The sequence below is a fragment of the Sturnus vulgaris genome, chromosome 3 (genome assembly GCF_052056855.1).
Source record: "Sturnus vulgaris isolate bStuVul1 chromosome 3, bStuVul1.hap1, whole genome shotgun sequence".
Taxonomy (NCBI): domain Eukaryota; kingdom Metazoa; phylum Chordata; class Aves; order Passeriformes; family Sturnidae; genus Sturnus; species Sturnus vulgaris.
Genome location: NC_142245.1, coordinates 43,342,042 through 43,467,836, shown reverse-complemented (window position 1 = coordinate 43,467,836; position 125,795 = coordinate 43,342,042). Strand labels below are relative to the sequence as shown.

Below are 125,795 nucleotides of genomic sequence, written 5' to 3'. Positions count from 1 at the left end.
AAAGACACAGTCATCTTCTGAGGGATCGTAAGGATGAGTACACAGTGAGTCACTTTCTGGAGGTTTTGATCTTCTCGCTGGCTGTAGAAAAAGCTGACATGAGTAGCTTGGGCTCTATTCTGCAAACCTAAAGTTTGGTCAAATGACGGCCACATTTGGAGCACCAGGCCTGCCTCTTCTCACAAACTTGGACAGAGTCCATATATTTGCACAATGGGAACTTGGTCTCAGCAAGAAGCCTGCAGGCATCAACAATGGATGCAATTATGGGGAATAAACATGGGAATATATGTTCTGAAAAAGAAAGCTTTCCTCCCAGCACTGCTGTGAAAAATAGCAGAACAGAGAGGAACTAATTCTGTTTCACCTAATTGCTCTCCATAAATCATCTCTTGGCAGCAAGCTAAACTGGTCCACCAAAAGGCCAATTAAAGCAAAGGGAGACTGGGTGCTGTTTGTACTCAGGGGCGTGTTTTATACTACAGGAACTGTTGTTTGTTCCAAGGGGGTGGCATCTCTTCCCTTTCCAAGCAAAGAGGAATATCCATGTGTGGCTCTGAGCAGTATTCCTTCAGTGCATCTGTGATGCATTGTCTGGCATCCTCTCCAGCACAGTGTTTTACTGTCCAATGTGAGACACAATGGTGCAGGTGAATGCTGGTAAGCAGAAAAAAAATCACAGAATCATTTAGGTTGGAAAGGACTAATAAGATCATTGAGTCCAGCCACCAACAAAGCACTGCAAGTCCACCACTAAACCACATCCTTGAACATACATCTGCACATCTTTTAAATATCCCAGGGGATGGTCACACCACTGCTTCCATGGGCAGCCTATTCCAATGCTTGACAACACTGCCCATGAAGAAATTTTTCTCAGTATCTAAAACAAACCACCCCTGGCCCTGAGGCCATTTCCTCTTGCTCTACTGCTTCTTACTTGGGAGAGGGGCCCAACTCCTCACCTGGCTTCACCCTCCTTTCAGGTGGTTGTAGAGAGTAGCAAGGTCCCCCCTGAGCTTTCTCTTTTCCAGGCTAAACAACCCCATCTCCCTCAGCTGCTCCTTATGAGACTTGTGCTCCAGAGCCTTCACCAGTGGTCAGATGAACAAGGTCATGAAACCTGGAAATTGGTGACAAGGATGTATGCATTTGTTTTCAAAATCAGATGATACAGTGCACGCAGAACTCCTTCGGTGTGTGACCCATCAGAATTCCTCCTCACGATAACATCTAATTCTCTTCCTGTGTTTGCCCAGGATGTGTCCTGCTCCATGTCCTTCACATTAGCTTTGCACACCCCTCCTGTGCACACCTCTGTGGCCAGGCCCCTGCCTGTGCCCACGGCCATCTCTTGACCCTGCTGTCCCTCCTGCATGACGTCCAGCGGGGACAACACCTGTGTGATAATTGATAAAAGATTCGTGTTATCACAAAAGTGTTGGGGCTTGTATAAACCAGAATACTAAGATCTGAAGTGAAGCATGGACACTAGATAAAGAAAATATATGATTAAATCATCTTGTTATGAATGTTTTCCAAATAAGTTGTATCTACTACCAGCTTGCAAAATCAGACTTCCCAATAGTCCTGCCTGACTTTGTTTGATCAAAGCTACCTATCTCAAGGACCAGACTTCCAGAACTTCGCTGGTGGTTATCTACAAAGATCTGTGACTGACTATCACCCGGAAACTTTGTGAATTTGAATACGGATGTTTATTCGACCACCACTGCTCACCTGGCAAAATTATGACAGCAAAAAACCAAAAATTATTGATTACAACGAGAAACCACACTATAAGAAGAGGCTGCAAACCAAGGTTCGATGGAGCGTGGAGTGGGCAGTGACCCCCCACGTTCCCCAGCGCTGCCTGCTCCGTCTCTATCAAATAAAGCAATCTAAATTTTGTTGCATATCGAGACCTTTGTTTCTCATTTATAACACAGACAAGCTCGCGGCGCGGCCGCATCCCGCCGTGGGCTCTGGTTCCCTGCAAGGCTCAGCTCCATGGTCCCGGCTGGGCTCTGCGCTCCCCGCAGCCATGCGGGGCCGTGCTGGGCGGGAGCGGAGCCGGAGCCGCGCACGCCCTTCCCCGCCCGGCACGGAGCACAGGGCAGCTCCGGCACCGGCCGCCTTCCCTCCCTGTTTGCTTTCAGGGTGTTTGTCTCTGGCGCTGTGCAGAGCAGCCGGGTCAGTCTCACTCAGCAGCTGCTCAAGGAGGTGACACGGAGGAGGGCTGGAGGATATTGCCGGCTCTCCCACCGCACGGTCCTTTCCACCCCCTTTTCCTTCACAAGGCACCTGAGGTATTCTTGCTGCCCTCTCTTTTCCCACCTGTGCTGCCCCTCACTCTGCTCCCATCACCAGCTAAGCCTTGTCTCGGGCAGGATTAAGCGGACATGCCCTACCTATACCGGGACTCGAAGCCGCGGCCGGCGGCGCATCCCGGGGCTGCCCGTGGCACCCACAGCTCGGGAAAGGGCTACGAGCAGCTGAGGCAGGAGTGCCTGCAAAAGGGCGTCCTCTTCGAGGACCCCGACTTCCCCGCCTGCAACTCGTCCCTCTTCTTCAGTGAAAACCCACCCATTCCCTTCGTCTGGAAAAGGCCCGGGGTGAGTATGCCGTTGTGTTCCTGCCCAAAAGTCAGGCAGATGTGCTTCGGGATTCAGCTGTTCTTCGGGGTTCAGCTGTGCTTCGGGGTTGCACACATCTCAGGGAGATGTGGAGATGAAGCATGGGAGGAAACCCTTCCCACACCAGGAGCAATGGCTCAGGATTGGGATGTGACCAGCAAAGAGCTCAAGCTGCAGGATGAAAGGGCTGGAAGGCTTCACCCCATGTTTCAGGTGTAGCTCTTTGTGCAGACACACTTATGCATGTGTATTTGTGTGCATGCATTAGGAACTCAAAACCAGCTTCTCTCTTACAGTATTGCCAGACGAATATAGATTTGTCTGTATTGCCAGACAAAAGATCAAAATAAGAGACCATGCAGGGAATTAAGGGTAAAATACATTATGATAATGTTCTAACTGTAAAATTGTATGTTGTTAGTGTAGGAAATTAATAATTAAGATAAACTTCCAAAATTCAAACCTTTTAACTTTGAGAGTACGAGAACCTTACACTTACTTGCTCACTTCCATCAGGGAACGCTGAGAGATTACAAATACATGCCGTGGTTACTGAGCCATTCAGCAGTAGCCAAGGGCTCAGTGAGTATCTCTTAATGCATCTTGCATAACAGTCATTAATAACACAGCGGGAGCCTGAAGCTGCACCAGTCACATGCTCTCAGATCACAAACCCAGCATCACTCCAGGTTCCTTCTCCCCAGTTCACTCTGTAACTAATATCCACAGGAAGAATGTGGCAACATTTCATTTCTTTGCTAACAGCTGATGTTTATTCGGTTGTTTTGGTTTCTTTCATAGTCTGGAAGCTTCTTCCTCTATAAAAAACTTTTAATTGGTGATAGTGACACCAAGGGAGAGAAAGAACAAAGTAAGCTTAAAAAGGGTTTAAATTATCTTAATTTACAGTGATAAGCATTCAGTGCCTCAGCATCTGGTAGTTAACATAGTGCTGATACAGAGCAGAATTAAAGCTGTTACTCCTGGACAAGTTTCAGTTATGGAAAGATTGGAGATCCCTACACATGCTAAGTGCAGCCCCCACAGGCACTGCTGCCTGTCTGTGCTCCAAAAAGCCAGGTGGCCTCTGGGGCTGCCCTTCCAGCACAGGAGAGGGATGTAAGGCTGAAATGCGTCGGGTGTGGTGACTCTAGAGTGCTGTGAGGCATCAAAAATGCACGTGGCTGTGACACTAAAACGTGAGAGTGGTTTTCCCTTGCCCAGCTCTTAAGTTTGTCTTTGTACAGCTTCAGAATAGTTAAATTGGTGTAAAATGTGACCAGGAGTGGTTGAGAGAGCTTGTGTGTGGTACACAAGGGCAGGGGAAAATGGTCTGTTATCTTCAGGATCTTTGTGTGCTGAACTGGAAACATTTCCAGGATGAGTAAGTTACCTCAAATGGCATCTGCCTTTACACTCCAATTCCCCACACACACTTGTGTGAGCTGTACAGCAAGAAATAAAACTCAGGGGAGGCTGAGAGGATGTGTAAGGACAGGGTATTAGTTATGCTCTGCTCTGGCTCCTCAGCATTTAAGCTAAATCAGTTTCATTCTATTATCCATCATGAGCAGCAGCAAAATAGAGGTGCTTAACAGTTTCAATTTAACACATTTTACTTTGCAAAGGGAATATGGGCCTGGGGCAGGTGAGTTGCCAGGTGAGTTGCCACAGCTGGAGAGGATGAGCACAAAAACGTGGCCTCTGTGTAGGGTATCTGTGTTCAAACTTCTTTTCATAGTGACTGGTTTTTACTGCCTCTCCCACCAGTATTTTACAGTAGCTTGGATGAAGTGTAGCACAGTACATGCAGGTAATTGCAGGGACAAATAATGTAAATCTTCTGATGTACAATCTATTAGAGTTCAATCTTTAGTAATGAGAGTAGAGAAGGCTTTCTCATTACTTTGACATGCATATATCTGCATATATGCATGTTTGTAGCACCATGAGCAAGACCTTCAGCTAGCACTAATGTATAAATCTCCCAGTGCAATCAGTGAGCTACATGGATCTGCACCAGGTGAATATCTCACTTTCTCCATAAGTGAAGTATACTCCGAGATTCAGAAAGACATTTAGTGATTTTGTTTAGCAATACTTTTTAATTACAAATTTAAACTGTCCTTTATCAAAATTTTAGAACAATTCAAAGAACAGAAGACTCCCTTTCCTTTCCTTTCCTTTCCTTTCCTTTCCTTTCCTTTCCTTTCCTTTCCTTTCCTTTCCTTTCCTTTCCTTTCCTTTCCTTTCCTTTCCTTTCCTTTCCTTTCCTTTCCTTTCCTTTCCTTTCCTTTCCTTTCCTTTCCTTTCCTTTCCTTTCCTTTCCTTTCCTTTCCTTTCCTTTCCTTTCCCTTCCCTTCCTTTCCTTTCCTTATTCAACTGCTGGGATGAATTCAACAGCCCAGTGTCTAGGAAAGTTAGACATACAAATTGAAGAATGAAAGAAAAACAACCCAAGAAAGGAAAGACAAACAGGTTTTACTGATGTCAAACGAGTCTAAGGTCTACAGGAGGAAGTAAAGAAATATTGCTAGTATGAACAGCCATGGACAACCAGTATGACAGGTTGGGACCAGGCAGAGAAATGTAATCACAGAAACCACCCTAAACAATCTCACTCCCAGAGTGTTTTAGGTCTCTATGCACTCCCTCTCCCAGTGCAAGACAGGTACATGGATGCCTATTTTTTGTTTTCTTTTGGGTTTAAAGAAACACAGCTTTAATGCAGCATCAGGACAGTGACAGGTCGCTACATTTCATCTCCCTGAAGACTGCATGTTCCTGCTTCTAGGCAATATCCTTGTGCAGGTGAATCCTTATATTACTGTGTGCTGTGTGTGAATGCTGGGTTTTGTCCTTTAACATGCTGAAAGTCCTGATACATTATTATACTATCTTAAAGTCCTTTTAAAATTAATATTATTTTTGCAATACCTACTAAAAAACTGTAGAGTGTGTTTTCTTTTGTGCAGCAGAGAATGTGGCACAAGTCCATTCAACATCCTTTCAATTCCTTTTTATTGATTTTTTAAAAAATTATTTTTGATTGCTTTAGACATAAGAGGTTGAAAATATTTTCCCATATGTGAGTTACAGAGATGTGTAATAAACAATGAGTCATGAATCAAACCCATGTCAGTGTAAAGGTTTTTTATCTTGTTCCTTGCTAACACACAAGGGCTTCCTGGTAACAGCTAAATGCATTAGTTGCAATGAGAATTACATTTCCTGAGAGCAAAGTGTGTTGTTGAAGATCAGCTACTTTATGAGCCATTGCTGTATCAATGTCTAAAGGCAATGAGCTGTGCTTTTATTGTCCATGCCCAGTCCCGACACTGAGTGTATTTAACAAGCAGGCGGGCCAGGTAAGGAGGAGCTGCTGTTTGATTTCCCTTTGCTCCGCACTCTGGGGATGTGATGTTCTGTGCTACCTCCTCCCCGGGGCACATGTGGCCGGGGCACAACCGGCCACCACCTCCTCCCCAGCAAAGGCAAACAAAAAATATGCAAGCCAGCTTCCTGCTGAATATCGCCGCTGCAGGGGGAGCTCGGCAGCAGCAGTGCTGGCTCACTGAGGGGAGTGCCCTGGCTCCAGCAGTGCCCAGCAGCAGGTGCTTCAGCAACAAGTGCAGGAAGCCGAACAAAACTATTAATATTCTGCCCTATGGTCTGAGGAAATGCAGTGATATGAGCACAAAGCAACTAAATTTAATCTAGACAAATGCAGGGATTAAATGGCTGAATGTGCTCTTCTATTTCCCCTGCCCTCCCCATTAATTTGTTTCATTTGCCACTTAGGCAGAAGGATCTGCTTCGTGCCACAGGGCCTGCAATAATATATCAGGGCAGACTGATTAACTACAGGCATATTCCTCCTGTAATATATTACATATTCTCCTCTCTCCTTTTCCATTCAGTTCAATCAGTTACATTCAATATACACTTCATGGGAAAATGGAGAAGAATTCCTGCCACATTTATTGGTTTATCACTGTCATTTTTCTATCCGGCCATGTTACTAGTAATTGCAATGAACCAGTCTAATGAATGCTTGAGAACTGCTGTAATACCACCATGAGCACCATTCCCTCTGACCTCTGGGTGGGTAGTGTTTAGCTCCTCCTAAAAATTAACAGGACTGAAGCTGTCTTTGTCGTTTTCTTTTTGAGGAGGAAATTGTCTCATGAATGTCAGACACTGTATGTTCCAGATATTACACGCAAGTAAATAAAAGGTTCACTAGCTCAATTAAAAGTAAATTGCCAATTTTATTTTTTCAGCCATTGGAGGAAAGCAGGCAAACAAAAAGCCCTGTTAACTGGGGCTGCAGCCTTACATCAATCTTCTGGATGAGTTTGTGCTATGATATTTTAACAATTGCCTACAGATGAATAAAGAATGCCAGCCTTTCATTAGGAGCCAACTAATTATGAAAAAAATGAGGGTAGCTGATTCTTTAATAGCTCTACACTGTAATTAATTAGCAAGGATTCCCCATCTTGTTCTTTGTGGTGGCAACACTGCTGTAGGATAATACAACTTGTGTGACACACAGGGTTTGTTTGCTTCAAGTCTGGTTCAGAGTGATGGTGATATTTTCCTGGCCCACTGTCAGTAATTTCTCTGTCTCACTGTTGCAGGACATTGTCAAAGACCCCAAGTTTATCCTTGGAGGAGCCACCAGAACTGACATTTGTCAAGGGGATCTTGGTGAGTGATTCCCCTGGGTGGGTGTGTTCATGTCTACACACTGTGAGGAGCAGCAGCAGTGTCCTCACACAGGAGGGGATGTTGTCCCTCCTGCACTGGTGGGAACAGTGGAGCTGGAGGTCCTGCCCAGGGTCACCTCTTGGACAGCTCCCTCCCATCCATGCCAGGGACCATCTTGTGCAGTGGGATTCAGAATCAGAGAAGGATCTTCACTTGAGGGTCCTGTGAGCCCAAGGGAGTCTTTTGTCTACCAGCACCTCCAGACTGAAGCACAGTCTGCCCTGGCCAGGCAGGGACATCCTCTCTGGGGACACACAGGCTGTCTTTTGGGTTTCAGGGGAAGTGGCAGCTAACTGTCATAACATCTCCTCTGGCCTCTTTTTCTCCTCTTTTCCCCTTGTCCTTCCACAGGTGACTGCTGGCTACTAGCAGCTATAGCTTCTCTCACACTGAATGAAAAAACGCTAGCAAGAGTGGTGCCACTGGATCAAAATTTTGGGCCAGATTATGCTGGAATATTTCACTTCCAGGTAAGGTGAACATCTGTCACCGAATGAACACATCTCTGTCATTACATTTCATGGTCTATTTTGCAGTGAGGTTGCCAGGTACTGCAGAGGAGACACTGAAAAAAGTAGGATTGCTGAGCTTACACTGTTGTTCATGTTTTAACACACAAACTAGAGGGTTATGTCAGCCTCATACAGGCACAAATACAGCCACTCCTGTTTTGTGAACAGATACATGGCGTTAGAAATAATTTCACATTTGCCTGAGCACACACACACCTCACTTAGGATATAAGTCCTTGAAGGAGTTGAACTGGGATTTGTAACACGTGTGTATCCTAAAGGAGTCTTGAATTATGTGGTGAACACTTGTGTAGCAATGTGAGTGATGTTATCCAGACAAGGAGCCACAGTATGGGACTACATATTTATTCTTGAGGTTTCCTTAAGACAGATCACCTTTCCTAGAGAGCAGCCTTACATGGCAGCGCAGGAACAGGTGATTTACATGTCTTCTAATCAAGTTAGATTGTCACTAACTTACAATCAGAAATGCTGGGACACCAGAATCCTACTCTCAGGAAATGCTGTGCTGTCAGCAAACTCATGCAGCATCCTTTCTTTCTAACCAGTTTTGGCAGCACAACGAGTGGCTGGATGTCGTGATCGATGACCGATTACCCACCTTCAAGGGCCGGCTGGTTTTCCTGCACTCAGCTGAACTCAATGAATTTTGGAGTGCCTTACTAGAGAAAGCCTATGCCAAGTAAGTCCTGGTTCACATACATAATTTGCTACTTGTGCATGCATTATTCACAGTTTGTTCATATGGTATGGTATTCACAATTCTAGTGAGCAGCTTCTAGCATTTGCTGCTGCCCTTGCCAGCCTGACAACTGGCACTAAAGAAAGAACACCCCCAGGCTTTAAAGATATGGAGAAATGGATGAATTAAAAATGCAACTAAAAAGGGAAGCAGAATGACCCTAATACTACTGCTTGGGTACGCTCCGGGGTACTTATTTTGATTTCAGTGTTATTGCTACAATTCCACACATGTGTGAGAAAGCTCTCAAACATGGATATCTTGAAAGCAATTCTCACAGTTAGCATGTGTTTTCCAGGTTGAATGGCAGCTACGAGTCTCTGAAGGGTGGCAGTACAATAGAGGCCATGGAGGATTTCACTGGGGGTATAGGAGAAATGTATGATGTTAAGGCGGCTCCTGACAATTTCTATGAAATCCTAGAAAAAGCCCTGAAAAGATGCTCAATGGTGGGCTGTTCAATTGATGTAAGTAAGAAATGGGGTCTTAATTTCTTGATGCCCTCAGCTTTGGGGTTCAATGTTTTCTGGTTTGAGTTTCGCTTTTTCGCCTGATGAAGTTTGCTGCTTGCAAAGACTAGTTAAATTTTTATTGAGCTAGGCAGTGTGATACTCACCTGGCTGATGGGACCCTTCACCACCATCACTGTTCATCAAAACCTTTTTAATAGAAATGAGACCATGTGAACATCTCAGAGTTAAGACTGAGATCCTAGAAATGTAGGTGGTGCTGAAAAAATCACAGGAGTAGAAGAGGAATTCCATCCTGGAACAACCTCATTTTTGCTCTGAGTGAACAATGCGTAAAACCCCCCATATTTTTTCTCCAAAAGGGGACCATTGCACCAAGGTTGAGCAGACAGACAAGTTCCCTGTTTGTAGTACAGGTTAGCCACTGGTTAGCCTGGTACTTGGAAGAGACCAGGTGGCACCAGTTGCATTCTCACTCTGAAGACAGACGTTCATTCACATTTTTTCCCCTATTACAGACCAGCAGTGCTGCCGAGTCAGAAGCCCGGACCCCATTTGGCCTTGTGAAAGGCCATGCATACTCTGTGACTGGCATTGAGGAGGTATGTCCAGCAGCACAGGGCAAGGGAACACTTGGGGAAAGGATAAGGGAGTGTCTCCTCAGCCTCAGGTGACAGGGGAAGTTATCCTGGGGAAGTTGTCCAACTTCCCCTCCCACATCTCCTGTGGCACTCTGCACCTTTGGCCCAGCTGTTAACAGCAGCCTCTGCACACTGGAGAAGCCTTGCTCCCTAGATCCTGGCACATGATATTTTCTCTATTTCCTTCTTCCCCAGGTGAGCTACAGGGGCCAGCAAGTGAAGCTGATAAGGATAAGGAACCCGTGGGGACAGGTGGAGTGGAACGGCCCTTGGAGTGACAAGTGGGTGCACTGTCCCTTACACACTTACCTCGCAAAGGCCACATCCCAACTTCTGCTCCACAGCTGGCTTCCTGCAGCCCCAGCTGCTCCATGGAAAATTAAACCAAGAGTTTGCACGTGCCTAACAGCATTACTGCCCTACAGCATCTCCCCCTCAGCTTATTCAAAGCAGCACAATGCAAGGATATTGTCGAGGTTGTTTAGCGCCCAAAACCTAGCATAGCAGAAAACATGCATTAATATAAATAAGTTAATTTTAATACACTCTCAATTGTAAAAATTATTCATTTGGAGTGATATTTTTGGTTAAATGTTTACAAGCCTGTTGCTATAGTACTTGTAACACAACATCCATACTTTGTCCTACTACAGATAAGCTGAAACTGATAGTGTATTACCCCCTCTGAATAGCTTGCATCTCTATGTTTATTGATTGGGGTTTCTGAACACATCAGGGGTAATATCTTAATAATAATATATGGCCATTAAATGCGACCCTCTCGATGCCAAAGTTGTGGAAGGATCCCAAACCACAACAGGACTGGCCTGAAAACCAATCAGGGTTTACTACTACTGGTAAAGTGCGAATAATACAAAATGGAAAAAATAACACAGTAAAAAATCAACACTACATTCCCCTCCAACACACACTTTTCAGTATATTTTTGCACATATGCATTGTTTCATTTTTGTTTCACTTTTTCTACTGAGGTTTGTTTTATTCACATAGATGTAGAGGAGAGGAACTATAACCTGCCTGTTCATTTAATATTGCTGAGACATGTAATCATTTGTAGGACTACTTTAAATTTCCTTGTCCTTATCATGGCTCAAAAGTAAATTAAATATGTCCACATAAGCTCAGATCCTTTATCTTGAAGAAAAACATGGATAATTGACATGTATAATGAGTTCTTAAATCTGAAAAAGATGGAGAGGTTATAATCAGGACAAGCATCTGGCAGTTTATGCTGTTCATGAAAAAGGCTGTCTCTGCAAAGCAGAGCTCTTCCTCTGCACTTGGGAGGCTTTCTGGAACTCAGGATGCACAGGGGCGTGCAGGTCAATACAGGAGCCTGTATTAACATTTTGCAGTGGTTGATGTAATTAAAAAACACAGCACAAGGTGCCTTCTACTCCATAAGCTTATTATGTCAGATTGGAAATTGAGCAGTGCACTTCTAGGTTTCCTGAAAAGCTTTATCAGGTTTTTGTTTGGTTTTGACATGCCAAAGCTGGAGTTGAAGGAGTGAGTGAAAAGGAGGCAAGGACTTAACCTGGGGCCTGTTACTCCACCAAATCTCTCTGTGTAGGGGAAAGAACCGATTCAGTTCCCATTGACTCAATTTTGAAAAAACTTCTGGCCCTAAATTAGCAACAAGAGTGAAAAAGAAGATGGTGCCAAAGATGGAGTATAGATTTAAGGAGAATGTTTACTTACCAATATCCTGAGGTTTACCAATAGTCCTATTATCTCTAACCCAAACCCTGAGAGCAGTCTCAATAACTCACATTGAGACCACTCTGGAGCAGCTTTGAGATGTTTGGCCTGGTGCTGCTTTTGGCTGCATTAATTGGGTCTCTGTGACCATGAGTGCCAGCAGGATCAGGAAACCTCTTAAATGCAACTGTGCCTGTGTAAGCTGCACACATAAAACACGTGTGAGAGAAGAACAGCCTGCTGTTATGTCCAGCCAGTCATTTTGAGCCAGGGAAAATTAATTGCCACACACCTGTAGTACAGCTTGTTTTTTGTTTTCCTGTAGCTCTGCAGAGTGGCGCTCCATCAGCCCATCGGAGCAGAGACGCCTGTCGCAGGCAGCACGGGATGATGGAGAGTTCTGGTAAGCCACGGGTTCCTAAAGTGTGTCACTCCAACCAGAAATCAAGGTGCAAGTGACGAAATTCTCAGTTTCTGCCTAAGAGAGGGCAGGTAGAATGCTCTTTTTGTTTTCTGTGTTTCATGTGTGCCTATATCTGTTTTAACAACAAAAGCCCTCAAAAATCAGTTTAGTTAATGGCATTGGCATTTCAAATACAATGCCAACTGTACATGTGTCTCCCATTAATGTAACACCTTTTAAATACTTCCCATGAACAAAGGCAGGAGATAGAGAAGGAAGCATTGTATGGCACTATATCAGCTGTGAAATGCCTTCAAGATCCATTCTGGACATGCACTGGAAGAGGATAAATCCTGAGAAACAATACTACTAGTTGTGTAAAGTAAAAGAGCACCAAGATAAATGTGAAATTGTGGAAAATTTGAAGAAAAGATGAGATGAGATGAGATGAGATGAGAAGAAAAAGAATAAACTATCATGGTGGAAATTGCTTTAGAAGTGTGAAGTGTTCTTCATGCCAAATTCATGATCTCAGAGCAGATGGCTGACTTGCACAGGATCCCCTCCTATATCAACCATGCTGTGATAATGTGTTGGGTCACATTTTCTAGGGCCAGATGCTCAATTCTTTTACACCGAGGTAAATCTAGAAAGGCATGTAATGAAGCTATTCCAGATTTTGCCTGCAAGTTAAACCAAAGTTCAACTTCAGGCCTGAGAAGTTATTTGAGATGATAATGCAGCACATTAAATCACACAAAATTATTTATCTCAAATTTTGGTAACTGGAGGGAAGTAGAACAGCCGAACAGTGGCTGTTCTGTTACTGTATTTTTACATAAAATATTTTGAGTTATTTTGTTATTGACATAGCAAATGCATCAGAGCATTTGCTGTTTCTTCAAAAAGCTTTTGTGTTTGTTTGGGTTTTGGGTTTGGTGGGTTTTTGTCTGGTTTTGACCTGGCTACAGCTGTAGCATATGTGGTGACTGTAAAGGAGAGAAAGACTTTACACAAAACCCAAGTAACTCCAGCAAGTATCTCAGTGCGGGACAGAACTTAAAACCTGACCATGTGATGGAGGTAAAAGTGTGCAAGTAGACATCAAATGAACAGTGAAATTAATGGAAAAAAATCCCTTTTCAGACCCTTTTGTTATTTGGACTTGTGAGAACTGGAGAAAATCTTCATGGTGACATGCTGAGGACATTTGACCTCATTAACTACCCCAAAGACATTTTGACATTAGCAGTTCAGATTGATCTTATCCAGGTGCTTCTGATAGATGCAAAGGGGCATCTTGTAGCTGGCTAAGAAATCAGCTTCTCACTCTCCCTTGCCTTCTATGGTCAGAGGATCAGAGCCTTTTTTTCCCTTCTTAAGTACAAACTCAGAACAGCTCTAGGGAAATCAGAACAGATGTTTTACCTCCTAGAAGTCAAATCTAATCTATAAAGGGCAACCCCCCTTCCTCTGCTTTGCAGCACATTTCCAAAGAGCCCAAAATTGCATAGTGTGGCCAGGATACCAAGGCATTTAGAGATAGCTTTTGCTATGCTTCCCCTGCTTTAATGTCCTGAGCATCAGAGTGAGAATTAGCAGTGCCTAGGGCTAGCAATATCTGGGAATAGCTGACAAAAAAGGGCAGAACTCAGCAAAGCAAACCCTGCTGTTTCTTTCCACACCAAAGCAAAGTTGTAAAATGGCCCATAGCAAGTGTAAATTAATACCACCACAGACATCTATTTGTTATGAGGAAGAAAAATGGAACTATCTGTGTTGGATGAGGTACAGTGGGGGCTAGCTGGGTCCTATCTGCCACTGCCACAGATAAACTTGCATCTTGGAGGGCTTTTGCTCTCCTGCTACTCCGTTTTGTTGTTAGGCACCTGACACAGGAGGAAAAGGATAGTTGTAAAAACTTGTGTTAGGGAGGAGATCCATTTCTCTGGTGTTATTTCTATGGTCCAGGGAGAGAGGGGTGCTCTTCCAGATAGCATTTCAGAGCAGAGGACATGCCTAGATGCCCAATTGCCCTCACAAAGGCTTAATGCATCACCTCTTTTACAGAGGGAAGTTCAGCCTAACAAGGCTACCCTCAGGCTTTGAGTATGTGTGCCTCCTGTCCTTGTGGTGCACACCATGCAAGCTCCTGTCTCTTAGACAACTTCTGTGCACTGTTTCCTTTGCTCAGGGCTGCACCCAATGCCCAGCAGTGCCTGACTCTGGCTGTCCCTTCTCTTGGCTGTTTGTTCAGTCCTGAACTGACTCCTTGGCCAACAGGACTATTGATATCTTTTTGCCCTCGTACCTGCTAGATAAAATCTCCTGGCATATCTGCTTCTCCATGTGCTGAGCAGGCTAGTCTCAACCAGCCCAGCCTAGTAGCTCAAGACTGCCCATATTGTGGCATTTTCTCCCTCATTCACATTGCCATGTACATGTCTCCACCTTGGGCATAAAACATATGCAGCGTAATTTGTGGGGCACAGTAGCATGCAGCTGTGTCTATTCTACCTTCAGGGGCAGGTTGGAGACATTTCTCAAGTCCAAACACATTTTATCTCACACATTTGGTGTATATTTTTGCTAGAACAAGGTCCCAGGCACCCATAAGGGAGGGAAGGGTGAGCAGCTTGAGCCTAGGAACCTTAGCAGAGACCCAAATGTTGCTTTAATTGCAGTGCAGACAGGTAATCATATCATGGCTTGACTAATCCATTATCATGTGTCACTGGTTGGGCTATCATTGTGCCTGACATTGAACAAAAATGATTTGTATGAAGACTTAGCTCCTGCACATGCCAGACAATCCTTTGGTTGGGTATTTGGCAATACAGATGCAGCCATTAAGACCAGGATGGTGTTGGTGAAAGAACTCTTTTCACCGTAGTTTTTATGCCAGTGTCACTTCTATTTCATCTTAGACACAGTTGTAACTGAGTAAAAGAAAGGTCTAAGATATGTCAGAATGAGATGCAGATAAAAAGGATGTTTGTGCTTTACACCACAGTGAGTGAAAGCTAGTTGCTCTCCTGCTGTGTGCTGGCATATATCCATGGTCACCAAAACTATTCTACATGAACTGGTGATCTGGCCCTGGGGCTCTGGGGGATAAATATTTCTGCTGGGCATCCTTCACAAAAACAAATGGCTGCCTGTTCCTTGCCATGTCTTCTGCTCAGGATGAAGTTTGAAGACTTCAAAGTGCATTTTGACAAAGTTGAGATCTGCAACCTGACTCCAGATGCCCTGGAAGACAGCACTGCTCACAAATGGGAAGTGACCATCCACCAGGGAAGTTGGGTCCGAGGAGCCACCGCAGGAGGATGTAGAAATTTCCTAGGTAAGTACATACCAGTTTGAAAATGAGAAGCAGGCACTGAAATCTTTACCCACCCTCAGCTATAGCCCTCCAGAGAGGAGTTCTGTAGCCAGAGCTGTGGGTGCAGGACGGTTCAGCTGACAGGAACCAACCAAAGGGACAAATGAAGAAACTCAAAACACGAGCTTTAAGGTTACTGTACTTTGAAGATAAGAATTTCCTGTGACTGGCTTTCTTTGAATGAACAAACCAGCAATGAACAAAGTGATAAATGTGCACATGGTACCACTTGAGACTGTGGTGAAAGAGTTGCCTTTTTTGCTCTCAGGTTCATTGGATCTGTTTTACCTCTTAATGACATTTGCATGAGCAGGACTAGGTTCAACAAGCCAGTTAAACTGCAGCAGCAAGTGTAAAATGAGACAAAAAGTCCAGCTCAGCCAACATGTTTATGTGCCTCTGAAGCTGTGTCATGGATCTGAACTGTGTTAGTGCACACTGGCACCAGCACTATGGAATCATTGTAGCTATGTAATTTGAACTAAATTTCATCTGAGAGCTTCATTTCAAACATGGTAACTTAATAAGGCACCAGGCCTAAAATCTTTCCTACACCTAGTTCCATGAAGGACTTTGGGATTTGGCTTGTTTTTTGCAAAGCTTAGTGGAAAGAAGTATAACGATTAATGGAAAAACTAAGTTTGAGTGAAACCTCAGCTTAATCGTCTTTTTTGGTTTGGTGGAGGTATTTTTATAGTAGTAGTGGTGGTTTATTATTCTGAGTCAAGAAACTCTCTGATGTTCTTTTCATTGGCAGAGACTTTTTGGACAAATCCACAAATCAAGCTGCATTTGACAGAGAAGGACGATGGACAAGACGACTGCACATTCATAGCAGCACTGATGCAAAAGGGTCGTCGTAAACTCAGGAAGCTTGGAGCTGAAATGCTGACCATTGGCTACTCTATTTATGAGGTACTCCCTTGCTGCTACAGCACAGGAGCTGCACTGTTGGTATTTGGAACTTCCTCCGGTTTAGTACCCCTGCCCTATTTTTAGGGCCCTTGCTCTTAAAATAACCTCAGTTACATCAAGCCCCATGGAGGATGGAGTCCTCTCAGAGCAGAATTTAGGAGTCCCCACAGGCCCATGGGTTCCTAGGACAGACCCCCTCAGCCCCATGATTCTGTAACCCCCTGCCAGGCTCAAGGAGAGGGAATACTGCTTCTTCTGAGCATCCTGGGGCACATCACACACAGATGCTTGTCCCCAGGCGAGGTTGAGGTTGGTCAATCTGTCGTCACTGCTCAGTGACACCTTATCTGGGATGGTGGTGTTTAGTGGCAGGGAATGTCCCAGAGTACTCTGAGACTGCCTTCTGGGTAGGAAAGGGCAGTGGTAATGGGTCCTTGCCACAAGGTGGGAGCTAAATTGTAAGCACCTGGGAGAGGGAATGAGAGTCAGGATCCCAGCCTGGGATGATGCCTGTGCCAGGCAGAATTTGGCTCTGTCATTAGGAAAGGAGTGAGTATGGCTTTCAGCACATCCTGGCCAGTGCAGCACTGCCTTTTTTGCCCTCCTAGAGCCCCGGCAGAGATGGACACTTGGGCAAAGACTTCTTCAGGTACCATCCCTCCAAGGCCAGAAGCAAAACCTACATCAATTTAAGGGAAGTATCCCACCGATTCAAGCTGCCACCGGGTGATTACATTCTTATTCCAAGCACATTTGAGCCGCACCAGGAGGCAGATTTCTGCCTGAGGATCTTCTCTGAGAAGAAGGCCATCACTGAGTAAGTCAACAGCAAGCTTTGGGCCCTCCAGTGCCCCCCTGCACATGGGGCTGTTGGCTGCTGGGGAGAGTGTGGCTGCCAGGCACCCAGCCCCACAGCAGAAACCCAGAATGGAAAGCTCTTGACCATTTGGTTTTTGGTGGTTTTTTTTGTATTTGCCCATTTTTGCTAAACCTGAATTTTTCTGGAGAGGAGTTGAGAAATAAGAAAAATAGGGGGAAATAGGGATGCCATAATGAATCTGCTGGAAGTTTGGCAGGGAAGAGTTGCTAGCTGCTTGGCACTGTTTGGGTCTCTGTGAATACAGCAGTGTTTGCTTCCTGTTTGTTTCCTCCTAAAGTTTGTCGATAAGACAATTTTATGTTAAAAAAGCATTCTGAAGAAAAAAATGTGTTCACAATGAATAATGAATAACGAATGAGATGAATTCTTTAGCAGATGACACGCACAGCTGTGTCCTCTTGAGTCCTGCCTAATGTCTGTTTTAAGGGCTTATACCAAAATTTAAACAGTGCAAAAGTCTGTTTGTTTGATGAATTTTAGCTAAACATAGCCTGTTAAGTAAAAAACCCCCATTTTATCATTCACCTGGGGAAAAGGTAATAAGCAAACTTCCACCCCAAGCAGATGTTAAATACCTTCAGATACCAAATCAGGTTTTGTTTTCTCCAGGGATCTAGATGAAAACGTTGCCATTGATCTTCCTGAGGTAAGTCTGCAGAGTTAAAATAGCAAGAGAATAGCTCAGCAGAAGCTGGCACGCATTGCTTTTACTGTCTTTGGTTAAACCATGTTCATTTCACAAGGATGTTTCACAATTGCCAGCGTTGTGTATGTCACTGACTTGCTAAGCTCTGCTGAATATGGTAAAAGAGTAAATAATCTGGTAAAATATGTAACAATTGAAATCAAAATCGTTATGTTTCGCATCCCCTTGAAGGCAGTCAGTGCCAGCCAGCACCAGAGGTGGGTGTCAGCCACCATGTGTGAAAGCATCACCCATTAGCACTGGGGAGCCACGTGGCTGTTCACGTCTTTAAAATTTTATTTATTGTGAAAAATAAGAAGCAAGAGAATGTCTAATAGATCTACATTAATTTTGCATACAAATATCTTTGTTTTACTTCTTAGTATCTGCAGGACTTGAGAGGAATGCTTGCACATGCATGTGCCTACTGAAATGATTGAGTTCTTTTTGCTTTTGAATGGCTTGGTCTGCCTGCTGAGCACTAGTTGCAGCTGGGTCTGTGTCAGCTCCTGTTTAAGTGTATCCCAGCAAAATAAGCCATTAATTGTAGTGTGCCTTTCCATGGAAACAAGCTAAGCCAAGATCTAATTTGTTCCTCTTTAGTGAAACTCTTCTCTGGGGACCCAGCTAACACGACATCTTCCTTTCCGGGATCTCAGGGCCATCTTCTGTAGCAAAATAAACCTGTGCCGGGTAACATGCAGAAGTGCAGGCAGCTCTGGCTGGTGCTCTCAAGGAGGGCCAGAGGTCCCAGGACGATGCTATGGGAGAGAGCTCAGCAGTGCCGTGGTTGTCGGAGGTGCCGGGAAGCAGAATGGTGCAGGGAGGGATGAGAGGAGAGAGAGGTGTTTTCCAGGATGGTGCTCTCGGCTTTTACCAAGGCAGTGGCACACTGTACACTTCCTCAGGCGAAGGAAATGAGAGGGTGAGACTCCTCTCGGGCAGAGAGGTGGCTGGGAGGCCTCAGATCTGGCAGAGATCAGAAGCATGTGTACCCTTATTTTAAGATGTACAGTGGTCCAGGGTGCACAGAGGGGCTATTTGCAGGAGAAATACCATGTTTTACAATTCTCATGAGGACTTTTGGGGTTGGTGTTGCAGCCTCTACACCCAACCCCAGGCCCACAAGAAACTGAAGAAGAAAAGCAGTTCCGGGCACTGTTTGAGCAGATTTCAGGAAAGGTGAGTGCAAAACACTTCGGGTCGGAGCAAGGAGGGAAAACACTCTGCCCCTATCCAGGGCCACACGAAAGAAACCCGACATATTTTGCTTAGTTGCAGTGTGTCGTTTGGGCACCAGATGTCACCATGTCTTATGGCTCGGTGGATAAGGGTGCAGTCCCTGGTGAGCAAGCAGGAGGACCAAAGCTGGAACTCAAGCTCTAAAGGAGCCTACCTGGTTTAATGTTCAGTTGCAGTTGAGTTTTCTTTGAATCAACTGCTCTTGCTTGAGATCTCCTTCAGACAGACTTATGCACAGCAGCACTCCTGCATTTTCCCAGCCCTTAAATTTTTATCTTTTTCTGGGTTTTGTATAGTTCTCTCTTTCTGAGTTGCAGTAAAGTAAAGATGAGTGATGTTTGTGTTTTCCGAGGTTTTTGTTATGTCTGATTTCAGAAACATTCAAGTAACAGATGCTTTACCTTTTTTTTTTTTCCCTGCAGGACATGGAGATATCTGCAGAAGAACTTGAATATGTTCTGAATGCTGTATTAAAAAAAAGTAAGTACTGACGACTTCTTAGTTTAGCGTTGTATAGAGTGTTATAAAATAAAAGCTGCCATTTAATTCATTTACATATGGAAAATGAAAGGCTGTCTTATGACCCCACCTGTTGTCCTTGAGCCAGTGAGGGCAGAGCCAGGAAAGCACTTGGTCCATGATGTAACCATGAGCTTGCCCTGCCTCCAGCATGATCCATGCCAGCTCAGTGAGGCCGGATCTCTATTGCACTGCCACTCTCCTGTGGAGAGACAGGCACTAGCCTGGGACTTTTAAGACCTGGATGTAGGTCCTGATCCTGCTACAGGCCCTTTGTACAGTGGAAAAACTGTCACTCCCTGAACCTCATCTCCTGATTTACAAATCAAGGACAGTATTTTTTGTCTTGTCTCCAGTAAATTAATCTTCTGTCTGGACTGAGACCTCTCTGTAGTGAGAGCTGCCTTCATCTTCCAGTTCACAGGCCCTCCCACAATGAGGACTGAGAGTCATCTATCTCTGTTCATGAGTCCTATTTTCTCCTTTCTGTTTTTAAAAGAAAGCTTTGCCCATAATTTCTTTCCTATTATTGTTCTTTTTCAGCAAAGAACATAAAATTCAAGAACTTAAGTCTCATTTCATGCCGAAATATCATTTCTCTTATGGATGTATCCTTTCAAATAATTGCCTGTGAGGCTAAATGAAGAATGAATATAATTGTCCATAACATTATATGCTGTGGATGTCAGAAATGGATTTGGTAATGTCAAGGCATATCACTACCCAAAGGAAACAAAAATACACGACTGTTTTATCCTGATTTTTATTTTAGAAATTTAGGGTTAGGAGTTTCAGGACAACCTGTGTTCTATTGCAGACTCAGAGGCAGATGCTTTAATGCTGACCACCTTTAGAAGTAAATCTCAAGCTACTTCTGTACAGAACAGTGCATTTTTCAAGCTGTGGTTTATTTGAAAGAGATGTAGAAGACTTAAGGGAAGTATGTTGTCTGGGAAGCCAAATCCACCAGACAGAATTGTACATGCAAATTATGGGTCAGAAATTAAGAATCAGAAGTGGTGAAAATTGCTGATATCAAAGCTCTTTTCTGACAATCAGTTTAAAAACTGGAAAATCTTGTCTTTCAACTAGTTCCTGGGACTCCAGGAAACAGACATGTGGGTGAGAGTTGTCTGTCCAAATTTAGGCATTTGTGGTGTAGGCGTCTACATCTAAGCCAGCTTTCTAGACCTCTTTTGTAGATAGCAAAAGGGGTGGTGTAATTAATTGTTCTGGTTGTATCTAAGTGAGGGGCGCTAAATGACTGCTCAGACATCAGGTGAGGCCAATCACAGCCCGGGTGCTTCCCCACATTTGCCCTTTGCAGAGTTCTGGTTTCTGCTGAATTTGCTTAGCATGGCTTCTCCCCAGGAAGAGCTGCTATTGCAGTATGCTTTCCCAAAAAAACAGTTTTATTACCCATGAAAATGAACTGTCCTACCATCTAAAGTTTGGTTTATGTCTTGCTTGTTCAGCTGAGATGTCTTTTGCATTTGTTGCTTCAGTCCATGACAGAGGTAACATCCATTCAAACACTTCTAAGAGGAAACCAAAACAGAAAAATCCTGTTAAAGCTAGTTCATAATATTGAAATTCAATGCAGATTAGTCACCCTGCACATGCAATGAGAAACAGGGGACCAGTCCTAAGTTTCCTTGCTTAAAAACCAAGCTCCAGCAGGGAGCTGGTCCATGTTCACATCTCGTCCTTACATGGTATTGGCACAAAGCCAGGGCCTGCGCTTGACCCTGGAGCATGGCAGCAGTTCCAGGTTTACTATTTAGGATACAACTGAATAGTTTCCATGATTTGCAATGCTTCCAAGCAAATCTCTGCATAGTTTTGAATAAATGGGGAAACATCTCTTCCTCTGCTTTGAGAGTACAAGTAACGCAGACACAATCATCCCACTCTGGACGTGCTATTTGGAACACAATAGAGGAGCGAAACCATAAAAATGCAAACCCAAGTCAATGCTGGCACAGTCTCCTCTGTGTCACATGCTACTAAATTCCCTGGCAAGGGTCACCACGTTGTGGTGAGGAACAGGGACAGAGTTCTACATGATCCTGGGAAGGAGAACCTGGCTCGGTAAAAAAAACAGAAGTGAGAATGTCCCTTGGCATCTGTGGGTGCCCTCAATAATGTCACCAGCCTAGGTGCTCAAGTAACAGCAGGTGTTAGCTAGACTCTGCTTGGTAGGTTTTGACCTTTTTGGATGCTTGCTGAGCCAGTGTCCATCTGAGCAAGGGCTTTGTCCTGGCAAGATGGAAAAGGAAGGGGAATGGGACCATTCCTTATTTAGCATTGCAGATCAAGTGCCTTATCCTGGAAGTGAAATGTGCTTGAGGGGCATCACTAAGTTAGTGAAATAACTCACTTCAGCAGATTTAATCATTGCCTCCTAGAACTGCTATACAGGCATTTATTTCAGATCATAAGGATCAGATTTTGCTCACCCCACTACTCACCTCAATTTTTGGTTGAGCCATTGCAACAGCTTGGTCTCTAGATAAAAATACTGAACAGCACATTGGTTGACTAACTCCTTTGGGTACAGTAGCAATTTGTTTTAATCAGGTAATTTAATTCTCTGAATCATTTATATCCCATTTACATCCAAAACTGTTCTTTCCTTAGAATAATCTTTCTTCCTCATGTAGTGCCTGAATTGCTCAGCTGTGTTTTTATATCACATAATGTTCCTCCAGTATCACAGCCACAGGCATGACTGTAACTGCTGGAGCTCTACCTCTTGAGAAATCCCAGTGCCAGTTTCAGAAGTACCACAGGCTTTCCAGTCAACATTTTCTGCTAAAAGGAACTACTCTGATAAGTTCAGACTGAACTTGGACTTTCATATAAGAAGTCCTTTTTCCTTAGTTCATATTAACCAGACCACTGGCAACGGGAAACTGGAATTCAGTGAGTTCAAAGTTTTCTGGGAAAAAATGAAGAAATGGATAGTAGGTGACATTATCCACTGTAATTTTTCCTCCATTTCATTAGCTACTTCCTGAATAGTTTATTAGGTATATGCAGACAAAAATGGAGACAGGAGTGTGTTCATGCCGTGAATTTTAACACAAAACAAATGTTTTAAAAGCACGGGGTTTGTTTTGGATAGTCAAAGACATTCTCAGCTTTCCGTGATGATAAACCATAATGGTTTTCTGGAAATAACTGAGATTTTTGTAAACTAATCAACTATGTTTGGGATAAAGAATGCAATGGACACTAATAAGCAAGCCAATCAAAAGGAAACTTAAGGAATTTCCATAACTGCTGTTGTACAGAAGAAGACAATGATGATTCATGACTAGTAGGAAACAATCATTTCTTAAGTCATTGCATTTTCATTACTGATCTCTCAGGAGTCGACTGTACTGAAGTCTGGGAAAGTGCTGATTCTAATTTTAAACACTTTTCCCTGCCACTGTATACAGCAGTAAGAATAAGTAGGCTTGCAGAATCAATCACAGAATAAATATTCAAATAAAACACATTATAATTGTTTCCTTATGGCCATTAATCGGTTTTTCTGAATTCGTGCTTCACCAAAGCATTCAAAATATGCAGTTCTTTGCTTCTTGTCTAGCCCATCAGAAACGGCCAACACTTTTTCTGGGTACTAATGCCACATCTCTTTTAACAAAGGACACACTGTTTTTTAACAAGGGGCTTGAGAAATCCTTGTATTCTGTAGGAAGATTTGCACATATATTTGCTGGAAAATTTTAAGCTGAATGTGATGACAGCTCCAAATAACTCATACTCCAAAGGAGATTCACATTTGTCGTCTCAATAAAAGGGTGGAATTTAGCTCCAGATTGAAAATTGCTTAATATATAGGTCAAAATTCAAACTGTTTGACTGGTTTTCTTGGTTGTACCATGAATGTGTCTATTCAGGTCTTTTATACTTAGAAGCAAATGAGTGACAATGTTAACATCATGTTAAACACTTTGTCTCTAGTTTTCAGAACTATGGAGAAAAATCTAAGAGAAGATTAAGAGAATGTGTCAGTTAAGAGACAGAGAACAAGATATCTTTCAGTTAAAATAACTTTTTAAAACATCACAACATTTTTAGTGAAGAGCAACTCATTATTTTTAATGCTTGGATTTGGCAGTGACTTGTTTAAGTCACAACAACCTGTTCATATGTCAACAAGAACTAGGACCAAGATTTGTTCCTCCATTATAAAATCAGACTGGATCTGAATCAAAGTCTTGTTAGCTTTCTTAAATGCTTATACTCTGCAGCTGGAGATAAACACCTTGCCTTTCTGTACCATATCTGTGCTCCCTTTCATATGCCAGTACTGAACTTTCTGTGTGCTCCTTTCATAACAGAGTATCTTTCTTCAATTTGACTTGGATAAATCCGGCTCCATGTCCTCTTATGAGCTTCGTGGTGCTCTTAAAGCTGCAGGTAAACAAGCACTGCTTTTTATCTGGTAAATCTGTCGGGCAGATCAGCGTGGGTGAAGAGGACAATCACACAGACCAGGTGCTCCTGAACAGGGAGGAGGTCTAAACCCCAGAGGGAACCTGGGCACACTGAGTAGGGTAATTTTGCCCCAGGTCCCCCCAGTCCTCGAGGGAAGGCAGTCAGAACAATTTCCATATTTTATTGAATTCTGTTAAACTCAGCTGGGCTGGACATCTGCAGGGCTAGATCCTGAAACACACCACTTCAAAGTCCAGCTACATCCAAGGGTTGAAGGAATAGTGAGCAAGCTGCTGTGAAGAGCAATCACTCCACTAGTATTTAATCACAAATTATTTTTATTAAAGCATGTCATTTCACAGAAATCCCTCCAAATTCAAGAAGACAGAATGGTCTCTCATACATCACAGTGTGCATGGACCAGAAACTGCAGTGCTTGAAAAACCTCTTGTTCAGAGTTTGTTATTCATTGCAAACTTAAGGAACTTTGTGGTTAGATCTCTTTCTGGACGGATGTGTGCCATGGAGTATCCTCCCATTAAGTGGTTTTCAAGATTAGTTAATAGAGATCTGTAGATTCCCCCTGATGTGCAAGATTGCTCACTTTTTCTTTGTGTGTGTCTTTGGAAAGGATATCAGCTCAACAATTACCTGCTGCAACTGATCGTCCTCAGGTACTCTGATGAGCAGTTCCAGATTGATTTTGATGATTTTCTGAACTGCCTAATACGCTTGGAGAATGCGAGTCGTGAGTATCTTCTCGTTCCTCTAGAATTTCAACCCCTTTGAAAAAGAAATTGTTCTGCTTTTGACTGTTGAGCATGTTGTACAATATCTGAGGTGGAGTACAAGGCTAACAGAAAGGAGCTGTGTTTAGCATTTGCATTTGGGATGGCTTTTCTCCTGCAAAAATGAAAAATGTTCTGCTGCTAATGGAAAATTTCCCCATGTGAATAGAGCTTGCTACATAAATTCTGCAGCAATGTTGAAGGCATGTGAAGAATGCTGGTAAAGTCCATGTTGTAACCCTTCTTGTGGCTCATGAAGGAGCTTAATTTGGGATCACACAAGTTCAAGGTTCAAATATTACTTGTGCCTCATGGGAAGAGAAAATTGGCTTGCGCTTGGGCAGGTATCTCTCGTACCTTTTATATAACTTCTTCCCTTCTGGCTTCAGATGTTGTTCCCTGTACATCAAGGCACCCAAGTTCTCAGTTGACTTCTGGCACAGGGTCACTCTTGTTACAAAGCAGCAGTAGCAGAGATAGGTTAAAAGGCTAGATAAGTGACTGGATAAAATGATCATTAGTGTGGCTCCAAATTCAAATAAACCCCAATTCACTCTATGAGAAGAAAAATCAACTTTCTTCTCTAATTTTTTTGTTTTGTACTTCTCTTTACTTTCACCCTTGACTGTGGCAATAGAATTATTCAATTTCTGAGAGACAGAAGTTAAATAAGATATATAAAGAAATGCAAATTGCTTGGCTTGATTTCCGTGTATCCTCCAAATCTGACTGTTTAGCACATTCAGGAGACCTCTTCCAGACAAGTCCTGAAGTGAGCCTTGCAAAAAGGACTTAAGTCAGCAAGACATTTCCTCTTGCAAGGACTTTGCTTTGTCAGAGGAGATACCACCACCTAAGCAATCCTAAGCAATCTGCCTTTGGGCCAGGCCTTCCCTCTCCCTGGCATGGCCACTCGTCTTTGTGGGATGGAGAGCTCATGTATGAATATGAATGAGGTGTATTTATAGCACTGCTGTCCTGCTTTTCATTTCAGGAGTATTCCAAGCACTGAGTGTGAAAAACAAGGAGTTCATTAACCTGAATATAGGCGAGGTATGAGCACAGGTTCATAAACACTGACAAAATGATGGGGTTTCTCAAGAGCTTTGTCCTCTTCTAAGAGCTAGAGTACTTCTGCATGACACTTCATGTGTCCATGAGAGTGCAGGGGGTGTATCTGCCATAAGTTTCACCAGGGCTGGAATTTTACAGCCAAATAATTAATTAAATCTCCTCCACGCTATTTTCTTCCTTCCTTGACGTGTGGCATATTGACAGCTTCCCATGCCCCTTTCTAGTTTCTCTGCTTTTTTCCTTCCTTGGGTGCCAGGTTTCAGTGGGGGAAAGAGGAAGGAGCAGATGGGGCTGGGGGGGGTCTTTCACTCCCCCTGAATCCCCCAGGAATTCAGATCAGCCTCTCCTGTGCATGTCTATCATTTGCTTCTCACACTGCTCAGCGCAGGTTTCTTATTGTCTTGTGCTCTCCTTGTCTCCCTGTTGCTGTGAGCTGTCTCACATTTCACACTAAACCAAAGCTTCCTGGGGTGAAGCACAGTGAATTCCCAGGGAAAAGAAATATGGGAACCCATGTGGATGGCTGGGATGCAAATAAAGTAACTGCTGTTTCCTGCATCTAGTGCTTGGAGAGCTTTCCCTTATTCCTTCCTGCTGGCTGAGGTTTCTCCTTAATGACAGGATGTAAAAGCCAAGTGAGCAAAGGTCCTTTTCCCTGCGTGGGGTCAATTCAGAGCAAAGCACTGCTTGGAATGGCTGTCATCTGGGGAAAGGCATGGGGAGGGAGAAGGGCCTGAAATACTTTATTGTAAAGTTGATCTTTTTCTGATACTAGTTTATCAACCTGGCAATGAACATCTGAAGAAGACTGATTTGGATGCCAGGAGTTTCTTGCGACTGCTGCCAAGACTTTTGCCTCAAGAGCTGAGGTCCCCTTCACATGCAAATTTCACCAGGAGATTTCCTGCAGAGAAGCATGCACGCTGCTCCCACTTTCTGTTCTGTAGCCCTGTGGACGAGTTCAAGTGTCAGTTCATGTGTGTTTGTTAGAGCCTGATACTGGATTTGGCACTGAGCATTTGGATGGGGCACACATGCCTCTCCAGCAGGCTGAAACTGTTGTCCCTGAGTGACCACAGGTTTTTATGAAATAGGATTGTCTTTAGTTTCCGCATAGCACAGACTAGAGTGATTAAAAGTCTTTATTGCTGCTTGGCTACTGATTACTGCAAGGGTGTTTTTGAAAATACAAGGTTGCATAAAACTTGTTCAGTTTGCTATTTATTTCCAGGCATAATGTGTAGCTACATGACAAGTACCTTGTCACAGACACATGAATTGCAGCCTGGTGAACTGTGGACAAAGAAAGACTAGGGACTGTATGTAAGAAAATTCACTTCTTAATAGTTGTGGTCCCAGGTCCAGGGTTCCATAGAAGGATGGTTAAGCTAAGGTTTGACATTCATCACAGATATACTTTAGGGAAAAGTTACTGCACCTCACCTTTTCTTGGTCCTTCCCCTGCAACCAGCAAAGTCCCTCTGCTTCACATTTGGCTGTGCAGCCAGAGAGTGTCCCACAGGCCCATCTCTGCAGAGTTGCACACAGTTTGTCATCATCTTCAGAGAAATACGTGGCCTCTGAGACAGTGAGCACTTGCATGGGGCCATTTCCCTCCAGGCAGTCTGAGACTGTGTCCCACGCCACCCATGCTCCAGAGGAACAACTGTAATCATTTTAGATTAACTAAATGTACCCATTGGTAAGGTCCTGATCTCTGCAGATGCTATTTTGCATCTGTGACTTATACAGTATTTTTCCTGTGATGTGGGTAGCCAGTGCTGACTTAAAAAATAACAGTAATAGCAGCCAGGGACTTAAGAGGTCTTCATAGGATTTGTTTCCATGATAATCTTCATAACTTATGTCTATTTTATAATGAATCAACTGTCTGGCTTTGTTTTCTAAAACCTTTCTTGCAGCGTAACAGATGGCCCTAGGCTAGCCTTGCATTCCCTACTGTCCCGGATCACTGAGACAGACAGGGCTTTGTTTTCTCTAGATTTAGACCTAATGAACAATTCAGGAAAGAAAATCAAGCTGCAGTAAAGGTGAAGCTCAAACGACGATAAAAGCAGACAGATCATGGTGTTGAAAATACCAACTTTCCTTTTTTCTAGCAGTTATAATCTTGTAACTACGCAGAAAATACTCTGGAGCTAGCTGGAAGCTGAGCAAAAGCTGATGGTTGCAGTATTTGATTAACTGAGGTACTCAGCCCCATGAGGTGTATTGATTTTCAGATGTGCTGATTGTATGCCCTTTTACAGCACCAGAGACGGCTGTCTGAATTGGTGAAAGTTTGGATTAAAATCTAGACTGTCCTATGAGCATTCTGCCACACACTTAAAACAAAAAAAAACCCCAAATCACAGATCCTTAACTGGTTCACTGAACAAGCTTAGATGGGGATACAAATTTGTTGTAATATACCATTGTTCACATGCTATGCAGAAGAAAAGAGATGTCTCAACCTGGCATTACCAGTGTAGTTTTCTGATGCTTTCCAGAGAACTGGTATTGTCTTGAGAAATCAGGATTGCTATACAAAAATTATGAATAAAGGTGGGAGCAATGAGGTACAGGCAAAAATCTCCTTGGCTTTAAAACCAAAATTCATGCATTTAAGAAAAAAACACCGGGAGGAGTTTTCTGCCCACTCGGAGCAGCTGCCTGCTGACGGTAGCACAAGGATCTTGAGAGATAACATCTGAGTTCTTTAGGAATCAGCCTCTTTTCTTTAGGAATCAGCCAGCTCTCTGCAGAGAGCCCAGTCCCAGTCCTACCCCGGGGCTTACAGACCACCCACAGCCACAGCAGAGGGCACAAAAGGGAATTAAGCACAAGAGAACTTGCAGGTACAGCCAGGCTGGTCCATGGCCACTCAGACTCTGCTGCAGGACAGTCCCTGTCTCATCACTTTGGCTGTAAGGATATTACAGATGCCTGTGCCGAAAGCATAGCCAATATCAAGGTGAAGAACAGTAATTTTTCCCCCTTGTCCTATGTGCTAGACCATTTCCTTTCTGCACTGGAGCAAGGCCCACCTTAAAAAGGGAAGAGTAACTGGCAGTGACTTTTGCAGTGCAAAGATGGACTATTATATAATCCCTGGTGAGGTGAGGTTTTTGTGTGCTATTGCAGTGTTTGTGTGAGTGACTGAGTGGGAGAGTGAGAGGTTTGATTTGACAGCCCCACCTGAACACAATCGTCCTTCTCAGCACGGCACCCACCTGATGTTACAGCAGGAGGACGACTTTGCCCAGAAGCAGGAGTTTGGGCTCGCTGGTCTTCTTTTCTTTTAATCAAGGACCTGGAAGCCAGCTCTTGCTGCCTTTTCTGACATGAGATGGGGTGCAGATATACTTGGCTCTGTACCATTGCAGGAGCTATGGCAAATCCCTTTCCGTGCTCTGAAAGCTGTGAGTGGTACACTCCCTGATGTGGTGCACATAGACCTTGTTAGAAAGAATGGCTCATGCTGGGAAGCCCTGCCTTGTCTGCTAATAGCAACATTAATGGGAACATGAGAGTAATTTTTCATAATTATATGAGTGGAAAAAACCAAGAATCACTTAGCTGATGGGTTGCAATCTGAGCGTGCTTTCCCACTACCTCACAAAATGAAAAATTCACCCTCAACCTGCTGCTAAAGGCTTAGGTCAGATGAGCCAGCAGGTGCTGGCTGGTGCCCTGGAGCTGATTGTCTCTCCTCTGCTCCTTTGTGTCCACCTCACCACCCCAAGGTGTTGAGCAGTGCTCCAAGACACGGTGCATTTCTGAGTTTTAAGGAACAACAGCAGCCCAAGCCATAAGCCTTTTATGAAGGTTTGGGGTCTGCCCCAAGCTCCACCACCCTAACCACCATGATGGTAGATGTGGCAATGGCATTTTCCTGCCTTACAGTAGGTTTTCTTCCCAGCCTGTTGCTGAGGCCAGAAGGGAGATAGATAATGAAAACTACCATGAAAAACTGCCTTTAAAAAAAATAAAAAATCTGAAAAACTGTGAAATGGTGTTCTTCCTTTTCTCCATACAGAGAAAAAAACCACCAGTAAACATTGTGAGCACAAGGGTGGTCAGAAGCATCCCAGGCTTCTTCGAAAAGCTTCCAATGAGTGGCTCAGCAATGCTGCATCTTCATTTTTGTTTGGGTTTGGTTTATTTTTTGGGTGGGTGTTTTGGGTTTGTTTGTTTATTTGTCAGTTTTATTTTGTTTTTGTTACAGCCTATTTCAAGCCCCACTAGGTCTTTTGGGAGCCTGCAAACCCATGTGTCAGCAGAGAGGTATTGAGGGAGGAGTGTGGGGGAAAGAAGAAAAGTGAAATCTGGCCATCCCACTGCTGGCAAATTCTCCATATTGTGGTGCTGTGGCATCAGGTAGGAGAAATGCTAGAAGTGATGTGGCAGTTCACCCCATTTAAAACAGTTATGGTTGGTTCCAGTCATAAAAATTAAATATTTGCAGATAGAGATGAGTTATCTAAATAATTTTCATTTGAACTGCATTATCTCTCAACTAATCCCCCACCTCCCCCCTGAAATATGTGAGCCTTTGTGCTTTTTGACTTGTGGCAGCATATGTTTTGGAAGCACATCAGAGTGCTGAGGGCAGTTTGCAATGTTCCCAGCAAGGCTGGAACTTCAGTGTTTTGAAAATTAATTATAAATACTTGCTGATTGAGGTAAACACATAAGATGTCAGCAATTGCCGGCAACTATCTTTTGCACGTCAGGCACTTATAAGGGCAAGTATGTTATTAATTGCTCTTCTAAAATCTCTTATTTTCATCCTTTGTCCCTTGCATGACTCTTCAAAGGAAGTGAGCTCCACTGAGCAGGATTTGGCCTCCAGGGCAGCCTGGATACCCCTTTGAGTATTATCCACAGAGGCAGAGACCTCAAACAGGGCAAAGATAGCAGCAGGCATTAGACACATGCCTCTTCTTCTGGCCCAAGGAATATATGCCTATAACTTTTAATTGCAATTTTTTCCTTTTTTTTTTCAGTTAAAAAGCCCTGAACCAAAGTTAGATGGTGTATTCATCTCCCCCAAATATACAGCAGAAATGGTGAATATTTTCCTTTTCAGGTACTTCACTGGACTACTTGAAAGTGTGCTTTTTTGCTGGTCCTTCAGAGAGGAAAAAGCATTTATCATTTATAAAGATCCAAAAAGTGTCCATGTTTCATTTGCCCCCGGGGACAGATGGAGCTGCCTACATGCCTTACCTGCAGTGCAGTTTTCCATGCATGAGAGGCAAATTCCCTTGCACCTTGGGAGAGGCCACCAGGAAAACAAGGACAGGCATGGGGGTCCCCTTGTGAGTGTTGTGTGGCCACCTCGCCTGGCAGACAGCCCCCCAAGGACACAGCCCAGCCTCTGCCCTGGAGAGGGGGGCAATGCCAGCATTTTGTGACAATTTTATCCAGTTGCTAAGCAGCTGGGTCCCAGGGACACAAATAAAGTGCAAACAGAATGTCCCGAGGGAAAGCAGCCGCGGTGCTCTGGGAGGGCACTCCAGAGCCATGGCTGCCTCTGCCCTCCTCCCTCCCATGCCCACAGTTTTGTGGGGCTGCTCCAGGGCCTGGCTGAGGGGATGGCAAGTGCAAGGCTTCGGGTCCAAGCTGAGCTGGCATCTCCTCCCAGGGGGTGGGAGCCCACACCTGCCTGCAGAAGGCTGACAGAGGGCACACACCTGGCACCCAGCTGTGTCCGTGCACTGAGCACTGCTGGGGCCAGAGAGAAAATCTGTGTCCAACTCTTCAGCCCAGCACTCAGGGCACTCACTGCCCGGCTGCAGTTTCTGTGCCTCTAGACAGTTAAGTGTTTTATGGCAAGCATTCTCCTTGTCTGACTAGCAGCACCAGCAAATCCTACTTTTCAGTGCTTGCATACCCCCTCCATGCCTGGCCTCTCAAATAACTGCTCTGTTTCACTGCAAAGCAGAGTAGCTCCGACACAGGGAGCTGAGAAGATCCCAAACACCACACTATGGTGTCTCATATCCCAGTGATTAGAGCTGAAATAAGAGATCTGAGTTCAAAACTCTTGAGTAGTTCCAATAGCATTTACCTCTCTCCAGTCTCCTCTGGTTGTTGGACACTCAGCCTTTCTGCACTGGGTAAACCCCCAAATTCAAGGCTGCCATTCATTCAGGAAATAATCTGTGGGACCTTATTTCTCCAAGAATTTGTGAAGTCTCCCTCACTGGAGATGTTTAAGAACTGTCTGAACACAATCCTGTGCCAGGTACTCTAGGAAGGCCCTGCTTGAGTAGGGAGGCTGGACCAGATGAGCCCCTGTGGTCCCTGCCAGCCTGACCCATTCTGTGATATATCAGCAGGGCATTTTAGGACAATTTTACACAATACTGTGTAACAGAACCATTTATTGTACAAAGGGGAGCCAACACAAATCTTCAGGGATGCAATCACATTGCACTACAGCCCCCTTGGTCATCCAGCAGCAGGCTGCCAGTATGGGCATCTCAGCATCTGCTCCAGCTTGAAAGCAGATTATCTGGTGCCAGAGAAAATGGATTTATCATGACTGATCCCATTCATTTCCTAGAGGACATGCCAAGTGACTGAAATAGAAATGGGGTCAGCAATTAATAGGGTAGCTCTCAGTCACTGTCGCCATATGTTGATATGATGATGGCTGGTTTATCTATTTACCTGATAAATAGCTTACTGAAAGTTCTACCAGGACATGGGTCAAGGAGAGTGGAGACAAAACTCAAGGAGGCTGTTGTACAGACACTGGCATCTTCATAGTTTTCTTCTCCAGCATTGAAACTTGCATAAATATTTCTCCCATTTCAGGGAGGGTTTCTTCATGTCCCGTGGGAAAGGGAACTGGATGAGTCACAATCATCTGCAGCATCAGCTTAGTTTTCTGCCCTACCAGGTTCAGCTGGAGACTGTCTGACTTTCTTCCTTACAGGGACATCATATATGATGTATTTTCTTGAGCTGTGGTAAGAAAACTTTCGAGCACAAGAAACAGACTGAGAAGTGTCTTAATAAATGTGCCATGTCACAACGGCAGCAGCCAAGTTGTGGGTTACATTGCTGAAGCCAGGAGCTCTGAGGCATCTTTAGTCCTGCCATGACAAAGGCTGTTTCAGTTTCTGATCCTTGTAATAAGTCCAGCTTTCTCTGCAGCTCATGGGTAATAACTCTCCAACAGAACCCACAGCACTCTTTTAGAGAGATGTTATTCCTTCCTGAGGCAGGAAATTTCGAGCTTGTCAAAGCACTTTCCTGAGCCAACAAGAGTTACAGTAGAAAAATTTTGATCAAAAACAGGTGCATGGCTGGCTGGGAGGCTGAAAAAGAGTCACTGTGCAGTTTGCACAACCCCTGGGGAAAAGATAGGCAACTCAGTGTGAGGAAAAGAAAATGAGCTCTGGGCTGAGAGTGGGAAGGTGAATCTGCAAGGTGCTGGAGAGCAATTGCTTCCTCAGCAGCTCACAGCACAGTCTGCAAACATTTCACGGCAAGTCTGGCTTAACTGGGTGGCATTACAGCTTCCCTGGCCCACCAGGGAGCAAATGTGCTACTCCTTTCTTCCAGGATGATGAAGGAGTGTAAGACTTAAACTGCCACAATCATCATGGATTTAAGTCTTGGGAACCAGAAACAAAGGCTCCATCACCACCCCAAAAGTTCTGAGAAGAAGAGACTCGTGTCAGGGGGCTGAGTGTCTCATAGAGCTCATTGATGTTGAGAAATGATGCATGGCACAAATCCTTCTGGGTGAAGAAGGCTGCCTGCATGCAGTTTTTGGGGACAGGACACTTTTCTTCATTATTTTAGCCTATAGAGATCTCTGGTAAAACCATTTGATCTGATTAATCAAGCACCTATGGATGGCACTGGAAAGAAATTTCCCAAATGTATGCAGATGTCACATTTAAACTGCCCTCATGCTCTTCAAGACATATCCTCGGGGACAGCCACCTAACTTCTGCATTTCCTTGAAAAAGATGCCTGTTTTTGAGTATCAATTCTCCCACCATGCCAAAGCCCGTTTGAAGAACCTCTGGCACAGAGCAGCTTTGCTGCGGGGATGCAGCCACGCAGCACCCCAGACCCCCTGATGAGGATGGTGTGAGGGGCAGCAGCTGGAGCCCACTGCTGTGGCCAGGTGCAGGGATGCTCCCACAACACCCAAAGCACGGGGACATTGCACCTGCACGAGGCAAACACAGCCCTGTCCTTATGTCCCTCCATAGACACAGCAAATTTCTCCATTTCCATGCCACACCTGGGACCTAAGGTGGCCCAAGAGACACTAGACGTGGTTCCTTTGCCCTGTTGAAGGCAGAAAGACACAACCCATGGTTTGGGCTGACTGAAAAGATGCTCTTTGCATCATGTGGGGTGGAATCATCCCACTGCTGCTCGGAATTTCAGTCTGGATCAGAAAGGCACCTTCCTTGCTGGCAGCCTTTGCGGTCGCACTGTCAGTGCCATGGAATTTCATTTCCTCCAGAAGCCTCTGAGAAAGTGAGAATTGTCAGGATTTTTGCTGGAGGTTTCAACTTTTATGATTACTGAGAATATCTATAAAATGGCATTAGAGCCAGTCTTAAAGCTTCAGAAAACTGAATACAAATAAAGATCAATCCAAATCTATTACTTTTGAAGTCCAAGCTCTGTTGATAATTTCAGTGGCCCTAACTCATGGTTTGTATATGTCTTGATGTGTTGTTACTGCTCTTGGCATGGAATTATCCTACACTGGCTTTGTTTACAGGCAAGGATTTCCTTCCCTAATGAATGATTGAAAGTGTTCAGTCAATTAACTCTCCAGAGTCGTTAATTTGGTGGTTTCCTGATCATTAACAACCAGTTCTTGAAAAGCATTAACACCAAACTACCCCAAGAGTGGAAATTTGTGGTTTAGACCTGTGAAGACCTAACATCAATTTTCTAATGCTGCTGCATTTTTTGTCTGAGCAGTATTCCTTTTCTCTCCATAGTCTCTTTGCTCTTGAGCATCTCTCAGATGGGGAGATATGGAAATCTATTGCTCCAGAAGCATATTAATATGTACTTTAAGGTAGGCTTGTTTGCTTCATATAAAATATGTACTATGAATTATGATTCTTATATAGAGGTATACATGTGTTTTAGGTACCTGTAGCACAGATTGTATACAAGGCTTCCATCACAACAGCCAGTAGTGAGGCAGCAGGTCCCCTGAAGGTACTGACAGCCAACATTTGTTTCACCATGCATAGATTAGCCAATTTCACAATTAACTGGGAAAGGGTACCAAAACCCCTGTGCCCTGCACAGAAAATTGGCCATAATCATGGAGTCACCTCTGTCCCAAGGGCAAAATTCTGTTTCTCCAATTACTCACTAAAGTGGAAGGAAAAAAAAATCTCCCTTGTTTCTTGGACCTCTGAAGGGAAAGACGTAGGAATGTTCATGTGTATCCATGTGGGAACTGGGCTGTGGTGCTGTAAGGAAGAGCCTCCTGTGGCCAATGCAACAAACCTTGTCATGACAGAGGCCTATCAATTAATCTTGCACCACTTGTTTTGCCTCTAAACAGGAGCCAGACTTCAAAACTCTAAATATTCTCCAAGTGACAGCACCAAGCAGGTAACAGAATGCAGAACTCACTGTAAAATGCCCCCTTTTTTTTTCCATTTGATCCCTTTGCTCTGTAGGTTGTTGAAGCCTCTATAATGAGATTGGTCTCCTTGAAACAAGGATCCAGCTGTCCCTGGTGTCCAACCATAGACCTGAAGGCTGTTCTGCACAGTGGGGTGACTACCAGAGCCCAGCAGTGTCCCCCTGAGCCAAGGGGAGCTGCCCTGCCGGTCACTGTGAAAGCTGCAAACCTGGCCTTCAGTGGGACATCCTTAGTGGAAAAACCTCCTTACTGCCTCTAGGCAAAGGGCAGGATGTTTAGCTGTGTTTGTAGAGCAGGTTAAAAATAAACAGAAAAGCTATGGATTTAAAAATAAACAAAAAGCTATGGATCCATGAGTAGAAAGTGCATCCAGCAGCAGCTCCAAAGCTGGCCCTAAATGTGCACAGTGGCAGGCATTGAGAGGTGCTGCCTCTCTTTCTGTCAGCATGAGCACTGTGAAATGCTGGGTCTGCCTTCCCCTGGAGGCACAATAAGCCCCTGTTTTCCAAGCAGGAAAACATTTCCATTTCAGGGCAGCAACTGCCCACCAGAAACACAGCACATAGAGATGTGAGGGTGAGCACCCTTGCTAAGAACTGGGAACACCCTGAGAAAGGGACACCAACTGCACACAGCTGGGAGGTGCCAGGCCCTTTCCCACTTTGTGTGAGTGTCCTGAATCATCCATGGGCTATAGAAAACTCTTTCTCAGGCATGTTTGGCAGCCTTTTCTGTTTGTAAGTGTATTTTCAATTTAAGTTTCTCCATAAACTCTACTGCTTCAGCAAAGACCTGCCTTTATTGCATACCAGTGGGTGCCACCTCTGCAGGGCACCTCTGTGTGGGAAATTATTTGGGGCTGCTGGTGGTAAACTGGCCAGCCACAATTTCATCCCACAGCAGCATTCCTGTGCAGGTCCCAGCATGGAGCCTATCACAGTGTGGGGACATTTACTCCACCAGCAGCCTGTGTCTCAGCTAGGATCCAGAAAGGCATCTTTGCCACCATGTTAAGTGACTTACAAAGGTCTATTTCTTGTCCTTCCCACCATGAGGTTGCTTCCAAGTAACTTCAGCTGATGCTTTTTGCAGCTTTTCGGGAATTTGCTTTGAGTTGTGTGCTGGCATCCAGCCAGAGATGATGCCAGGATCAGAGCCCACTGCTTTCACTGCAAGTCTCTGAACAGGAGTCTTGATGTACTTTGCATCGTCAAGAGAATATCCAAAGGATTTCAGTGCAGAAAAGTTCTTTGGAATTACTTCAACACTGGAAAAAATTATGTCCTGTAATAACAAATTTGGCAGAACCATTCATTGGGCTACACTTCATAGAGTCAGCTGAGGCAGGGGCGTCCTCTTTGGCTTTTTACAGAGAACTGTGGGCTGTGAGTAATTCGGGAAGGGGAGCACTGCCATCCATCACTGGTCCCACTGAGGCTGAGACAGGTCAAGAGGGCCATGAGCACCTCATCCTCACTATTGTTATTTTCATTTCAAGATTTTCATATTCTATTTTTATTTTCATTTTCTATTTTATACGTAAAAAGCCTAATTCACAGGCCCCCATGGCTTTCATCTCACCAGTCCTCAAAAGATGAAAACAAATGTTAGTGTTACTGTCCTTGGGCTTGGATGTGCTTTACACACACACATGTGACCAACATCCCTGCAGGACAGCCTGTAAGGGCGTCTCTAGGTGAAGCCAGGGATCTGAGGTCATGCCAAGTTTGCAGGCAAAGGCTTCAGTGGAGGTGTCCTGCAGCAATGCCTCTGTCACTGCAGCCTGGCTGTCCATGGCTTCCATCCCAGGGCATCCCTTCGGCACCAGAGCAGGAGGAGGTGCTTCAGGGTGGAGGCCAGCACTGCTGCCAAAAGGGACAGCAAAGAGCTGGGCTGTGCCACAATCTGCTCTGGGAACAACATGACAGATGGAGCTGACTCTGATCCTTGGAGTTTTGCTGAGAGCAGAACCGCTGGCAGATTTTCAGTGTTTCAGTTGCTGTTACAAAGAGTGAGCATTTCTAAGCCCCAGTTTCTTGAGTTTAAAAATACGTGTATATCGTTGTTTGTATCCTGTTGACACTTGGTGCCCTTCAGGACTGTGAATGCCCCTTCCCTACAACCACCACTGGTTTCGAGTCGTGCTGTCTCCTGCAATGACTGGGCATGCAAAGAGAACATGAGCTGCACAAAAATGGATCAGTTGTTTGTGAGAGGTTGTGAACTGACCACATTTTACAGGTAGCTGGTTGCAAGTGCTGAGGCTGTTAAACTCAAATCTAAAGTCAAACTCATTTTAAACGTGGCAAGAGTAACTTGAAACCTATGAATTTTTAAACAGCAGAGCTCTGGATCAATTAAAAATCTTTCAGTGCACCTCTCCAGTAACAAGTTGTTTATGTGCCATATGCTCTCTCTCTCTGCAACTGGGTTATAATCACTCTCTTTACAAAGCTATATGTGGTGCATGCACTTGTATGGATTGCCTGCTCTTTTTGTGCCAGTCTGACAACTGGCATTTGGTCCTCTCATCTCAGGAGGGTCACTGCCTCACCAAGGTGGATTTGGAGTCTCTCAGCCCTGAACAGCTGCAAGAGCAGAGAACAGACTGAGCCATGTCACCTGTGTGCTAGGAGGATGCTGGAGCTGTTGGTCCTTTTCTTTAATTTAAACTGTGAAGAACCTCAACCCTATCTTGAGACAGTGGGAAGCTCCAAAATGTTGGATTTCCCCCTGTCGTGGGGCAGGAACCTGTTTTGCTCCCCCAGTGGTGCCCGACCTTTGTCTCTCCAGGGTGAGTGAGGACGTGGAGAGTGTGCTGGTCTGGAAGCTGAGACTCTGCAAGTGCTGGCAGTCACCTCTCAGCCCTGTTGGAGCCACTGGCCGATGCAACTTCCCTGGAGCCCGTGTGTTTCAGCTGGGTGTAGGTCAGGCTGGGCTGAGCAAAGTCTCCCTGTGGTGGACGTACAGGGAGGCTGCTGCAGAAACACTGCCTGCAGTGTATCCTTCAAAAACAGCTTTTTCATTGGAAGTTTCATGATTTCTTCTCTAAGTATTTCTACTGCCTGGCTAAAATAAAAGTGTCTAAAATTAACTTCCCCAGATAAAGACATTTTTGTCATATTTGGTGCATTCCTATCTGAACACTGAAAGCCAGCTGTTTGGGCTGGGTTACAGAGAGCAATCTGTTTGTAACTGTATGGATCTGGCATTTCTAGCCCTGGAATTAATAGCTTTTTTTATCTTTCTACATCCTAGGTTCATTTTTTCCATGCTAAGAGAGTGCCAGAAGAAGCATTATAAATGCTATATAATTAAAACCAGAAGTGCCTCACAGTGAACTTAATTGTAAATGCTAATGGCATTTCTAGCAAAAGTAATACCCTGGGGGACTAATTGCAAATTAACTAAGAAGAACTCAGTGATGTTGCTTCTATGGATTTTAACTGAATCTGTGTAGTTAAAAGGAGTCAGGAGTTGGATTTTTTCATGTCAGTTGAAATCCTCTGTAACTGGGGTCATGACTGCTGGGTAAATCCTGTGAGACCAGATTCACAAGCCACCTCTGATTCTGGCTTTTATTATCATGTAACTTCCCTTACCAGGACATTACTATTACAATCTAGTCTTTCCATCTGCTCTTCTGGCTCTACACTGTGAAAGTCATTTGGCTTCAGGGAGTGGTGTTGGAGTGAGAAAAGAGCTGGGCTCCAGTGTGAGGGAAGGGCAGGGGCAAGGCTGGTGACCTGCTGCTTGGGCTGATGCCAGCAGAGGGACCGAGGGCTGGCTCTGTACATCTCAGGGCTCTGCACTCTTTAAGGAAAAGAAAAATGTTGATAGAGACAAAAATAATGTATTTAAAGAATGCCCACAAAAATCCAGCAGTCTCTTAATGGCCGTGCTTTGCAAATACTTCTGCTCCTGATTTTCCAGCCATGTGTGAGAAGCTCGCCCAGTGATGTTTAAACTGAGTGTTTTAGGAGACTTTGCTGTAACTGGTGAAACCTTCCTGTGGCCTCTCCACCAAGGTGCTTGCTGCAGTGGGAGTTTTGGCAGGAAGGCAGAAAACTGGAGAGTGAATTACAGCTTAAGATGAAAAGTTTTTCTGTGCTGTTACGAGGACAGCGCCATGGGCTGCAGGTGGGCTCTGGTGCCTGGCTTATGAGCTACGGTGGCCAAATGCCTCGAAAGGAAAGTGTCCCATCCTGGCTAAGCTGCTGCTGCAACAACAATCCCTGCTGCTGGGGAGCAAGCCTGGGGGTAAAGCTTCCTTTAAAAAGGCAATCTCAGTGCTGGATCAGGCTGCACTGCAGGCTGACAAGCTTGTGCCCACCTTGCCAACTCCTGGTTCTTGCTCCATCTGTCAACAACAACCCACCCCGAGAGCCCTGGAGAGCCCTGGCAGCCCAAAAGGGACAGCTGTGTGCCAGGAGTGACCTAGACCAGTGACAGGGCAGGGAGATGTCTCCCTCACTGGCTGTAGGCTGAGAGACCTGGCTCTGTGCTTTGGCACATTCATGCCATGCTAGGAAGAAGGGGAGAGAATGTCATTCCTGGCAGAGAGGTGCTGGACACACCAGTGACAAGGAACTGCATGTGGCTGGAGGGGAGAAGCTGGTTCAAAGTCATAAGATTTTGCTTATGACAAACAAGATTTGCTTGTTCCCAGCTAGGGCAGGTTTGGAACCAACTGGTGAAAAGAACGTCCAGGAGGGTACTTTGCTTTTTGCTAAGCTCGTTCCTAGTCACCAATGCTCCTGGAATGTTACTTGTGAAACCTCAGTGATGAGAAGCTTCCCTGGGACTTTTGTGGGATTTCCACAGACAGATGATTTGATGCCAAAGTTAGCTGGTTGACTCAAAGCTTGGGTGAAGGCTAGTGGTAGAGATATGTACAGCTTGCCCTAAGATTGGGGCATTCAGAATTATTTTATCTGGATTTTTTTTAACTTTCTCTGCTCATTTCTTGGCTTCTGGAGGAAAAGCAGTTAAGATCTGAATGAAATTTTACATGCCAGGGGTGTCCCAGTGAAACCAGGTCCCTGATGCCTTGCTATGTTATTAAAATGTCCTGCAACTTTACATTTTATTACTAATAAGGCACTGCATGGCTCTTAGTGACTGCTAAACCATTCTCTTGGTGAGATGGGAGCCAGAGAGGATGAAGCAGAGGACAAGCAAGAAGCAGTACTCCTGTGCTGGCGGGATGGCGGGCTGAGAAGTTCTCATCTGTCAGTATTTTCGCAGTGACTTTGGCCAGACTGAGTTTCTGGAGCCAGCTCAGGGTGTCTCAGACTGCAGGCCATGGATGTGCTGAGGGCTTGGAGGCAGTGGCACAGCCCCGGGCAGCAGCTCCCAGCACCTCAATCCCTGCAGCAGTCACTGCCTGCACTGCTGCCAGCTTGGTGGGAGCTCAAAGGTGCCCCTCTACGTGCTCTGAATCACTGGCAGCAGCTCAGTTTCTCCAGGATGGAGAAGTTATGAATAAAAGCTTTAATTACTGGCCACAAACATTTGCAGTATTCTTGCCTTGGAGCAACTGAGCTGCAGCCAAACGGGTGGAGCCCAAAGGGGATCAGTACAACACTCAGGCCAGAGCAGGTTTTCTTAAACATAAACTTATAGGCACACACCAGAAGTTTCTTTCTTGGCAGATGTAAGGTCTGAAAAATGTGTCAAGAAGAGCAGGATGTTCAGTTAGAACTTTAATTACAAACAGCTGTAAAAAAGCCCAGGCTTCCTACAAGTCAAAATGAATTTTGCCACCAAGCTAAGTGGAGCCAGTGCTCCAGCTCACATATCTTGGATATGTCAGGGTGGAGAGGACCCATGTAGTGAATTTTCTCCTCACAGCTGAACTTTGTTTTTTATTCCATCACCTTTTTCTTCTTCTCCCATCTCCATCGAGATGCCACTGCATCTTTTCATAGCAGCTGGCATTTCACAGCAACAAAAACATTTCTCCTGAGATAACTGACACCTACTGCAAGTGGGAGATTTTCAAAGACTGCCTTCAACTCTGGTTATTGGACTTCAGAGAACAAACTCAGGAGACAAATGACCCATTCAACTTCAGAGTCACTGGCACTCAACACTTTTGGTAAGAAGAGAAGCTAGGGCTCAGGTCAGGCCCAGAGGTGTAAACCTCTGCTTGGTCACTGAAGTCAAACCATCCAAAAACCACAGAAGACTTTCCTTCCCCCATGCCTTTTATTTTCTTTTCCATACCCTTGTTCATATAAGCATTATAGGAAAACTACAGTAAGTTGTTTTCAGGGCAGCTATATGTTTTTTGATTTGTTGACATCCCAGTCAAATCCTGACTTGCCAAGGGCATTTAGCCCTGTATCTTGATCCTGCTTAAGGTCCAAGTTTCACAGACATGTGCCCAGCCACCCTCTGGGTGAAGACTTTTTTTCTAATATCCAACCTAAACCTCCTCTGACACAACTTCAGGCCATTCCCTCAGGTCCTGTCACTGGTCACCACATTATGGTTTTGATGTCAGAGTAATATACAGTAACATACTGATTCAAGTGGGTGATGGACAAATTTGGACAGCAAAGCCCAGGGGTCTGTGTGTAAATATTGCCTACAAAGTTGGGTTTGTATCCCAGGGACATGACTTGTAAGCTCTTTGGGGGATGCTGTTGCTGAGTGACCAGCAGGACTCTGCCTGCTGGGTTTCTGCACCAGCACCCACAACCATGACCTCAAAGGCTGTCCTAACCCCAGCAAATGCTACCAAAGTCACCACTAAATCAATCAATGATTATTCTTCTCTGCCCTCACAGGTCTTCACTCATACATCAGACCTGCTGGCTCCTTGTGCTGAAATGGTGCCCAGATGCTGTGGATTTGCCTTCAGTAAAGAGAACTTTTAAAAGCTGAGAGGGAGCTTAGACAAGATTGAAGCAAATTATGTGTAGGGCAGATCCTAAATATAGTTGGAATACCATCCTTACTTGGCTATGGAGTCTTTCCAAACCAAATTCTTCTTCAAATGCCTTTTTAGCTGTTGGAAATTCTGCTCAAGTAGAAACCAAATTGTTTTTCCAAATACATTTCTGGAAGAGGTAGTTGAGGGCATGCAAAAGAAAAACTATCCTTGTAGCTGCACATTTGATTCTCTTACACTTTGGGAACTTGCTGTTTATGACAAAAGGCAAGGCAGTGAGAGTACTCAGTGGCCTCTGGTATCACTCTCCGTTCTGTAAGAAGCTTTTAAAGCCCACACATAACCCAGTCTCTCCCCCATCCTGCTTGGGTGAAGGAACAGCTGTGTGGTGTTTAATTGACAGCTGGAGCTAAACCACAACAGGCAGTTTTCAAATTGCTTCTGCAATAATGATCCAGATCCTGCTTTGGATTACCTGGAGATATTGGTGGGAGAGTGTGTATGTTAGGTTTAAGTCTATAACAGTGAACTACAAATAGATTTTAGTCTTTCTCAAATCTCATCCTGTCCCCAGTTGTCAGATTAAGAGATAAAGCAAGGATACCTCCCCAAACAGATTCCCTTAAAGGCTTGAAAAAACAGCTGAAGTGTGTTGATTTTTTTTCCCTATCTGAAGAATTTGGTTTCTAAATTCTGCATCATATCATTCTTGGCTGTCTCTCAGGCAGATTCAAGATGCCCCAAACAACTCCAATGGCACCAAGGAAGGCAGAGTATTAAGGACAACATAGAAAGCAGCACAAAAACCTTCACAGTTCTATTTAAAGTGACTTTATTAAAACATTGTTAATATAAAATGTGACCAAATACAATTTCGTTTTTGTAAGAATGTTTAATAAAAACATATTCAAGAAAGAAGGAGCATCAACTCTTGTCAAAGCACAGGAAAAACCTACCAGGATAAGTAAAAAGTTCTGCAGCATGTTCTACCAGCTGGTCCCAATGTGTATTAGGGTCGAGTTAGCCGATGGAAATGACAGGCAGCCCAGGTTCTTCCCTAAGAAGCTTTAAGGTATTTATCAGAGATTTAAAGTAACTCTCCTTGACAGGAGGAGACTTTGTTTTCAGATCTCCCCAAATCAGAATAAGATTAGAATGTGCATCTTCATTTTGGATTTACTACTGTTCAGCAGCTGAATGTACAGAAAATCAGATTCACTGGTAACTGTAAACCCCAAGATTAACATTTGCTAGCTTTAAAAGGAAGGTGCAAGTCTATATTAATCATACACCCAAGGAATTTGTATTAAAGTTGTTCTAGCTGTATTAATTCTGGATGCTTATAGCAAATGCTACCAAAGAACAAAACAGTGGTAAAGTCCAGGGTGGTAACAACAAATATTTTCTGAACTGCTGAATGCAGCAATAATATCCATGACCTACAGGAGTTTGTACATCTCAGGAAGAATGTAAAGAAGCTTTCAGAAGCCTATAAATAAGAGTATACTATGCAATGACTTCTACTCTGTGGCAATCTTACCATTTAGCTAAGGAACCTTTTAAGAAAACACTAGAAAAAGTGGGGGTTTGTTTGGTTGGTTTTTTTTGGTGGGGTGTGGGGGCAAGAAAAGGGGGGGATATGCTTGCAACATTTTCTTTGTCCAACAAGTAAATTTTAGTGCTCTATCAGCATACTCTGCTTGTTCAGAGCAAGCAGTACACCAATTAGAGGCAAGGGTTCTTCCAGGACATTGCAAACTTTTCCTGCAACAAGCAGAAAAAATCCTGCTGCATCCAATTCTGCACATTTAACTGCCCCTGGCACTGAACCAAATGTCAAGTGCTAATCCATGAGAAGCCTAGCACAACTATGGCTTAGGAGATGGTGACCTTCTTACAGCCTTGGCTGGGACCCATTAGAGCCCTGTGTTTTGCCTTCTACCCCAAACAAATGCTATGGGACTATTGCTGAGGTAAAGGGAAAAGTCAAACCTTTGGCATTGGAGCAGACCAGTCACTGGCTGTGCGTAGGGGAATTAAGGCTTCAAGGTGAGGTAAACACAGTGAGAGTCAGTGTGTAAATCATGCTGCATTTCAGAGACAACAGATCCAAACAACAGCTACTCTTGTTCTCTACATTTTAAACACCAAAGATCATTCAAAAGCAGAACTGGAGGCAAGATTGCCAAGGGCCACCTTGAGATGCCTCTCTGCACCTTAGGAATAAATGTAACCCAGATGTTGAACACTAAAGAGGATGAACCCACAAGGAGAAAAAAGCACCAAAGTTGATGAGTCCTTGAGACGATAAGCTGCTTAAAAAACAAAAAAGTCTCACACTGCTGTGACCTCCCATAAACATAGTGGTTTACTGACACAAAGGTAATCTACACTCCAGAAATTCTCAGTGCTGTAGTTCCAGCACTAGTATTATGAAGAGTTATGCTCTAGTAAGGAGGCAGTGTGCTCCCTGAAGGATTTCTCCAATTTATTAGGTGTTGTCCCACTCCCTTCTACCCACTCCCAAGTCTTCAATCCAAAAACCAGTAACACCATTTCCCCAGGTCATTTTTCTAACACTCTTAAGTTATTTTAGCAGATTTGTAGGGTACAAACACAGTGCTTTTTTGGATCCATCATTTTGGCAATGCCTTTGCCTTCTTCAGAAGAAAAGTGTCTTCAGTATGTGGTACAAAAGGTACTTTCAAACAAAACTAAATCTACAAATCAATGCAATTCTGGATGCTCACTTTTCATACTGTTTTTTGCTAGCTATCTGAAGTATGGAATGGTTTTCTTACTTGGAACCACTGCACGTGCAACACTATTTCTTACAAGCCATGCTAGCAAGGTTTCCACTGAAAAAAGCAATCTGGTCCTGTAGGTTCCATTTCTAGGATACAGAGACTCTCATCTGTGTTTCTTTAACGTGTGTACAGTAACTTCTCCCATCCTCTCAATACAGTAGCTACTAAAAATTTTAACAGATATTAAAAAAATATCCAAATGAAACCACACTTCTATCACTGTTTAAAAAAAACCAAAAATGCATACGGTATTACAAAAGTTTATACAAAGGCAACATTTAAGAGTTTGAAAGTTACTTCTAGAAAAAGACACAAATGCTAGTAAATTAACATACAAGGAGAAAGGTATTCCACTCCTTCCCGAAAATTGGTTTGATCTGTTTTGAAGTATATTTTACCAGTTGTCTAGAAAATCAAAGCCAGTCTTCAAGATAACATTGCTTGTACTAGTCTGCAAGGTAAAAAAAAAGGGAAATAAGATGTAGTTGTTAATTATGGTATTACAAACTCAATATTTGACTGCCTATCTAAAAAATAAAGTTTAAAATGTTTGCCTGACAATATTTCAAGGCCTTCACCATACTCTAGAATACCTACGTACCTATAACATAGAATGCTAGACATGACATGGAAAAATACTCACAATGGCCAAGTGGGCAATTCCAGATAAAAATAAAATCATTGTTGTGGTCTGCAGGCAAAATGGTTTGGGTTTTTTTCTCTCATGGAAAAAAATTCATGAAGATCAATTTTTTAGGCTACAGTGGGAATTGGGGAGAATGAAACAAACACAGAAGGCAAGCATCATTAATTCAACAGATTGGCTGTTGCAATTAGAGTCCATTGTTTTCAGAAAACTACACAGATTAAACTTTGATGACAAGTTATTTACTAGGCTATCCAGAACATAGTCACTGCTGCAGTGTTAGCCATGATATTTAAGGTGATTTTAGTGTTTAGGAAGAGTATTCAAGAGGCACAGCTGGGTCTCTGGATTCTCTTCCTAGAGCATGGCTTCCCAGAACAGGGAAGATAATCCAGAAAAGAAGAAAGGAAGAAAATTCTTATCATACATTAAGTTCTTCTCTGTTCCCATTTTCACATGGGAGAGTTGTTTCTCCATGGAGAGAAAAATCAGGCTTTTTAAACTATTTATCTTGAAAAAATTCACAAAGGAATTGAAACTGGTAATTTGTAAGAAAACATGATAAAGCCTTTAACTAAAATTAAAGGACTACCATGTTCACAAACTGTAGCTAGACAGCTCAGGAAGCATAATCCCTAAACTAAACATAGGTAACTAAACATAGGTCTTCAAATACTGGAGTGGCTTAAGTATTGTTCTCTCCTAAGTGCTGCCACTTCTTTCTCTTGCAGCCAGTTACCTCACCCTGCATCTTTTTGACTTTACATTATCTTGTTTGGAATTCAAACAATCACAGTTGGGAAAATAGAGAAGAAGCTGTGTGAAGTGCTGAAGGTGTACAGTAATGTGTCAGGCTATTGCCAGAGTGATGCCACAGATTTCAAACAGAATGGCACAGCTCTGCTTGAAGTGCCACTCCTCTTCTCTACTTCACAGTTTTCAAGCCTTTGATCTTTTTCTTTTTTTCCCTCACTGTATCATATCCTGCTGTTCCCTTTCTTTTCTCACAGATCAGCATCTGCTTTTTAAAATAGCTTCAATTGGCTATTGAGCTGCTTAAGGTTATTTTTTGTTGTTGGGTTGTTTGGGTTTTTTCATTTAAAAAAACATTGAGAAGGCTAATTCTGGAAGCTCATTCTATTTCTATTTTGGACTTTAAGAGAAAACACATTTGAAAGCAGCACAGCTGCCTGGGACAAAGCAGTGGGAAGTGGCTGTCAGGCTACTGCTTGGAACAGCTGAGAACTAGTTCACCATTCACCACTATGCTGTGTGAAAAGAGTAATACTAGTAAAGTATCCTAGACTTTAGTTCACCTACTTTTCAAGTCAAAAAGCTTATTCTTTCCATTAAGCGTTTTGCTTTTTCAAATAAAACCCCAAAATCTCTTTTATGTGGTACAGCACCTTGCTAGGTAGCTTGCTGTCAATTAGCTACTTGGTGCCTTATCAGCATTTCTGGGGTTAGATTTAAATTGTGCCTTTATCCATGTGTTAAAAATCATTAATTGAAGTTAAAGTGTCAAACAGACTGTTGAATAGCAGGTTAAATAGACTTCTTCACATTTGAAAGACAAAAAGCCATCAAGCTGAGCTACGGCTTAGTGCTTTTTGGAGTCCCTAATCTTCCAGAGTGGCCCTGCTAGATTTTAATGTGCTCTACAGTTTCTAAATATAAGGATAGTGGGGTACAGCAGTACTCACCTGTCCAGGCATTTGTGGGTCTGTAAGTATAGTACCATCAGTATCTTCCTTGTTTGTCCTAGAAGATGCCAGGTCCTGTGGTGGATCAGGAAGAAAGAAGTCATCTAGAGAACTAGTAGGGAGTTGAGCAGGTCGAGGTTTCTCCCACTCCAGAGATACAGAAGGTAGGCTGGGGGCAACAGACTTCTCTGGCTTAGTTATGCTGGGCTTCTCAGCTTTGGTCACCTCCTTTGGAGCAGATTCTTGTCTGTAAAGAGAGGGAAGGGGCTTCTCTCCTTTCTCCATGGATTTGATCTGGCTGGGGGTCAGGGACTGGAACTCAGACTTGTCTCCTTCAAACTTGGAGCGCTCTGCGTTTATCTTCCAGAAGGACAATTCCTCTTCCTTTCTGGATGCTATCAACCCTTCAGAGCCAGGGGTCTTATTGGCCTGAGAAGATTTAGGGACTTGGACACCAGGTGCTGCTTTAACAGGCTGCCTCTGGTCGTTCTGCAGCTGGGCACCACCTTGCTCTTGTATGGAGAGAGATGCAACGCTGAATTCCATCTGACTCTGTTCAGGGACAGAAAAACAGTATTTCAAAGCCCTTCACACAGATACAGTTTTGACTTTCAGACCCTGGTGCATACAAATAACACCTCAGCCCACTGTGAGACAGCTCTCAGACAACAGATATCACAGCAAAGCAAACTTAATTTCTCCATAAATGTCTATCTTTGTAGCTTCATAAAAATAATGATTTTTAGAAGTCTGAACTGCGAGCAAACATAAAAGCCCCAGACCTGCAGCAGAGGAGACAGAGAAAGTAATTGTGTTGGAATTACTCAGTGCCACCTAAGGCAGCAGAGCACAGCATGCACAGCATTGAAACATCAGAATAGTGGCACTAAAACATTACAATAGCTGCAGATGTATTTTGTAAGTCAGAGATGTTTTACATGAAAATTTTAAGCAGAAAAATCTTCAGAGTGTAGCTCAAAAGGCCATCTTCCATTATAGTCTTTGAAATAGTTGGCTACAGGTCCATCTACTTCCAAGACAAAGGATTAGATGTAATGGGTATGCATAGGTAAATCGTTTTATAATTCTAATGCCCCTCTGAAGAAAGAGAAATAACTCCAGCAGGACCAGTTCTTCACCTATTCCAGAGCCCTGGTTTATTTTCACTTGCAGTGCAAAGATAGATGTACCCATTTCTGAGAGGTAACACTGGACGAAGGAAGCAAGTGACCACAGTTAATGCATGAAAAAAATCTTACAAGTCACAGAAAAGGGAACAGTACTTCAAAATGTTCGTTTTCCTTACCACCATTTCAGTAAAATCATTCTCAACTAGCTAGACACTCTTCAGGCTAATAAAAGTTAAGCCTTACTCCCCTCTGATAAACATGCAAGCATATGTGCCAGGAAAGAACAACCTAATACACAGACTTGGGTTTGTAAAAAGGAACAAATAATGCAAGGGGGAAAAAAAAGCCTTTACTGTTAAAGCTATGCTGTTGTCATCATGATTGGGTTTGAAAAAAAACCTCAGAGGACTTGTAGGTTTTGCTACAAATGGTTAAAAGATACTTTGGAAGTACATTACAAATTTGTGATGCTTTTTCACCATTCTGCTTCACTGCACAGCCTTCCCTGAATAAAACTGCAATAGGATCTATGGGTTTCAGTCTAAAGTCCTAGTTGCATGTAATTTTCACCGAAATATTTGATCTTGAGTCCTACATTATTGTGCATGTTAAGTTCAAAGGGACTCTAGAACTAGCAGGACTCACATGCCTAGTAGTTAATATTCATAAACTTCTCATCAAAGAACAACTGTTAACCCAGCAACTGATTATTTATAAACCAATTTTTTTTAAACAGTCAGCAGCTGACTATACATAATTTGATTCATGGACTTAGATCTGACCTTTCTAAAGAATTAGATGCATCATTTTTCCAAGGCTGTAGGCAAGAAAGCACCAAGCTTCATGTTTTCGTGAAGAATATACTGTGCTATCAAAAGATGCAGAACACAAACAAGCTGCAAGTAATTATAGCTCAGCTAGAATAAGGTGAGTGCAAGGGTACACACCAGTCGTAACCAAACAACTCAACACCCCACTCTGCCTGCAAAACCTGGAGGAAAAACCTTAGTGCTCTGATTTATTTTTTTTTAAACAAGTCATGACGTAAAATTAAGAGCCGGACATTTATCCGTAGATAAATTTTGCATAAGCAAACCATAGATGTAATGGTGTTGAGGATTATTTACAGTGACTGCCATTCCCTATATTAAAATACAGGGATTTATTTCCCTAAGCTCATTTGGCAGTACTACTGAATAGTGATTTACCACCCTGAAGTTAAGATGCTTTAAGACTTTAGAACTGATAAAATCCCAGCTTAAAAAAAAACCCCACAACACAATATAAAATAGAACTGCAATTCCCCAGTAGCCAAGAGAAAAGACAAAGATCAATTCTAAAAATCAAAGACAGGTCAAAAAAAAAAAGTCCATCTTGGAAGACTTAAGTCATGTAGGAATTAAAACACTGCTACTTTTTGTCCTGCAGCAGTCTGCTGTCTTCTGAATAGCCTGTCCTGGGGCTCACACTGGGGATGACAGTAGCCAAAGGCCACCACAGCAGCAGTCACTTTCAGTAGAATGATTCCCTCACTCCCCAGCCCAAGGGAGAGGGAAGATCTATGCCCAGGGTGCAGAGTAGCCATCACAGCCCCCAGGTCCACCAGGACAGTGTTGGAAATAAATCCAGGAAAAACATCAAGGGAAGGGAAGTATGGGTCTGTTAAAACAAAAATTAGAGAAATAAGCCAACAAGGTGGCTCTGCATTTCAACAGCTGCCAGCCAGACAAGCAAAGCCAGGCCTTCTGAGAAGTTCTTAGGCTGTGGAGCTAAAGCCACTGTCTGTGGTGATATTTTATACTCTTTTTAATGGGTCAAAATACCTACTCAGAGATGTGGTTTGGAAGTGGCACATCACTCCTAGCTTAGAGAAGAGCGTGGCACTGCAGCACCTCTTCAAGCAGCTGTACCTTTGCAGCCTGCTTGGATGCATGTTCTGGAGAGGATGTCCTCTCTGCCCTTTTGTGCAGAGACCACGGGGTGCTCCATTTCAGAAGACAGGACCACCTGACATTGGAGATTGCATATCTGTCTCACGGTATGCTTTGGAGATCAAACAGTTCATAGCCTGACACGGAATAATCCAAAAGGAAATACTTCTTCAGGAGTTTTCGTTCTCCCACAAGGAAGGCAAAGAAGACAAGACTACCCCGACAGGTTCTGAAAGCACCGTGTCTCAGCATGATGTAAATACAGCTCCGAGAGGTCACACAGATAATTCTGCTTCCAGTATTTAATTCCAGAAGCCAAGAACTTCTGTGGACCAGTCACAAGATATTCTGTTTTCCCTGAAATATATAATGCTTCTATTTGACTTCTGGGGTTATTTAACACATCTAAACCCCTAAGAAATGTAGCTGACGAAAGAAAATGATTAATAGGCAATATATTTTCAGTCAAAAAATTGGCAACAAAACACCCTCCCCCGCAAGGAAAAAATAAACCAAACAACAGAGCAGCAGCCTAAGTAGGAAGATAATTTCACAGAGATGGAAAAGGCCCATGTGTGAAACATCCTATGCTGACATCTAAGTAATGAGTAGTACTGCACACTCTAATGAGTCACTAGACTCTACAAATGTGATTTTAATTAGTTCTGCTCTCAATTTCTTACATCAGATTGCAAATTGGCAATTGGTTGCGTCAGCAGGAGAAGGAAGGAAACGATATTTAAAAGACAGCAATTTCCCCCCCAAAAAAAGTCCTTTTCCTTTAGGTTTGCCAGCCATGAGAATACCTTGGTGGACATCTCTCCTGGCCCCAGCCAAACCTAGGGCAGCAGCTCACCTGTAAAGGGTTGCCTTCCCCAGGCTGGGGCAGAGTTGCTGTGAGCTGCACCTGCCCATGCCCCACTCAGAAGCAGAATTGCACTTGTGGCACTCCACCAGCTGCCACCCTGGGGAGGCAAACACTAAACATGGTTAAAAGTGAATTGTTTTTCAGGCACAGTTTGGAATTCTAGGGAGAGGGTTTCAGTTCCCCGCTGCTTTCATTGATTTTGTATTATTTTACATGAGCTGCAGTTTCTGTATGTATAATTCCCCATCTGAGAAATAAAATAAAAATATTTTCTTTTTCCTACGATCTGTCCAAATGGTATTTCTGGGAATTGTTCAGCTCAGAAAGTCTCAAGAGTTTACAGACAGACTAGTACAGTCCAACTGTAATTTCTAGAAATTATTGGAATTCAAATAAAAGCTATTAACAGCAGTAGTATTCTCAAGATATTGCATGAGCAAATCTTTCTCAACGCATTAAGAGAGAGTGGGGAGAGAGGGAGAGAGTGCATGTGAATGCATTCACAAAGAAGTATTTGAAGGTAAAGCAAACCTAGAAGTCTGTGTTCTTTTCAGTCTTATTCCTCTGGTCCCAAACCACTGCAAGGGCTTAAATAAAGGATCCTGTCTTGATCACTTGTCTGTATCAGAAATATTAATATTATTATAAATTGCAGGTTTTAGGAGGTTGCATGTCCATCTTTCCTTTAAAAGATCATATGAAGATATTTAGGAATTTTCTTTGCTGGATTAAAACATTTAAACCAAACATCAGTCTCAAGGCAGCAATAATGCACTAAATTGAAAGAGTGGCTGTATATACCCGTGGGAAACAATGTATGCAGAAAGAGAGGCACCAGACACTGGGAATGTGATGATTCAATAATACTGTATGAAATCAGGTCCTGGTTAATAAGTACATATTAAAAACAAGATGACCACAAAGAACCCAGGAACTTTTAAAGCATCTTATTCACTCATCAGGAATGTGTAGTATTTTACTAAGCAGTCACGCAAATACAGCCAAAACAAATTGTTTTGCTTGGCAGGCTGAAAAATCCAAATTGTTGAGACAAAGACTACAGAAACACTATCAAAAGCAACTTGTTTTAAGCACAGCCTGATAAATACAGAGGTAAGAAAGCCAACTTTAAAAGATTTAGAAGATGACTGCTCTGCTGAATGGACAAAACTAAAATAAATATAGGGCTCAAAGTAGCTGAAGTTTTTGCTTTGCTTCCTGTGTATACCATGGGTGTTTTCAGGATCTTTTCAGAGTCAGAAAGAAAATCCTTAGGTCAGCAGAGGCAAATTGCAAGGGCAAAAAATAGAGCAAAGCACTCAAAACCAATCTAAGTAATTTTAGTCCATACAGAAAGACAATGCCAAAGTTATATAGTATGGACCTTTGGAGGAAATTCCATTCTATACTCTGCTGATATGAATTCAATCCAGTCTGCCACTGTTACTGGCTAGCTTGAGCAAGCTTGTACTAACAGTGCCTCGTTTTATGCTCAAAACCAAAAAAGATTGATGCAGGTATAACTGAATCCTTGTGCTTGGCCATACACAATAAAATAAACCTTGAACACAGCTTCTATTACCATGAGTTGGGTTTGGTGGGGTGTTTTTGCTTGAAAACTAATAGTCAACAGAAGTTTTACAGCACTGTGTTTTAAACTTGTGTAGTCTAAATCAAAAAGGGAAGGCTAAACTCAAAAGCTCAGGGATCACTCTCCTTCCAAGGAAGCACTGCCATTTATGCCAGCTTGGTAAAAATAATCACACCAAATTATAGCTTGTAATAAACAATTATAATATCATGCTGCTAAGGAAGGAAGGAAAAAAAATTCTCTTCTGCCACTGTTCTCCTATTTAAAACAAAACACCCACTTGGGCTTGTACAAAGAAGGGGACTGAAGACTGCCTCAATTTTAGATAAAGGAAACAGTTGGTAAAGCACGTTTATTACAAGTGGAACAGTTGTTTTCTTTCTAAATCATTGCTGGGATTAGATCACTTCTGTAGCAATATAATGAGGGAATTCAGACATGGAGGCAGCAACCAAATTATTGACTGAAGGGATTGAAGCTTATCACTTCCTCATTTTGCTTTTTTTTCTTTGTTTGTTTATTTTAAACACACCTCAAAGGCTTCTCTTTTCAATAAATACCTGAGGGCCTGTTGCAAACAGAAGAGAATCAGCAACTATTCTACCTGTATCAAGAGAAATAAATCTTTAGATATGCATGTGTCAATTTAAAGCATTTGGAATAAAACCTATTTTCGTTAATAGCATGAATTAGAAGTAAATTGCTATTTATTCCCATGCTGCTCAGTGCATTCCATGTGTTAACTGAGGTGGCAAACTGAAATATTTTCTGCCCATTACTAAATTAATTGACCCTCCCCAAATCTAAAACCACAAAACCCATAAAGTTCTGAGTTCAGGAAGAGTTGCAGAGAACTTTTACTTCCAAGTTCAGGCATGATCCTTGTTTTCCATTTATATCTTGAGGTCCGTGCTGAGTTTCACTGAATTTTTACTTCAAACAAACCAAGAAACCTCAAAGACTAAACTCAGCCAAAATGTCATCTTTCATCTCACGTAAACCTGAAGCCATAAATAGAATGCCCTGAATTCATAAACCTGGCTAGAGCTCCAGTTAAAAACATAACCAACATTTCAAGACATGTTATGTCCATGAGGGCTCCACCCATGAACCAAATCACTCCCTCCAATTCAATCTTTAGTTTTAAAGTCAGCCCATTTCCCATGCCAAGAAAACTCTCCGCTTCCCAAGTTTTCCTTCTGAGAAGCGTTATCATTATGTACTAAAAATATTATTTTAAATGCTGTCTAACAGCTAACTCAGCAATTTACATTGTATTTCTACTTTGTTTGCCTTGTTTGAGGATTTAAAAATAAAAAGGTGAGATAAGAAATACCGTCTAAAAATAGTGGAGATATTCATGCAAGTATTTGCTGTGATACGAACGACTGCAACCATATCTCACATTTGTGTTTAAAATGAGAATACAGAAAGTTTACTTGTGACACAAATGAAGTCATCAAGCCCTTCAACAATGCTCTGCACAAAATGACAGCAATTCAGTACAATGTTCTCTGAGTAAGTTTGACTGCCATGGAAGTAGGGAATCCATGGCACTGGCTACAGTGAGAAAAATACATCCACACCTTATCAACTAGAATCCCCATTGGCGTCAGTGTTACAGCTGAGAGCCTTCAGCCTGGGAGAATACATGCCCTCCCCTCTTCTCTACACCTCTTACTACCCTCTCAGTTTCCCCCATGTTAGTCACAGAAAACAATCATTTTGCTGCTTTATTTTTCTGTGTCTCAGTGCTTTAAAAAAACCATCCTATTGGTTTTACTGATTAGCATTTCTACTTTCTTCTGCTCTGCAAAAGCTATATTCCCTTCCTTAGGTAAGCCAGAGCATATTCATGCACATTCAGGCAATAACATGCCAAAAACCCAAACCAAACAAAAATCTCTGCATTAAAGGGAGATGGGGGAGATGGGGGAGATGTGGAAAGAACAACCCATCCTGGGCAGAGCTCAGGGAATGGAAAGAGCCTGACAGACTTAAAAAAACAGTGGGAACAGGTTTGGCCCACAGGCCATGGAACAATGCATTGCAGCACACCAACCTTCTTGAACAGCTCATTCAGGTTTCCTCACATGGGACCACTTGAATAAGGCTACTTTTTCCTCAGCTAGTACCTCATTAAAAACTGCTTTCCAGTATTAGCTCATAAAAGTACTGGTTAGGGAAGATCAAAGAGTAAGCACAAAGCAAGATCTCCACTTTTGAAAAGGAAGACTCAGCAGTGGAAGGATTTGGTTGAAAGACTGATAGAATATGAAGAACTGGGGAAAAACCAAAAGGAAGAATCCACAGGAAGCAACCAAGACATACCTCATAAATCCAGACAAAATGGAATCTCTAGACTTTTGCTAAAGGAAAAAGGTCATGCAGCTTTTCAGCCTACAGCTGTGGCACAGTTTTTATTTCTGGTCAGCAAGGAGTGAAAGGGGAAAGAGGGAAACACAGCTTGATCAGCCACAACAATTATCTCTAAACCAACTTTCTCCCCTCCTCACTTCTCTTCAGTGACCACACGAGTGTTCTCATATCATTCTGTGTTCCTCAATTCATTACAGCAAAGGATGAAACTAGTGCATTTGTCCACTTGGTCCTCGTTTTGACACACCAGGAGGACAGTAGAAATACTCTTCATCAGCAAGCAATAAACCACAGGCTGGGTTTAAAACCACTTCAGTAGACATACAAACATTAAAAAGAGGACTATCAATTAAAGAGAAAATCCGTTCAAGCAGCTGATGTGTCTCACCATGGATCACTAGTCAGTGCTTTACATGAAGCAGTATCTCTAGCAAGTTCAAGTATTCAGAACTTACAAAACCTTGCCAAGACAGAGCTTAAAAATACGATTACAGCTGCCACATTGCCAAACCTGAGGTTTTTGTGTTTGGACTGACAAGTGAGAGAGACAACACTGCTGTCTCCAACATATTATTTATTTCACCTTACTGTCAATGAAGTCAACACTTTTATGGCATTTTTTCCTTTCTTGGCAGCTTCACCCAAGTGTATCCATGGTAAAAACCTCTTCAATGTTATACTAAAAGCCAGTGGCTGCTTCTTCTAAGGATCCTGAAAGACAGGAGGGCTTGCTTGAGTGACCAGGCTTCCACTGCAGGAAATCCTCCACTGGTTCCTGAACCATCACAGCTTTTAAGGGAGTTTTAAAGCAAGTGAAGACTGGCATTGATTTCTCTTAAACCACAGCACTGCAGGCTGCCAGGACCCAGGAGTCACATCAAGTTATAGGTTAATCAGCTTCTGCAAAGCACAGATGGGGTGCAGCTACAGGCAGTGACCTTGAGCAGGGAGGGCTGAGTCTCAGGTCAACTGGATTAATTTAGTATTCACTGGCATTTCCAAATAATTACTCTGCATTAGGCTAAGATTATATTCATAAGGTCGTACATGATTATCTACATAGTTCAAGGGCAAAAAAAAAAAAAAAGAAACAGGGAACAGGGCAGTAGCAGCTTTCTCTGGCAGATAAGGACAGAAAACACAAAGCCTGAAATGTGTGATTAAATTGACATGCCTGCCATACCCAGTTGAGAAAGACAATGAGCTGTGGTTTTGCTCCCAGAATTTCTCCAACAAGAACTAAACTTGATTTCCCACCACACATACGGCCCAACTGTGTTTCCTCACTCTGCAGGTTCAGAAAGATGGAGAACATTGGCTCTGTGTTAGCCATATGAGAATCCCATCATAAATGACTCTTTAACAAAATACCAGAGATAAAATGAGGTGTAAAAAGAAACCCTAAACCAACCCACCACAGAAAAAGACGTTATTTTTTAAGGAGTCTTTTGGAGAGGAAGCAATACAATACTTCTAGCATGGCCCTAGGTTAACAAGTTTCACTACATTTGTCCTAAGACAACATTTTAGTTCATAATAAAAAGATGAAGTACTAAACAAGGTTTCAGGAAAAAATCCAGTGAAGTTACAAGATACCTGCACATTTCTTACACAATTTTCTAGCTATTCTCTTCCTGACTTCAAAAGTGAAATGCAGCTTTGTTTATACAATATCTGAGACAAGGGTCTTACTAAACATGGAAAGTTGATTAAAAAATTTGCAACAAGAAATCAGATAATTTGTAATGAATTGCTTTTACATCTGCACTCAAAGCCAGAACATTAGTTCATGAAGCACATTTTGTGTTTCTCCTGATGTAAATCAAAGCATGCCAGTCCTGCTTGATTTGCAGCATGGTCACTTTTACAGCTTGCATAGAATAAAGGTGACATTAATCTATCAAGTATCAAAATGAAGAAAATAAATGGAGAAGGAACAGTATAAAATGACAAACCAACATTAAAAAAAACCCCAAAAGCTATTTATTTACCTTCGTTTCCCAGGAGAACGGAGCTGAGTGTTCATCTTGCCAAGTTATGTCCTGAAATAAAATTCAAAAAATACTAAAAATCAGAAGAACAGCTACATCTTCTCAGAAGTATCACACAGATGACATGTTACACTGCTGGAACTATAACAATCACTGCTACAGAACTGACTAAAAAGTGAAAGTATTACTTAAAGATGGTACTGATTACATTTTAAAATTGACTGAAAGCGAGTCCTCTGAGGGGAAGGTTATCAATACTACACCAATTTAATCTACAAAATATATGAAGGTTTAACCTGGTCTAAATCTCCTGAAATGGTTTCTCCACAAACAGCTTCAAGATGTATTCTATTTCCAGTTTTCTACTAGCCATTTCTTTGGTAGCCAGTCCCATTTCCTCCCTTTGGCAGACCAAAGAGCACGTGCACAAGCAGGCAGTCGTGGGGCAGTGAAACAGCTGCGTGGCCATCGGGCCAAGCCACAGCTGGATGCAGCCCCAACAGGACACATCACCGTGCCACGGCAGTGACAACAGCTCTGAGACAAATATTCAGTGGTGGTGAAGGAGCCACAAAGCACCCACAGCACAAAATCTGAAATCCATTCTTCTAAGAAGCTGCATTTCTGAAAATAATCCCAAATGGAGAAATTTAAACCATCTCTTTATACATGGCATGCCCTCCAGAAATACATGCGGCCCACACTGAAAAAATAAAGGGTGGAAAATAGTTTGAAAAATGATTGTTGTTCACATTTGTTGAAGAATTACAACAACATGATTGCATTTCTATTCCTAGTCGTGGCTGGGACTTGTTGGTACATTGGAGGGTCCCACGGGTAGAGGTAGAGAGCAGCACCCTCCATATGGAACAGGTCACTGCTTGTGGACACCACAGCTCACCAGGGAAGGAACAGGGGTGGGAACACTGTATGGAAAGGGAAAGGCCAGGAGAAACCATGCAGGATTTTCATACTCCTCCTGTTCGGAGAATAACAGAACTCAACCATGTTTTAACACAATACAGGAACCCCACATTTCACTGTGGCTGCTTTTTTCCCTCTTATTTCTGGTCTCTGCCTTTCTAGAAATTTATTTTTCAGACATCTGATAACATTCGCCTGATCTGCCCTTTCTTATTTCACCATAGGCAGATTTTTATGGCCAAGAGCTATGAGATCATGATTAGAAGTGTCTAAAACTATCTCCTAAACAAAAAAACATGTCATACTCCAATTATTACTCATCTGTGAAATACAGGGTTTCTAGCAGCAAGGTATTTGTGGTATACATGAGGGTGATCCCACCCTCTTAAAAAGAACTGGCCTGGTGGAACTTATCTAAAAGGAAAGACCCAGGCTCTTCTCAATCACATATTGTGGCCAAAAGGAAATTTGGTACAGGAAGTTTTTGCCAAGAACACCAATGTAATACAGGTTCTCTCAATCCAGGAAATAGATTCTCAGATGTTTTAACATTTAAAAGGAAAAAAGGGAGCAAAGGCTGCTTTTTAGTATCTATCAGCATTTGCACTGTGGTGTGCTGCTGTCTGCATGGGAATGCCACACTACTCAGTGTGTGATGCCTCACAGTAGGTGTGTCTGATTATTTCAAACTCCTTCTAGGACAATACCCTTTGCCTCTGAAATGGAGTTGGCACTTCTTTTCTGAAGCATGCATGAGAGAGAGATCATGGCCCACAAGGGAAGAGAGATGGGAGAGCCTAACCATTGGATTGAGTCTCACACACAAGGCAGGACTATGACATTTCTGTCTGCATGGGGTCTGGATAAATCGGGGCACATCTGGAGCTTTAAGGTGCTGTGATTGCTCCAGATGTGTAGGCATAGCTGCCAGTGGATTTTAACTAAAGAGTTTAAAGGAAGCTCTGTCTTCTTGCCATTGACAGGACAAGCAAACCAGCTGGGGACCAGTTTGATACTTGGCAGCGAGCCAAGTTCATCCTTGTCCTGGATCCAAGACATCCAGTTCTTTATTTTGCTGTATTTGAGGCAAGAGAAGACAGCACCAGGAGGGACACCTCTTCACCCAATCTCACACCCTCATCTCAGCGATGACACCGCTGCTGTGAGCGAGCCCTGATGACAAAAGGCCGACCACAGAGGGATAAAAAAGCAGCGTGGGGAAGGCAAAGTGAAGGTATGAGGCTGTCATGCAGCAGGATACATCATTCCCTGCAGGACAGACCAAGTCAGCCTCCCACTTCACAGAAGCTGATGTCTTCTCAAGCATTGTTGCCCTTATTGGCACCACAACTTGTAACCTCAATCCTCACCATAGGCAAGCAAAAGCTTCCTAGAATGAATTAATTTTAGTAACAGCTATCAAAAGTTCTGGTCAGAGACAGAATCTAAGAGTTTCATAGATTATATAAGGTGGAAGTAGTACTTGTTAGGTAGCAGTTTCCTAAAAGAAAAGGATCATACTTCTTTTTTTTACTTAAAAGAACGGCTCATTGTATCTCAGGCTGCACAGCCCAGCACTCCTCAGAGCCAGTAACTCTGAGGAGCTCTGTCCACATTCAAAACATCTTCTGTGGGATATAGCAAAGAATAAAGTAGGATAAGACATGGTTGGAAGACACAAACCTTCAAGCAATTGATGTCTGTGGTTATTTGAAGTGTACTTGGGGCTAGGATGAAGGACACAGTTGACAAGTTCTGCCTGTTTTCAGGGAAGTTTGTGGCCTCCACCTCATGTGTCCTCATATAGAGAAAATGCAGAGGACCAAGTGAAAAGATAGGATACTGTCGAACTGTGTTTGCTATCTAAACTGCCTGATTCATGTTTATCACCAACAAAATATGAGAAGTAACTTTTTTTGTAGAATAAACAAGTTCTTATGTGCTTGAATAATCTGGGAGCAAAGGAATCACTATTTCAATAATAACAAAAGTGAATTATGACTGGAAATTCTAGAGAAAAAAGCTTCAAGGCATTTATCATCAACACAGATTAGAAAAAAATCCATATCTGATCAGCTTTTGTTTTCAGCACACAACAATGCCTTCTTGAAGAAAGAAGGCAAATAAATAAACTTTTGTTCACCAGGGTTAAAAAAAGAACCTATTTGAGAAATAGGGCCTCATGCAACATATTTCAAAGCTGAAAAGACAAGTGAGAAAGAGAGGCAAAAATCTGGTCATACAAATGAATTCAGCAACCAGCTGTGAAATATATAAAAAAGAATCACAAATTACATTTGCTATATGTAGGCAACTTACTGCAAAACAACATCTGAATTTAAAAATGGAAAACACTGGTAGAAGCGTGCCTGTGTATGACATGAGCATTGTTCAGCACAGCTGACAGTAGCTGGGCAAGACACAAACCCACCAATAAATGCTTCTTAGAAGTGTTATTAGAACAGGACTTGCTGGTTATTGAGGTTTTACTGCACTCAAAAGCTGCCTTTCATTTCTGAGTGTTTAAAAAGCACAAATCTCTAATAGGCTCAACTTAAAAGTTTTTGCTGTATTGATTATTTGTTGCTTTAAAGCAATTTTAAGTAGGGAGGTAAAAGGGTTGATCCTTTGCCAAAGTTCTTAAGGCTAAGCAAAACAAACAGCATCTCTGCCTGAAGGCAGGTAAGTCAAGCTTCCCTCTTAAAACACAATGAATGAAGCTGACCAAAATCTCTTACCTGTCTTTCCTCCACAGAAAATGTTTACCACTTCCTAAAGCATATGGCATTTTTTTCCAGTGAAAAGTTTAGTTATTTCACGTCCAACTCTTTTACTCCTCAAATACTGAATATCCAGTCAAAGAAAAAAAAAAAAAGAACTGAAAACCAAAGGAAAAATCAGGCCTTGACTCCATGTGCATGTCACATGCTTATGGATAAAAAGGGATGGTATTAAGAGAACAGTGAGAACTTGCTGGAAACTGAATATCTAAACTATCTTTCACTGAACCAAAGAGAACCCAGTGGCATCAACTGACACCAAATCAGCTGCATTATCAAAGGCCACCGCAGCAGACAATGGATGGTAGCCTCTCACACACTGCTGGTTTTCCACCTATTCCCCTCATGGTTTATGGCATGTTCCAAAAACAATTCATCTATATTACATTCATGCTCAATCTCAGCTTTTATGTCCAGATTTCTCTCTGCTCGGTTAACCTTCATTTCTACTGCTATGGGCATTAGAATGAAGAAATTATAAATGGAGAAATGCCAGCAAATGGGGGTTTGTTGGGAAGAGGAAGCTCTGTTGCAGCAACCAAAAGCCCTCGGTCAGGAGGTCTGGGCTGTCTAGACACAGATAATTATGGTGAAGCAACAGTGTCCTGTGCTGGGCTCATGTGCGATGATAGCGAGTCAATAGTCAGCCAACAGGACAAAACTTATTTTATTGGGTTGTGAAATGACCCTGTTAGCCCAATTCTCTTTTGAAACTCTATTCACAGTGTGTGCAGGGCTTCTGCTACCAGCTCCATGATTGGTGATGCTGCAATGAGGATAAGATGGAAGAGAAGGAGCAGTGACTCTAGGCATTTGCTAGGAGTCACACATGGTGCTGTAGTGCTCTAACATTATAAAATTACTGGATCATGGCTACAGGATGCCACGGTCCTGTTATTGCACGTCTATTTTCTGTAACACCCTTCCCACACAGACAACATACTCAAAGGTGTTTTGAAAACCTAAGAGATGTTTATAGTTTGAGAACTTATAGTCCTGGAGATAAATTTGGTGTTAGAAGAGATATACAGGAAATGGTGGGGGCGAGAAAGAGGGAAGCATCTGTCCAGAGATACAAGACTACTACATATATCCTCTGGACTGCCTTATCATAATGGTCATATGCATGAAAATGGGACTGAATCAGTGAGACGCCAGGACCAGCAAATCTGTACCTTCACTATCCATCCTTGGTTTGCTTTCTATGAAGTCCTCCAAAGAACATGAGGTGAAAGAGATCAAATTTCCTTGCTTAAGCAAGCCGAGGGAGATCACTACAGATTTCAACATCAGTTAACAGGGAATATGAGCTGTGGCTGGAAACATGAAACTTTTGGAGCAGGTATATCAGACCAAAACACTCTCACTGAAAGCACTGCAACATCCACAAGTGATTCTAAGGCACCTGGGCTACTCTTTGTTTCCTTGCCTTAGGACACCATACACCAAAGCCAGGGAGAGCAGTCAGGACAATTCCGATGGTCCTGGGCGAGGGCTGGGTGACCAGGGTGCATGCAGCAGACGGGTGCCACAGAGGCAGCAGGGGCACAGCTCCCTGAGCCTTCTGACCAGGACACGGAGAGAACAGAGCTCTGCCGGCCAAGCACTACAAGCCCGGGAAACTGAACCGAACTGGCAAGAGACCGGCGGCAGTGGCTCTGCTACGGCAAGACAAGGAGGAACAATTTGTCAGCCAGGGCAAATGTCCAACTATCAGGTCGGATGCCAGCAAGGGAGCCAGGGGAGAGGAAGCTATCAGATGAAGAGCCAGGAAAGGCTCCAAGGCTCAATAGTACAGTTGGAAGAACTAAAATGGAAATGGAGAATGCCAAAATGAGTGGAATCTCTTTTCTTCAGAGAAACAATTTATATTAACTTGTGCTTAGTAGTCAAAGAGGAAGTCAGTTGAGGCAGATGCTTCCAAAATTAAACACTTTGTATCGAGTATTTGGATGAACCATGCCTTCTTTGGTTAATGGCTACAGAAACGCTAACATTATGCATATTGTAACTGTATCCGGGGAGAAGACGAGAAAGAAAACAAAATTTGCCCAGCTTCAGATGGACTCTCTAGATGCTTTAGAAGGTTATTATTTCCATACAGTGCAGCCCAGCAGCCTACAACATGTTTGCTTTCCTTCCAGATCCACATAATTCAAAGCAGAAAGCACAGCAGATCTCTCCAAAGCTGGGAAAACTGAACATATTTATTTTCCATACTCTTTAAATTCTTTCACAACTAACTTAAGTTTTAAGTTTCTTTTCAAAGGTTGTTTGCACAACCAAATTTGTTGTCTTGTGTCCTTCTACACCTCTTTTTTGGCCATTACTATCAAATATTTATCCAGAATTTTGTGTATCATGAACTAGACAAAACTGAGCTACATCCTATGCTCTCTAGCTTTAGACACAATGTGTGTGCAGCAGAGCATCACACCTTCCTGACAGGGGAAACACAGGCAGCAGTGTCCTGGCACAAAGCCGGTCGGGAACCATGATGCCCAGGATCAGTGTGCCCCACACGCTTCTTAGAAATGGAAGGGATGTTGGAGAGGAGCCTCAAAGTAGCGCTGCTCTCTTTAAATTGGATTGATGATTACAAATGCAGAAGCAGATTGTTTTGTTTTTTCTGGTAGAAGCTACATAACTTAATTAACAATAGGTCACTTAAAGTTATTATATGGACATAGTGAAAGAAACCAGCTCTGTAATCATACAAGAATAAAGGAATAGAATAAGAATGTAAAAGAATAGGAAAAAAAGGAATCAATACACTGAATAAGATAAATAGTATCTGAAGAGTACTGTCAGGTCTCTTCAAGCATTGTTAGACTTTCTTCTTCAAGGGCTCACACTTGGTAACACGACCCAGTGCTCTGGACTGGGTACTCTTTTACTAGATTTCCAAAAGGGCTGCCACGCTTCACCATTGGATAGATGGCTCTCAGAAGGTTCCAAATCCATACTTTTTGCCATTTATCATTCGACACCCTTGTTTTTCCTGGCATGTGACATGGAACAGGCTGCATTTTTTTAAGGTGTCAAACATGCCAAGAGCTGGAATGTTTTCAGTGTTGTATTTTTAACTGCGTCTAAAACTAGAAACGAAAAGGAAGAGATTTAATTCAGTGTAAACATTCCCTACAGCCCATTTTCAGCAAGGGACTATATCCAGCGCCAGCCACGGTCATGCCCCGCCGTCGGGGAAACCGAGACCGTCCCTCTTCTCCAAGTCTCCTTTCTGCAAAATCCACTTCAGCGCCTTCCCTGCTTTTACGGGGCGACCCGGCGCCTCTCGCGCGGTGAACATCCCGCCCTGCCGCACAGCCGGGGAGAGGAATGGAGCTCATCACCGGGGCAACTCGCCCCGCTGCCGCCGGCGCGGAACGCCCGCACCCCGGGCAGCCGAGCGCCGGCAGAACCGCAGCCCGGGGGAGGTCGCGGCCGCCCCGCCCCGCCCGTGCGGCGGTGCTGGGGGTGGGGAGCGCCCCGTCCCCTTCCCTGCCCCTTCCCTGCCCCTTCCCCCTTCGCTGCCGGTACCTCGTCTCCGAAGCGCACCACCTTCTGCCCGGTGTTGAGGCGCAGGCTGGGGTAGGAGGAGGGCGGCGCGGGCGGGCGGCTGGTGCCGCGGTGCGCGGCGTAGCGGGCCTGGACGTGCGGCTCCACCAGGCACTTGTCGATGATCTCGTCCTGCTGGCGGGGCGGCAGCCGCTCCCACTCGGGCCCGTAGCGCTCGCGGATCCGCTCCTTCTCCGCCATGATCTTGCGCGCCATGGGGCTCAGCGAGGAGAAGTAGCTGAACCGCTTGCGCTCCCGCTCGTCCAGCGGCCGGTTCCCGTTCATGACCGCCGTGCGGGAGGCGGCGATCGCCGCCGCCATGGAGGCCATGGCCACCCCGCCGCCGCCAGCCCCGCACTCGCACGGCGGGATTGGGGATGGGAACGGGAAGAGAACCGCCTCCTCCGCTCCCGTCCCGCAGACGCCGCCTCCCTCGCTCCCTATAAAGCCGGGCGGCCACCGCCCCGCGCTGCCCGCCCCCCGCACGCCCAGCCCGCGGCTGCCCCTGCCCGCCTCCCCCGCCGCCGCCTCGGGCCGGCTCGGAGGCAAGGAAGCGGGGACGCCGCCTCCCGGGCTTGCTTCGGTCTCGGTACCGTCCGTAGCGTGGGGCTGAGCGGGCCCCGCGGCCCTCAAGGGCTACTGCCCGTAGCGCTCGTCTCCCGCAGCCCTTCCCCTTCTTTCCCCAGCAGGTAAGCTGTAGTATTCTCACGCTGCCGGGGCCAGGAGCACCAGGAAAGGACTTGCCTCAGCTGGCAGAGGAGCACCGTGCCCAAGAACCTGCCTTTCCTCGCTCCTGAATAACTCGTACGTGTTTCTTGACACGATAGAAGGTCCAGCAGCTCCTGGCAGAAGAGACAGGATACCTGGCATAGGCGCTTTTGTCCAACTCCACCAGTTAGGGAGATGGTCGAGGCCTCTCTATTAATCGATAGTAAAGATGCAGCCTAAGTGTAACAAGTCTAGGCAGTAGGCATTAGTTACACTGGTAAAACAGACTCCTAAAAACTGAAATACTTGGTTTTCTGGCCTCTTCCATTTCTGTACAAATGCTCGTTTCCTGTAACAAGTCCTTATTTTGGCAAAGGATTACTGAGGTCCCACACACAAACTCCCAAGAGATGACCAGTCTCCTGGGGTGGGGTGGGGGAAGCATAGTTCCTTTCCACAAAAACGAACAAACCCAAAAAACCAAACCAAACAAAAAACCCCCCAAAACAAACAAACAAAATAAAAACCAGCTTACCTAAGATAGGCAAGTATGTCAGAACATTTATGTGAGACTAAATCTATTTTGACTTTTGACCTACGTAGTTGCAGGGGAATTTTTATTATCTTCAAAATATATTTCAAAGTAGCACAAATATTGAAGTTCAGATTAATGGTTTTTCATTGCTTAACCTATTTTTTCCCTCATTCTGCTTTCTTTAGTATCATTCTTAATAGATACATGACTGGGGATGCAATACAATAATGTCCCCATTTAAGAGTTCAAATAGTATTGCTAGACCAGCTAAGATGACACAGAAGAGGATGGAAAATGATAATTAGATTTCTCCACATACTTGGTTCTTAGGAGGTAATTACAGTTCCCCAAGTCATCACATACCAGCCCAGTTATATAACCCTGTTTTGTTTGTTAAACTTGTTTGAGAGCACTTGACTTGAGCTCACTTACTTTCTTAGTCATCGGCATCACGCCCAGAGAAAGAAGCCTTAGAAACACGTTTGCAGGCACACACACTCATAAGAGGTGTATTACATGTTACACCGATCCCTCCCGTGATCTCCCATTAATCTCTTTTGTCTGCCACCAGGGGGTGGGGATGAAGTCAATGACAGGAGTAAGAAACGAGGACAAGGAAACCCAGTACATGGTTTGTTTGCCCAGGCACCACCCCTTCTCCACTCCCTCTGGTCTAATTTCAAAAAACAAAACCCCTTCTTTTTTATAGTTTCCAAGATCTTGACTGTCTGGTCAAATGCCAATATAATTCCCCTTTCTCAATGAATAATACAAGGCATAACAGAACTTACAGACTCAGAAGATCACATTAGAACACAATCAGGGTGTAAAATTAGGCATATTTTCTAGGCTGCTATTTTTCCAGGAAAATAACATTTCCTCCTTAATAAAATGTAGTAGAGGTTTCTTAAACTCCTAGACTTTTAAACAGAAGAAGCAAATAGTGCTTATTTCTAGTGGGATAGAATGAGGTATTCAAGAACAGAATGTTGGGAACACCTGTGTCACAAATGGACAGCATCCCAATTCTTTCAACAAAAACTTACAAGTCTCCTTTATCCTTACTTGCAAAGAAATATCTACTTTTGCCCTTTACAGAAATTCTGATCAAGAAAGTTTAGCATTCATGTTCATTAGAACTAAAAGACAGGTGGTCAAACTTGCCTTTATTATGGTTTGGTTAAGGAAACCTGTCTTTCCAGAATGCTGCCAAGTCTGTCCAATAAAAACAACTCAGGGAACACTAGCTACTGCTCCCAATATACTTCAATCCGTCAATCCATTAATAACTTTTGCCAACCATCACCATCAATGAGTACTTGGAAAGGGAGAGTGTTGTTTTTCTGACATTTACTCACTAAGAGCCTAACTCCAAATAAGTAATTGGTTTGGTTTTGTTTCCAAATGATATTTCCCTGAACCCCATTCTTTTAAGCTGACATCTGTTCCTTCACTGGACTGCACTACATGAAATGCCTGTGTATTCTCCAGTTACCCACACATGGTAGAGCTCTAAGTTTTCTGTCAAAGAAGTCAGAGGCTTTGAAAAAAACAATGAAAAGTAGTATAGCATTATTTCCTTTTTTTTAAAATACATTTTCACCTGCAGTGTGTTCAGTTCATAACTGTGATCAAGTTTCTTACTGCTCTTCAGTTTGGCCCCTGAATAACTATTTCTGTTAGAGTGTGTCTTAGTATGAAAAAGCAGTTGTTCTACTTCTTTTTTCCTTTTTAATATTATTAGTCACAGAAAGATTTCTTTTACTGGTGATAAATAGTCAAGTAAGTTTGTACCAAAACAAAAATCAAACTATTTTGACCATAATTTGCCATTCAAAATAATTTACGAAGCAGTATCTCTTGGCCTTTTATTTGTATAAATTATACAACAACTATAGTTTTTTTTAGACAATGAGATGAATCTGTATTTAGTACTTCAATCATCGTTCTCAGGGTTGGAAAAGTCTCTGATACTGATGGTAGGCTCTTGTAAGAAGGTGAAATACTGAAAGAGAAAAAAAAGAAGTTATTTTTTTGATGAGTTTTATAATTTACCTGTAAGTTAATATATTAACTTAGACTTCTCTTTGCCCCCTCCTCCAACAAATTTGTGACCTGTGTCAAGAATCAACCCCATGCAACAGGCTTGGGGCAGAGTGGCTGAAAGCTGCTGGGCAGAGAAGGACCAACGGGGGCTGGTTGACTGCAGCTGAACATGAGCCAACATGTGTGTGCCAAGAAGGCCAGTGACAACCTGGCCTGTCAGCAATAGTGTGGCCTGCAGAACCAGGGCAGTGATTGTCCCCTTGTACTTGGCACTGGTGAGGCCAAACTTCAAGTCCTGTGACCAGTTTTAGACACCTCACTGCAAAAAGGACACTGAGGTGCTGGAGTGAGTCCAGAGAAGGGCAATGGAGCTGGTGAAGTCTCTGGAGCACAAGTCTTAGGAGAAGCAGCTGAGGGAGCAGGGATTGTTTAGCCTGGAGAAAAGGAGGCTCAGGGGTGACCTTATTGCTCTCTACAAACACCTGAAAGGAAGGTATAGCCAGCTTGGGGTTGGTCTCTTCTCTTAGGTTAACAAGGGACAAGACCAGAGGAAATTGGCTCAAGTTGTGCCAGGGAAGGTTTAGAATGGATATTAGGAAATATTTCTTCACGGGAAGGGTGAAGACATTGGAATAAGCTGCCCAGGGAAATGGTACAATCACCATCCCTAAAAGTCATCAAAAGTGTGTGGATGCAGCATTTGGGGACATGGTTTAGTGGTGAACACAGTGGTGTTGGATTAGCAGCTGGACTCACTGATCTTAAAAGTTTTTTTCCCAACCTTAAGGAATCAATGATTCTCAGAATCTGTTGTTCACAAGCAGCTCCTGCTTTTCATGACTACTCCATCACCATACAGAATGAAAACAATGTCTACATAGAAGAGCTTTCAAAAGCAGCAGAAGTTAAAGAAAAAATGTATTGCTTTAAGTCTTCCAGGCTCATTTACCATATCCACTATTATTTGTCTACCACAGACAAATTAGCCACTCAGGCTAATTGCCTTCATATTATTTCATCAAGTCCTTTGGGCTGCATTGCTTGAGATTTTTTGTTTTCTCAGCAAAGTCGACTTTAGCATTTTCTCCATTCTGGCTCATTTCCTCACCTGTTATACATCTCTAATTTGACTCCTCTAAGTTCTACTATACTACAAAATGGAATTTATTAAAAAAAAAATTGTTTGGCAAGGTTATTTTTAACATGAATGATTTCCCTGATCTAGTTTGACAGGGATTCACATAAGTTTCAACAGTACACCTGAGGGAGTCAAACACATGGGTAGCACTGAAATGTCTTAAAATGACGTTACTCTCAAGAAGGAAGTTTCTCTTTGGTAAAGATATGTTAAAAAAACAAATCCACAAAACCAAAACCAGCATGAACAGAGGATTAATAGAGTATATAATTGAGAGAATTGCAGAAAAAATTGTGGGAACCATAAGTATTTTATATTTCCATGTCAAACATGTCTAAATATTTGTGCAGACTACTTTTAATAAAAACCACAACGTGCTACATCTGTAGTTTAGAAATGTCACTCCTTAATGAATACTGAATTTGACTCATTTACAAATAGACTTTTAGCCTAAGTTTGTCAAAGATGTCCTTGAATGTTATTAACCTTCTTCATTTAGGAAGGGATTTTATAGTCTAATGAAATTCACCAGGCTCAGAACCCCTGATAATAAAGTTAAACAACAGTAAACAGTATGAGATGTTTGGCACTAAAGGCAGCTGCAGAGTTCCACAATCTCTAAGAAGCTGGACCAGACCACAGGAGATAAGGAATCTAAGATCCTGTTCAAAACAAGGTCAACTGAGAAATCAAATCAGGGTGTCAGGGTTTTATCCTGCCAAGTCTTGAAAATCTCCAGAGGTGGAGACTGCACAGCCTCTTTGGGCACCCTGTTGATGAAAAGATTATGCCAAGTCTAAACATTGTTCAACTCATGCACATGGCTTTTTGTCTTCCCACCAAACACTCACAGGTCCTTCAGAGCTGCTCTTAGATCAAAGCCGTATGCTCTCCCAGCTGAACCAGCCCAGCTCTCTCCTGTTAAGGCATGTACTGCAGACCATTGGCCATTTTGGTGGCTGTCTACCAAATTTGTTCTGGTTTATTACAGTCTTCACTGCAGCTGAATGCAGTATTTTAAGTGTGGTCCAAAGGGCTGAGTATCCCCTAAATCTGGTTATCCAAACATCAGCATAATCCATCTAGTTGTCCTTTTGTCCAGACCATAATGTGGTAACTTGGTATGAGAGTACTGTGGGACCCTTGCTGAAGTAAAAATAAACAACTTTGATTGCTCTCATCATCCCCAAAAGTCAGTTTTTACTACAGAGAGCCATCTTTGGGTCACAGAACATTTGGTAAGTTCACATTGATTGTTTTCTGTGACTATTTCATTCGTATCAACTGAAATGCTTTCGTAGAGGACTTCCTGACTTTCCCAGGGATCAAAAAGAGGCTGACTGTTGGATTGTAGGAACCTGGAGTTTTTGAGCTTTCTGTGCTTCCAGGCACAGGCCCCCTGGAAAACACTGCTCTGGACCTGAAACCTTGGAGAAGACTTGTAAATATGAATAATGAGTTAGAAACCACAAATGTGTAGTGGGTTAGATGTGTGTATTTTGCCACCGAGTGATGGGTTTTAAATTTGAGGTTTTTGTAGTATAGTGGTGGTTATGGGACAAGATGGAGAATTTTGGGTGGCATCTTTTTCTTTGTTCATTTTCTTCTTCCTTTTTCTTCGCAGAACTTAGGTAGTAACCTTTGGATTGATCAGTCAAACGTCACTGTAAGGGTCATGAGATTTTATTATTGGGTCAAAAGGATAAATAATATAGGTGTTAAACCTCTATTGGTTTGCTTAGCTTTAAAGGGCCTTGAAGCAGGCTCAGCTGTAGCCATTATTCCTACGTCTAACAAAGAGCTAGAGGTACTGTCGTACTTTCTGTAATTCTTTGATAAGATCTAATAAACATCCAAATCTGAACACGAGAAACCGTCTCAATCACCTAATAATCCTGGCTCTGAGGGAAAACAGGCGAGACTGATGACAAACCACTAATAAGTGGTGCAAGCCCCAGCATACACTCCCACAGCTGACCAGCCTACAGTTTCTCTGGGTTTCCTTTTGGCCTTCCTGAAGAGGAACTTAAGATTTCCTTTCCTGCAGTAACCAAGAATGTCTCCTGATGTGCACTATGTTTCCAAGATTATAGATGGTCCTGAAAGAACCTTGGCCAATTCTCTCAGAACCCTACAAGTATCTTGACCCTGACTTGAAACATACTAGAACTGGCGGTGTGTCTGGCCTGAGTTTTAGATTTTGTATGGGGAATAACAACTAGAGGACTAATCAAATGCACCAGGTTCATAATATTAATTCATTGTCAATGTATGCAGTATTAAATCCTGAACTCATATGAAATTCAAAAATCTGAAGCATTGCACAGAAGTCATGCCCTTATGCTAAGTAATGTAATTCTCCATACTCAAAATGTCCACCTACTTTGAAAACACATTCTCAGAATCAAAATAGAACTAAAAGATAAGCAAATTACTTTGGATATACTTTGGTCTTTGAAGAGACTTGTAGGAATTAAAAAAAAAAAAAAGGGTTCAAAATTTCCCCTTGCTTTGTTCACTCGTTGCCAGATCTACTAATGATAAGCCATAATATAAAAAGACAAAATTGACCCACTGGATAAAATGAAGAAAATATTTACCCAAATAATTTCCTCAGAGGATAATACTCACATAACTGAATGTCTAGACTACTAACTACTCTGTTAGACTAGAAATAAACTTCTGTGTGTGTAAATGCAAATCTTGTCTCATCAATTCCTAAACAGTGTTAAAAAATGCACTGAATCCTTTACTAAATTTGTAATTTCTAAGTAACATTTCTTAGTATAGGTTTGAATTTTACATATAGTCTTTCACATTTTATTTCCTCATTCCCCATCTGAACAAAAGGATTTACCTTTTTAGATTCATCCAGCTCCTTGCTATTTTGCTAAAAGCTTCAGACCCTGGTGCTGTCATGGCTTCAAAATCAACCAGCTGAAAACACAAGAAAATAAAAGAGATACTAAGCAATTACAGAATTTTTAAGTTTTCTAACTTCAGGAAGGGCTTTGAGGGCTTTGCTACCTCTATTTTTGTTAAGAAAGGAGTAAGCTCACAAACCAGTCTGTGCCCTGACTACTTTGTCCCTCACCATCCGTTTGAAGTCAGAATTCAAGCCAGGTACTAAAATTCTCTGAGATGTTTGCATATCCCAACACAACCAGTACTGGAACCTACACTGGCCATGGCTACTAAATGACCTGCCAGGGAACAACAGGACTCTTGGCTACTGTGCACCTTTTACTTCAGGGCAGCCTGAAAATGCATGTTGTCATAAGTCTGGGACCAGCTTAGCCCTTCTAACAGCTCTGGCAAAAAACGAACTCCAGTTTCATTCAACAATTTCTTCCATGTCGTGAAAGCTTTTCTGAAAAACAGGTATATTTATATTCAGGTACTCTGTTTCAGGAAAAATCCTCAAATGTAAAGATGTCCCCAGTGTTCCTGTAAGTCAGAAATCTTGCTTAGTAATCCTGAAACTCTGCTTGCCTGCATAAAATCAGTCAGCAAAATACTACTTTATCAAGTCCTAAGAAAATACTTAAGAAATTCCTTGGAAGTGTTTTACTTAAGCTTGAACTCCCACAGAATGGGGAAGATACCAGCTTAATGGTGTACTGAAAAGAAGCTTTCTTGCTGTTAAGCAAATGCTGCATGCTTTTAAAAGCTACTAGAGTTCATTGTACTCAAAGGAGTACATTGTTTTCAGGGCTTTCTAGAACAAAACAGAAAATCACCCTTTCTTCAGTTATCCATGCAGAGTATTTGCTTCAACAGCTTGGATTCTCACTGGAATTTTACTGATTATTTTGACAATACATTAAGAGACACAGGTGTTCTCACTCCTTTCATGCTGAAAAGGTAATACAGCTAACAAGCCAATGCTTGAAGAAAATTAAATCCTTTATTGAGCAAGGTGGTATAATACTCAAATGTAGTCAATTAAAAACTAGGACTTAGTTTAACTTCAGCAGAACGCAGAGGGGAAGGAGAAAAGAAGTTGCAAATCCATTTCTACTTACCGAGCCCTAAAAGCTCTACAACACACTGAATGCAGACAGAAAATTTCTGCTGTGCACTAGAAGAGTCACTAATTCTGCCCCAGTATTCTCAGAACCCTTCTCAAAGCAAGCTGAAAAGAGCAGCTCAGCACACTGGAAATGCTTCAGTACCGGACCTGTATGTAATTCCTGTGGGACCAAACTGCTACAATTTGACTGATCCAAATTATTGCACATATCATCTACAAACTCACTGGCTGTCAGAATAGCAATGGAATTTTCAACACTCTCAGGCTGCAAGACATCATAGCATGCAGCTGATCCATCTCCAGAAAATAAACATGCAACTTCTGTTCATTCCTACAGCTCTTTCCCCACATTTACAACTATTACTTCTACCATCAAGACTGAGGTAATGTACTTTGATATTTTGATACTTGCCTTTCCTTTAGGGATTTTTCCTGATACTTCTTTTCCACTTGCCATTAGTGCTCCCATGATCACTGAATAAGCTATCACACTAAAAGAATAAAATTAAAAGCAGCAAATGGAGTAGAAGCCTTTCAATAATGCTATTTTAGAAAACAAAAGAAATGGAACATAGTATTGTTTTATAGAAGGCTAGTAAAGATTACTGTGCTATTTATTTTAGAAGAAAAAAAAACAAGCACAATACACTTAAAAAGTGGAATCACCATAACTATCCAACATCACTAGAATGAAGTTATGAACCTATGGAGTTTTACTACATTTCTACATTAGTCAGAATGATATTTTCAGACTTTGGAGTTCTTAAGACTCCACAGGGCTGAAAACAGAGCAGACTCCTGTTCCCAAGAAGATGAGCTGTAGCCCAGTAGAGTTTATGAACTTTAATGCAGTAGAGCTAGAGGCACTGTAAAGCTGTTCAGTTATTCAATTTTTAACTTAAATTTTTTGAACTGTGAATCTCTGGCAGAATTTCTCTTTTTACATTCTATAAGATAAATGCAAAATCTGATAATAAAATCTTAAAATCTCAGGGTTTTTTTTCATACTGAAGTGTATCTAAGCATAAGATCAAAGATATTAAGTGCTTAAGTGCTTTGTGGAATAGAGATTCAGAATAGTCTTAGATGTAAGCAGGTTTGCATTAAACTAGAATTCCAGTTGAAAAGTTCTGTGGCATATGGAACTTTATCCTATAGTTTCATTTAGGGACCCTAACAGTTGCAACAATTTACTAAAATAATATTTTAGTGTATTTCATTAAAATAAGTTATGCCAAAGTATATTTCATCTTCAATACACATTTCAGAAAAACTTCCTAAATGAAATTATAGTGGTGTAACACAATATGGATTAGAAAACCAAGCCTTACAATTTAAAAATGACACTTCTCAATGCGTCAGCTGATGTCTATAAATACAGACTACTCATAATTTTAAATATATATGCAGCTATGAATAGTTACCATTAGCAATTACAAACTAGCTTTTAAAATAGTACCAAGTCAGTTCCCATTGTCATAGCAGCACAAAAGGAGAGGCTGTGCAAGGCACATAGCTCTATTAAAAATAAAATTAAAATTAAAAAATACATTAAGATACTGCAAGACATGGACATTGTACAGCAGCCATTCAAGGTAACAGACATGATGAACACCAACACTAACCTAGATCCTCTTGAAAGTGGCATTAAATTATAGAAGTAATAAACCAGAGATAGGATCAAGTTGCAAACAGCATCTACTTCCTAAGACAAAAAAAAAAAAAAGCAGGAATTAAAGATAATTTAATAGCCAGGTAATACTTTATAAAGGTACACATTGCAAAGTCTTATGATACCACAATTATTTTTTAAGAACCATTTCAAATGTGAAAATGTCAAACTGTGAGGATGAAGTCTGGTTAACAGATGTTTAAACAAACTACTTTGTTGTATCTTTAACATTTAGGTGAAACACAGTTCATCTACACACCTATTAAAGGATGAAAAAGAAAAAGCCTAAGCTCCAATATAGTCAAACTGTCCTAGCACAACAAATCTATACAAACACAATTCTAGTGCTTGTCATGCATTCGTGTTACTCATCTTATATGTAACAACCATGAGCCAAATCCCAAACAGTACTTATAGGGATGATGACAAAGGTGAACACAGACCCATGAGAAAAATAAAAAATTCAGAACACACTGCAATATTGAGATCTTGCCTGGACACTCTCTAGTATTGCAGGCAAAGCACTACAATTTTTAAAGTAACAGATAGAATTATAGCAACTTCTTTCAGTGTTTGTCATAATTTGGTTTAAGTAACTTTATTACCTAAGAACTCTGTCAAAAAGTATTAGAACAGGGACTACTAAACAGAGTATAAAAACATAAAAAGCTTTTTCAAGGAATTAATAACTCCTTGAAAAGCCTTACCCCCAGCTCTGAAGACAGAATTAGAATTTTTCCTTTAGCTGTTAGATCCTTATATAGTGCATCTATTTCTGCATGATACAGCTGTGTTCTCTCTTCTGTCGTCTGAGTTTCTACTGAAAATAGTATGTTCCCCACTCTGTAAAGCAGATGAAAAAGAAAAGGAGGTAAGACATTTTTTGAACAGAACTTGAAGCACATCCAGGGTAAATTACAAATCTACTACAGTTACACATCACCTTTCTCCTATCATCTTTCTTAAGCAGGAGATCATGTGCATTACTTCCCATTTAATTAAAAACCCCCAAAATCACTGAAGTAAAAATGCTACATCACATTCTGGTTTGAAAGAATATATAAAGACTGCCACCTAATCACAGATTAAGTATTTCCACTGAAGAATACCTGACAAGCATTAGTGTTTCACTTAAATTGTGGGTAGAAAATAAGAAATATGAAATTTTAAAATTTCTTCACAGAGCTAGGATTTTTGTATAGAATGTAGAGTATAGTTTTCTTCATTTCTAAACTACCAAAACTAGATTGTTTTGGTATAAAGCAGTTACAAACTATGGATCAAAACAGACTGAATGATGCTGAACAAAGTTTGTCCAGAACAAAGTTAGGCTATTTACTGACACCAAAATATTTTCCTCAAAATAGTGAGGCCATATATTTAATGCCCTTTCACATATATAAGCCTGTGATTTAGAACATAAAATAAAAAACCAAGAGATACATTAACATTTCAGCAGGGAAGTTTGGATTCCATGCCACTCATTGAAAGCACACAAATTCTGGGAAAAATCCCAATGTATAAGATTTCAATTTAAAGAAGTTTTTATTTAATAGTATGACAGCAGTTCTGAGCTTCAGACTTGCTCATTTTTCAGAAAGACAAGGAATCAGAATCCATAAAGTGAGACATTTACTATCTCACCCACAGAGTGACCCAAAGCCTCCTGATTGTATTCTCATACCTTCAGGTACTATTTTAATTTTCACTTGCAGATAAAAGGTCTGCAAACATCTCAAACATAAAAAAGGCCAAAATCTCAAATAGAAGAGAGTATCTTCTTATTCTTAGATCACGGAAATGTCCATTCCATTCAGGACTTCTCAGTCAACACAAAAGACAAGGTTTCACAAGAAGAAATGTATTTTGATACGTATAAAGACTGAGGTATTTGATATTTTTCCCCTTTAGGCATTTTATAGTCTAAGCCGAAAGACAAGGTCTCTTTTCACTTTTTTGCTATATGGCAGAGAATCAACTCAGTTCCATCAGTGTTATCCATATTCCCTTTTTGTCATTAACACAACAGGAATCAAGTCCTCAGATGAATAAACTTTAGTTATTTACAAAAATGCCTCTAGTGAAAAATAAAACCCACTTTATATGAACAGAAATGGCATTTCAAACAATTAATTGCTAACAGTTCATCATTGCTTAATGCACCCTAAGCCCTGAAAACAGCGAACATACTTATCTCCTGTTATTGTAATTGTGAATCCATCATATTCTTTGCCTTGATCCTTCAGGCTGGGGACTTTTGTGTTCACAGTGAACCCATCTCTGGTTTTACTGTTAAACTGCTTTCAAAAGAAAAAAAAAAATATTAAAGGTAGCAGAGACAGAGACGGCCTACCTATTGCTTTGAAGTACATAAAATACATGGAGTAGAAATGAACGTGGACAAACTTAGGGAACAGAACAAAGTTAATGTCACTGAGAGTATTTCATTCATCCTTTATTTCTTTCTGAATGGAAACCAGAAATATGGCAGAATGAGGCACAGTTGCATTCAACTTCATGATTAAACAGTGAATAAAATGCGTTGCTTATGAAAAGCAACTGTACAAAGCAGTTCAAGTTGTACAGATTCCTCCCCAAGTTACATCCTGATGGTAACCTTGTGGTGCAATGATGTAAATGGAAAAGCAGGAATTTGAGATCTCATTTTATGTTTACACTAAGAAGTGGCTGCATTAGTCCAAATGTGAATTCCAGAATACAACTCAAAGCAACAGTTTCTTAACTGTGATCCAGTTTCAATTTATGTTTATCCTCATCAGAAGGAAAGTATCTCTAGGTTTAAAAATTTTACAAAGCTACATTATCTAAGAGTAACACTGTAGCCAGAGTTGCAGACTGCATTTAAGTAAAGCCAAAACCCCAGCTTTCCATATGTAGCATTTGCCAGCTACCCAAAAAACCAAATTACATCACTATTAGAAAGACATTCATTTTATATAGGCACTAATAAAGACTAGTATGCACTAGTGTTTACTCACGCAATTATTTATACTAACCCAAAACCTGTGATCCAGGATGTTTTGTTTCAAGAGAATCTGCATTTATTTTAAAGGAACAAAGAGCCTCTAATGAGAATTCTGCTTTGATACAGTTTGGAATGGGATGCAAGAGACTCAAACCAGTCCAAAATGTACAGGTATGGAAACTGGTAAGAATATTTGCTGCCAGTTGAGGCATTTACTTTGAAATAATAATGTACAGTCCACTATGTTTATATATTTTCATAATTTTCTTCAAGTAACCTGTATTTTTAAAATCCCCTGGTAGCATTTTTTTCTTGCTTACAGTTCAAAAGCAACCACATTAGATGCCCTACAGGGTCCTACTTGCACATTTACGTGTCAGTAGGGAACACTTAGCTGTCCATCCACTCTGACATCTACTACCTCTTCAGCAGAAGCTATTGTTAAGGTTCAGTTCATATCCACTCGGCTTCATCTTTCAAAGCCAAGAACAAGACAGCAATATAAAAAGGACCTCTGAAATGAGAGTATCTTCAAAGAACATATATATATTCACAATACATTATCAAACCCACAGAAAAATTTAGTGCTTAAGCCACGTAGCTCCTGCAAAAATAACTAGTGCACGAGTGAGCACTACTACCAAGAACACATCCAAACCCAGTCTGCCAGGAGTAGCAGCAAGGCAGCTTCAGAGCCTTGCTCAACCCTCTGCTCTATGGCAACACAGCTGCTTTGCTTAGATACGAAATTCCAGTGTGGACACACAAGATAAGAAAGCAAGGAATTAGTCTCTATTTAGCATAACTATTTCTTCCCAAATTTTATTCTGCTCTGATTAAAATCCCGTGAAATTCTTTAAAAAGCCATACTTTGTAACTTTGTTTCCCCAGCCCTACATACTTACACACTGCTCACCCTAGATTAATTTGGAGTAATGGGAGAAAAGGGGAACAACTTTTACTTAAACCCAGCTCAAGCCTTACTACTAAAATTGAGATAAGGGTATAACCCATTTGCAGGTCATATATCCAAAGCCTTTCTACAAAGACCACCAGGAGCAGGAAGAAAACCTGCAAGTTTCCCACTCCTTTTTTTGTGAAGTGTTCCCAAGCTTAAAAATGTTATCCAGCATTTCTTTTTAACTATCAGTAACAAAGGGCAACTATTCCCCCCACTTCCCCATGCCAGCCCCACCACATACTGAGCTGCACCAACAAACCTAAAAGTAAGTAGAGCTTCCATATTTCTAATCTTTCAGGCACATCAATCAATTTTTCTCCTTCCTATTGTACAGGCACAGAGTGAGCCCACTATGGCAGGTCTGACCACAAACCCTCTCGGCTAAGAGGGCTGGCTTCAAAGAATTATATTTAACATTTTGGAGTCCTAGAATTTTGTTATCAGTTCACAGTTAGGCCAAGGATTTAAAATATACATCACCCATATGTACATATCAAAGGGAAAGTCCAACCCTATATATGCAGATTTGGAGTAACCTGTGCTAGTATTTCCAGTTACCCATTTTAAGTTTATATACAACGGTTTTATTTTCAGGAACTGAATATCTCCCAGAACATATTTTATGATTTTTACCATATATTCAAGTTTTTCTGTAATTTACCTTCATTATGGGAAGAAGATCTTCTACTTTATGTACCTTTTCCAAAGCTTCTCGAACCTCTAGCAGTCCTTTTGGATTATTAGCACTGGAAAAAAGTTAAATACAGCAGTTGATCACATGTAGCATTTCTAGAAATTCACATACCTTTAAGCTAATCAGCTGCAGTGAAGTAAGTTATTGAAAGTTAATTATTTATTTTCTGAAAATTAGTTCCTTTATACTTGTCCACATGCTCTCCTATACTTCAAAAAGCAATTCTCTCCTATATCAGCTCAGCTCATTTTTTTCAGCTTCAAACCTCAATTTCAGTATTCAGATTTATCTTACTCTAATCAACTACTCTGTCTTACTCTTGCTGTTGGCCATTCTAAAGCATCAAACAGTGCTTGCATGAGTGTTTGTGGACAGAGGCTATTAGTTAAGGAAAGATGGAAGTAGAAGAGTTAAAATTAGAGATACTCTTCACAAAATACATGCATCTGTGTAGCCTCAAAGGCAAGTAAATACTTCAGATGCAGGCACAGCTGAAAGAAGCCTGTTGAATTACTGTTCTAATAATTATTAATTACACTATATCAGATTTTAAGAACAGGATTATTTTAGAAATCACACCATAAATTGGTCTGATTAAAGGTCAAATACTACTGGGCTTACTCTGAACAAACTTCCTAGCAACAGAGGACACACTGTCAGTTACTGCAGAACTCACATATTTTCAGCAACTATCATACATTTCTAAAACATGAACATTTTCAACTGTTATAAGGATTTTCTATGCTTTCATTTTTTGATATTTATGTAGCATGAGATTGAAAAACAGAACTCAGTATTTAATAAAAGCTACCAAGCCAAAGGATAATTAGAGGGGTTAAAGCTAAAAGTGTTTTTTAGTTTATGTTATCAGAATACTGTGCCACAGTATTCAGTACAGATGCCAACATCAATTTTCATGTTACTTTTAGTCATATTATTTCATTCAAGAGTCGAAAGCTCTCTTCAGTCCCAGGACAGCATTTACTAATCCATCTGCTCATTTAAAACATCCACTTAAATGAAAATTACCTTCCATATTTTCTTTTCTTTTTTCCTCACTTCTTAATAAATTTTTCTCAATAGTCAGAGTAACTGTACTTGATTCTACCAGGAGGAAACCCAACATCTTTAATAAATCATATGCTTAGAAAGAATAGAGATCCAATCATGACAGAACCATGGCTACAAATTCAAAACAGTAATTAGTTTCTAGGTACACTGTAATTCTCAGGGTTTTTTTTTCCTATTAAGTTTCTTTATGTGGCAATGAATACAATTTTCCATTTCCAATAGGAATTAAAATTATTATATATACTGAGGAAACTTGAACTTACTAAATTAAGAAAAAAACTTTCAGACTTTGTGAAATGAATATTATGTAAAATTCAGATCACTATTGCCAGTGAACAAAGGAACAAAGCAACAAAACAGGGGGAAAGAAATTTAATGTACCCGTGATAAACAAGGATCCTGTCTTTGATAAAATGAAGAATTTTCTCAAAGTATTCCAGGTATCGCATGTTAATGACCTGTCCCCTACAAAGAAAAGAAATTGTTTTTTGAAGTCTTGTTGTTCAACCCAGCATTCCAGGACACAAATATTACTCATTAATATTTGACACAATTTTATTCACGGTTGCTCTGTAAATTAAAAGACTGAACCATGTAGGGTTTATCTACGTGGTGAATTGCCAATCCTCAATTTTAAATATGAATTACATAGTAAGCTAGCTCAAACTTATGTATCATTAGAATTGTTGTTCTCTGAAAAACTACATTCCATGCATATTTCCCCATTTTTAGTGTGCCTGATTCCAGCAAATCTTATCTAAATTATAATTATCAATTTGTACAAGATATAATCATCCCTAGATTCACAGATATAATGCAACTAGAAAATAATTCTGAGTTTGCACCTCTAGAGAACCAACACTCTCCAGTATCCACTTTTGGCAATATGCATGTTGATCTGCTCTGACTGTCCACATATATTTTTCTTTATTCATCTATGACCCTCTACATTGAAGTAATTTTGCTTTTAATCCCAACAGTTACAAGTAGTAACTAAAAAACAAAAACATTAAAAAGGTGTTGCTTTTTCCCTTGGACTACTAAGTAAAAAAAAAAAAAAAATCAGTATTAAAACGTGGTAGAAACCTGTTAGGATTATAACCACTCTGAGAGGAAAAATTACATACCATTACTGCATTTGTAGGAGTCCTTCCTCTTCTCCCAGTCTACAAAACAAGATTTTATAAAGCAAGCGTTATCGCTCTCTGAGGAAGCAAATCCACTGTCAATCACAGGAAGCTGTGTACACCTAGCTTTTTCTTTCCTCTTTAAGGGATTTTTGGCAGCTCAAGTCCCTGTCTGATGTCTCACTTGACAGTCTCTCACCTTAGGAGGCCAAATCTCAGAAAACTAGCAGAATCAGTCCTCAATAACTGAACAGAACTAGAACACATACACATATCTGCACATAGGAAAGGGAGGCAGGGAAAGCAGAAGGATGAAGACAAATCTAATACACATAATTTGCCCTTGTTGTACGTCCCATCATTTTCCATCTGAATTTTAAAAATATCTGTACAACAGGCAGTAGCGTGTCAGTATAAGGAAGTAGATTCCCCTTGAGTGTCATCTTGGAAAATATATCCAAAGCAGATTTATCATTCCATAAGGCCATCTAGAAGCTGTAGTACCAAGAAAGACTTTTGGTGGGTCATCAAAAGTGATTTGTGTTTATTTCCACTCTTTATTCCTGTTTAGTAAACACTACCACCAAGAATTCCAAAGTTGCAGTGTTCCAGGGTCTTTTTTTTTTGTAAGAACATATCATTAATGTAAGGCATATCATTAATGTTTAGCTGATCACAAATCAGTACTTTGTCTATGAAAAAAAAGAAAAAAAGCTTTCAAAAAAATAAAGCTTTCAAAAACATTTTCTCTACTTTAAATCAAACTTACTAGTTTTGATCATTTAAGCCAGAAAGGAGATAGCCCAAATTCACCCTTGTCTATAGACCAACAAAGAGACAGCTGACACACTTGCAGCTTGAGAACATTAAGATCTGAAAGCCTATCAAAAATTGCGAAGTGCAAGATGTTTCTTATACATCTTTTTTTAAAAGTCCCCAAATTGACAAAAAACAAACAAAGAAGGTTTTGTTTTCTGACCCACTCCAAACATCATGCCATTCCGGAAAAGAAAAAAGAATTTAATTCAGCAAACACTGAACACTAATGCCTCCATGACAAGACTCATTTAACAGGAATCACTGAACAATACTGGACTTCCAATGGAAAGAGTTCAAGTAAAGAAAAAGATTGTGTTAACAGACAAGTAATCCAAGTATTTCTGCACACAGAAGTTCCTGGTTACAATTCAGAGGAAATAAAACCAAGAGACAGCTTGAGCGCAGCATGACTAGATCTTTTACAAATGCCAGAACATCCAACTGCTGTTGCTACACTTCTTATTTGACTGAACAGCTTTTATCTTAATATACATAATAACCATGCAAACTGCTATTTGCCAGCCTAAATCTACTGTTACACCTGGCTGTCAGGTAGCCATGCTACTATAGAAAGAATTCAGCCTGTCATATGGGTACAAAAATAACTTTCAAACCATAACCTAACCCTAAAACAAAGTGTATCTTCCTAAAGGACAGTCAAAAGACCATAAAGCCATTTCTTGATAACTGAGAAGGGTATTAGCTCTGTGCCATATTAGTCTCTTAAATCAGCAGCCATTTTACAAGCTGAGTAATGTAAAAGGGAAATTATACAAATCTGCATCATTCTTTAAGAAGAAATTGTCATTCAGAAATCACAGTGAACTAGAACATGCTTCAAAACTAAAATAAATTTTAAAAAACAACCATTCCTACTTAATATGTTCATTCATTTTATCCCTCACATCATGTGAAATAACCAGGATGGAATCAAAAGCAGAAACAAATCACAACAGATTTTACTGGCTATTACTTTCTTTGCTGGAGGCTGAAGAATGACCAAACCAGAACGGGTTTTCAGAGCCAAAAAGAATGCAATCACCATCCAGTACTAAAGCACAACCAACTCCAAAGGCAGTGGTATTTAGGCTGCTTCAAAACTGTTTCTTCAAAAAAGGTGCCAAACCAGTATTTGTCAGAGAACCACTACTTAGTTATCAAATAAGCACAGCCAAAATGCTGATTAGATCCCCAAAAGCCAAGGCTAAGCCAAACCAAAAAGGTTAGAATTAGGTTCACTGTGGGCCTACAATTCTGAATGTTCCTGAAACTTATTTCAGAGTTCTATAAAATGACCAAAACGGCTGTTACAGTACATTGTCAGTTTTGATAGCGTTCTCTGATGAAAGGAAAACAAGTAATTTGGACACAGCAAATCAAGAGTTCCTGACACAGAGATTCTGGAAAAGGACATATTTCTGCAGATTAAATGTTCAGTATTAGTTTCAGGATGTTAATTGTTACACAAATGCCTTTCTGCCAACATAGAGCTCCTAGAAGTTAAGGCATTTACTCTCCCATTCAAAAATAAAACCATGAAGAAACAGGTGAAGTATGGGATGCATCTCTGTCTCCAAGAACAGATGGCTGTGGTTTCTGCTGCATTCATACAACAAGAAAGAGATGCAGCAACAGCAAAGATGGAAACAGCTTGGAGCCCAAATGTAACACTTGGCTTGAGTGAAGAGAGAAACCTGAGCACGAGACTGTTCAAAAGCAGAACATCTTGCAAAGTAATGATCTGCACTGGAGTTTAATGCTGCATTAGCCACTCCGTAAAGTAAAGGAGAGGCAGCTAGGGTCCATTCCACAGACTGGAAGAAGAGTGAGGACAAATCCTCATTAGCCTCTGTGTATGAACATCAGTACATCACTATTTTTCTCTGCCTGAAATAATTCTTGAGAAGGCTTTCCTTTCCTTTCAGTATAGGTTCGCAAAGAATAAAGATATAGACATACATAAAAGCAGAATGACAGATCAAAGATTCAGTATTTCCCATGAGGGGGTGGAATAAGATGAAACCTGGCTATTTACTTACACAAACACACTCTGCTCCTGTGATTGACAGTGATGTTGCCACATCGAGTCTATCACTTGTACCACTTCAAGGGAGGTAACACTGTCATGACTACAAATACAGAGCTTTGCAGCATGGGAGAAGATGGAACGTACAACAGTGGTTGAATCTTTTAAATTTTACCTTTATTTACAAGTGCAAGTGTTAACTTTCACAGGTTACTTATTTTGTAATTTTTGCTTTACTCTGGCCTGCCTTGAAAACAACTATGAGAACTATGTTTTTCCTCTTTACTGTAATTTGGTATTAAAGCTAATAGAACAGCATTGTTTCAATACTGATGCCACTGCCTTCGAGAGGCAGCATTCACAAAAATTACAACTATGAACTTAACAAAATTGTTACATTTAAGGTTATTTGGGAAACAAAAGTGACATGTGAAAATATGCATATTCTGGATCCTTGTTAGATACCGCTATAACTCAGTTGTACAATTGAAATTCAGGAAAAAGAGGAAATGTCATAAGGGAAAATTGTGCACAAATCCCACATGTTCCATCAAAAAATGTAAAATAAATATAAAAGTAAAACAATAAGCACACATACATTCAGTGCTGTAAAATGCTGTTTCACAAAGAGCTGGTAATTTTTGGTACAATCCCTTAGTATGCATGGGAATGCTGTTTGGTAAAACTCTCATACCTGATTAAGTTAATGTGATTATTGAAACCTCTGCTAAGGCTTCGGGCAGGCATTTGGTCCAACCAAAGCACAGGCTGGTCAGGGTCAGCTATCCTACAAAGACAAAGGACATCAACATTGGCACACATTTCAATCCATATAATATTTCTAGCAGAGCTTTACTCACAGACAGAACAATTTTAGGCAAAAACTATAATTCAGAGACTACGGAAAAGGACTTTTCCTGAAACACAGAGTTTTTTCTTATAAAAACCATACAACTCAAACATTTGATGTTTCTGAAGTTGAAACTTAGTTTTTATTTGCCTTAGCTGCAGTGGATCTATGGTGTCTCACAGCTTAGCTTCAACTGGAAAATGCTATTCCAGTTTTTTTCCTCCTTTATAGAAGAAGAAAAATGGACTATTTTCAGAACTGCACTCCTTGTACCTACACCATCCTTTTCTTTTATCAGAACTTTTACAGTTACAGAATGGCAGCAAGTGTTCATTTTCTTATCCATGACTGCAACCCTTTGGTTAGCTGGAGCACTCATCATTATGACAACCAATCCAGGCTGCTCTCTGTGACCATTACCTTCGCCACTTCACAGCAATATCAAACATATCTCTCCACTGCATCAGCCTGGTTTTCCCATTCATCCGAACTTTGGAGTTTGCCCAAGTCCGCTGCACAGCTTGCATTACTTCTAGAGTGGCCAGTCCCATTGCTGAGGTGAGGCAGAAGGACAGAGATACCAACAACAGAAACAGAAGACCAATTAGAGCCAAATATTCAGTTTTGCAGAGACAGGAAAACTGAAGCAGCAAAGCAATGTATTGACAGGAAAAGAATGGACAACGTCAAAAAGTCTGGGAGATCCTGATTTCCAGTGCCCAGCTAGGTCAATAAAATGCTGAATAATGATTGTTTCAAACTTTCCATCTGATTTGAAAGAAACAGAGCATAAACCTAACTTGCAGATAGAAAAGATACAGCATTCAATTACCACCACACTGACTTCCCCCCTGCCCCCCCTCAAATCTACAGAACATTTTCAGTATACCTCTATGTATCCTTTTATTTGGAAGAAATCCCGGTGTCTCATACTGCATCATGGAACCCAGATGATCAGCTACACATATCAGTTCTTGCACATCAGGCTTATAGCTTGCAAAATTCTGAAATAACACATCTCTTACAGAGGAGAAAAAGATGCATCAGACATAGCTTGGCTATAAAAGTCCTGAAACCATTTGGCAAACAAATCTGTGTTTTACAAATCAATACCATTTGTGTGAGAAACACTCAAACACAGGATAAAGAACTCCCATTCCTCCTCCCAGCCCACTGAACATATACAGGATGTTGCAGTTACCCAATATCTCAAATTAATTCAGTCTTACTGAATTTAATTGCAGACCCCCCCGTTTAAAATAGGCTTTAAACAAATAAAAATTCTCACTTTATATGTGGCTGTAACCCTGGCTGTTCTTCATAATTTTCTATAAGAAAAGGAAGATTTTTGGCCCAGTGATCCTTGAAATTTCCAGGAAGATCTATATCCGTATTATACTCTGTAAGAGGGGTATCCAAATGTGCATGCAAATATCTAGAATACTCTGGAGGAAAGAAATAAAATACTGTTTGCATAATCAGTTTACTTCTGCCATTACATAAAACTAGTAACCAGGTTATATGCTTGTCAGTTAAATAACATGACTTTAATAAATCTTTTTCTTTTAGATAATATAGTTTTGCTATTAGCCAATTTCCAAGATAGAAATAAGTCTTTTTCAACTAAGTATCACAACAGTCTGTGTTTATATAGAAATGTATGTTCCATTTTTGACCTAACTTTTAACTGTATGAACAATAAGAATCAGTGTACCTATTTCTTATCATACATACCCAACAGTGCTCATGAAAATGTACACTGGTTTCTCTAAAATTACCATAACTACAAGCAAGCTTGCACTTTTAAGGTCCTTGAAGCATTTAAGAAAATTAAAAAAAACCCCAATATAATTCCAATACCTCGGAGGTATTTCACTTTCAGATATTCTGGACTGGCCTTCTGTCCTGGTAGAGGATCATTTAACATAACTTTGGTCTGAGCTTTTATGCCTTCATAAAACTGTCCCATTGCAACATGGCTGAGACCCTTCATGTACTGGCACACTTCATTGTATGGCTCTAGCTGTAGACATCTCTAGGAGATTAAAGAAACAAAGCACCCATAAATCAAGAGACAGAAAGAATATCTTCAAATAACCCAACCTGTCTGGTCAGAAGACATATGAAAAGATTTATTGATTATTAAGATCTACTTTCATCATAATTTTCTTTCAAATGCTGCTGAGCACTTAAACTGCTAGCAAATACAAGAAAAAATATTTTCAGCTTTATCAAAGAGGAAAAAAACTGAAAACCCAAATCTTGCCAATGCAAATATGTTTTGCACACTTTGCTCTAACAATATTAGCTCAACGTTAGCTGGGAGAAATTAGGCAAAATATACTCCTGACAATATAACATATAATTTCGGATTAGCTATATAGATACAAATATTTTCTGTCATCTCTTCACTACTTCATGCATTAGTACACTTCAATGTTTGGCAGCTATTTACTGTATGTTAAACACACAGCAAATTCCTGTTCATTATGTCTTTAGAAGAGCATTTCCATCTCAGAAGTTGAAATAGCTTTTCAATTACACCAGTATCTACAAATTGGGTTATAGAAGGTGAATACGTAATAATGCACATAAAGTGTTCTCTTTGGGATAAGCACAGACTCATTTGGAAAGGGATCTTATTTCATTCCTTGTTTTAAGAATATGGGCATACAAATAACATCTGTCTTTTTTGTTCTGTCTACAAAATAAGGCAATTACTTAATGCCAGAAGAAATAGGCAAGATTTTGGCAACATGAAAGTTTTTGCAAGCACAGTGAATCACAACATATGCTGAATTTTTCAGAAGAAAATGCTCTAGAAAAATTAGATAAACATTGTAACTTATTTTCACCTGAAAATTACAGACTAGTACATTTTACCTTTCATCTGATATGAAAAAACTTTAGGTTTCAAGCCAAAGTATCAGCAAGAACACAATTACCAGTTTAAAAAGAAAAATAAAACACTTCAGCCAGAGCTTGGTTTTCCAATCACATGAAACAAAGAAATCACCTTAATTTTAGGAAAATTACATTTTTAATTACAAACTGTTGTTTTATCTTTTAAGACAGACTTCAGAAAAAAATACTAGTCCAAATGTACACAAACTCAGAATGACAAACTTTCAAATTTCTCCAATTTATTGCATCTGTTGCATACAAGACCTTGATAAAACATTTAAATTTTGTGTTTACTTACAGCCTGCTTACCTTAAAATTCTTTAGGGCTTCATCTAAGCTACCATGATGATAAAGCATCATTCCTTTGAGCTGTAACGTCTGAACATGATTTTGATTCAGCAGTAAAGCCTTCTGGAAGCTCTCTGTAGCAGCATCAAAGTTGCCAAGCTCTCTAGGTGATTCCAGAAGGTGGAAAGTGAAAAAATACAGAAGGCAACAGTGACAAAAAAATTACTTGTTAAAGGTGACTTTAAGGTGTCCAAAGGGATAACATTGAAGAGAAACACAGTACTAGTGGAAAATTTCTGTAACAAAGGCAGTAGTTTTGCAACTATTCTTCTGCGGTAATAACAGAACAGCTGCACAGAATTTGTTACTCCCAGAAATATGTACTCTGAAATACAACCCCACAGGACCACAAATCTTCACAATCCTCAGCAGGCATTAAAACTGTAAAAACACATACCTAAGGTATTTCTTCAGAAACTAAAGTAAATAAAACTTCCAAACAAAGCATTCTTGGAAAAAATTATCTTTGAGAGGTCTTTTTAACTTTTAAGTACAAATATGTTTTTAAAAAATTACCAACTACTTAAATGCTGAGTAAGAACAAAGTATATGGTGTTTGAAAACTGAAACTAACTAAAAATTAATTGACTGGAACACTCCATGTGCAGGACAGCTGTACATGTAAGCAGACAGGAAAAACAGTCACAGAGAAACTGTCATGACAAGATTAAAATAGAAAAAGTATACAATTAAATTTACCATAATTTTAATTTTTTTTTAAATTTTAATCAGTACACTGATTTCTTTAAGATTATTAGATAAAATTAATTCAAACAAGAGAAACTCTAGAAAAACAAACAAGATTTACTAGGTTTAAATACATTTGCCAACAAGAATTTTTGTATCAGCTCTTTTCTATCAAATACATGCATGAACACTAAGGCCACTACATTTGAAGCAGGATTTAATCAGCTATAAGCTCATGTTGTATTAAACCTTTCCAGAATTTAAAAATCATTCAGCATACCTAAAACACATCTTAATGAAAACTGCCATTTAATTAACCTTTGAGTCCAGGAGGCTCAAAGAGATACCAGAGACTAAATTAAAAATACAAAGCAAACATAGAAATTATTTATATTGAACATATTCTGACATGGCCATAGCAGCTGCTGGAGCTACCACATATCACATTTGGGTCTGCACTATTTTGTAACAAATGTGTAAAACTTAGAGTGCATTTTAAAAAGCACAACTAGATGAACTAATTACTTTAAAACTACTTCTGAATATGAGTACCTGTAGGCTTGTCCCAGACTTTTATATGCATCTATGAAGTCTGCTTTCTGCTTCAGAGCTTCTTTGAAGGATTCAATGGCTTCCTACAGAAAGGGACCAACAGAAAAATTTGTAACTTATTACACTCATTAAATTTCTGCATCCTCAGTAGCTCCTAGCTATGGAATTTACAGCTATATATCAAATGCTCTGGAAGGAACAAACAAGGCATAAATTTATTACAAAATCTATAGAGTAAAAATTATTACATAATAAATGAAATACCAAAACATTCTTTACAGTACTGACAGATTTAGCTGTAATTCTTTTGACTAATACGCAGTGGGAATGAACAATTCTTTTAGTATTTTAATAGAGTTCAGAGATTAAATCCCTTCAGAGTTTGCTTTCAAACCTTAGTCTGGTCCCTAAGGCAAAGCAGTCTCTCCTTACGGTCTTCCTTCTTCATTCATAATAAATCTCTAAAGTTTTGAAGGCCAAAAGACTCGTTCAAATCTGAACTCTGCCTTTAATTGTCTTATTGCATTCTTTGTTACTTCCTCAGTTGGAAACATTCTCTTGAGAGATTACAAAGTGATGACCTTTACACAACAGCATGTCCTGTTGCTATTACTGCTGTGAGGAATACAATGTAATAAAAACAAAAGCTAATAAAATAAGCACGTGGTTAAAAAAATAGTCCTCTTTAAAGAATCAGATCAAGAACTAAGCTTTTCAAACTAGAGTGACTACACAAACTGGAATATTCAATACTGAGACTTAGAATTAAAGACAGAATAATGAACTACTTTATATTATTAAGGAATGCCTGAAAAGTATCTTGAAGTCTTCAGTGCAATAAATTAGATGCTGTAAGGAAAGAATTACTGGTATCTATAGTTGATCTAGAAATTCTTATTTAGAAAAACTATCAAATATATTCGGAGCACTACAATGTGCACACAAATACCCATTGAACAAAAAAATGCAGGACAATCACCTACAACTATGGATAGGCTCATATCCTATAGGTAAGTTTTAAAACCAAGATTATTATTCCCAAAAGTGATTCAAATAAATCTCTTTTCACTCAAAAATTGAGTGAAAATTGAGCCACCCTCAACCCAAGTATTCAGTTTTCAGCAAGCTTTATAAAACCTAAGAGATAGCATGTACAGCTTTCCTTTAAAAGGTACCCTGAATCCTGACTGGAAGCTAAGGTGCACCTCGGGATGAAAAAACACTCAGTGCAAATCTCTCCGAACATGAATATCAGAGAGGGAAGATGCTTCCTTTGAGAAAAGAAACTGGGGGAAAGGAGGTGGTAGTGCAGAAACGTGTGGACCTGTGTATCAGAAAGAAGAAAACTTTGCTTCTATTCTGCAAATCGAGACAGCATTTATTTCTGTCAGCGACATTTTCATCATCATTTTTTAGGGTCTCTGTTGCCTACAGCAAAAATCAGAAATCGAGACTATTATTTGCAAGTATCTCTTCTTACTGCAAGAAGATACAGACAATAAAAGTTCAATGACAGTCTGATGTTCTCACAGCATACAGTGAGACTGTGGAAAAAAATACCTCCTTGGGTATCAAAAAAGTGAGGAAGCAGACTGAAAAAAAAAGAAAAGACAAAAAGAAATAGTGATTGCCTATGAAAGACAGTGAGCTGAAACTCAGAAGTCCTGGCTTGTCTTCAGATTCTGCATACAACCCTTAATGAACCCCAAGCTGTTATCAGAGGTTAAAAAAAAAAGACAGCTTCCACTGTTGGAATTCAGGAATCACAGCACTGCATCTTCATTTTTCAAACTGAGGATTTCAGACCACTTGTCTAACTACTCTTCCCTCTGAAAAATGGCAACAGTACCTCTAATTCCTTTACAAACAAGAAACCAGCAATATTACTAGACCTAAACAGAGAGACGTTTTGAGTCAAAAAATGGTGAAAACTTAAAAAAAACATGGGAAGAACTTACTTCTCTGCCGATTTTAGAAACTGAAGGAGCAATTATGTTCCCTCAAGTTAGATACCAGCCTTCCAGAAACAACATAAAACTGAAATAAACATGCACAAATGCAAGGCTCTACCAGCACTTTCCTTGATTACTCCCTAGCTCATTTGAGGAAGAGTTTAAAATCATTTTCCTCTTCATCCCTCTCCTCAAAACCTAGGAAATCTCCATTTAATTTTGCAATTTTTGAATATAATCATACAAATACTAGCAGAGGTGCTAAATAAAAATATCTTTCAAAGCACTCCTTAAACATGTCTGTTATCACTGCTCTACTGAAATTCAACAAGATCTGCAGTATTTACATATCATATAATGGATTTTTTTTATTTTGCTTGCACTCTTTTACCTTAAAAATCTTCCTTATGTGAGAGAAAAAACATATATCAACACCAATGATATTTCTACTATTTTATGGAAATAACTTCAAATAAAGGTTATTCTATGTGAACTGCTGTTTAATATAGCTTTACCTTCAAAAGTCCTCTATGAAAGAAGGTTAAGCCCTTATAAAGCATAGCTATAGGCTGATTTTTGTTCAGTTCCAGTGAGCGCTGAAAATCTTCATGGGCTGTTGCATAATCCTGTGATAAAGAAGATTTCAGATGACACAGAAAACACCATACAAATAAAGAATAATACGTACTTTTCTTTTCATAGAAATAAACCACAGAATTTTGTTTAATATATGAAGTCAGTCTCAAGCCTAAGCAGCAATGATTATCAACTACCCATCAGAACATCAAAGAATGCACAATACACTTCCAACTTTTACAGGAAGTGCTGTATAAAACATAGTAAAGTAAATGAAAAAATAGCTGGAAGCAAACAGTGAAATGAGAAGAACCAAGTAGGAAATCAGCTATTTGGTATTCACACAATCTTTGAAGATAAAGCTACTTATTCTACATTAAAGGTTCAAAAACAACATACACAAATCACATAACAAAATATGATGCAAGCATTTTAGGGAGGGAATTTGCAGGGAATTTTTGTTTATTGTCTATTTTCTTAAGTATATAGAGGACTTACTGCCTTGGCCATAACAATTTTCCTTTTTGGACTGGTGTTTATCAATACTAATCAAATGCAGCCACAGGTTATAAATCAAGACAAAGCCTTTATCCACATCCTACTCAAACACAAAAAATCTGAGGTGTGCATGCAAGGTACTTGTCCTCCGATTCTCTACATTAAATAGATTTGGAAGTGAAATACTTAGAGAATATCTCTGAACTGCCAGAAAGCCAGGTACAGGAGAATCAGGGTTTTTGTTATTATATTGGTTTGGGTTTTTTAACTAAATAGGAAAGAAGTTCTACAACAAAAGTAACAACGAGCACAGAAGTCAACAAAATAACGAATAACATCCCCACAACCAAAACCAAAGAGAATCCCCAAAATCCACTAACCTCAGATATGAAGTAAAGGGTACCTCTGTGCCTGTATAGCCTTGCTGATGGTTGTAGCTGAATAGCTTTGGTGAGATCTGATAATGCTTCACTGATTCGTCCTAGTGGGGACAATATCTAAGAGTATAAAACCAAAACACAGTTTAGAGCAGACAGACTGAATAGATTCGTTTTAGAAATACGAAGATTATTATTTTCCATGTTCAGCTGTAACAGAGTAACTGTATTTTCTAGAATAGTCTGGAAAGTTCCACTATAGATTTCAGTAAGTATGGCTTTTAAACCCCTATGAAAGAGAAAATTGGAAGAATCTTTCTCAAAACTATCAGTGTTCATGAACACCACCACATTCACAGAAACCCTGTATTCCAAATTAAAAACAAGTTGGTCAAAGCAAAATACTCAATTTCAAGCCATTTCAACATACTCAAATGAAAATGTAATTAAAGTAGTCTCCTAAGCCTTATTTGGATAAAACATTCCACCAACGGAAAATGGTCAGTTTCCAGTTATTTCAATGCCCTTCCCATTTTTAGATCAATGTTCACAAATCTACTAAGACATCACTAAGAACATTAGAACTGTGAATATTATGGCAGCTATCACTATACAATATTCTGACTTTGGTATTTATACTTTTGGATTGTCTACAAAGCTGCTTCTTGACACCCATTTTCTGTGATTTAGTTAGCAAAACAAAGCTTGATTTTCAAAATAAAAAATACATGTGAGTTGGGATGATTTTTAAATTACATGCACAAATATAAACCCGAAACATTTCATTTTTTAAAAGTTTGGTATTTTAACAACTAGTAGATTTAGTAAGGTGACAGAAGGTTCAAACAGTAAGGTTCAAGTGATATTTTGATTCCTTTTATAAAAAAAGACCCTAAACACAAATGACCTTGTTATGTATTATGTCAAAAATTGAACACTTAAACATAATATGCGCCACTTGGCTAGAGCAACTCTATATTGTCTGTGTCTTATTTTAAAACTAAATATTCCACAAATTACACTGAGAGGAAAAGCATATATTTTAAAAGAAAGGAGGAATATTCCCAGAACACCAAGCTTTAGCCATTAAATCAGTTAAGATATAAATGGAAACACTGTATAATTGCAACTTCTCCAAAAGTCTGAAAAGACACAAAAAATGCTCACTTCTGCTCGTTGTTCAAACACTTCAGGATGATCTGGTTCTAGACTAATCACCCTACTGAGCTCAAACAGAGCAAGTTCAGCATTTTTCATATCCTGAAAAGGAGAAAAATAGACAAGGTGAACAACAGTGCATACTTAGACTAATATACTCTCAAGATGAAGAATAACTAGATTGGCTGAGTGTCTGAAAGTGTAACAGTTTATATTAAAAGCCCTTCACACCTTTGCTAAAAACATCAAGATGCATTATTCTGCAAATAGTTGAAAAAAACACCTGTCTGCTATAAAAAACAAAACTAAACTTTGTACGTATCATCTTTGTGCTGTACCTCTAATAATTTATTAATATAACTCTGAATAAATATTAGATTTATAGCTCCAGAAGTACCTTGCTTGGCAGCAAAGCTGCTTCAAGCTCCCACATGAACCTCAACACACAGGCACACTCACACCCACCAGTGTTGTCATCAGCACTGTCTGCAACTTAAGCCAAGTAGTACCCATAAATGTGGTGATGCCAACAGCATGCCACCTATCTAAAATTTTAAATTGTCCTCAATGAAGTAGTTACTTAATTAATAAGATGGAAGTAGTTACTCAATTAGAAAAAAAGTCAAAGGAATTATACAGCAAGTTCTGCATTAAATTTCATTATCTTTTTCTTCTATCTCAAAGCAAAGAAATTTTGTACTTAATATCATCTTTGTGTCTTGAAGGTGTCACTCAAAAACTTTTATGAAGTGAAGCTCTTTCAACATCTACATAAACTGAGAAAACAAACTCAAGCTGATGTTAAAAACAAGCAAATATGAGGGACTTCAAGTTCTTGTCAGCACCCTTAGGTAATTAAACATTTTGTACAAAGAAATTTCTCAAGGAGTTATTCAATCATTCATTCTTCTAGAACTCTAGCAACCATTCAGTCATGATTCAACTGGCCACAAAATCCTACAAGGATCATAGTATACTCAAATTTCTTTCTGCTCAAGAAATTATTTGAGCAGTAAGTATTACACCAAGTAATTTCACTTGGATTTTTTTTTTTAACAATTTCAAGGTGGTATACTTATCAAGAGGCATAAGCAGTCAAATCAATGTGAAACCTACTGTATTGGAAGAGCTGACAATGTTCCCAAGCTGCAATAAAAGACTTTTTAATTTCCAAATACAACTTAGATGTGGAGATTAATTCGGTGGGACTTCATAAAGCTGTCTCTCAGAGGTGGGACACTGCCTGTTTTCTTAATAGGCAACTCTTTCAAGAAGCTGTGGCTCACAGCCTTACTATCTACCACTCACATCAGTGCCTTATCTTCTCCTTTGACACACTTATGTGGTGCAGCTTTACTTCCACAGTCTCACGAAGCAAAAGTACCCATGGCTTGAGCAGTATGATCTGCTAGATCCCTCTATGTCATACAGTGCACCGACCGAGGGACACACTCCTCATGGAAACAGGACAGTACAAAGACTTTGGGTTGTACTGAACACATTATAACCAGTCTAGTCATTCCTGTTACAGTCTTTCTATAGTTCAGACTCAAACAGTTCAGTTGGGTATTAATTTAAAAAATTATCTACTCACATGTAGTCCTTTTTTTCCGTATGCTATCCCTCGTCCATAGATTGCACTAACCAGATCTGGTTCTTCCTGTTAAACAAATAAAATATGAATTTGTGGTGTGGGTTTTTCGGTTTCTTCAATACGTATTTAATTTTAGCTGATCTAAAGTAGTAAGCAATGAACAATCACAGCTGCCAGGCAAATTTATTCTATTACCATCCATACTTTCATATGCTCACAACTTCCAATTCAATTTAATGGAATTGTTCTGGAGTATTTGTCTGGTAAAAAGCCAAATAGAGAGCAGTTATAATGTCAGCGACCACTTACCAGAAGCTATTACACAGTGTACATCAGAATAGATTAGAATACACAGTATTCATTAGAATACTCTGTTACCAAATATTCATTAGTTGTAACCTTACTGGTAATTATGTAACTTCTTCTGGCTCATGTCACTGAACTGATAAGAAATACACAATTTGGCCACTCAAAACTTATTTTGCATGCAATTTAAATTTGAGATTTAAAATTTGGGAGCAAGATATTGTGACATCCTGATGAAATTTATATTCAGACAGCAACTAGTACCAGAAGCATTCTGCCAAAATAGTTCTGCAAAATTCAAACAAACTCATCGAGTTAGATTTAATTTTGTGACTTTCCTAATTGGTTACTTAGGGAGGATGCACTCTACCTAGTAAATCTACTTCTTGTTTGATGTAATTTACTCCAATCACAGTTTCCCATACAAATTTCAAGAACTACACAGCAAAACTGTTTTGTCGACACAACAATGCCTATGCAGTCAGTTTCCCTGAAAACCAGTCAGGAATCACGCTGTCTTCACACCTGCAAGAAACACAGCTATGCTACAAAAGTTTGTAGCACAGACCTGGTCTTATTTAATTGGGACATCTACCAAGAAACAAACTGTTTCCCCAGAAACAAACTCTGCCCTAGACAAAACACGTGGCACATCAACGCTGGCAGCTTGCCAGACTTAAGCTGACTCCAAGCTTACACTTGGCAACATCAACAGCAGGTAACTTCTTACTTTTAATATCATGGCTAAGCAAGGCTGTTTTATGCAGTTAAATGTTTTAATGCTCACTTATATGTATTTAAAATTGACTTGTGGAAAACAGGGTGAACAATCATCTTTACAGCCTTTCAGGCATACCATAAGCATGATATTAAAGTATACTTTAAACTGAGATGTGGGCATTGTAGAAGTACTCTATTACATAAACACTTCTCCCAGTATCTTTCTATAGTTGGTGTATCTTGCTTATCTTCACTTGTATTAAGTTTCCTTCTGAATAAAGACAGGAAACAATACGTAAATCCAGTGGTTTTGGAAGCAGGATTTCTCATTAGGATAAAAAAAATCCTCACATTAAAACAAATCAAGACAGATATTGCTAAACACCTATATGAACCAAATAAAAGCACACAAAACCCTAGAAGTTCTTGTCCTCAGATAAATTCCCTGGAATAATTCCATTAAATTGCGACACTTCCACTCAAATTAAGAACAAGCCATATGACACTTAAGAAAAAATACATGCTATTATTTGCTGTATTGCTTTCAGGTTGCATTTATGTACTTCAGTTTAAATGAAAAAGTATGTCCATGCTTCTGGATGTTTCAGGTTTTTAGCCATAAAAATGCAGTATTTTGAAATAATTTTTAGTTGAAGCTTTTTTTGTTGGGGCTGGTTTTGTTTTAAAATATGACTACCTCCTACTTAACTGCAGAAGGTTCTGAATTCTTTATTTTGGTCAGGAAAAACACCCACAATATAAGTATTAGTTATGTTTAGTTTATATATTAAACTCATCAAATTTTTACCATTGAAAAAGGATAAAGCCAGCATACAAAATCATTTATCATTGTGAAAGCAATGTGTTACTTGCCACTAGCAATAAATTATCTCTGTCAGGGCTTTTTTTTTTTTCTCACGTTACTGGCAACATGCTGTCACCCAAAAAAGTCTACTTTAAAATATCTCAGCCTACACAACAAGCAGACTATCTAAGGAACTTCAGCTCTGCAGAGGTCAGGTTTCTGAAAACACGGGTTTTTTTAATCAAAGTGCCATAAAAACTTTATGCCTACAGATGAGAAAAATACTCACCAAATAACCAAGATACTGATCACCCAGTTCTAAGAGTATGCTTATGTTTGGATGGAAAAGAAAATGAACAAACAGTAGAAGAATTACTCTCATTTAAAAACCTTAATTTAATATTTATTTTATTAAAAGCCATATGTGGCAATGGATATTTTCATTAACTTATTATCTGGGGTCCAAGCAGAAAACTTACCTGCAGCATCGTTGAAAAATGTCGTATAGCTTCATCATACAAGCCGTTGCCAATCAACACGTAAGCAATTGCTAACAAAACATTAAAAATGTAAATAAAACTGGAAAAATTCTGACTTTTTAAAATATTAAATTGTACCAAATTGTAAAATGTTTAAGTTCCTACACTGCAGTGAAGATTAAAATAGTCAGAGGATTCCTGAACGGCCACCAAAATGACATGACTTCCCTCAGCCATTACCTAGCATTCACTAATTACTTAATTCATACTGTGCTCTTCAGAGTTGTTTTGGGGTTTTGTTATTTGTTTGTGGGTTTTTTCTCTCCTCTTTACAAATTTTTCAGGAAAGGGCCCATGTTTGCTTTGAAAATACTTAGGATCAGGAAAGGTGATCCCAATACAATAGCCCTGGATGTTTTCTCAATTAAAAGTGGCTATCAATAACTTTTTTTGACAATTTGATTAGGGAACTTCTACTTGTTTGTACACATATTGCTAAACTTTATTAGTTCACAATAAGGTTTTCCTTCATTTGAATTACCTAGAAGTATCTCAACTAAACTGATTTCATTATTTATTTGAAACAGAAAACTGAAACTGAAAAACAACCGAGTCTTTACCTATGTTATAATTATTAAAAGCTTTCAAGTTCTTGCTCATCCCCCATTTTGAAGTACAAGCCAAGTGTTTGAAAAAGAAACAGACCATTAGAAATACATTCCTGTAATCTCCATAAGATATAAAAAATACAGTCAAATCACAAGACTGGAAAGCTGTAGCTGTGCTTGCATGACTGAAGTTCAGTTCTGACAGCTGAATATCCCAAGACTGTTTCATTTTGCATGTTTTAATCTCTCACAGTTCTTAACTCTGAACTAAGCTCTGTCTACACTGCCAACAAAACCCAGTATCTTGAAGACCACAGCTATGAAAGTTAGGGAGAACTTGTCCCCAGGCAGTTTGTTCAAACAGCTGGCAGTGGAACTACAAGCAGTATTTCAATGAATTTAGCAGTCATCCAAACAGAACAGAAGAGGCACCTCTTAGCTTCATTATTTATTCAAACATGAGAAGACACAAAGAAGTCAGTTAAAGCAAAGGCATTTTTAACAAGACACAGACACTTATCTTTCAAGCAGGCAGAGCCACATTGTTTTGGCAGTGTTGCTAAGCACAGTTCATTAAAAAAAGGAAAACAGTTAAATGAAAGAGAAATGAGAAATGCATTTAATCCCGAGCTTGTCTCATACTCAGAGCACTTCTGTTATGAAGAAGGAAATATTTGTGTGCAATATAAGCTTTCTCCTCAATACATAAAAAGCTTCACTTGGCACAAAAACATAGTATTGCCAAAAAAGGGAAAAAATAGGCAGGGTGAATGATAGGATGAAGAGCTCTTGAATTTTCCTCATTTCATTCTTTTTCAAGACTACAGTTACTAGTATCATCTTTAGAGTTCCAATCCCAGAACACAGAAAAGCTGGGATGTAAAATAAACTCAACTCAACCATTCCAGTGTTAAGAAAAAAATGTGGAGGACGAAAAATAATCAAGAACATTGTCGCTCAGTTGTCTTGCTGATAAGGACTGTATTTAGATTATACAAGACATTTGGCAGAGTGCCAAACTGAACTGTGACCTGTCAGTAAAACTATGGCAAGTAGTTGACAGCTAGTAGCTGATACCGTATCGACTTCTTTTTAAACGGCATCTTTTTGATTTTTTAATCTCTAATATTACAAAAATATAATTACTTCATTATGAAAAAATTCTAATGGTTAACAATGGCCCATTAGCCAAATCTTTCAGTCCCAACATTTCCTGCAGAAGGTCCCATACATTCTGTGTTACTTTTCCTCAGAACAGTTAAAAGTAACACGCACAAACACGAAGGACCAAACCAGGCTCCTCACACCACGACACCCTTGGACTAAAGTGGGTAGATAGGTGCCAGCCTACATGCCAAACACAAGGACAGAGGCCTTCTAGCATAGTCTTCCAAGTCTACAGAATAGATACTAGAAGTATCACATATTTTCATCTGAATAGAAGTCTGATATTCTTTGCAGGATTCTATGAACATAGGTAGGTAGTCTAGGAATATTAAGCTGCCAAATTTTCTTGGATAAATCCACGAAGGTAGAAACTATGTAAAAAACCCCTCTTCTTTATTGCTTTAAGTTCATTAGAGGGGAATCAAATCTCCCTTTGCTCTTATATGAAAGATGTTCTGCTGCTTTCCTTGACACATAACCTCAACAATCTCTTTGCTGCCTCATAATACCGCTGTATTTGAAGAAGCAGTGTAATTCCATTTTTGAGAAAATATTTCCTGTTCATTTATTTAAAAGGCTCCCATTTTTTTTTGTGCTGAGTGTGCTTTGAAAAAACTTCAAGTAGCAGTCTAGGACATAATTCAGAAAGTCTTCCTGCTGCATATAAATTTTGATGGGAGGAGTGTGGAGATAGGAAACAGATCCAAGATCTTTGCTTCATAGAAAGCATATTGCGTTGGTAAAATTTTCTGGATGTTTAAACAGTTTTAGTCATCAATAATCACAAAAAATTGGAAACAGGAAGTAGCTGAATCTGTTAAAAATGACTTAATCAGAATTCTTTTTGAACGTCTGCTTAAGCAGACATGGTGAAGAATTTTAATGAAGAAAGTAGGAAAGGTTTTTAGCAACAGAGATAAGTATTTGCTTTATATGACCAGAGAAAACTTGCTGCATTTCCAGACTAATTAAAGATCAATTTGAAGTTAATGCATCACTTCAATCATCAATTTGCAAAACATCTAGTGCTAATAACTAGCACATCATTCATCTGCACAAACCTTATATAAAACAACTTACCCAATTCTTCATTTGTGTTGTCATTATCAGTAGCAAATGGAAATCGTTTTTGCTCTGCAAGTAACTTCGCCTGACTCTGTAAAACATCACGTTTTTAACTGTTCAGCAAACAACAACACAGAATTTAACAGAAAATCCTTAAGATTTCTCCTTAAGAGAATGCCTTAAAACACGAAGTTAAAACTAAGGAGATTTCACTAAAGTAATTGAAATCAAGTTCATTCCTAGTCTTCCACAGAGAGAAAAGCTTCTCTTCAGTCAGGTGCTGCTGTTTTCTGCACTAACATAAGGGTAACCAAACCTCAGGAAGAACATTGTCAGTATTTCACCAGGGATTGATGTTTCTGTATTCCATTTGCTTAAGGTGAAGTTTTTAGGCCTTTTTAAGACACCTTACTTCATATGAAAGTTTATACTGTTTACCCTATAATTATTCCTTTGTCTCCTGCAAAGGAAGAGTACTAGACTGAAAAGAATATTGCCCCATCAGTATAGAAAAGTTTAACTTCACAATGCCATACTAAAGAGCTTGTCCTTTCAACAACGACATTCTATCAGTTCTACACTTTGTTCAAATTGTAGCCTTATCTAGGATGTCTGTTCCCTAAATAACGCATGTATAGAAACCAATACTGTAAAAGTCAAGCCCCTCAGAAATGTAGAAATACTCAGCTCTGTTTATTTCCCCAAATACTTTTTCATAGACAGGTGTAAGCCTAGCAGAGTAGTTTATGTTAGAAAAATACAAAATATTTCTTTAAATTAATAGGTTTTTCAAACTGTTTTAGAAAGCAAGAAGGGGGAAAAATAACATCTTTCTCCATTCAGTTCTTTCAATTCCACTAAACAGCTCATTTCCACTACTGTCCTCCTTTAAGGTTGTTTTGCCTGTTCAATCAAAAGTAGTCACATTACTTGTGTCCATGACAAACATTTCATTTATCTATAAAGTGCAAAAGTTAAATGCTCAATTCTCATTGCACAGTTTTTACCCTGATTGTCTAAGATGAGGAGAATATTTGGTCTGCTCTATGAACTTGAGTATTTTAGAAAGCATGAATGATTAACAAATGGATTTTACAAACTTTCCTTTTTTTACTGCAATAAAAGGTGATGTATGAGCTCTCCATTACAGCATAACACTGAAAATTGTTGCTCTACCTATATCTGCACCTCTACAGTAACAGAGTGTAGTAGTAATTCCCCTTACAGAGAAAAGCCATTAAAAACACAGCACAAAAATGTGCAGGGTTCAACAGATATAAAAATAGGAAAACTAAATCTACAATGCAATCCATATGAATCTATAATCACAACATTTTTATATCACCAATGGCCTTCGCGTAATATTCAGAAAATTACCTTTAACACTTAACTCTGCAAAACACTATTCTTCTATAATTCTCTTAATATTAGGAAAAACACCACAAATTTTTACTGAAGGACAACCTCTTCCTTGGTGGGTTTACAAAAACAGATTTACACACCTTTGTCTGCAGACAAAGATAAGATAGCAAGATTCCACACTGGTATGGGAAAATAAACCACATGCAGAAGAATCTCACAATACATTAGAATAATTTCCTATGGATCACTGAGCTGCATGTACTCTCTGACAGCAAGAGAAGTACCATTACCTCATCTGTTCTGTCATTACAGAGTAGCAAAACCGTTGGGGTGGCAGAGAAAGTGGTTTCACACTTCCTCAACAAACTCTGAATTCAGGTACAGGTTAAACATCCTGCAACTCTATACACAAAAAAAATGTCAATCACTCTGTCTTCAAGAAACAGAATTTTCATCACAGCACCATAGCCCAACAGGTTTAATTCTTGCTCTCATTAAATTTTTTTTTTTTAAGCAGGTAAATTTCTTCCCAACAAATACACTGTGGTAGAAAGAATTGCTGGTACTATTGGACAAGACTAGAAAGATCTTCTGACCAATATATAACGAAGTCTAAGGAGAACATTCAAGTTTAATAACTGGCTTAGTGGATTTACAGCATAGTAGTTTTAATTCCAAGTGCCACCTTTGTAGAAGATGCTTCCAGTTATAATATTGCTTACACACTCCCTCATAGTCAATAATTTCTAAAAAATTGCCAAGTGTACTTTGTACATTCATATGGAAATAATTTGAAGATTTTCAACACCTGTACTCTACCGGATTGAAGATGCAACATCAAACCTGTATTCTCAAAAGGTTAAGAGTAGTGTTGTAAGAAAACCCAATTTCCAAAATAATCCTCTTGAGGTCCCTCTACCAAAAAAACTCTTCTTTTGTTAGAATATACTTCACATGCCAGGTCAGTATCACATTTAGTGAAATACGGTCTGAAGCCTGTAACTCTCAACGTTTCACAGTGGTACTTCTGTAGAGATTAGAAGTCATTACTATTACTTTTACACATGCTTTGTGGTAAGCTTCAGGAAGTTAATCTGGGTAGAAACTAATGCACCTCCTCCTTTTTCAGGCATAGCCCCCACGAAATAATTACTACAAAGTAATACTTTTATGATCAACTTGAGTTTATTTGTACTTAAGCCTTTTGGGCAGCTATGCATACTGATTAATAGATTCTATTTGCATTTATTTCCCTGAACTTCATTCTAACGGGTTATGCAACTGAAGTGACCTGTGAGTTCAACAATCTATTAAAATTATCTAGTACATTATATTATTGATAGCATACCAGAATTTTTTCTGTATTCAGAGAAAGCATAGATTCACAAGACGATGATCCTCCTATGTCACAATCCGATTCATGGAAGTGCAAAAATGATGAATCTGGGAGAAAAGAGAGAAAATATCTTTAGGAACTCAGAGTTACACATATGTTCTATTATCACGTCTCACATTTCCTCATGTTTGGCTTAACAGCTTCCCCACTGGGTATCCCACAGGGCAGAACTTTCATGAAGTGCTTTCTGCCCATAGCACTACACTCGCACACCGAGGGAAGCAATAGCTGACGTGACAGCTTTTATATAATTAGTTTTATCCCCACTTATGCTCATGCTTTTGGTTAAAAATAGATTAATAAAAAGAGATGCTAAAAAAATGGGGCAGAGTTAAAAAAGGATGAAGCTGGAAGCAACCAAAGCTTGGGATAGGCATGTCTCCTTTCAGAATTATGATTCTATTCTCTCACCAAAAATAACACATAAAATTATCATTCAAATCCCAGAGAGGAAAATAAATGGAATGGACCATAAAGAGGTAGGGGAAAAGCCGCAGGAAACAGAGGTATGAAGACTGTGAAAAGCAGCCCGAATAATGAACTGTAATTGACTGAACATATATAAAGGTAAGCTACTAAGAATGTAATTATAAAAAGTGTAAGACTGATTCATTTCTTTCAAAAGTCAAACACAGCTTTTAGCATATCAGAGAAAAGGTTTAAGATACCAAACAAATGAAGAAGCAACAATAATAATCAACAACACCCCCTCAGATTGATAGACGACAGAAGCCACTACTTCCCCTACATGATGCTTTTAATTGCTATTCCAGTAGAATAGTTAACTTCCGAATCTTCGGATCCTAAAGCTTCCATCATCTTTAAATATTTCAAGAGTAAACAAGAAAAAGCAAATACACAGTATTATCTCCTTGAATCCATAGCACAAATAGCAAATTTTATCATCTCCCTTAATGTTTGTAAATCTAAGCTTGATGATAAACTTGAAAGGCTAGGGGACAGGGTGTGCTCTTAAATTTTGACTTAAGGATTGCAGTTAGTTAATTCCCTATCTCTCACAAGCACAGAGCAAAAAGAAAAAAAGAAACCGTCTTCTTGTAAAGAGAAGTCAAACCAGTATCTAAAATCATTCCCTGTAAATAGGAATTTGGACCTACATTGAACCATAAATGATAACCAGTGAGAGAGATTTTACAACAAAAGCAGGAGTGGTAAAAAGCAGAAGGTCAAAGTTTAAAGTCAGCCCTGCGAGAACAGTGGCAAACAACTCATAGTTTCCAAAAAGAGCGCTGCCAGCATGAGGTTTCATCACTACCCTTTGTTCTTCACATCGGCCAAACACTCCTGTGCTATGCCAGTGTTATTAACACATTACTTTTCCTGTCAGTGCTTGTGATTCAGTAACTTACGAGTTTTCGCTGCAGACTCACCAAGAAACTTTCGCTTCAGACATCAAAACGAAGATGTGCAAGCATGGCCTACCTCTGGAATAACTTTCTTTACAACAGCAAGGATTTAGTGAAGGAATTTTTTGTAAGGTGGTAGGAAATAAGACAACCAAGCCATAAGCCTGATACAAGCTACAGCAGGGAAAGGCCCCCTCAAATCTTGCAGTTCTTGGGGCAACAGACTGCTTTACTCATAGGGAAAAATGGATCTTTGTCTGCAAGTCAGACACAATCAAAACTGAAACACATTAAAACTTCATTAAAATCTAGAAAGACCAACCAGAGAAAGTACTTTGGACCTTGTTGTAGGCTACAGGGAAACCGATTTGAGACCAAAAAAAGATCTCAGCTTCTGTGCACGTTGTACTAAAACAAAGGCTGAGAGCTTAAGGAAATTTTTCAATTGCCTATTCATTTACTCCTAACACTTAAACAGCAAGGAGTGAATTGGTATACATCTATTTGAAGGTAAGTAGGTGTTCTGTAACTAAGGGCTATCTTACTATCAGTGCATGCAAGGTACCTGAGAAACCTGATGATTCAAGCAGAATACTTGGTACTAATCCCAGTTACACCGGTTTCTTTAAAACAACATCCACCGTTAAATCAAAACCTAATCTTCCAAATCCACCTCTGAAGGAATACCTTGAGTCAATCATTCATGTCAGGTCTAGTAACAGACGTAATTAAGTGCTTTGCCATTTATTAACTTGTAGGGTATACAGATTTTTATCTCAACACTAGGTGAAAGTCTTCTTGTTTTGTGCTTAAGCTTGAATAATTTGTAGCAACGGTTACCTGAGATAACTTTCACGATCTGATTTCATGTTTACATACTATGGCTCTCAGCCACTGTAGCCACACACACACACAAAGGTGATAAAAACTAACCAAAGAACTTTATAATGTAAAGACAAAAGGACATACAAGAGGAACGAGAGAAAGCAAAACCACAGGTGCAGGAAACTCATAAGAAGTCTATTATTCAAGTGGATTATACTAGTTTTATATTAGTTGTTAGGGACCACAGGAATTGTTGGTATGAGCACAGGCTTTTTGAAAGACAGGACAGAAAAAAAATCACAAAACTATGCTGACAGCTAAGAAGTCGTGACACATCCCTGGTTATTCTCTTACACATAATTTAGTATCATATTCTAAGCAATTGATAAACATTTTTCTTTATCTGTCTTATGGGCACATTGTGATTCACACTGGCATTTTTCTATGGCCCATTCACACCATGATCAAGATCAACAATCGTTAACACATTAAGCCACATGATCCAGATACGACAGACACTCAAGCACATAAAAATAATTTTAACTACGCCTGTATTACAAAATATCAATTAACGTGAAAAATAGCAGAAGATCTGCTACCCAAACCTGGCACTCTAAAGAGAAGCACTAGTAAAATATATATAACTGTACCTGAAATTAAATCAAGACACATCTCACCCACTGAAACACGGAACTGATATGGTTGGGAGAGAACTATGAAGATCATCCAGTCCAACCCCCCTGCAAGGTCACCTCAAGCAGGTGACACAGGAACACATCTAGGGCGGTTTTTAATGTCTCCAGATGGGAAAATTCAGAAGCTCCCTGGGCAGCCTGCTCCAAGTGCTCTGAAACTCTCATGAAAAGTGGTTCCTCCTCGAGTTGAAGTGGAACTTGTCATATTTTAGTTTGTGGCCATTGCTCCTCATCCTGTTTCTAGGCATCACTAAAAAGTCTGGCACGATCCTCTTGACACCTGCCTTTTAGAAATGTATATACCTTAATGAGATTCCCTCTCAGTCTTCTTTTCTCTTGCCTAAACATGCCCAGCTCCCACAGTCTCTCTTCTAGAGAGATGTTCCAGACCCCTGGATCATCTCCAGCAGCTCCTTATCTTGCACTAAGAAACTCAGTAATATGAACACGGGGTGCTGGCATATCCACATACTACGGAGCGCAGGAATTAAAAAGCAGGCAAAGTCCAGCTGCTGGGCCCGGGAGGTGAGTGCGGCAGCAGGGATCCTCCCATGTGGTACCTAAGGTTTGTCCGTCCCAGGGGTGAGAGGTTTTCCTCGGCTCGCTGCCTCTGTGGCCCGGCGCCACACAACGGCACGGCGGGCTGGGCGCTGCAGCTCACCCGCGACATGCCCCGCTGAGCCATGCGAGCGGCAGCGGCGCGCACAGCCGAGGGGCCGCCGGCAGCCCGCACCGCCCCGGGCCGCCCCCACCACCGCCGCTCCCGGCCCCCGCTCCGGCGGTCTCGGCACCGCGCCCCGGGGCTGAAGGCGGTCACCGCGGCGACGCCCCCGACTCACCGCACTCGGCCGAGTACTGTTCCGCCCACTCCCCCGCCGGGCCGTGGCGCTGCCGGTGCCGCTCCTGTTGGAGCAGGGACAGCGCCGGGTAGCGCTCGGTAAGGGCGAGCGCGGCCCGGGCCAGCAAGGCCAGCACGGCCAGCGACACCCACGGACCCCGCGCCAACCCGCCGGCAGGTGCCATCTTCACAGCGCGCATGCGCGCCGCCTCGGCCGGGAACATGGGGTGCTCCGCCACCCCACCCACGGGGCCGCCGCCGCACAGCTCCCTGGGACATGGAGTTTCCCACCGGTTCTTTCGGGCGTACAGCACTAGCAGGAAAACTACAGCTCCCAGGATGCAGCGCGGCGCGATCTTGCTCCGCTGGCTCCCGAACGCGGAAACGAGGAGGCGGTGTGGAAACGCTGACAGGGCTGGGCGTGCATCTGCCGCGCCATGGCGGCGCTCGGCGCCTACCGCTGCATCGAGTGCAACGAGGAGGCGACGGAGCTGTACCGAGACTACCAGCGCGGGGTGCTCCGTATCTCCATCTGCGTGAGTCGAGGCGGCGAGCAGTGAGTGGGGGAGACCAGGAGTGCACGTGGGAAGCTTTGACGTCAGCAGGCGGCAGTGGCGGCGCGCGGCACGTGGTGGTGGGCCCGGTGGCACGCGGGCGCCTGAGCCCCTTGGAGCGCCCCCTGCTGCCGGGCTTGGGCCATGCTCGAGCGTTGTGGCCGCTTTCCCTGAATCCACGTGTCTTATGAGAAAAGGCTGAAAGAGTTGGGTCAGTTCAGCCTTGAGAAGTGACCACTGAATGGGAGACTCATCAATGTTATAAATATCTGAAGGGCGGGTGTCAGGAGGATGGAGCTCGGTTCTTCTCAGTGGTGCCAAGCAATAGGACAAGAGGCAATGGGCCGATACTGATGCACAGGAAGTTCCACCTGGATATGAGGAAGAACTTCACTGTGCAGGTGACCGAGCACTGGAACAGATTGTCATGAGAGGTTGTGGAGTCTCCCTCACTGGAGATGTTCAAGAACCATCTGGACACAATCCTGTGCCAGGTGCTCTAGGATGACCCTGCTTGAGCAGGGAGGTTGGACCAGATGAGCCCCTGTGGCCCCTGCCAGCCTGACCCATTCTGTGATTCTGTAGGTTTTCTATATGCTCTGCTTCCCAATATCATTTCCTCCTGTTCCTTGAGTGCACCTGTGTGGTAGAGCTGTCCTGACTGGCCTGCATGCTTCTGTACAGGGCACTGCAGTGCGTCTGCTGCTGCCTGCATGCTCAGCCTGGCTCCGGCTGAAGGGCAAATCTGAGCGTGGCTCCATGGTGGAACACAGCTCCCATGCCACTGGACCTAAATGTCAGGGTCTGAGTGATGATTATTTAAAGGGACGTGGTCAGTGGCAAGTTGAACATGAGCAGCAGTGCCCTGGCAGCCAGGAGGGCCAACCCTGTCCTGGGGGATCAGGCACAGCATCACAGCCGGGCAAGGGAGGGAATTGTCCTGCTGTGCTCTGAGCTGGGGCAGCCTCACCTCGAGTGCTGGGGACAGTTTTGGATAAAACAATGTAAGAAAGATGGTAAAGCAATTGGAGAGCATCTAAAGGAAGGTTACAAAGCTGATGAAAGATGTAGAGGGGAATCCATATGAGGAGTAGCTGAGGTCACTTGGCATATCCAGCCTGGAGAAGAGGAGGCTGAGGGGAGACCTCATTCAAGTCTACTTCGACTTGCTCTTGCTTATTAATCTGGTGATGATAAGCAGATCTAAGGCAACCTGGGAGCCAGTAGATGGCACTCATTCCCCTTGGCATTTAACCATTTGAGGACCAAAGATCCTGGTCTGTTGGAGCTGTGGCACACCATGTAGAATTAAAGGCTTAACTCCAAGTCGCTAATCACAAATGCTAAACTCATATAAAAAGTAAAGAACTGAGTAAAAGAAAGAGTAAATAATCACACATTCCTAGCAATTTGGAATTCTGTCCACCTTTCTCCATGCAGCCTCAGATCTGTACCATTTTTCACTGTCTCATACCAGTCTGTTTCCTCTGGCTATGCTGCGGGTCATCAAGGTTCAGTGTCAGTTCTAGTAGCTCTTATGTGGTGCATGTCATAACATCACAAAACTTTACCTCAATTTCTGGCCACCCAGGCAGTGCTGAGAGTGGGAGATGTGTTAGCTCATGGTATATAAAGTGGAGATGAGAATGTTGAAAGATTGCCAAGATCAAAAGATTCTTTCAGTTGAACTGACGTGACTTCGGGTTTATCTGCATACGGCAGGAAAGCCCTGCTGTTTGTCTCCAGCTACCAAAGCCTCATGGTTTCTAATAGAGCAATGCTTGGTTTACTTTTTCTTTTTAATCTGTAAGGATAGTTCTCTCACTGTACCAACTCTCTGCAGGCATTCTATTCCATGCAGGCAAGGCTGTGCTCTGACCAGAGACCTGGAAAGTTGTTCATCATCATGCTGCTGACAACAAAAAATAGTCAAGTACTGAGTGTCATTTGATACCCTTCACAGACTTTGATGAGTAGTGATATGAGTGTGCCAATGTTATGAATCTTCTTGATGATCAAACCTGCAAATAATGTTAGGTTGAAGCCTTCACTTAAAAATATATGAAGATCCCACTTATCAGTGTGAAACATCATTTATATCAGTTATGTATAGCACTTAGAGTGTAGGCCTCTAAAAACTTTTTAAAAGCTGAAGGTATTTAAGAGAATTGAAGGTCTGAGGTGAGATTAGAATGTGTGATCACTCAGCCTGAGAACATTTTTCAGCTGTCTTCATGGAGTGAGAGCATTGAATACTGCTACTCCACTGTAGCATTAAGAGAGAAGTGAAAAATTAATAGAAAGATTGTATATTGATATTCAAAATGAGGCCAATGGGCATCATCTAGATAATTTTTTTTTGGTTAAAAAGAACTTGTGTTTCATTCCCATTTTCAAGTAGTACCTGGAAATACTGACACCTTAAGGAAAAAAACCAGACAACAACCCAACATTGTTCCATATGGTAAGTAAAATACAGGGCCCTGGAAAATTTGGAACAAGCAGAACATTGTCAAGATCATCACTGTTTCATACTGACCTACAGACTTTCCCCAATACTATTTTAAAGTTGTCCTTGATACATTAATAAATCTACATCTCAAAGGTCTTTGCCATTCTCAGGATAACCCTGCCATTCAACACTTTTTGGAAAATTATCTCAAGGTTGAAGAAGCTAAGTTCTCCCAACAGCAACTTCTGTCTAGCCCTACATTTATTTTAGGATGTATTTAACCTGATCTGGGTGTGATTATGAGGTGGAAGATTTAAATTTGAATACCTAAACAATATACCATGATTTTGTATTCTGTTATTAATTTGTTGAAGAGAAGAATGAATTTTTTCCAGAGGAAAATACGAAAAGCTTCCATTAAGGAACATGTGTTTCCAGCCCACAATATTAAGAGCACAATTTTGGAAATTCAGCCTAATGTTGCTTTAGTTTAGTTCCCGCAGCATTTGTTACTGCTCTTAATATAATTAAAAGTTTCTTTGAACTCCATATTGTAATTTTAATGTGGGCAAGCATTAAAGACCTCATAAGTGTTACTATCCACTCTGGGAATAAATTTGCAATGGATGCTGAAGGAACTAAAGAACCTTTCTTCTGTAAAACATAGAAGTCCACACAGTACACTTGGATTGGAAAGATCATGTCTTTTCTTAATGACTCTGCAAGGTGGCTAACTGCCACAAATTCCTCAAGTTCTGTAACTTCTTTTAAAATCTGTTTTGTTTAATTAAGACTATTTTCAGCTGAAGCCTAGCCCAGACCTCTGGCAGTGCACATTCCTTCTTGCTGGAGATTCACATTTAGTGGATTAACCATTTTCTCATCCTGCATATACTTTGCTGTGGAAGTAGCATTCCAAAAGACACATGGACCTCTTCAATATGCTTTTTGTTCAGTGTGATAACTGAGGAGCGACAGGGGAGGGTGTGGAATGTGTGGGCATGTCAGGATTGCCTCTGATGGAGGTGAGGTTTGGCACTCACTTTGCATCTCATGGGTCTGGGTTTAGTCCTAATCTGTGAATGTACTGATGTGCTCCCTGTTCTGAGCGAGAAGTGATGGTGAAAGCCAAGGTGGCTCCTTCTAGAGAAGGTTTTTTGTAATTATTTTGAGACCCTTAAAATTTAATTGATCTGTAAATAATACAGCAAATCTTCACTGTGTGTATTACAAACCAACCATTAAGAGAAGTCAGAAAAAAATACTGTTCAAATAACACTGCTGCTACAGCAATAATGCTGAGGCAGGGGGTGGGAACACATTTGGCTAACCTGTAATAAATTCTGTGAAGTTCAATGAATACAGAAAGAAATTAGCAAACTTCACTTATTCAGAAATAGAAGAAGAAGCATGCAAACATTTTTAATATCTGGTTTTCAATTTCATGTATGTTGTTATGTTTAAAAATAAAATGTTAAAAATGTTCCAGACCATAACAAAGGAAAATAAATTACTCATTGCAATATATAGAGCACAGTCAGGATCCCCCTTGTGTTTTGTAATAAGAAAGCAAAATTGCCTGAGCAGTGCACACTTCATTTAGCTTTTCTGCAATTAAAAAATAATTTAAAAGCTCTTTTATTGCAGCAAGGCAGAGAGACCAAGTGCTTTGAATGCAAAGCATTTATGGGGTAGGGTAAAGAATCTGTCAAGAGTACAAAGATCATCCTGGAAAATAACATATGCTAATTTTATGTAACTCTATTTACAGACTAGCTCACTACTGGACAATGTATTATGCAGGGAAAAAATTATAAAACAATATTTTTAATTTGTTTTCTGAAATGGAATGTATCTGAAACTGGGCTTTTTTTTTTTTTTTCAGTCTACTATGACACTTGGCTGCATCCCTAATAAAGAATCCATTCCTGAAAGCAGCACAGCTAATATGTTTTATTATTTAAGGGTGCATTTGGGATTAAGGGCACTGTCACAAGAGTCTTTAATTTGCCTATGAACCTATGCAAATGGACCCATGTTCACGTGGAACCTATGTAAATGTTGTTACAATTTGCTGTATATGTAGTCCAGAAAAAAATGTGGCTTAATTTTGCCAAACTCCAAACCCTGGAGAAAGGAATACTACAATGAGACTGTTTTGTTGACATTTCTAGAGATTTGCAAATGTATTCCTGATGTGGTTTTCATGGTAGTTTTAGATCAGGATGCAGTTTTGTTCTTCAGTGTGTGTTTTTACTTTCTGTCATGTCCTGTGGTTTCCTCTTCAACAATTCTTTTACTTTCTCCAAACCACATCCTGAAATATTTTTATTTTAAAATAAATAATGTTTTAATATTAGAGAGATGACTCCAAAAATAATGTTCATATACTTTAGAAACTTTATCCTTCAAAGACAGAAGGTGTTTTCTCAAATATTTGTATCCTGTATTGTATTGGGCACATATTTGTGAACACTGTTTGCAAGTTGAGTATCTTTGATGAACAAAGTAAGAATTACATCTTTTGAGTAGTATTTCATAAAAGGCTGATAAACATGCAGTTTGAATTTACATATCAGTACTTTTTTTGATCACATTTAATACAACTGAGATGTTAAAATGTGCATTACTTTCCATAAATGTTTTGGATTGCTTTGATCAAAAAGAATCTCATGTATGACACTGTGAAGAAGATGCTTGTACTAGCTTTTGAAAATTTCTTTTTTTTTTAATTTGCCTTTGCTAATTGGTTTTAAAATTTTTAAAGATAATTAAGCAAACTTTGAAGTTGTGAAAATGGAAGATTTCTTTTTAAACAACAGACAAGCGTAGTCAAATCTTCCTAAATATTTGATTAATCAAACAGTTCCTAAAGTAATATCCATTTAAATTTGCTAGAATATTGATATATTTTTAATATCCTTTTTTAGGGGAGCGCAGTATCTGTGGGACTTCTTTATGTCAGTATCAAACACTCGAAGTGTTCCTTAAATTTACCAGATCACAAAAAGATGTGTAAATAAAATTTATGGTGTGAAGCTTGATTTTTTTTCTGTAGCCTAACCTGAAGTACCTTTTAATCAAAGTAGTGTCCATTTTTTCAAGAAAAAATACCAGTTATTTGTTTCTGATGCCAATTACATATTTAAGGCAGAAGCTGAAAAGTGGCTAAAAGCGTAGAGAAATCCAGTTACCTCTTTTTACTGCTTTTATGATAACTGAGGCACTTCTTTGAGAAAGTCCAAAGATGAAAAAGCTCAGTAAGTTAAAAACGTGCCTTCTTCACTCATGCTGCCCAGGCCACTGAGTGTAGCTGTGCTGAACAGCACTGGGGAACAAGATGTGAGCACCAGGATTGTAGTTCACACTAAACTGCCTGACTAAAATCCTAAAAGTAAGTGTGCAAGCAGTTCTTCATAGCTGAGCTGCTCATACCAACTCTTCTCTCAAAGTGTTAGTGATTATCAGTGTCCTCAAAGTTACATCCCTATAACTAGCTGAAACTATCTAGTGAAACATATGTGTACTTAAACTGCATCAATCCTTGCCTGCACTGATTTTGCTGAAGTCAGGCTTTACTCACAGGTTTTCTTCCTAGGCATTTAAGGTTGGTGTCAGGTGTTTTAGTTGTATAGCTGGAAAAAATCATGAAAAAGCCAGGTATGGAAAAGTTTTTCCCAGAGGGTATATTAGTTCTGTAATATACTAATGGTGTAGCAGCCATCATCCAATTAGTCTATAGCAGTGCACACACAAGTCTTTTGCAGCAAAGGTGGTTTGTGGGTCTCACAAATCCCTGGATGAACTCACTCTGGCTAGGTCACTGGCTGGGTAAGCACAGGGGACTTTTCCTTCTTGCAACAGAGACTCAGAGAGAAATAAAGGATCTTAGGAATATAAAATATATTAAGAATAGGGCTCTCATCTAGCTCTAGAAGTATTTGGTATTTGGCTGTCAGAAGCTGTGGAGCAGAAGGCACCGCTATTTGTGGATTCATTTGTAGCAGTTTCCGTCTATATCTGCAGTAAATTTCTGTATTGTTGGTTTTGCCTGGACGGTTGGTCTGATAAATTTTCATTGTCTAAAATTCATGTCAGCTGTCAGTGAAAATTTGTCAATATGTCTTAACTGCAAATTTTTTGATTAGTGTTTGATTGGGATCCTCTGATTGAAAATACCATTCTTTACTCAGAAAGATTTTTTGGTCCTGGTTAAAAAAATGTTCTGTTGCAGGAGAATTTGAGAGCATAATAAAACTGGGTGTATGTAGGATGCCTTTCATCTAACCTTTATGACACTCATTATGTTGAATAATCTTATTTTGTATGGACTGGTCCAGTGCTTGTGTGAATAAAACTATTAAAAAAAATTGCACTTTTGTGCAATTGTCCGATGCTACATCAACCCAGAGATTTGACCTATGCAAATTACCACCTATAAGAATATCTGTTCATGATTTCCCAGTAGAAAGAAATGAAGCGAGACACTGCCTCTAATTAAAGTAGCAATTTCTTTTTTACTCTATTAAATCTTACAACTGTGGTCTTGTGTTAATTATGTCCTTTTTCCATCTCGTTTGCTTTATTTTTACACTTACCAAATTTTTGGTTAATTGAGGGAGTTTTTAAATTCATTACCTCTAACTTGTGTATTGTCATACATAGTGTTGTCTTACTGAAATGAGGGTTTTTTTTAAGCTGGACCAAGAAACACTGATTAGAGGTTGCAGCATTCCCTATTCAGTTTATGCATTTGTTCAGATGTTTTTCTTGACATGGATGTTGGACTGCTGAGTCAATTTGCTGGTGAAATTCTGCATTCTCAGATTCTACAAAAATAATTTTGATAAATAGCAAGGCAGTGTTAACTTTGGACACTGTCCTAGTTTTGGCTGGTTTAATTTTATGCCTAGTAGCTGGTAGAGTGCTGTGTTTTGGATTCAGAATCAGAATAAGGTTGATAACACACAGATGGTTTAGTTGTTTCTGTCAGTGCTTACACGGAGTTTAGGACTTTTCAGTTTCCCATGCTCTGCCAGCCAGCAGGTGCACAAGGAGCTGGGAGGAAGCACAGCCAGGACAGCTGATCCAAACTGCCCAAAGGAATATTCCATATCCCATAGAGTTCCTGCCCAGGAGATGAACTGGAGGGAGTTGGCCAGGAGGGGCCGATCTCGGCTTAGGGATAGAATGACCATTGGTCAGGGCGTGGTGAGAAATTGCGTTGTGCAGCTCTTGTTTCTCTTGGGCGTTCTCTCTTATTATCTTCCATTTCATTACTATTATTATTATATTTTACATTGTTTCAATTATGAAACTATTCTTTTCACCACCCATGGGTTTTACCTTCTTCTGAGCTTCCTCCTCATCCTATTGCAGGGTGAGTGAGCAGCAGTGTGATACTTAGTTGGTCTTTGTATGACAGAAAAATTAATCTCTATAAAATTGAAAAACCTTTATGTTCTGTCCTGGGAGTTTGTCTGTAGGTGTGTGTTGTCTGATGCTGCATTTTTGACTGTTCTAGCATTTCAGAAAGTGGTGTGCCAACATTTCTCTTCTGGAAGTGTGCCACCACGTACTCATTAAAATGGAAACAGGGAGAATATCTATGACTGTTGTGTTCTCAGCATGGCAGCTAACTTGAAGGGCTGGAGGACCAAGATTAGCTGAGGAGGGCTTGGAGGAAACAAGTAGCCAGACTGGAGGATTAGCAGCAGGGGAAAGCTGGCCTGCAGGAGAGCATCCTTCTGCAAGTGCACTTGTCCGAGCTGAAGTGGTGGCTGCTGCTCCTCTGCTGCTCCTCAGCTCTCTGCTAGAAGTTACTTCCTCCTCAGGTCTGCTAGATGAGCCTTTTGTAAGATTATTTAACCCTCCTGCTCACAGTATAACAGCCTTTTATTAGCCCTCAGTCAAATCAAGGCGTGATCAGGCAGGCAGGTAAGTCAATAAAGCTGGAGGGGATTGATGACCAGCAGTTCCCAGTGGTCTGGGTGAAATAACCTCTCTAGCAGACACAGCAGGAACCAGCAGGTGGGTTGGAGAAGTGATGGTCTAGTGTCCTACCACTGTTCAGTGGCAACTAACTCTGGCTGTAGGGCTGTGTGAAAACTACATTATCAGTATTCTGAGTGTATTGGTGTTTGCTTAATGATGGAAAACTGGTTGAAACATCCAGACAATTTAACAGTATGGAAGAACAGTGCAACAGCAAAAAACATTTACTGTCTCCTTCAAAGAAAGAAAAAGGTAGGATAGGAGGATAAAGCATCACTGAAAATAAGGAAGTGATAGAAGAAATTAGTTTTCTTTCTAAAAATACCCAAAATAACACAAATAAAATACCCAGTAGATGAGCCATGATCAGTTAACCTTTAGCATGATACTGGTGCATTTCAATCTTGAGAAAGTAGTTTGGTTTTTTGCATCAATGGAGCACAAAATGATAACTAAGTCCATTCCTGCATAGTTCATTATCAATCTTAATCCAAAGCCTGTAAAATTCAATAATAAATCTTTCTATTTTATAAGGGAAGTCAGTGTGTCAACTGTTGTGTCAAGGGAGGAGAAGCAGTTTTTCTGGATGGATTAAAACTGTATTGAAAATGAAGATGACATCAGGGAAAGACTAATAATAATTGAATTGCTAGTTTGAATTTATCCAGTTGTACTAAGATGAGAGGAAAATTTTATAAACTCTTCCTTTGCTTTTTTTCCCCCCTAATTTTTCTTATTTTGTGATTTTCAGAAATCCTGCCAGAAACCTGTGGATAAATACATTGAGTATGATCCTGTTATCATCTTAATTAATGCCGTTTTATGCAAAGCACAAGCATACAGACACATTCTTTTCAATACAAAGATAAATGTAAGTTGCTATGTCTCTGCCTTGTGACTTTTTTTGTTAAAAATATATTTAGACTTGGTGAGCCGATTGTAATGGTTGTAAAATTTTAAGGACTGTTCATCTCCTGCCCTTCCACAGATTTCAGCAAGCTGAACCCGTTATATCATGAATAGAATACATGGAATCTCAAATTCCCACTGTCACTAAGACAGCTTCTGTCTTCACAGAAGTGATGCTGCAGTACCAACAAATACAAAGTTATCTTACATGTTAAAGAGAAGGAATTGCAAAGAGCTGTTCATGCAGTTTTCTACGCCCTCTTAATCCACCTGTCATGTTAATTGATGCTAAAAGGATGACGTGCTAAATTCCACTGTAAGAGAAAGATCTAATTGCAAATTAATTTCCAAATTAAATTTCTGTTGGAAACAATTCAATTTGAAATGAGCAATAGGAGTATAACATACCAAATTAACAATACTGTGCCAGTTAAACCTACTATACTGATTTCTCACAAGTTTCTCCCCGTGTAATTAACCATGCCCTCAAAAGCCAGATGATGGCTTTCACTTAGTGGTTGATGCAGAATTACATAGTTGGGCTGGCCAGGCTGGAGTGTAGAGATGTAGCTTTTTAGTATTGCATATTTTTACTATAAGGACTCATTTCCCAGGAGAGGGAAGCTAATCTAGAGCAAAATCTCTTAGCCTAAGTGTGTGCTGTGTTCATGTTGGTACCTCTTAGCCAGTCCAGTTTAAGCAGTGTAGATAAAAACACTTGTCTCATCTTTCAAGCATAAATCTATCTAAATATTTTTAATTAATTCAGTGCTTCTGGAGACTGGTAATGATGTTTTCTGTGAGGCTTCTGGAAGGACTGTCTGTGAAAAGTTCATCTATTCAAATAAATTGAGTTGAATTTTAAACTGGCAAAGCCTGTGCATATATGTGCAGTTGGCATAACTTACCTCCAATGGAAAAAGTAAAATCCATGCACAGAAATTGTTATGGCTTGTTTAAATCTGTATAAAACCAGAAATCACCTCATATATGCTCTGGCTTGTAGACTGTATAATGTGGAAACATGCTAACTGTTGACCCTCACAACATATAATTTATGATGTCACTTCAGAAGATACTTTCAATAGTTTTGTTTGGTTATATTGCTCCCTTTATTTTTGGTGCTTCACCCCTATATGAACTAAGAAATACTTTGGTATAACTTACACAATTTCTTGTAATGGAGATTGTCACAGGGAAAAAGAGAAACAAGGATACTTAAACCGGTTTGCTGAATTGAGGAGCTGCCCTTAAACTGAAATGTTAGGTAGTATAATTCTACTAGTGATGGCACAATTTTGGTTTTCCAATCCTAGCTGAACAGCCTTCCCAATTTTAAAATAGTATGGATCAGGACTTAACCACAGTTATATACCTTCTTCTGTACAGAATTCTTCATGCAGTTTTGTACATGTTGTAATTTGACTATCACGTTAACAGGTATTAAAAGGATGATGTGCTAAACTAGTGGCTCAACAGAAGTAATTTTGCTTATATTGTAAAGAAAAATAATACACCTACAGAGTTTGTGTAGAGGTGTTGAAATGTATTTTAAATACTGATTTCATACTAATGCTTTAATTTATGCTGTTTAATACTACTCCTTTTATTATTCTTTCATTTACCAGATTCATGGGAAGCTCTGCATATTTTGTTTGCTCTGTGAAGCTTATCTCAGGTGGTTGCAACTACAAGATTCAAGCCAAAATACAGATCCTGATGACTTAATCAGATATGCCAAAGAATGGGATTTTTATAGAATGTTTGGCATAGCTTCTTTAGGTAAGATTGGTAAAAGTGAAGAAGTAAAAGTGAAGAGATTCTTATGCTTAAATTCTTGTGCTCTTTGGAGTCAGAAATCACGAATATGATAATCCTACAGATAGAATCCTGTGATAGAATTATTCTGAGTGTCATGATACTGAATTGGTTTAAGGAATATTTGGCTATTAAGAGGAACACAGGAGATAGAGAACACTTGTATTTACCCATAGCTTTTGAAAGTGAATCAGTTGCATTTGGGACATGTCATTTTACTGAAATTCATTCAGAACTGGACTTGATTTTTGGCATTTTGTTCTCTCTTTCCAATGCCTCTTATTTCCTTCTAGAACAAACTTCATTTTTCATTGGCATTTTTATTACCTTGTGGTGGATGACACCTGAGATGCTGAAAAGAAAGTCTGACTTCATTTTACTTCTCAAAGCACTGCTGCTGTCCACCTATGGAAAGCTTCTGCTAATTCCAGCTGTTATTTGGGAGCACGACTACACACCTTTGTGCCTTGCATTTATAAAAGTGTTTGTCTTGATATCAAACTCTCAGGCAATTAGAGGTACATTTTTGCGTTTTTATTACTTTATTATATATATAGAATATGTGTGAGAGACTGCTGATGTTACAGAAGTCATTATTATTGTTATCTTTTTAATCTATATCAGATACATGACTGAAATAGCTCTAGTTTAAAACTGTTCTTTAATAGAAAATGATTGGAACAAAAAATATTTTTAAAAGGAAGAAAAAAGTACCTCTTATCTCACCATCACCTCTTTGTATATATGGTATTATATCCACCAGATCCATCTGTTACAATTTGAGGCAACTCATGGATCATTGAAACATAAAATAGAATTCTTTTGAGTTTCTGAAAAATTCATATTAATTTTATTCATGTCTTTGGAATGCAGACTTTTAACAAATTTATGTGATTTCGTATACACACAAATTAATATGAATTCTCACATGATTTCTATGATCTTAAATGGTACATGATAAATTTCTTCTGTTTTCTTTTGCAGTTACATTGAACTTGAACCGAATACTCCCTTGGTTTGCCATCTTCTTTGGATTAATTTTGGAAAATGGTGTGGTCTGCTTGTTCCAGAAAATGGGATGGGATGTTTGAAATGTCAGCCCAGTGAAGAAATACCAACAACATGATGATAATTTTTTAAGAATGATCTCTGCCAGCAGGCTCCAAAAACACTGTTTTCATAGGGATAAAGAAGGTGATTGATAACAAAAAAATGTTAGAAGTTTGGCTATTTACTGTGCCGAGCCATGAAACTTCAGCCTTAGGTTGTTTATTTTCCCATTAAAAATATGAATGTCTCACTATCCTAACAGTTTTATAAATCTGGCTGCATAGCTGTGGCTGTAAGAGGAAAGGTACACTAAAAAAACCCAGCCCTGCTACCAATCAGTGCATTTTGGCAGAGAGAGGAGGATGAATTGTTCCCTTAAGAGGAAGGGAGTTAGTGGAAAAATGTAAAAGCCAAAATTTATATTCCCGCAAAACCAGATTTTCAAAGAGAAAAGTGAACATTTGCAAATAGTTTATTAGAGAAAAGGCAAGTATTTCAGAGTGGAACTACTATGGGAAAACCAAGCTGCATTCTCTGGAATGTTTGTGTAGCAATCCAAAATAATAACATTTCTAGTTCGAGAGTAATCTCTAGGAATGATAGGTTTAAACTGGCTTGAAATTTTGTGTGATCTCATAAATGCTGCTCTGTTCTGAAAGCTGAAGAGAGAGTGAAAGGACTGATCCCCAACATGCAGGGTTGTTTGGGATACTGCTGCTTCTGCATTTAAGTCACATCTCCCACGCCCAGTCCTCATCTGGCTGTACATTTAGTGCAAGCAAAAACTGAAAAAACTGACATGAGGCCATACAGCAATAGAGTCGTATTTTAAAAAGAAACAAACAAACAAAAATGTTTAAGCCTAAATTAATGAAGAAACATTTAATCTTCTTCAACGGCAAGCAAAAGGAGAGCTAAGTGGCCCACAAAGGAACTGACAGAATCAGTTTCCACAAGACAGTAATAAGGACAAAAACTCACTTTTGTGCAGACCAGTTTCCATTTGTTCCATCCAATATTTAACTCTCCTTCTTGAGTTCTGGAAGGCTGTACTATCCATAGGGATTACTTCCATTCTTTGTTTTCCTCAGATACTGTCTCATGTCTTGTGCTTTCCAGAATGCATCAAAAAGCATTTTGCAACATCCAAGTTGCAAATTAACATTCAAGTTAATCCCCAACAGGTTTAGAGCAAGTCTAGATTATGACCACAGAAGACATCAAACATGTTTGTCTGATGGAACTGCCCATGCTATGCAAGTTACTTGATCAGAAAAGCAAATGGTTGCTGATTCTTTTATTAAATCAAAGGCTGACAGCACTTTTGTCGTTTGTGTTACACTTTGCAACGTCCTGAGCCTGTCAGAGAAAGCAAAAAAACTCAAATTGCAACATTTTAAAGTATGGGACTCTTGATTTGATTGGTAATGAATTAATTTCCCCAAGTTAAATCTGTTTTGTCCATGACAGTAACTGGTGACTAAACTCTCCCCATCCTCAATCTCGACCCATGAGCCTTTCCTTTTACTTTCTCTCCTGTGCCTGTCTGAGCAGTGACAGAACAGCTTTGGTGAGCATCTGACATCCAGACTGGGTCAATCCACCACAATTCTGGATGTCTCTTGAGGAAAATGTGCAAGGTTTCTAATGCCAGTTTTGATTTTCAACAACAATGCTTTGGTTTATTCTTCTTAGGATATAGATTTTTTTTTTAATATTCATCATATGTGTCATGGTTATCTATACCCCCTACAAAAGGGGATTTTTGTTTGGGTTTTTTTTCAGCTATTTGGTCTGGCACAGGTTTCAGTCTAGAGGCTGAATGGAACCCATTTAAGGTGTAACTAATGCAGATTATTATATGTAAACATGATGTTGTCAGCAGCAAAATTGTAAATACAATGTATATAAATTTTATTTGAGGACAGTCTTCTTAAATTAAACTTCATTTTGAATTTTTAAAAACTGATTTCAAGTATTTTTTTTTCAGAACACCGAGAATGGTGTTCAGAACACATACGAACACTCTGAAAGAAGCAGTGTTTACCTATTGTGTCACATACAGTGATAACGTATCAGTTATGCACTCTGTAATGCTGGCAGGAGCCACCACTGCCCTTACACAACTTTGAAGCAAGAGAAGACAATTAAAAGCTACAGAGCTGTGGAACAAAAGCAGGTGTGGTACAGGTTCTCATTCCAGAGGCATCATTAGTAATGTAGGGCATTCAGCATTGTTTGGTGTTAAAGTTACTCATTTACCAAAACTAACATGACAAATACACTACATGGTGTTTCAGAGAGAACCAAGACTTTTTTAAGGTTCTGCCTGTTTAAAACCATCACATCTCTCTTGCTTTTACTCCATTTTGTCTATTGAACTCACCTTTTTTCCATAAACTTTTTGTAATGAAACAGTTACCTCTGCTGGAAGATGGATGGCAAATAGTCCTTTCTATATATCATCATTTGTTTCATTAACTTATAGGAGAGGATTTATTTGAGATAAAAATACAGCAGCCTGGAGGTGAACCTATAGAAATTCTTTGAGTTTTGCTTGGAATGAGAAGGGGAATTGTGGCCTATGGGGAAAATCCAGAACTCCAGTGCATGAAATGCACAGAAGAACCAGGGGTGTTACTGAGACTTGGATTGAGCAACAGCTCAGTGATTGCACAGTGGGAGCTGGGAACTTCTGTGGGTCCACAGGCCACGTAGCAAGTATTTAGAAATTAGTGCATGCAAAATTGGAGAATTACAGTGACAGCTAAGGAGGGTTAAAAGAGAAGGTAGGAGTCTGGCAGACTTCTACAAAATTAAGATGGCAATAAAAACTAAGGAGATACCATCTCAAAAACATATATAAGAAAATATGCAGTATAGATGTTTGAGTGTATAATTAAGCAAATACAAAACCATTCTAGTCCCAAGTTTACAAATGATGAACATGAAAGAAGAGTAGTATTTATGGCAGACATTTTTGTCATAGTCTAAGTGACAACATAGCAAAAGATGTCTTCCAAGCAGTAAAGTCTATGAGTTTCCCTAGAAAAAATACCAATAACTTCATTATTTCAATGATTTGCACAAAAGCCTTGAAAATACACTTTTATAAGGCAGAATTATCAATTGTACAGCAATAGAATTAATCAGTGAATTGGAAGAGCTGTGCAACAGCAGAGCTTCTCCCTTCATTCTGCATTAGTGTGTGCTGCATTAGGCTTTGCTGGTGCAAGGGCTACTACCCTTGTGACCTCCTGCACATACAGACAAGGGAGCCCTTTCTTCCACACAAGTCCTCTCTCAGAGGCATATAAGCAGCCATTTGTTACCCCAGTCTTCACCAAACTGAAAGTAAAGCGGGACATCTGTACTGGAAAACATTAGCTGATTTCTCATAAAACAAGCAGGCCCTTGTTTCTCTGGGGCTCGCCTGCTTCTGCATTCCTTGAGTCCTCTCCAGTCGGGTGGTGTTCAGCACTGCAGTGCCATCTGGAGTTGATAAGGAAACCTCTGTTGATAAGGAAACCTCTGTTGAGTTCAAAACTGGAAGGAACACACAGATATTCTTACATATGTGTTCTTTGATTAATTTTTGATTTTTAAAATCACAAATCCAAGATTTTAAAAATGAATATCCATCTTCATTTTGGAGAAATGTGAGAATGAAATTAGGGATGAAAAACAGGTCACAGAGTATTTGTTTTGATGACTTTGTATCAAGGCCAATTCAAGATATAACCACAAAAGCTATAAAATACAAATTATTCCAGGACTACGTCTCTTAAAAGCCTAAATAGTCCCACAAGCTGGGATTATTCTGAGTCAGTTGAGCTCTGCAAAAATTCATGAGCAAGAGAGAGAATGAATGCATTCCTCCACTGCTAAAAATCAATAGGATTTTTGTTTCTTAATTGAAATTCAGGTTTCTGAAGTTAAAATTTGCAGGAGGCTGTGTATAACAAGATTCCCATTTTCTCTCCTTTCTCTTAGCTGTTCTGGCCTTCGTAGTCTTTCCATTAATGCTGAAGGTGGCAAGAAAGAAGATATGAACATAAGGAGCATCATAAAATTTTTTTCCTAAACATGATCTGCTGTCCTAAATTTGAAAAGCTTTTTTGAGCTCTGTGTAGACAAATGACAGGTCTGCAAAGCAACTAGGGAATACTGCTAATGATGTTTTAATTGCTATTCATTAAAATAATAGGTATTGTTTGGGTTGGTTTGGTTTTTTTTCCCTGGGTAAAAATGTGGTTTAAATTCCTTTACATAGAAGCATTAAGAGTGTGAACTTAAGAGTTATTCCATGTGCTGGCTGCTGCTGAAATAAATCCAGATGATCCCCTTACAATCTCCAACTGTAATTCTGAGGACATTTTTTAGGCAGAGGAACTGTTTTGCTGCACAGAAGTGCGTGCCATGGCTCTCTGAGCACAGGACTGGGGACCTGAATTAAGACCTGAATCCTAATCCTGGCTCTAAGACCAACCAGTGCTTTGACCTTGAGCGAGTCATAGATGTGGCTCCATAAATGATTGTATCTCCACCATCACAGGATTTGGGGGAGGATTAATTTGTTCATGTCTGCTTAGAAAGATGAAGAGCATTAAGTCCTTTCAGCTGCAGGTTGTTAGGAGTCAGTCAACACTGTGAATGTCAGATATGAAGCAGACATGCCAGGAGCCAGAGAATGTGAATATTAAAGGTGGCATGTTTAAAGTCTTTGTTATACTAAGGGCACCTTTAATTCCGACCCTCACTGGCATGCAATTCTGGAATGTACATATCTGAAGACTTTTAGGGGTATATACAGTAAATCATTAATCTCTTATTATGATTTTGAAGTTATTGCAGCTGTTGTGTGCCAAAATAAATCTGAAATTAGTTAAAAAACTTGGAGCAAAGGGAACTGGCACATTAGCTGATCTTACTTTCATCTATCTAAAAGGAAAAGATATGGTATTAATTTGACAATTTGAGACTTTGAGGTAGAAAGCACTGGTACATTTTGCAGGAAAATATTTCTTAAAAAAATACTACAAACCATTGGTGTCTTCAGTAAATAAATTCAATAACATCTCACGGATTTTAAAAAAACAAAACCTCAACAACATAGAAGCACTTCTACTCACTTTGCACTCCTTCCTCAGAACTGCTTATTCACTCTGTAAACATCTGTGGGTGTTACCTTTAGAGTAATTCCCTGCCAGGCGAGCTGCAGCCCATTTGATGCCATCATACATGCATCACTCCTTAACTTTGATCCTTTCTTTGGTCTCTCACTTCACTTCCAGAATGAAGCTTTGGTTCAACCATCAAAGCCACATATGTATCATGTCTTGGCTACAG

General features: G+C 40.4%; 4 protein-coding genes across 5 annotated transcripts; 2 read left to right on the top strand and 2 right to left on the bottom strand.

The window, feature by feature from the left end:
* The first annotated feature begins 2,177 nt into the window (after nt 1-2,177).
* On the top strand, nt 2,178-29,832 carry CAPN9 (calpain 9). Its single transcript, XM_014875328.2, has 20 exons — nt 2,178-2,615; nt 7,280-7,349; nt 7,761-7,879; nt 8,491-8,624; nt 8,983-9,151; nt 9,673-9,756; nt 9,991-10,076; nt 11,843-11,920; nt 15,106-15,266; nt 16,063-16,220; nt 16,829-17,037; nt 17,710-17,746; nt 18,887-18,967; nt 19,450-19,507; nt 20,090-20,154; nt 22,444-22,512; nt 23,902-23,980; nt 24,630-24,746; nt 25,781-25,839; nt 26,636-29,832. Exons 1-20 carry the CDS (start codon nt 2,403-2,405, stop codon nt 26,660-26,662), a joined length of 2,073 nt encoding a protein of 690 aa, XP_014730814.2. The 5' UTR covers nt 2,178-2,402; the 3' UTR covers nt 26,663-29,832.
* Nucleotides 29,833-43,231: 13,399 nt separating this feature from the next.
* C3H1orf198 (chromosome 3 C1orf198 homolog) lies at nt 43,232-65,154 on the bottom strand. Its single transcript, XM_014875361.2, has 4 exons — nt 64,707-65,154; nt 57,463-57,513; nt 47,573-48,124; nt 43,232-45,674 (listed from the first exon to the last, which is right to left on the bottom strand). The coding sequence occupies exons 1-4, from the start codon at nt 65,052-65,054 to the stop codon at nt 45,618-45,620; spliced, it is 1,008 nt and encodes a 335-aa protein (XP_014730847.2). The 5' UTR covers nt 65,055-65,154; the 3' UTR covers nt 43,232-45,617.
* A 2,667-nt stretch (nt 65,155-67,821) lies between these two features.
* TTC13 (tetratricopeptide repeat domain 13) lies at nt 67,822-107,875 on the bottom strand. 2 transcript variants are annotated; one of them, XM_014875376.2, is made up of 23 exons: nt 107,671-107,875; nt 103,897-103,991; nt 101,202-101,277; nt 98,347-98,417; nt 96,037-96,102; nt 94,452-94,544; nt 93,288-93,404; nt 92,349-92,459; nt 89,882-89,964; nt 88,604-88,745; nt 87,251-87,425; nt 86,679-86,835; nt 86,280-86,410; nt 85,811-85,943; nt 85,235-85,327; nt 80,950-81,033; nt 79,465-79,549; nt 77,047-77,156; nt 75,564-75,699; nt 74,810-74,889; nt 73,597-73,675; nt 72,009-72,088; nt 67,822-67,972 (listed from the first exon to the last, which is right to left on the bottom strand). In XM_014875376.2, the coding sequence occupies exons 1-23, from the start codon at nt 107,867-107,869 to the stop codon at nt 67,849-67,851; spliced, it is 2,520 nt and encodes an 839-aa protein (XP_014730862.2). In that variant the 5' UTR covers nt 107,870-107,875; the 3' UTR covers nt 67,822-67,848. The 2 variants fall into 2 exon arrangements, with proteins under 2 accessions (XP_014730862.2, XP_088017609.1); XM_088161483.1 differs by having other exon boundaries at nt 77,047-77,153.
* Nucleotides 107,876-108,059: 184 nt separating this feature from the next.
* Nucleotides 108,060-122,411, top strand: ARV1 (ARV1 fatty acid homeostasis modulator). The gene is made up of 5 exons (XM_014875387.2): nt 108,060-108,205; nt 117,421-117,540; nt 119,207-119,360; nt 119,690-119,914; nt 120,381-122,411. Exons 1-5 carry the CDS (start codon nt 108,107-108,109, stop codon nt 120,485-120,487), a joined length of 705 nt encoding a protein of 234 aa, XP_014730873.1. The 5' UTR covers nt 108,060-108,106; the 3' UTR covers nt 120,488-122,411.
* Nucleotides 122,412-125,795: the final 3,384 nt, after the last annotated feature.

Excerpts from the sequence above, each read along its gene's own strand:
- CAPN9 (XM_014875328.2), top strand. The coding sequence starts at position 2,403 with ATGCCCTACCTATACCGGGACTCGAAGCCGCGGCCGGCGGCGCATCCC. Across the intron at positions 9,152-9,672 it reads TGGTGGGCTGTTCAATTGAT|ACCAGCAGTGCTGCCGAGTC; the intron begins GTAAGTAAGAAA and ends CCCCTATTACAG. Across the intron at positions 24,747-25,780 it reads ACGCTTGGAGAATGCGAGTC|GAGTATTCCAAGCACTGAGT; the intron begins GTGAGTATCTTC and ends TTTTCATTTCAG.
- TTC13 (XM_014875376.2), bottom strand. The coding sequence starts at position 107,869 with ATGCGCGCTGTGAAGATGGCACCTGCCGGCGGGTTGGCGCGGGGTCCG. Across the intron at positions 92,460-93,287 it reads CCCTTTACTTCATATCTGAG|GATTATGCAACAGCCCATGA; the intron begins GTTAGTGGATTT and ends TCTTTATCACAG. Across the intron at positions 75,700-77,046 it reads ATTACAATAACAGGAGATAA|AGTGGGGAACATACTATTTT; the intron begins GTATGTTCGCTG and ends TCTGCTTTACAG.
- C3H1orf198 (XM_014875361.2), bottom strand. The coding sequence starts at position 65,054 with ATGGCCTCCATGGCGGCGGCGATCGCCGCCTCCCGCACGGCGGTCATG. Across the intron at positions 57,514-64,706 it reads TGGTGCGCTTCGGAGACGAG|GACATAACTTGGCAAGATGA; the intron begins GTACCGGCAGCG and ends ATTTTATTTCAG. Across the intron at positions 45,675-47,572 it reads ACCCACAAATGCCTGGACAG|ACTAGTACAAGCAATGTTAT; the intron begins GTGAGTACTGCT and ends TTTACCTTGCAG.
- ARV1 (XM_014875387.2), top strand. The coding sequence starts at position 108,107 with ATGGCGGCGCTCGGCGCCTACCGCTGCATCGAGTGCAACGAGGAGGCG. Across the intron at positions 108,206-117,420 it reads TGCTCCGTATCTCCATCTGC|AAATCCTGCCAGAAACCTGT; the intron begins GTGAGTCGAGGC and ends TGTGATTTTCAG. Across the intron at positions 119,361-119,689 it reads GTTTGGCATAGCTTCTTTAG|AACAAACTTCATTTTTCATT; the intron begins GTAAGATTGGTA and ends ATTTCCTTCTAG.